The sequence below is a fragment of the Urocampus carinirostris genome, chromosome 17, assembly GCF_059441175.1.
Source record: "Urocampus carinirostris isolate Australia breed hairy pipefish chromosome 17, RoL_Ucar_1.0, whole genome shotgun sequence".
NCBI classification, from domain to species: domain Eukaryota; kingdom Metazoa; phylum Chordata; class Actinopteri; order Syngnathiformes; family Syngnathidae; genus Urocampus; species Urocampus carinirostris.
This window is the reverse complement of record NC_142365.1, coordinates 4,442,376-4,561,822: the sequence shown is the minus strand read 5'-3', so window position 1 is coordinate 4,561,822 and position 119,447 is coordinate 4,442,376. Positions and strand designations below refer to the sequence as shown.

The following is a 119,447-nucleotide window of genomic DNA, read 5'->3' as shown; positions in this document are numbered from 1 at the left end:
ACGTTGTGCACCAAATGATTTCGTAATTATTATTTGTTTTATGTTTTGCAGGTGATTCCTGAAAAACGCATGAAATATAAATGAACATTTACACTAAAAAATGTGTGAAATACAGACAATTTGGCGAGTGGTTAGGTTTTTGGGGGTCTCATCTCCGCAACCCGTGTTCAATTCCTGTTGCATACATTGCGATTTTGTTCGGACATTTTTCGACGAATCAACCTTCACAATAATAATGATAATAATAACTTATAATCCTCCGTGTTACATGTCAAAGTGTCCTTGGGCAAGACACTGACTCCCTAATGCCCCCAATAAGCAGGTAGGCGCCTTGCATGGCTGACTCCCTATTGGTGTGTGAGTGTGTGTGTGAATGGGTAAGTGTGAAGCACATTGTAAAGCGCTTTGGGAGGTCTTCATTGACTTGAAAAGCGCTATAGAAATGCAGAACATTTACCATTTATTCTCTTTATTGTAGATTTTTCTCTTATTACGTGTTCATCCTAAAATGTCGCGTTTAATTTCGTTGTGGACAATGTACACACTATGTTGTAATGTAATCAATGACAATAAAGATGATTTTATACTAAAAAAATTATGCTATACTTGGAATTGTTTAATAAGAAGGGGAAAGCAATATTCAATGCATTAAAATTAAATATGTCAGTTTACTATTTGTAAACCATTGTTTTCATAAATTTAAATGAAATTTTGACTGTTGGAAAAACTTCACGAAAGCTTTATATGCTATACTTTTTTCGTCTCCATTTTCAAATGCACTGTTCCCAGTAGTGTTATATTCTCTGTTTGAAATTGAAGAAAAATTATTTGGTAAATTTTAAAAGACCAAACTTTAAAAAATAAAAAATAAATCGAAAGGGCTTTTGTCGCGTCATGACGTCATCTCCGTGCGACTCTACTAAGACAAGCGGGCGGGTAATTTGAAGGGAGGTTTATTCCCTCAAGGTGGTATAACTGTCACTTTATGAAAATGGAAATTACGTAGAGATAGAAATAGTTATAAATTGTTTTGTAGCTTTGAATGTTTACTGACGGTTCGAATTTATCAGTGACGTAAACAAACTGCACTTGTGTTTTCAATTTCAGCCTGTGTCTGGCGGTTGGAGTTGGCGAGCAACGGAAAGTTCATCGATTATTAAGTGGTGAATGTAGTAAATATTTAACATATTTTAATCTCAAAAAGTCAACCATAGCTTAATTTGTTGGATTAACATTCCACGATGGATGATACACCATCAACTTCGATTGGTGTACCTCGTCCATCTCTCCTCCGGAGGACACTGGACCAGTTATTGACCAAGCAACGCCTGGAACTAACTGACAAAGAAGACGAAGCGGCCGCTGGGGTCGCTGTCATCGCACTTCAGCGATACTTGCGAGAACCTCATGATGATCTGCCACGTGAGAACTACAGTTACGACGTGACTGTCACTGATGGAGAGTGGCGGCTCAAATGTTCCCTTCACTCAAGTTTAAATCACTTGGTTCACACCAACAACCTGAGGACAGGCTCAGAAGTATTCATAACCAAGTGCTCCTTCGTTTACAACGAGCGGATGCTGCACCACGGCTTCATCAGCATCGAGAAGTTAAGAAGCGGACCGGGGAAATCTGCACTGCTGTCTCGCATCCGAGATGTCAGCTCGTTGCCGGTGCTGGTTCAATGTGGCATGGAGAGGAGTTCCTTGCTCCGGAGCGACGTTCCACTCCAGCCTAGCTGCAAGCACTATCTGCCTCTGTGGAATGATGAGTTTCCAGAAGGAGACATGTGGATTTCGGAAACGCCAACGCGTGAACCAGTGCTGGACGGTGAGATGCTGACTTTGCAGGTAGCGGATAGTCCTAAGTAATTTGATGAGCAGATATTTGCTAATGGAACCCTGCGTTTCTTTTGCATTGGATTTAGATAGAAACAACTTTGGATAGACGCTGATTTTTTAAGATATATTTTAAAATCTATACTCAAGAAGGACTATTACCTCCTCTGTGTGTTCTTTCAACATCTGGGTTGTGAGAAGGGTAGGACAAGCCCTGCAGTTGAGCAGTTCTAGTGAGGTTTTCATGCAGAATATTCCGGGCGCAAATGCAGTTTCGAACTAAACTGATTCGCAAGTGCACAGGCAATGGCTGACAATCACTTATAAAAGAAGGGTGGGCTATAACAATAACGAAACCTAAGAGGTAGTGCGAATATCCTTACATCACACCAGTCGTTTGTCTGAATTGATTTTGGCAGGGGCTGGTAAAACTGAAAACACCACTTGAAACGATGTAGAGATTGAATAACAATGAAATGAATAGATATATCAAGACGTTGTAATTCTGTCAAGAAGTCAAATAATTACACACAAATAAATGAATCATGTAATGTCTTTAGACCATAATTGAATATAATTGTCTTTATCGTAATTGATTACAACATTGTTAACAAAGAGATTTGACGTGGCTTTCCAGAATAAAGATGTAATTAAGACTGAGAAAATTAAAATAGCATTAAAACAAATATTTGGATAGATGGGTAATATATACAGGGTAAATACGAATGTAGATCACAAAATACTGAAACAATATTAGCAGCAATGTTGTGCAAAAATAAGATTAAAATAAATATAGATTTCACTAAACATAGTCAAAATGTACATATATACGGATATATGTGTGTGAGAAAAATGAATGTAGTTTTCTTTAATTTTGTTTTTCAAATGTCAAAATACTATGTTATTTTAACATACTCGTTCCCAACAGTGAGCAGGATGGCTCTTATTATTAACCTGAAGTCAGCATTTAGAAGCAAACTTAAACCTCCCCCGCTCCTGGTAAAGATACTACAGAAATCCAGATTGAGGTATTACGGCAAGAGAGGATCAAAGATTGATTATCCCTACCAGGTATGGTTTAAACCTTACAAACCTTGTGATTTCATGAAAAAAAAGTAGAAAGATGTCCTCCATGCTGTGATGCGGTTGTTTCATACCTGGTTTGCCTTCATTTTCTTTTAGGCCTATTTTGAAGTGGCCGACCAGAGTGGCATCATGTCTCTCGTGCTTTGGAACGAACTCTGCCCGCAGTTTTACAACTTGCTCAAAGTTGGAACAGTGTTGCACATTCAAAATTACACTCTTAAACAGAGTTACTCAAATCGCTCACGCCCCAAAATGGATCACTATGGAATCTGTACATTGACCTCAATTGGTAAATTTTTCTTAACGTTTCAGTTAGGTATACAGTATTGTTTGATTAATCGAGCAACAAGCAGGAATCGTTTTATAGATTCTGTAATTGTCATAAATGAAAAAATGTGATCTAACTGTTGTAAATTTTAACTCCTCAGAAATCTGTCTGAATGCTTATAATCCAACGTCTGTTATTACTGTGGTGCCGCCGAAGAGTGTTCGTCCTCAGTGGTCATTGCCTGATCTGTCCTATCGTTTTGCCACAAGGTCATTTTATCCTCCAATTATCATTTTTTTATTCTTCACTTAGCTTTGTGTTGTGAAACATGGTTAATTTTACGTTTCCATGATTTCAGAGCAGAGATTGACACGCTTGCCAACAACTCTGTTTGTGACATCATCGGATTAGTAACGTTTGTCGGGCGCGTTGAAAGAATCAAGAGGAAAGGCAATTCAGGTGAGATTTTAGTTATGTGGAACATGTACACCATGGAGGGCAATTAATGGAAAATTGTGAATTTAGTTTCATGAGTAAGTTGTTCTGTGTTCCACTCAGGAGCATAAACTAAATTTATACTTCAGTTTGAACCTCTTAATAACCTGTTGTGCAGACCAGATAACCGAGCACCTGTCATAAACTTAAAACCTTTGAGCCATTACAATTACAATTGCAAACCAAGAGAGTACTACCCCAGTGTTTTTCCACCAAAGTGTTGTGAGACTTTCTCTAGTGCAGTGATTTTCAACCACTGTGCCGCGACACTCTAGTGTGCCGTGAGATATTATCCAATGTCACTTTTTAAGATTTGACATTTTATAAAACATTTATGAATCATTTTCTGCTGATATTATGTCATTGTCAAGTGTCTGTGCTGTAAAAACTTGGGGTATTGTAAATTATATTGTAATTAAACATACTGTTTAGTGTCATTGTATAACATTTGTGGTTAATGGTGTGCCGCAAAAAAGGTTGAAAAACACTGCTCTATTGTGCTGCAGAAAAGTTCCCAATTTTAACTTCCCAAAATCACATGTCATTCAACAGTATCTTTGCTTTCTTTCCTTGATCAGCCGAGTAACTGCATTCATACATATCAGTAGGTGGCAGCAGATGACAATTTTTCTTTCTCCCTTGTACATTAATGACATGCTTATTAGGTAGTACTGTATATTAAGTAATTTATTGTGTGTGAGGAAGCTGTTTAATATTGCACTGCAAAAGAATTGTGAGATGAATCAACTAAAAACCTTGCACATAATTTAGCTGATTTCCAGTTAGAATTAAATAAAACATTTTTGGTTCTGCTGGCATATCATTTTTGCTCATTTTAACCATTTTTTTGTTATTTTTTCTATCATGAAAACAAGATGAAAATGTAGTAACATTTTTAGAAAAACAGGTTGGAAATGTAGTAAATTTTAAATTACAGATAAATTATTTAAAAAAAAAAATCATTATTAACCTGTGTTACTTCTTGGGCCTAGCGCTTGTGCGGCACAGTTCTAAGGTCTTGGGAACCTCCTGTGTGGGTTCAAATCCAGCTACCAGCCTACCTGTGCGGAGTTTGTATGTTCTCCCCGTGCTTGCGTGGGTTTCCTCCGGGCACTCCGGTTTCCTCCCACATTCCAATGACATGCATTTCAGGTGGATTGGCCGGTCCAAATTGTCCCTAGGTGTGAATGAGCGAGCGAGTTGTCCGTCTCTGTGTGCCCTGCGATTGGCTGGCAACCAGTTCAGGGTGTCCCCTGCCCACTGCCCGATGATTGCTGGGATGGGCTCCAGCACCCCCGCAAGACCCTACTGAGGAAAAGCGGTGCAGCTAATGAGATGAGATGAGACTTCTTGGGCCACAGTGATCACAAAAACACCCGCTATAGTGCATTTTAGGTAACATGACAATTTAAGCTTTAAAAGAAATACATGAAAGTTGTGCCAGGAATTAGAAAAAAAAAATTTAAGGGAACTTTTGCCTCGTGGTTTTTTGATGATAAAAATGGTACCTTTCCTCAAAAATATTTGAGAAACACTGCCCTACCATATATTTTAATTGGTTTGCTGTGCGATTGACCTTTTTAACTTTGAATGCAGGCCCCGAGAAATACTGGTTGTTCCGGTGGGTCCATGCTATCGATGGAACGTCGGAGCATCCCTTTATCCTGGAATTGTTTTCATCTTCTCGGCCAGAAATCTTTGGGAGTATATACCCGTGTAAAAGCCTTTACTTAAAACTTGGTGGCTTTTTAAGTAACTTTGTGTCAGTTGAAAAAAAAAAAAAAACCCATTGTTTCCCTTCTTAAGTGGCTTACCTGGTGTGCACTCAGATGCGAGTGTTTCAAGTGGAAGGCTCTTTGCCGTACCTGACCACGAGCAGCGAGACGGATATTTTCATTACAGGTTAGCAGAGCTCAAATCTTAAAATGTCATCTGTCTGCAGCTCTAGGGAGGCTGAGTTATTAAGCGCAGTTTGAACTTTTTCACCTTAACAGGCTACCACAAAGGTCAACCCTACAGGAATGACCCCACTGTGGCGAAGCTCATACAGAGGAACAAGACGCTGAAGGATAATATGGTCCTGGAGAAGGCAGCTGTTGGAGGCTATTATTGCTACCCTCATGCTCCACGCACGTTTACCCACCCAGTGGAAGAGGCCTCAGGTGAATGTAATGTTTGGTTTATACTGTATATCACAATATTTTTGCAAATTGGGAAGCTGTGTCGTTGCTGTTATGGACTTTTTGGACTAGTTTACAGACTTGAGGCGTTTGGGCTGTCGTGTACTTTCCGGACAAATTTCAACATGTTCTCTTTTATTGATGTTTACTATGTTTGTGTACTGTAACTCAATGCTAAATCTGTTCCATCCTGCAAGGGGGATTACCACTTGTGAGGCCTCTTCTCAAGGTTTCTTTTTTCCTCACGCTGAGGTTTTGAGTTTTTCCTTGCCCGCATGTTGGTTTAAGATCAGGAGATGGGGTCATTGTAATCCTGTGCAGTCCTTTGAGACATTTTTGTAATTAAGGGCTATAAAATTTAATGTGACTTGTCTTGACAAAACAAAAATGGATAGCTCAGCTTGTGGTAAGAATTTCATATTCCCCATTTATCGGAGTTTAATTCTAAAACGGGTCTCTGACCTTTTTAATGTTGAGAGTTGGAGATGTGTTACTGATTAGCGTGACGGGCTACCAGTTGAATATGCATTTGTACGTGACAAGTTACATGTTATGACTATGTTGTTATTTTGCTTTTAATGATGTTATTACTGGAAATAGGGGTGAATAGATTAAGACAACCACTAAAAAAAATCAAATTCCAATTTTCTAGAAAAACACAATGACCCATCATTGGTGAGCAATTTCAGAACCAATGATTAGGTTACTCAGGTGTTTTTTAAGGGGCTACTTGGTGCAGATGGCGATGAAAAGTAAAAGCAGTCCTAAAATAATTTCATCCCTCAACTCGGTTTTAACTGATTGGGGGGGAAATACTTGAAAATCTCGTTGATTAAAAAACAAATCTTAGTGTTACCAAATTGAAGTCTTAATTTAATTAAGGTCAAGCCATAATTTTGCACCTATGAAGTTGAAAGTTTTAAGAAAAACATAATTTTTGAGTATTTTCATCTCATCTTAGCTACACCGCTTATCCTCAGTAGGGTCGCGGGGGTGCTGGAGCCCATCCCAGCTACCTTCAGGCAGTGGGCAGGGGACACCCTTAACTGGTCGCAGGGCACACAGGGACAGACAATTCGCTCGCCCATTCACACCTAGGGACAATTTGGACCCGACATGCATGTTTTTGGAATGTGGGAGGAAACCGGAGTGCCTGGAGAAAACCCATGCAAGCACGGGGAGAACATGCGAACTCCGCACAGGAGGTTCGATCTCATGACCTCAGAACTGTGCCGCGCACACGCTAACCACTGCTCCGCCGTGCTGCCCTAGAGCCCTGCCCGATTACTTTATTTTTTTATCAATCAGCGGCGTCACAATTGTGTCTGAGAGGGACCACATCTCATTTTACTGTGATTTTGTTTGTTTTATTTACTTTGAGATATTTTATTGAAAATGAAAAATATTATTTTTATAACTCATAGTTAGGAACAAATCAAATAACATTTAAATCAGATAAAAATGCCAATATTCACTTGAGTCTGTAGTGTTTGCAAATTGATGAATACGCTTTGTTATTATCGTCATCCATCGTTCATACGCCGGTTTTCCAATATTCCTTTTGTCTGTGAAATGTTCACTCCACAGAGCAAGTTCCACTCGTGGCCGTCTCCGACTTGAAGAAAGAGTTGGAAACCTTGCAGTATAGAGAACGTAAGAAACTCGCCATTCAAGGTCAGATTATGGCTGTGAAATATGTCATTGAGTCACGCGTGACTGGGCCACAAGTTCTTGGGGCGAAAGAGGTAGGACTCACTACTTCATGACACTCAAATGTGAGTTTTTGTTTTTCCTGTTTCAAACAAGAGAGTCATGCTTCCAACAGGTATCAAGTACTTCTACACAGGACTACGCCCTATCAGATGTGCAAGACCCAGCTTTCTCCGTCGATCCTGCCTCATCTGAACAAACACATAGGAAAAGGACAGGAAAGACGAGGTAGGATTTTATTATGTAAAGTAGTGGTCCACAAACGTATTCAGACTGTTTTAAAAGCATGTACTGTACGTATTATGTTGTAGTTTTTAATCTTGAGTTTATGTGGATCTCCTTTATTGTGGACAACATTTTAATTTATTGTAATGTTTTTCCCCAGGCATACACAGATTTCAGCGAGCAGTGTGCCGGCAAAACGGTAAAAATGATTCTAACGATTATTTTGACCAGGCTTTAGCAAACTACGGCCCGGGAGCCACATACGGCCCTTTGGGATTTTTAATTCTGCCTGCTGAACAAAGAGAAAAAAACATTTCTACAGATAGAAAATGGCTATTGTTTTGTGGCCCCTTTCTCTATAAAAAATAGCTTTTTATTCCAAAAGATTATGTTGATGTCATTTTTTTATATAAATATTTTTTTAATTTAGCCTTTATCTTTATTTGCAATTTGTAATCATGTATTATATTTTGATACATTTATTACTCATCCATCGTTTATCTGCACCGCTTATCCTCAGTAGGGTCGCGGGGGGTGCTGGAGCCCAACCCAGCTATCTTCGGGCAGTGGGCAGGGGACACCCTGAACTGGTTGCCAGCCAGTCGCAGGGCACACAGGGACAGAAAACTCACTCGCTCATTCACACCTAGGGACAATTTGGACCGGCCAAATGCATGTTTTTGGAACGTGGGAGAAAACCGGAGTGCTGGGAGGAAACCCACGCAAGCACGGGGAGAACATGCAAGCTCCACACGTCAGAACAGCCGCACAAGTGCGAGTCACTGCGCCGCCGTGCTGCCCTACATTTATCATATGACACACAAAAGAAAACATTGAATTATGAGCTTTTGAATGCGTATATCTAATTTATCGGTCAAAAGGGGGCATCATATAATACTTTGCTTTAATTTGCTTTAAATGTTTTAAAACATTTTTTATAAAAAGTTCTATTAATATACTAATGTAAAATATAACATGATTTTATTCATGTCTGTATGTATATTAATTCATATAAAGTGAGAAGGGATACCAAGCAATTTCAGCCATTTTTTTTTTCTCATGCATTGCCAAGGTAGTGGATAAAAACTGTATCAGCAGATACAAAAGAGAATCAATGAATCATCTTTTTGTCCGTGGCAGGTTGTCCTACCAACTATTTGATTTCAATGTGGTTCACGACTCATTTTTTTTTCCCACTCCGGTCTTGAAAAGTGCTCAGCTGCAATCTCTGTTATTACAGAAGAGCAAGAAATGAAGAATTAGAAAGCGAGCTGCAGGAGGATGCTGAAGATTCCGAATCATCCCAACAAAGACTGCAAGCACAAAATGAAGGTTGAATTGTGAACCTTCAAAGTACTTTATTGCCGTGCACAGATTTTGAAATGCTCCTACATGCGTCGGTTTACATCAGGCTGCGATGAGCTATCCTGGGAAAGCAGTGGATGGTCGAGGCAACGGGAAGACGTCCCTGCACATTTGCATCACGGCACTCTTCACGAGGACAGCATTTCTCGAAGTTTCACCCTAGATGACAAGAATGCCCTCCTTCGCTGGAGCGACCTTCAACCTTCGCGCTGGACACCAGAGCATTCTACTGATGCGCTCCCAGTCGTTGTTTGTCCAGGATACTATCAGGTTACCATACTTGGTAAGATTCGGTTTAGAATTGTCAAACATGGAAAGCATTTGATGTGCTCTTGTTCACAAACACTAAACCGTTTCATATGCAGCCAGTAATGTCCTTCAAGGGGGGGGATTACATACCACCAGTTTTAAAAACACTCACCGTACGTTTCAGGATCGGTTTTCGTGAGCTTGTATTAATTTTAAAATGTCTCAACGGTCTTAAGCCATCTTATCTGACTTGCTTTTATTATATCAGCCCGCTGGCAACAGTTTCATAACCGTTCCTTTGGTGAGGAGGACCAAAACCTATGGTAAAACAACATTCACCCGATCTATGAAACAGTCTGCACGGACACTTGATTAATTTAAGAGCAAGCTCAAGACCCTCTTTTTAATATGCCTTTTAATTGATCATTTTTACTGAAGAGATCTTTACTTCCTCATGCCATGAGGATCTTTAACTCTACCCGGCAGAGTAAAGGCCCACATTAAACCACACCCCCCTACATTGCATATTACCGTATTTTTTATTGCAACATGTATTCTGTGTAGCACCATCTAGATACTCTATATAACACGCTACAGTGGGCACTTGCACGTCACATTGGGTATTTGTATATTGTATATTATATTATTTTTGCTTTATTATTGTATTGTTCTCAGCTCAGGGATGCTGCTGGAAATGTGAATTTCCCTGCGGGGATGAATAAAGTATCTATCTATCTACCAGCTCAGTAGCCTAGATGGTAGTGTGCCCGCTTTGAGACTGGGAGGTCGCTGGTTCGCGCCTCGGCCGAGACATACCTAATTGGTATAATGGCGGCGCCCTCTGTTGGCTGGGGCTGCATCGACTCGCTACAACGGGTCAGGTGTATCGACATTTCGTTCTATGTACATTGTTACAAAGAATGACAATACAAAGGAAATTATTATTATTATTATTATCTAACTTCTAATATTTTACCGTCACATATTTTACTTTTTATTTCTCTTTATAGTTTTTTTTTTTATTAATCTGCATTTTTTTTAAAAAATGATTACTTCAGTGTTTCCTCATGTGTGGTGTAAAGTGTTGTGGTGTGGTTCAATGGCGGGAAATCCTTTCCTGAGGCTATCTTCTGCCATCCCTATCAATGTTTATAAGCCTCCCTCATTTCCTTTTTCTCACTCAGTGACTCTGTGCCTTGCCATAATTATTTTATTTCTATTGTTATTTATTTTGTTATTTTATTTGAATCATTATGTGATTCTGTGAATTCGGTGTTCCGGGTTGATGGGTGTGTATAAAGGAGGGGATTTTATCGTCTTATTGTACACACTGGATGTTTTTATAAAGCACTTTGAGTAGCAATCCTTGCAAAGTGATTTTCAAATAATATTTGTATTGATTTGAATTGAACAAAGAAATGCTGTAAGGTGAACTAGGGATGAGCAGGTCTGTAGTTATAAAATGGATGACTAAACAAATGGAAACATTTGTAAATAAGCAGAACAACTCAATCCCCAGACTGGGCACATCTGATTTCTTACAAATGGTTTCAAGCTAGACACTATGACCTTTAGTCAGACGTTGAGTCATCAGTGATGTACCGGAAAGGAGGACTTCTTGAATGCATCACAAACTAAAAGATATTTCTGCGTTTGCTAATTTGAATTAAAATACACATTTGAAATGTATTTTTCGAATGTTTTGACAGGCATGAATAAAGAAATCTCTGTCGACGCCGCATTCTTACCCATTCTACGCTCCAGCGAACAGAGAGCCGTAGGTCTTCCCGCGGGTCGTCATGACAACACCATGCTGTCTTGTCTCTCCTCCGGTACCCTCTGCCCTTTGGGCGGCATCACTTCAAGCCGGAATGAACCAGGTAAATATCACCCTTCACTACCGAGTTATACGGTGATGACACCAAATATTTGATCCCCAGAGGACATTATGGCAACTGCCAGCGAGCTGGATGGCCTACATTTGGTGTGTATCTTGGACATTTGTCACCTTGGTGGAGAGGAGGTAGAGGTAATGATAAGCAAAGTGTACAAAGTGACTGAAGTTGTGTAAAGTTTTCAAAGCCACACTACCAAACTACGGGTTACTTTTCAGTTGTGATTTGTTATAACAACAATGGTGATACTTTTATCATTTACTATAGTTCCCTACCTTTAAATCTTCACTGCAGCTTTACATTTTGAATAGGCACAAATATTTAAGTCATCAATAAATGTAGTTGTTAGAGGTATTCAAATGTCTTTTAAAACAGTATGCTACTATGCAGTCATTCTGACATGCATATACCCCCACTAGGATGCAAAACCTCAATTTGATAGTTGCATAAACATGCTAAAATATTTTTTTAATGGTTGTTTGTGTTTAACTTTGAATGTCTGACTTGGGAGGACAACAAAGTCCTCTTTGTTTTGTGCTTTCAATCAGAATGCATCCTGTATGTTTGAAAATGTTTATTTCAAAATGTTTCACGATTACCAGTCTATAAATAAGTCATCCATCCATTCCATCCGTTATCTGCACCGTTTATCCTCAGTAGGGTGGCGGGGGTGCTGGAGCTAATCCCAGCTGTCTCGGGGCAGTGGGCAGGGGACACCCTGAACTGGTTGCCAGCCAGTCGCAGGGCACGCAGGGACAGACAACTTAGGACAATTTGGACCGGCCAATTCACCTGACATGCATGTTTTTGGAATGTGGGAGGAAACCCACGCAAGCACAGGGAGAACATGCAAACTCCACATAGGAGGTTCGATTTCATGACCTCAGAACTCTGCCACACACGCGCTAACCGCTGCGCCGCCTTGCTGCCCTAAATAAGTCATTATATGATAATTATTAAGGATACATTTAGCCTGAGTTAATATGTGTTTTAAACCGTGTTAACAGGATTTCAAAGCTTATTTCAACGGTAAATAAAATAAAACACAAGCGACTGCAACACCAACACAACAAACCCTCACCTCCACTAATAAGACACCTCGTTATCCGTTACAAAATTACTTTAATTTTAAAATCATGTAACATACAGTACATATGTATTCTATTGAACATAGAAAATAAACTGTATCATCTAGTGTTTTTTTTCTTTCGTTTTGTACAATTTACAATATGTTCACTGTGTTTTCCGCACCGGAACGGCAGCGATGGCTGTGTAGCAAGTTAGTGTTCCTCAGCTTGTGGTCTTCTTTGCTCACTCAAAAATATAGATAGAATATAATATACTTTTTCCCTTTTTTTATTTTCTTTGTTTTTGTATGTGTTTGGGTAGATAGATAGATAGCTTGTGGCCTTCTTTGCTCACTGAAAAATATAGAGTGCCACTTGAAAACCTTCAATAACATTGACACTTTACAAACAAGCCCACGAAGAAAGTGAGCAAAACGTTTTCATAGCCATACATATTTAGAGCCAAATATTTATACAACAAGTGAGGGCATTAACCTTACTTACATCCAGATATCAGGTGTTGGAGGGTATTTTTTATTTGAACTTATATTCATCTTCACTTTGTTGACCCTTTCTTGAATAGAAATACAAAGCAGACCTTATATTTGGACTAACCAGTCCACATGTGCAGACCTTGTTGGCTAGGTTGAGGCTCAAACTCCGCATCACCTCCTTTTTTCAATGAATGAGGAACAGCATGTTTGTCGATGACTTTATGCCTGCAGGGCACTAAACCAGTAATGTATGGGTCAACCAGTTTGTTGAACCTCTCCAAGCCATTGAAAATAAAGGCTGCGCTACATTCCTCAGTCTCCAAATTGTAATCGTTATTAAACAGAATAGATCTCAGCTCAGATGAACGTCAGGATAACAAAAAAATACATATCATTTACGCAGTACCGTTAGTGGCATACATATTTCTTGCGAAACATTGTAAATATACAGCATAAATTAACATTCTCAAGGGACATTGCACATAGACAAATACGTTATTGGGCCTGTTCTGTTCCTCTGTGCTGGGCGACCGCTGCAGAAAAATATTTATTCAAATGGAAACATTTTGGAGTAAAAGATGACAGGTACTCTAAATCTCGTGCAAAACAGTGCACAGCTTTTTTGGAAATCACTTGTGACTGATAGGTCAAACTTGCAGCATCTGACGAGATGCAATGAAGTAAAAAGTGTGCCTTTACAAAGATTTTTTTTCTCATTAGGAATCCACCCAACTTAGCAGAAAAGCACAATATATATTTCACAGAAATACTGTACTATTTGTAGTATATTTATACTGAATAATGATTTAGCCTTTAATGAACCAGTGGACGTATGTGTGCTGTATCTTCGCAAAGGCATACCTGAAATTTTTAGTATCCTAATTGATGAAAGTGGAAAAAGTAGTTTACAAGAATACAATTGTATCCAAAATGTTTCCGTGATTGTTGAATAAACTTAAAACAACCTGACATGATAGTAAAATCGGTATAATGTTTTTTAGACAGCATATCCGTCTATTAATCTCATTTTGGGTTGATTTTATTAACTAAATACAATAAAGTTTGCGTACGATTTTAAGACCAGTGGTGATGCATCGATTCCCGCATTTGCAATAAAATATATTTATAATCTCAACATATAAAATACTTTCTCTATCCCTTGTTTTTTTACAATAAACGTTTTCAACAAATAAGTTATAGAATATAACAATGATAATACCATTTCCACTTAGGCTATACTTAATCAGGGAGGGTTGAAAAAGGCATCCAATACACATATAGCTCTATATATTTAATCTCCAATACAAATCTATTTTTTCAATATACTGTGGGGGACAATATATAAATTACTTTGAATGAAAATAAGCTTTGTATTCCAAATGGACCTGAGCAGGAGTTTTAAAGCCGTAGTCGGACACAACTTGGAACTGCACCATGCTCCTTGTAGCATGGTTGAAAGGCACATTAGACAACCCACCCGCCACCATGTATTTGCTTCCAGGTGAGCTGTGGTGCTTGCAGGGCTCAAAGATGTCGTGTCGAGAGACGGCTGTTAAAGAAGCCCTTCATTCTTCAAACAAAACCCAGATGCATTTTGGTGGTATTTAGACAAGCACCCTTAGGGTGTGACATCCAGCTCATCTAAATGGAAAATTGAATAACAATATTCAGGGTTCGTACGGGTGCTTGAAATCCTTTAAAATGCTTCTAATATAATCTTGTGTTTTCAAGGATGGATAAGTGCTTGAATTTTGGGTGAAGTGCTTGTAAATGCTTGAAATTGCCGGCTTAAAAGTGATGCAGACACTGCTCCCTGGTGGCTTCGCATTGCCATTGCCTTTCTTCTTCATCTCATCTCATTAGCTGCACCGCTTATCCTCAGTAGGGTTGCGGGGGTGCTGGAGCCCATCCCAGCAATCATCGGGCAGTGGGCAGGGGACACCCTGAACCGGTTGCCAGCCAATCACAGGGCACACAGGGACAGACAACTCGCTCATTCACACCTAGGGACAATTTGGACCGGCCAATCCACCTGAAATGCATGTCTTTGGAATGTGGGAGGAAACCGGAGTGCCCGGAGGAAACCCACGCAAGCACGGGGAGATCATACAAACTCCGCACAGGAAGTCCGGTAGCTGGATTTGAACCCACACAGGAGGTTCCCAAGACCTTAGAACGAACCATTGCGCTGCCGCCTTTCTTCTTATTTGTGATTAACGGCAGCTGGCATTAGTTTGTATGGCATTGCCCCCTGAAGTGGACAGGTGCACGCTACATCTAAACAGTGGTGCAAGGACTACTAAGCAATAATGCACATTTATTATGGACCAAGTAAAACATTAAGGTAGCATTTCCCAGTGGTAAATTGTAATGGGTATAACTTCCTGCAACTGAAAATGTTATTATTTTTTACCCAACACCAATATGGGGAGAGATTTGTCTCAAAAATAATTATATTCGTGATTTACTTAAGATCTAAAAATCATCAGTCTCGATGAACGCACACACAAGATTAAAAATCAAATATGTGAATTGAGATATATTTGTGGCTCTGCAAAATACATGATTCGCACCGGGTTTCTTCATTTATTAGTACAGTACTGGAGAAAGTGCTCAAATTTGTTCATGAAAAAGGTGTTACGAACCCTGAATATTGATTCCACTGACTGGGAAATGATCTCACCGTGAAGCCACTGGTCAGAGGGAACAGTTCATATTAAATGTACAGTATAGGCAAAAATAAATACTGTATCCTACTCTCGGTTGGGGCACAAGACCAAAAGTGCAAACAGACACTTGCATGAAAGTGGCGTCTTTGTCGTCAGCAATAGTGAGTTCACTTGTTTCGATGACGAGTGAGAGTCTCACAAGACGGTGATGAAAGGCCCTGCCTCTCACCATCACATTCCTCAGGTCCGTCCCCCGTCGCCATGTCCTCCTCGTGGGGGGGTGGAGCAGCTTCGCATCAAATGTTCAGACCGCTCTCGTTCGCCGGAACTCGGCGCTGTCCCACGTCCCGCGGCGCTACCGCGTTAGCATGTTCCTCAAGTCCGAAACGTTAGCATTTTGGTTTTGGGAATGTTGGTATTGTCTTTGCTGCGGCTGTTGCTGCTGCAGCGCCGGCTGCTGCTGGATGTATCCCACAGTGCCTTGCTGCGGAATGTTGGCAGTGTGTAAAAACGTTGAAGTGGATCCACCGTGCACGAGTCCTTGAGTCATCTGAAAAACACACGTCGCAAAATCATTAGGCCCAAATTGGTCTTTCGGATAATGGATTCTGTGGTAATTCATTTTAACAACGAGAAAATTCTTATGAATGTGTTCAATTGCTTTCCTTTGGCTGAAACTAACCTACGAGCATGATACTCATATAAGTGGCTTTGGAAAAATATTGTACAGTGGAACCTCGGTTTTCGAACGCCTCTCGGTTCGAACAAATCGGGGTCCGACCAAAAATTCTGAGAAATTCTTGCTTCGCTGTTCGGTCAAAAAATCGGAGTTCGAACGCCGGTAATGCAAAAAGTAGTGCGTACAACTATTGCATTTAAGAAAGAAATAATAGCAAAATATGAAGTAGGTGTGCGAGGGCCTTTCTGCTGACCACCACAAAGGTAAGAAATCCTATTCATAATTCTTTTCTTGATCCTTTTTTTAAATTTTTACACGTTCATGTTAGTGTAATCTTTCGAACGGAAGATTACATTAACGCGAACGTACGATCAGCCTGCGTTAGCTTTATGTTTCCGTTAAACATTCAAGGTAAACATTCAGGGTGTTGGAACGGAGCCCAACATTCAGGGTGTTGGTACGCAGTCCCTTTTCCAATGAACCGCTGACCACTTGTTGTGGAGACCCGGGTGCTAAATGACATGTAAACAACCTGATTTTTTTATTTTTACATGTTCACGTTAGCGTAATCTTTCGTACTGAAAGAAGACAAGGAAAGAAGATGGTTAAAGAAAAAGAAGTTGTGTGAGTAAATGTGTTCATCTGATATATTTTTCCCACCCTTACCTTTGGAAATATACACTTTTTTCCTTGGATTACTTTCAACGGGACCCGGACTCTGCAGGTCTGCATCAAACCTTAAGTACCGGTATCATCTTCCGTTCATTTTTGCCGGCTGTGATTTTTGGACTGTGGACTTTGATGAAGGACATATAGTTTCAATCGCGGTACTTGAAGTCGGGTTTGGGTTAATTTTGTGTTTGTAATACATTTTTAAATGTGGGCGCATGCGGCTTATATATAGGTGCGGCTAGTGTAAGTACAAAATCGGTTTTCCTCTTAAAATGTGGTGGGTGCGGCTTATAATCAGGTGCGCTCTATAGTCCGGAATTTACGGTATATTTGGGCTTAAGATGATACCTTTAATACAGTGACATCTAGTGGTAAAATAATGCATATTGTCCTGCGTGACATGATGTCGGCGATTTCAACTGCACACATTTTGTTTTCATTTATAAGGACATGCCGTCTGTTGCTATGGTTACATTAGAGCGCTTCGGGCTCAAAGCCACAATAGGGTTATTTAACAGATCTAAACCAATCCAAGACTGGGCCCGTCGAGTTTCCTACCTGAAAGAACTGTTGGGGCTGCTGCAGATGCAGGGAGTGCTGGGAAGCCTGAGGCTGCGTCTGATAGCTTTGCTGCGACTGGTGGGAGATGAAGCTGTTGTGCGGGATCATGATAGGCGAGGTAAACACCTGAGAGGGAACCAGCACGGCGTTGCAGTTGACCTGCTGCATGGGGAATGAAGGAGCGATGATCTGCTGCTCCAAGGTGTATCTGTAGGGAGGAAACACTCGATGTTTGAGGGTGGGCTGGGTTGCCGTAGTGGGGGGGACTGGGGAAGAACACTCACATGGTTTGGGGTATGCCCATGTTGCACTGCTGGGAGGCCTGCGTGGACCCACTGCTCGTGGGGACCAGGGTCTGGATTTGCTGGTTCAGGAGCATCCTAAAGGATATCAATCAATTAAGTCCAGGATGGCGCAATCACACTTAGATTAATTTTCATAATTGTTTATCCTTTGTGAAGATCCAATTTTCCATGTTTATTCTGTTTATTCAAGTTTATTCTGCTAACACCCGTTGGGGAGAATTTATGATACATTTGTACATTTGTTTTTATTCCGCTTGCAAAGAAGAGTGCCTATAATGCCACGGTTGATTTAGTATGACTATTATTGATTGCTGTGGGCAACACGGTCACCATTTGCCAATTGTGTTGCTGTTCTTTGAGTGTGGACCCTTCAGATTGATCTGCTTTTTATAACCTATGAGATCTGATAAAAAGAAAGGGCTCAAGGGAGAACCTTAGGAATAGATTGAAATGTTTGCATTTTGAGGATGTTTTTTACAGTCCCCTCATTTTCCTTGCAAGTTCAAAATTCATTGATGTTTTTTCTCGTTTTTAGTGTCAATTAAACATTTAACTTATCAGTAATTATTTTAAAAAGTAAGTAAATGTGAATAAGTAAGATTAAATGCATAATGTAAATACATTTGAAATAAGTAGACTTAAGTAGAGGGCAGCACGGCAGGACAGTGGTTAGCGCGTGTGTGGCACAGTTCTGAGGTCATGAGATCCAACCTCCTGTGTGGAGTTTGCATGTTCTCCCCGTGCTTGCGTGGGTTTCCTCCGGGCACTCCGGTTTTCTCCCACATTCCCAAAACATGCATGATAGGTTAATTGGCCGGTCCAAATTGTCCCTAGGTGTGAATGAGCGAGCAAATTGTTTGTCCCTGTGTGCCCTGCGATTGACTGGCAACCAGTTCAGGGTGTCCCCTGACCACTGCCCGAGGATGGCTGGGATGGGCTCCAGCACCCCTGCGACCCTACTGAGGATAAGCGGTGCAGCTAATGGATGGATGGAAGATAATGTAAATAGATTGGAAATAAGTAGACTTCAGTAGAAACTTGGTTCTTACCGTAGTTGTCCGTCCTGGCTAAAGTCGTTGTCAGTGTGTCTTTGGTTTGAGTCACTGAGAGGCCTTACGTTGGTCTGAGGGAACATCATGGGGTTGCTATAGAACGGCATGGTCAGACTTGTGTTGGTTTGCACTGGCAAACTAACTGATTGCACTTGGTTACTCCGAGATATCCTCTGTGGGACCTTTCGAAAACGATCAGAGCAATATGTTTAAAAAAAAAAAACAGCTTTTGCAACTCACTTGCGTGTAGGGAAATACGGTACCTGTGTTGAGGGAGAGCTGTTCTCTCTTAAAAGTGAGTGAGGGGACGAACTGTGCGCCCCACAGGACGGTGGTTTAGGCCTGAGAGCTGGCTGATGAGCCCCTGATTGGCTCTGTGAGGCCGGCCTTCCTGGGCCCTGTTGCTGCGGCTGCTGTGGCTGTGGAGCTTGCTGGCATATTTCGTTCTGAATGGGCTGTTGGAGCAGCATCTACAACACACATTAGGGAAGTGTGAGTCTTTGCTGATAGCAGATAACAGAAGAGTTATGTTGGACACGGGCGCCGTACTGGCAGTGGTAGCACAGGTAGTTTACAAGCTGCTATAGCCGAGCTAGCAGAGCAATCCAAGTTTAGCATCATAATTATGGAAAAATCCATCTACATGCCGTTGCCATTCCAACTACCGTAAATTCTGGACTATAAGCCGATACTTTTCCCCCTAACTTTCAACCCTGCGGCTTATTCAGTGATGCGGCCAATTTATGTCATTTTTCGAACAGCCGCCAGAGGCGCTCGAGTGTTGCTACCATTAACTGCCCTGTCACTGGGATGAAAGTTATATTATTATCATTATTAAAGCTTTGAAAACTCTCTCGGTGTACCGTCTTTCTTTGTAAATATGTGTAACCCATGTATAATATGTATTTGCAACTGTATATTTTTGTAATCTATTTATTTTTATTTATTTTAGACACTTATTCTGATATGTTTTGCACGGGCGAATGAAAAAGGAAGGGCGGAACAAACGCGGGGTGACGGGTTTAGTGGGGACCCCTAAAGGTGAGGGAAGAAGTTTGTTAAAGAAAAAGGAGTTGCGTGAGTAAACGTGTTCATCTGATATATTTTGCCCACCCTTACCTTTGGAAATATACAATTTTTTCCTTGGATTGCTTTCAACGGGACCCGGACTCTGCAGGTCTGCATCAAACCGTAAGTACAGTATCATTTTCCGTTCATTTTGCCGGCTAGGATTTTTGGACTGTGGACCTTAATGAAGGACATTTAGTTTCAATCGCGGGACTTGAAGTCTGGTTTGGGTAAATTTTGTGTTTGTGTTAGATTTTTCGATGTGGGCGCATGCGGCTTATATACAGGTGCGGCTTGTGTATGGACAAAATTGGTTTTCCTCTTAAAATGTGGTGGGTGCAGCTTATAATCAGGTACGCTCTATAGTCCGGAATTTACGGTAGTCACTTTTTAATTATAGCAGTCTTACTCAAAATGTACTGTTATACCTGGTACCAGTTACAACAGTGCTGAGTTACAAAGAAAAGTTTGTCTAAAACAGGGGTGCCACAGTCAAACAGATGCGACGGCCATGTAAAAAACTGATCTTATGTTAAAAAATTTAAAACGATGCCTATGGTCTAGAGCAGGGGTCTCCAACCTTTTTCAAGCTGAGAGCTACATTTTGTTATCTATTAGTGCCAAGGGCACTCCGTTTTTCATGCATTTCTAAAATAACAACTTATGATGTTATTACTATGATGTTGCTGTGTAATTACCAGGGTAATTATTGGAAGTAGGGTTAAATAGACTCAGTCAACCACTAGAACATAATTTTAGTGAAAAGTCTCTATGACCCAGCACTGATAAGCTATTTTCAATCCGCGGGTCCCTCAGATTTATTTATATATATATATATATATATATATATATATATATATATATATATATATATATCCCGCGACCCTACTGAGGATAAGCGGTGCAGCTCATGAGGTCAGATGAGATTATATATATATATATATATATATATATATATATATATAAATAAAATGTCACGGTTGCCATGGCACCCAATTGGCCCCGCCCATGTGGCGCCAGCTGCAGCTCGTTGACAGATTGGCTCCCTGTCAGTATTTAAACTCTGTCCTGTCAGTCCCCTTTTGTCCGTCTGTCTGCGAATCTCTGTTTTTCACAGCAAGTCCTTTTTCGCATGTCCTGTTTTTTGCTCCTGTTAGTCTCCCGTTACAATCTGTTTTGAGCTAGATCACGTCAACTCTCCTCTCCTGGCTTCCGACTTGTTTCCGATCCCAATCACGTTTTTCCTCTTTGACCCGTTTTTTCCGTTCCCGACACTGCCATCGCTCGCCACGGAAGTCCCACTTCCGCGTCTGAGCAACCTACTCCCCGTGACCAGCGATCTCCGGATCGTGTGTGCGCTCCTCTCCCTTCTTCCCAATAAAACTGTGAGAAATGTTACGCGAGTGGGTCCTGTCTCCGTTCTGGTCCTGACAATATTCCAATATGATCATATAAAACAATGTTTTCTCATGGTTCTGTCTGTAATAGAGTCAGGTCAGGCCTCAAATGTCAATCATTAGTCCGGATTCAAACTTTACTATATATATATATATATATATATATATATATATATATATACACACACATCAGTGTGCATTATCATGGTTACCAAAAGTACTCAAAGTAAAACAACACTAAGAGATGGAAGCTAGCTCAGTAGCCTAGATGGTAGTGTGCCCGCTTTGAGACTGGGAGGTCGCTGGTTCGCGCCTCGGCCGAGTCATACCTAATTGGTAAAATGGCGGCGCCCTCTGTTGGCTGCGGCTGCATCGGCTCGCTACAACGGGTCAGGTGTATCGACATTTCGTTCTGTGTATATTGTTACAAAGAATGACAATACAAAGGATATTATTATTATTATGACTTTAAACTATGTGTGAAAAACACTGTATCAAGATCAATTTTAATGTTGTGTGGGAAAGAATAGAACTGCGCACGAAAGTGTATAGTAGGATGTGTGACAGTCATAGTAGTGTGTGTGAGAAAGCATAATGGTGTCCAGGGTTGGGTAGAGTTACTTTAACTGGATTACTTTCAACGACTTTTGGATTACTCCGATACCAAATATGCTAATAAAAGACAAAAGAAACGAAATAGGAATAAAATGACTACATTTTGTGCAGGCTTGGGGAGTAACAGAATACACGGAACGGCAAAAATGATGTTGGCAAGCTGTTTGGATTGATTTTCATTTTGTTTCTGTCGCATTTGATGTTTGTTTTGCCGGAGATCAAAGCCGGGAGAGAAAGCTTACCACGTGTTGTGAGTCATCATTTGATTCATATTGAGTTTCTTTTGTCTTTTATTAGCATATTTGGTATTGAGTAATCCAAAAGTCATTGAAAGTAATCAAGTTAAAGTAACCCTACCCAACCCTGAGCACAAGTTATTAGGTTTTCATGCTGCCTCTTGGTGGGGCTATTGGCCCTTCTACTGATCCCAACAAAAGGCGACTCAGAGTAAAGAGACTGAATTTATACTGTCTAGTCCAGGGGTCGGGAACCTTTTTGACTCAAAGAGCCATAAAAGCAAAAAATATTAATTTTATTTTGGGAAAGAGCCACACCATATATTATGAGACAAATTTACAAAATTGCTAAACCCGCACCCCAGACAAAAGCTTAGTCTTCAGCACATTTATTTTTAATGATTTGATAAAAAATATGAAAAGAGAATAATGCCAGAGCCCCTGTCCCAAAATCAACAAACATACCACTTTAAACTTGTCTCTTTCTTGCAATTACTCAAGATCGGTTAAACTCCTTTTGACCCTTTTTTTTCATACATATTGGTTTCAAAACCAGATGCAAGCAGTTATTGTGTAAAAACGTCACAACATTCTGCAAATAGGGAGCCTGATGAGCTCACTTTTGGCGCAGATGGCGTAGGGCGAGAGATGGGAGGGAGTGCTTGCGCTTTTTGCATGGCTCCACCCATCCCTCCCACTCACCCAATCAAAAGACTAAGTTCTCTTCCGGTGTTTTGGCGTATTTACAGTGTGTTCTGTGGATTCATCATAAGGTATCTGAACACTGAACACAGATTATATAGTGAACTTTTGTATAAAGGATTCTTTAGCGTTGTACAGCCAAAACGAGTTTCTTTTTTGGTGTGACACCTTGACTGTAAATTGTAGTGAAAAACGTGCCCTATATATACTGCGAAGTAACATCGGATACTTAGCTTTGGATTGGATTTGCGTGTACCTGAATAGGATGAAGAACTCAAATTTCAAACAAAATTTTGCATGCAATCAAATTTGTCTCTGAGCCATAGATATTCATAGAAAGAGCCATATATGGCTCGCGAGCCATAGGTTCCCGACCCCTGGTCTAGTCAATAATAATAATAATAATAATAATTTCCTTGTATTGTCATTCTGTGTAACAATGTTCACAGAACGAAATGTCGATTGCACCTGACCCGTTGTAGCGAGCCGATGCAGCCGCAGCCAACAGAGGGCGCCGCCGACCACTTTTTAAGTCTTAGGAATGACTCGGCCGGGGCGCGAACCACCGACCTCCCAGTCTCAAAGCGGGCGCCTTACCATCTAGGCTACTGAGCTGGTAGACTCAAGTCGAGGAGTTTGCTACCTGTATATTGGCGAGGTGAAGCTTCTCTTTGATGTCATGCAACTCCTGTTGCTGCGTCTTAATATTAGCCTGCAGGATGCGTGTCCTTTCCTCTAGTTGCTCTTTCAGCTGGTTCACGACTCCCAGCTGAGGCTGCTGCAGCTGAAACATGGCCGACTGCTGCTGCGTTTGTTGTTGCTGAAAACACAAAATCCTACCTGTCAAGTTATACGCTTTCCCTGTGTTTTCTACGTTTCTTTCATCATCTCAAATTGTGTACGCTCTTTAACAAGAACTAACAGACTGATCTCATCTTGCTCGTTTTGGGTCACTGGTAGCTCACGAGAACGTTATCGTAGATTGCGGATATTGTCACGGTACACTAGCATATGTTATCCTAGATCTAGCATTTATTTTTCGTGCACATTGTTTACACCACAGGTGTCAAAGAGGCGGCCCGCGGGCCAGATCAGGCCCACCAAGGGATTGAATCCGGCCCGCGGGACAACACTCAGAGAAGCGCAAGAGAAAAACAAGCTGCAGGTTGAAATATGTCAACTTGATATTGCCAAAGCCAGGTGCCTCGAACAAAGACAATGGACTTGTATCTCTCTCTCTCTCTCTCTCTCTCTCTCTCTCTGTCTCTCTTCAACCCATTTTCTCCCACTCTGTCTCTGTCTCTCTTCCAACCCTTTTCTCCCACTCTGTCTCTGTCTCTTTCACTTTGGTGTCTCTCGTTTTCTCTTCCTTTGTTGCTCTTTGTCTCTTTCTCTCTCTGTGTCTTTTAACCTCTTTTGCTCTAACGTCCTTTTTTCCTTTTCCCTCTTTTCTCTTTCTCTCTTCCTAACCTCTGCGCTTTCTTTTCTCTTTTCTCTCCTTCTGTCTTTCTATTTCTTTCTGGATTTCTTTCTTCCTCCCTTTCTTTTCTCCCTCTCTCGCGACTTTTTATTTTTTGTTTTTCATGCTCTCTCCCTCTCTCTTTTTCTTTCTTTGTTCCGCCCTCCTTTTTTTTATTTCTTTATCTCTTCTTCTTTCTCTTGAATCTACTCGTCCGGCCCCCGACAATGTTTGTTCTATCATGTGGCCCCCGAGTTCAAATCATTTGACACCCTTGCTATATGCATTTTAGTTTTATGAAGACGGGATTTGTTACTGAAATAGTAAAACTAAGTTATGCTATGTTAATATGATAGAGATAAAATGTAAAAATGTCTTTTTATCAACATCAATAAAAATACGATTAACATTGCAGGAGACATTGAGACTTATCTAGGTTTCAAATAACTCAATGATATTGATCGGTTTGATTCCATCCATTCATTATCTGCACCGCTTATCCTCAGTAGGGTCGCGGGGGTGCTGGAGCCCATCCCAGCTTTCTTCGGGTAGTGGGCAGGGGACACCCTGAACTGGTTGCCAGCCAGTCGCAGGGCACACAGGGACAGACAATTGGCTCGCTCATTCACACCTAGGGACAATTTGGACCGGCCAATTCACCTGACAAGCATGTTTTTGGAATGTGGGAGGAAACCGGAGTGCTCGAAGGAAACCAAAGCTAGCATGGGGAGAACATGCAAACTCCACACAGGAGGTTCAATCTCATGACCTCAGAACTGCCGCACACGCGCTAACCACTGCACCGCCGTGCTGCCCCGGTTTGATTCCTAATCTATGAAAAAAATATGGTAGTCCCTCTTAAATTCAAATTTTTATTGAAGCATATCCCCTTGTCCTATGCTTTACTCGATAGTGTGCAACATTAGTTTTAACTATTTTCTCAAAACATTTTTTTTTTTAAATTTATTAATAAGGTGTGATTCCATTCATTGCTATATTCCAATTTAGCCCAAATGATAAATGTAACAGGGCAGCACGGCGGCGCAGTGGTTAGCGCGTGTTCGGCAGTTCTGAGGTCATGAGATTGAACCTCCTGTGTGGAGTTTGCATGTTCTCCCTGTGCTAGCTTGGGTTTCCTTTGAGCACTCCGGTTTCCTCCCACATTCCAAAAACATGCTTGTCAGGTTAATTGACCGGTCTTGGGAACCTCCTGCGTGGGTTCAAATCCATCTCCAGACTTCCTGTGCGGAGTTTGTATGTTCTCCCCGTGCTTGTGTGGGTTTCCTCCGGGCAGTCCGGTTTCCTCCCACATTCCAAAAACATGCATTTCAGGTGAATTGGCCGGTCCAAATTGTCCCTAGGTTTGAATGAGCGAGTTGTCTGTCCCTGTGTGCCCTGCGATTGGCTGGCAACCGGTTCAGGGTGTCCCCTGCCCACTGCCCGATGATTGCTGGGATGGGCTCCAGCACCCCCGCGACCCTACTGAGGATAAGCGGTGTAGCTGATGGGATAATGATGATGATAAATGTAACAATAAAAAATGTTCAATCACTTTACCTCCCAGACACAAACGGAGCATTATTAATGGCTCAAACTATGTCTATATTAGGGCTTTAGGGATTGAGCATAGTGGCGTAGTCTATAGGTGCAATTTACGAACAGCAGCAGTAAGCCCCCTAAAAGCACTGCGTACAAACAAAAGAGGAAGACAAATGACAGGAAGGGAAGTCTAAACACTAACCATTGCCGAGTTCTTGCTGCAGGGAGGAGAAAGAGGGAGGCTGATTTGAGGCACCACGTCAAAGGAATTTTGTCTTTGGATCGCATTCTATAAGATGAAGATGGCAGAGGTTATACCACTGAGTCTGTCTTGTGGTTTCCCACTTTCTTATGATCTCTAAACACACACAGTTTTTGTATCAACTAACCTTTGAACGGCCAACTTGTCTGGCAGGCGGTCTCTCGGTCCCAATTGAAGTCGACTGCCACGACGGTGTGCAGGTCTCTGTGTATGAATTTACAGCTGCACCAAACAAAACAAAAAGATTAGACGGTTTCACGTGCAGCTCCTTCTCAAGGTCTCTTCGGTTTCCTAACAATGAGGTTTATGGGTTTTTCCTTGCGGTTGTGTAGGTTTTAGATCAGGGGATGGTGTCATGGTATGTAGTCTGTACAGCCCTTTGAGACCTCTTGTGATTAGGGGCTGTACGAATAATAATGACTAGATAAAGTTGGATACTTAAGAAGAAAACAAGTGCATGATTGTGACAAAATGTAATAGGGGTCACATTTTATTGTCAAGTCATGTCATGTTTATTTGTATATCATAACCGCGGTGTACTTGTCCCACCAAAGATCCACATTCACGCTGGACTGGATGATGAGGTTTTTATTACAGTTACTGCAGATGAAATGAGTCACAACATTAGCTTTTCTGCTGGCTTTGATCTCTTTGATCTGCAGTAACTGTAATAAAAACCTCATCATCCAGTCCAGCGTGAATGTGGATCTTTGGTGGGACAAGTACACCGCGGTACACGAATGACAATAAAGTATATCTGAATCTGAATATCCCTTAATCACAAAGAGTCTCAAAGGGCTGCACAGACTATTGCAAACTACAGACTATTATGACACCATCCCCTGATCTAAAACCAAATTTTTAGGTTGTTATAATTCTTAATATCCATCCATCCATTATCTGCACCGCTTATCCTCAGTAGGGTTGCGGGGGTGCTGGAGCCCATCCCAGCTATCTTCAGGCAGTGGGCAGGGGACACCCTGAACCGGTTGCCAGCCAGTTACAGGGCACACAGGGACAGACAATTCACCCCCCCATTCAAACCTAGGGACAATTTGGACCGGCCAGTTAACCTGACATGCATGTTTTTGGGATGTGGGAGGAAACCCACACAAGCACGGGGAGAACATGCAAATTCCGCACAGGAGGTTCAATGTCGTGACCTCAGAACTGTGCTGCACACACGCTGACCACTGTGCCGCCGTGCTGCCCATAATTATTGATATGCACTCTTGAATTTCAGAGTAAATAAAATGCAAATTTACAACAACAAAAGTAGGAAATGTATGAGAAAAATAAACCCGCAGGGAAAGAAACAATAGAAGTTATATGCATATTTCTATTGTTGCAATGATGGGAAAAATATAATGAGTTAGGGTACATGAACTCAAATATACTGATGTTCAGGGGCTTTCTCACCATTTATCGATAGCATAATCCTGATTCGAATATTGTCGTATTACAGTCTTGTTCCACGGACAGACTGAGGAGATCATTTCTTCCTCATGCCATGAGGCTCTTTATCTCCACCCGGGGGAGTAAAAGCCCACATTAAACCCCACCCCAGCATTTGCATATTACCCTATTTTTATGACAGTGTGTATTTTCCGTAGCACTATTTAAATACTCTATATCACAGGTGTCAGACAGGCGGCTCGCGGGCCAGATCAGGCCCACCAATGGTTTAAATCCGGCCCGCAAGACAACAGTGGGAGAAGCGCAAGAGGGAAATGAGCTGTGGTTTGAAATATTTCCACCGGATGTCAGCAAAGACAGTTAACACTTGCAAAACAATTGTGGTCGTATTTCTCCATTTCACTTCTTTATTTATTCCTCCCTCTTTTTCTTTCTCCTGTTCAGTCTCTCTTTCTCTCATTCTTTCTTTGCTTTATGTCTCTCTCACTCTCCAACTCTTTCATTTTCTCTGTCTTGCTCTCTTTCTATTTTCTCTCTCTAATTTACACTTTAATTCTCTTTCTTTTTATTTTTCTTTCTCAACCTCTTTCTTTCCCCTTTTCGACCTCTTTCGCTCTCTCTCTCTATATACATATATATATATATATATATATATATGTATATATATATTTTTTTCTCTCTCTTTCTCTCTCTTTCTTTCTCACCCTCTTTCTTTCCCTTTTTCGACCTCTCTTTCTCTCTCTCTTTCGTTTTCTCTCTCTCTCTCTCTCTCTCTCCCTCACCTCACTTTGTCTTTTTCTCCTGCTGACTTTTTTTTCTGTCCTTTCACTGCTCTTATTCTTTTTATCTTTCTCTTTTTTCACTTTCTTCCTCTCTATCTTCATTTCCCCCTTCTCCTCCATTCATATCTCTATTCTGCTCTCTCTTTTTCTCTCACTGTTGTTCTCCCTATCTATTCATCGCTCTCTTTCCCTCCCCCTCTTTCTCTCTCTTTTTCTCCCTCTCTCTTTCTCTTAAACTTACTAGTCCGGCCCCCGTGAGATTTTTTTAGAGCATTTGTGGCCCCCCCAGCTAAAACCAGTTTGACACCCCTGCTCTATAGCAACACGTTGTATTGGGTATTTTTGTATTCTATTTCTTATTTGATTATTTCACTTTTCAACACAAAGATACTGCTGGAAGTGTGAATTTCCCTACGGGGATGAATGAAGTATCTATCTATCTATCTATCTATCTACAACACAGGTGTCAAAGAGGCGGCCCGCGGGCCAGATCAGGCCCACTAAGGGATTGAATCCGGCCCGCGAGGCAACACTTAGAGAAGCGCAAGAGAAAAACAAGCTGCAGGTTGAAATATGTCAAAAGCCAGGTGCCTCGAACAAAAACACTGTACTTGTATTTATTTATTTCTCTCTCTCTCTCTTTTACTCTCTCTTTCTTTTTTTCTTTTTTTCTTTATCTTCTTTTCTCTTTTTTTCTTTCTTTTTTTCTTTCTTTCTCTTTCTTTTACTCCTTTTTCTTCTTTCTTTTTCTTTTTTTTTCCTTTCTTTCTCTTGAATCTACTAGTCCGGCCCCCGACAGAATGTTTGTTCTATCGTGTGGCCCCTGAGTTAAAATGAGTTTGACACCCCTGATCTACAAGATTCACATTTGTAGTGCATCTCATGATTTGATTCCCCCCGTCAAGCTCCATAAATGGAGCAAACACTGGATTCTTGTTTGTGAAGTCACAACAGTGAATACTGTGAGTGCAAGTCCATCCCAAGTACGGTTAATAATAATAATAATAATAATAATTTCCTTTGTATTGTCATTCTGTGTAACAATGTACACAGAACGAAATGTCGATACACCTGACCCGTTGTAGCGAGCCGATGCAGCCGCAGCCAACAGAGGGCGCCGCCATTTTACCAATGTTATAAGTCTTAGGTATGACTCAGCCGAGGCGCGAACCAGCGACCTCCCAGTCTCAAAGCGGGCGCCTTACCATCTAGGCTACTGAGCTGGTAAGCTTGAATTGAAAAACCTAACTGTGCAAAAGTGCACAGGGGTTCTTAAAACTGTTGCTTACTTTTCATGTTAGCAACTTCTCATTGAATCGAGTCTGTACCAAACATATTACTCACATCGCACTTGAAATGAGAATAGCATGAATTGGGGTTCCTTCAGATTTGGTAACAATACAGCTGAGTCACTGAAACCTCATTTTGCCTCTGATGCATAACCCACAGACTGACGCAAGTTAGACAATTTTCAATGGAGCAATGCCTACTGGGTAAATTATTTAGCGTTTGTGTGTTACTGTGACTTCCTGACCAATACATGGAAAATGAAACCGTGCCTTTGTCCTAACTAATGAACGTCTAGCCCAGGGGTGTCAAACTCATTTTAACTCGGGGGCCACACCATAGAACAAACATCCTGTCGGGGGCCGGACTAGTAGATTAAAGAGAAAGAAAAAGAGAGAAAGAGGGAGGGAAAAGGAGAGAGGGCGGGACAAAGAAAGAAAAAAGAGAGGGAGGGAGAGAGCGTGAGAAACAAAAGATAAAAAGTTGCAAGAAAGGGAGAAAAGAAAGGGAGAGGAAGAAAGAAATCCAAAGAGAAATAGAAAAACGGAAGTAGAGAAAAGAGAAAAGAAAGCGCAAAGGATATGAAGAGAGAAAGAGAAAGAGAGAAAAGGAAAAAAGGAAGTTAGAGCAAAAGAGGTAAAAGGCGCAGAGAGAGAAAGAGACAAAGAGCAAAAAAGGAAGGGAAAAAGAGACACAGAGAGTGAAAGAGACAGAGACAGAGTGGGAGAAAAGGGGTGGAAAAGAAAGAGAGATAGAGAGAGAGAGATAAATACAAGTACAGTGTCTTTGTTCGAGGCACCTGGCTTTGGCAACATCGAGTTGACATATTTCAATCTGCAGCTTGTTTTTCTCTTGCGCTTCTCTGAGTGTTGTCTCGCGGGCCGGATTCAATCCCTTAGTGGGCCTGATCTGGCCCGCGGGCCGCCTGTTTGACACCCGTGGTCTAGCCTAATGTGTGACCTTGCTTTTAAACACACATGCCATGAACAAAAAAAGAGATTGTTTTATTGTGTACGTAATACCAGTGTCTGAAACTCATGAGAAAAAGTTAGCTGACTCCAACTCTGAAAAGTCGCCCGCCCGGCCATTAAGTTTCCTGCCCCATTTTTCACAACTTGAAACACAATAAGACGACTCATCGCAAAAAAAAACTATTGTTGCAAGGTATTAAGGATTGATCATCAGAATATATAACAGAACAACTCTTTAAATTTAAGTTTATTATCAATCTACTTATAACATTCATTGCATGTATTTGACATCACTGTTTTCCATCTGCCATCATTATGTACCTGTATTTACTCATCTTCATTCACGCATCGTCTGCTACAAGCCACGTGAACTCCTCTTTCCACGGTTCTTTTAATGTACGTTTACGTTTTGTAGCGTCATCCATTTTGTTAGCTTCTTTTGAATGTTTTTTTCTGGGGCTGAGGTTTTGGCTTAATTTCTGGTAAGGGGCCGGTCACACAGACATTTGCGGCTGAATCACGGCTAAAATTTTGCGTTTTTTTTTTGCCCGTGGTTGCCCGGGATGGAAAGTGCGCAAAATTTGACAACCCGCCGTTCGTCTGTGGTATGGCCGGAAAAAAGACGCCGGCGACTGTTCCGCTTCCTCATCGCGTCATTTCTGCGTCATTTTCTCGTGTGGACCACGGGTATAAAAGCTCCAAGCCCAAGCTAAGAACCTAGCATCAAAGCCTTGCTACGACCATTGTTAATGCACCGAAAGATTTATTCGAAATGAAGAGAAACTACGCTGACGGTGATCCATGTTCACCCCCTTGACGTCACAAGCACAATGGTGTGCTCGGCAAATCGCGCTGTATATACGCGGAGAAAGGCGTTTGACTGTCACACGCGTAACACGCTAATTTCACGTAATAACACCGCGATACAGGCGCAGAACATGCTATTACCATGCTCCGCCCACGATTATCCGCTGAAATTTCCCGTCCTACCCATGTGTAACTACGCCCTGGCCGCGGCCAGAGCACGTCGTTCCGCGTCATTTCCGCGTCATTACCTCGTGTTGACCACGTGTGCGGCACGCGGTTTAACACGTGCTCAAACTTTTGAGCAGCTCAAAAGTTTTGAACGCGGCCAACCACGTGAAAATTTCCGACCGCGAGTAAAGCACTGCTCTATCTCGTCTATATGGCGGTCTCAAAACGTCCAACAGCGCCTAACGACATCTGCTTCACGGTCAGAAGCTTACGGCCGCGGTCCAGCCTCGATAAACTCGTGAAAGGCTGTGTCCACGCGCTCTCAAGAATTGAACAGCGCAAAATATTGTCGTGCTGCCACCCGCGCGCGATTTTCCGACCTCGTGTTGTGCACTGCCGTAACTCGTCTGAATTGCGATCTCAAAGCGTCCTATAGCGTCCGCCTCAAAGTCAGAAATTTCTGGCCGTGATTCAGCCGCAAATGTCTGTGTGACCGGCCCCTAAGGTTATGTCAGAGTGCAGTTTCCTCATGCGTGAGAAGATAAGCAGGACATTGTGGTTCAGCCTTTAAGCTATTTATTCCTCAACAGCAAGCAAACAAGAACACGGCTCCATTCAATACAAGATGGCGATCGACAATTAGCAAAACGAAATATGGTGCGTGCGTAATGACGCCACACAATGGAAAACGTCTTACCGCAATACCACGAGTAAGAGCGCTATTAAATTGACGAATCTTAACAATTCCTAACTACTTCTCCATTTTTCTTGTGTTCTCTGTGCGTCTATTTTGGAAAATTATATGCATAACGCTCAGGAATTTTTTTTGTATTTATTATTATTCAGCCAGTATCAACCATCAACATGATATTTACCGGAAATCATTTTGTCACGCGAAGCTATCGACGTGACACGTCGCCTTCGATCGGCGCCGGGTTTTTAGACCCAACTGCTGTGTTGGGAGTCATTAGGTGAGCAAACCCCCCAATTCCAACCCTTAATGCCGAGCGCCAAGCAGGGAGGCAATGGGTACCAATGTTCAGGGATCAGAATTTTCCGCGGATCCGCGGATTTCCGCTGTTTTTGAACCCCAAAGGCATTCCGACTTTTTCACTTTTTCTCTTGCGTAGCAAACAAATTCAAAATCCGACTGTCTCACTCTTTCCTTTATTGCTCTGGCGCACCCTGGCGGCTGTTAGAAAAATTGGCCGCATTGATGCTCAAGCTGCAGGGACTGAACTGCATTTGAACTTATCTTGCAGTATTTACAAAAAAAATCAGTTATGTGGGCAAATTATTTTAATCTTCTAAAAATGTTACTTAAATGATAAATATAAGCATGGTTTTGGACAAGTAAATTGCCTAAAACCCAGGAGCTTGGGTGGGGGGGCGGGGTGGGGGGGAGGGTGGGTTTGGCTCCGCCCTGCTTTATTCCTGGACCCTGGCTATTTCAGCTGAAAATGAAAATCTCCATTCTGATCCCTGAATGTTGTAAGTCTTAGGTATGACTCGGCCGAGGCTTGAACCAGCGACCTCCCAGTCTCGGAGCGGGCGCCCTACCATCTAGGCTACTGAGCTGGTCCGGAAGCACGAAGTTATTGGATACAGGCTTCTGATTGGCTGCCGATGCAAATAGCCAAACGAACCGAAATTTCCAACCGAACCGAAATTCTGAAATTTCCAAAACGAACGAAGATTTCGAAATCGAAATGAAACGTTTTATTTGTAAAACAAAACAAAACCCCCCAAAAAAACCTTTATTTTTTTAGGCTTTTTTTTTTCCTGAAAAATTTCTCGGCCACCCGGGCAGATACGTTTTGTAATAATAATAATAATAATTTCCTTTGTATTGTCATTCTTTGTAGCAATGTACACAGAACGAAATGTCGATACACCTGACCCGTTGTAGCGAGCAGATGCAGCCGCAGCCAACAGAGGGCGCCGCCATTTTACCAATTAGGTATGACTCGGCCGAGGCGCGAACCAGCGACCTAAGTTGTACTCCCGACGAAAAAGATGGGCAGACGTTATTTCAGGCACTGGTAATACGTCGATTGGCCGCATTATCATGCAATATCCCAGTTCTTTAAACTGCAGACGGTGGACGTTAAACTCTGCAGGTATACAGAAGCATCGTCTCCATGTTTGGTGACCTCGCTGTAAGCGAGTCGTCCCTTTAGGTAGCAGAGCATGACTCACATGCCGAGTCCGACAGCGCAGTGTGGGAGGATTTCCGAGAGCTGTGGGAGGATACCGAACGCGCGCCGCTGTTTTTGTCCCGTGGTGTATCCATCGTAGAGCACATGTACAGATCCTGGGCCTAAAACACACCAAACGATACGGCCCGTTTGATATTTTTGCGGATCGGCTTGAGATGTTTCTGGATATTTACCTTCAGAGAGGAGGGAGCTATCTCAGGGGGAGACAACTCTTCAAGGCCGAAAGCTCGCCTCCTTTCGGCTCGTACTTCAGCATAACTGAATCACAAGAAAATTGGTGTATTAGTCACCGTGATCCTCCAGGAAGAAGCGAGACTCATAGGCAGCTTTCATCCCAGGGCGGTAATAGAGGGGACGCATCCTTTTCATCGGGTTAGGGGACAATGCACAAAAAAATCTCACCTGACAACGGAGTGGGTGCACACGATGAACTCGGGCTTTGAGTTCCATTGGTGATATGTAATGTAGAACTGTGTTCGCAACCAGATCCACTGCTGACCCTTTGTCAGAAAGCGGTAATAGCAGGATTTACCCTCCCCAAACTGCATTACTGTGAAGAGAGAAAAAAAAAATACTAATCACATGGGGAAAATGTGTGAAATTCAAGGGAGAATAACAAAAGGAAAGTGAATGGAATAGAGAAGAATGTAGCAAAACGGACAAACACTCCGTTGTCTAATAATCATACTTTGGATCAGTTATTACATAGTAATTTAGACTGGCCAAGGCACTTCAAATTCATTGATAAAATCTGGTGACACACGCTGGTCATAAAAGTTTTAGGGGGAAAAAAGGAAATTTTTGTTCAGCTAACAAAACCATCAAAATAGCCCATAGAGCTAAAGATAACCACTTAAAAGTTGTATTTGTGGCGGATGATTATTTTTGTATATTAATTTTGTTTAAAGAGGACGTTTGCTTCCTGCTACAAACTTTTCACTTTTTTTTTTATATAATAAAAGTCTTATTTTTTGGTTTTCTAAAAACAGTCATATCAGCAAAATTGGGTCACATGGCTCATTTAAGAACATACTGTTTTTCCCAAAAATCTTAAAATAAATAAAAATAAGAACGTTACTCAAGGCAGATGATGATGCTTCATCCATCCATCCATTATCTGCACCGCTTATCCTCAGTAGGGTCACGGGGCTGCTGGAGCCCATCCCAGCTATCTTCGGGCAGTGGGCAGGGGGACACCCTGAACTGGTTGCCAGCCAGTCACAGGGCACACAGGGACAGACAACTCACTCGCTCATTCACACCTAGGGACGATTCGGACCGGCCAATTCACCTAACATGCATGGAAACCGGAGTGCCCGGAGGAAACCCATGCAAGCACAGGGAGAACATGCAAACACCCCACAGGAGGTTCAATCTCATGACCTCAGAACTGTGCCGTACACGCGCTAACCACTGCTCCGCCGTGCTGCCCTATGATGATGCTCACGTTAGATAAATCGTTTTCGAAATACATTTTTAAAACAGCCAATTTTGTAAGTTTGGTCTATGTGAGCGAAAAGACATTTTTACCAGGAAACATATTCCTTGTTTTTTCCTCTTAGTTTCTTGAATTTCATTCCAGGTAACAGTGAATCAAAATAGTAAAACTCGGATTCCATGTATTGCTTTGCAGCTTTTCCATGTGCTTTGTGCCAAACTGCTGCCACCTACTGATGTGAAGCAATATCACACTTACTCTGCTGATCACTGGGAGACAGCACCAATACCCAATAACCAGGGTTGGGTAGGGTTACTTTAACCGGATTACTTTCAATGACTTTTGGATGACTCCGATACCAAATATGCTAATAAAAGACAAAATAAACTCAATAGGAATCAAATGATGACTCACAACACGTGGTAAGCTTTCTCTCCTGGCTTTGATCTCTGGCAAAACTAACATAAAATGCGACAGAAACAAAATGAAAATAAATCCAAACAGCTTGCCAACATCATTTTTGCCGTTCCGTGTATTCCGTTACTCCCCGAGCCTGCACAAAATGGAGTCATTTCATTCCTATTTAGTTTCTTTTTACTTTTATTAGCATATTTGGTATGGGAGTAATCCAAAAGTCATCGAAAGTAATCCAGTTAAAGTAACCCTACCCAACCCTGCCAATAACCTACATATTTTGTGAATAGGAATCAATTTCCTGTCACCAATTACTGAAATTAAACCATTGCTTGTGGCACGCCAGGCTAATTCAGCGGTGTGTTGCACACAATGCTTGAAAGACACTGTTTTACATCAGGAGATTGTAAAAAAAAAAAAAAAAAAAGTACATAAGAGGGAATGTAGGTCAAGCAGGTTCAAGGTACACAATGTATGCACTCTGTAAGAACTCGGTTGCAGCTTATGAAAAAAGGAACAAGAGCCAACCCGGGGTGACTCACGTTGCTTATGACACTGAGCTATAAGCTCCAAGTCATCCACATGATAGTAATCATAACCAGACGTTCCAAGTACTTCAAAGGGCAAATACCCAATGATCGGAGAAGCCCTAGAACACATAAAAACAACAATAAGCGAGTACATCGAGGGAAAAATGGAGATCAACGACGGTACTGTCGGCAATCTCATTGGCACACGTATTTACCTGTGATCTAAAAACAGGAACTTCCATTCCAGGCTGTGTCTGGAAGTGAATTCATCTTGAGGATCATCCACGTTACACAAATCCTATTTAGAAAATGAAAAACAGGAGCGGGAAGTCACCTCAATGACTTCACAGCAAGCAATGTTTACTCAAGCGTGGCAGCAAGCCTGAATACGATTCACAATGAAAGCCTACGAGGCATAAGCCCCACTCAAGCTATACTCACAAAATGACTTCCCTGCCAGATAGAGCGGAGAAAAACAACTAATAATATAGTGGATGTCAACATATTTATCCTATTATTATTCTTTTTTTTAGAATATTACAATCAAAGTGTTTGCAGCTCAAAATGTCTAGTCATGTTTATTTGTATAGCCCTTAATCACAAGGAGTCTGCACAGACCTCAGAGTATTATGACACCATCCCCTGATCTTAAACCTACACGGGGGCAAGGAAAAACTCAAAACCTCAGCATTAGGAAAATGAAGAAACCCTGGGAAAAGACCTCTAGAATATGATAAAGAAAATCACTAATTTACCGTATTTTCCGCACTATAAGGCGCACCTAAAAGTCTTAATTTTTTTCAAAAGCTGACCATGCGCCTTATAATACAGTGCGCCTTATATATGGCTCAATATCAAAATTCGCAAGGTCTCGCAACTTACGCAACAGCCGCCGACTCGATTTTCCCCCGAACGTGGAGTAGTCCGCGGTGTATGCTGGGATTTATATACCGGCGTTTCATTGGCTAACCAATGTGTCAATCATCATTTGAATCAGTCACTATTGGCTAAAGTTATTCGGAGCCTCGGATTGGCTAGAGGGCAAAAACAAACCCTGCAATTGGCCGAAAAAGATGACTGAATAGCAAGCTTGCTAAACAACGCCATAAAGAAACATGTTTCATTAGTCTGTATTTGTAAACATTTTACTCTCCTGGATTTACTTCACTCACGGTTGTAAGAAGACCATGATTGCGTATCATTATTCAACGTGAGAACTTATGCGGCTTTAAATTTTCCCGGTATCTTGTTTTAGAACGATCTTGATGTTACTGTGATGAGTTGAGTGAATTAAACTCAATTCCAAGTGTTTATTGTCATATGCACAGTAAAGTTGCGAGCGAAAAAGAAAATAGAAACTAAGGAATGGTTGGCATTTCTTGAATTCCAAGACTTTAACCTTCCGAATGATATTTGAAATGACGCATTTAAGTGACATCGTACGGACACCGCATCCGCACGTGTCTACGACACGTATTTGCGTCTTTGCAAGCTTTGGGAATGTTAAGGGGGTAATTAGTTGGACTGAACCATCTGACTGTTTTGTCCACGTTCCCATTGTCGCGCCTTATAATCCGGTGCGCCTTATGTATGGAAGATATAGGACCAAAAACTATTTTTGGGGGGTGCGCCCTATAACCCGGTGCGCCCTATAGTGCGGAAAATACGGTACTATTTTTCTTGACTTAGATTTCCAGTCGAAAAAGAAACATTGGAATGATTCAAAACAAACTGACCTCCCAAAAGTATACAAGTGAACCCTAAATAGCTTTAAACATCCCCCCGGTCACTAAAAGACATACAAATGGTTATTTAACTTAAAAAATCATAGAATAAACGGAGCTCGCATGCCTGTCAATTTATACGTTCTACCTTTATTTGATACATCAGATCATATCACATTGTGTACATTATATAACAATCTTTATGCGGGAATGTTTTTGTGTGTGAAATGACCGATTTTGGCTCAAATCCGGATCCTTTCCGTCACTGGTAGCAGATGAAAACGTCAAGTCATGTTTGTTTGTGACGCCCTTAATCACAAAAAGTCTTAAAGGGCTGCACAGACCACAGACAGTTGCAAGCTATAGACTATTATTACACCATCCCCTGATCTAGAACCTACATGAGGGCAAGGAAAAACTAAAAAACCTCAACATGAGGAAAATGTTGCGGTATTCTACATTGTCTGTCTTGCTGTGAGTCAGTGCCGCATTGTATTTGTAAGTGTTTATTATCACTTTAAAAGGGAAGCAATTGGCAGCGGTTGACAGTTACCAAATATGCTAATCAAAGACCAAAGAAACTAAATATGAATAAAATGACTCCATTTTGTGCAGGCTTGGGGAGTAACGGAATACATGGAACGGCAAAAATGATGTTGTCAAGCTGTTTGGATTTATTTTCATTTCGTTTCTGTCACATTTTATGCTAGTTTTGCCGGAGATCAAAGCCAGGAGAGAAAGCTTACCACGTGTTGTGAGTCATCATTTGATTCATATTCAGTTTCTTTTGTCTTTTATTAGCTTATTTGGTATTGGAGTCATCCAAAAGTCATTGAAAGTAATCCAGTTTAAGTAACCCTACCCAACCCTGTATTTTATGTTCGTTTTGCCGGAGATCAAAGAGATCAAAGCCAGGAGAGAAAGCTTACCACGTGTTGTGAGTCATCATTTTATTCATATTGAGTTTCTTTTGTCTTTTATTAGCATATTTGGTATCGGAGTCATCCAAAAGTAATCGAAAGTAATCCAGTTAAAGTAACCCTACCCAACCCTGCCAGTACACTGATGTATATAGTTCTAATTTGACTTGTAGTTAAATGTGCTAAATCCCGAGATGTCATTGTAAAAGGCTCTGGGCCAGGGGTGTCAAACTCACTTTAACTTGGGGGCCACACAATAGAACAAACAGTCTCTCGGGGGCCGGACTAGTAGATCAGACAGAAAAAGAAAGAGAGAAAAAATAAGAGAAAGAGAGGGGGAGAAAAGTCAAGAGGGTGGGACAAAAAGAGAGCGAGAGCTTGAGAAACAAAAGAGATAAAAATAAAAAATCATGAGAGGAGGAATAAAGAAAGAAATCCAAAGAAAAATAGAAAGAGAGGAAAGAAAATAGAAAGAGAAGGAGAGAAGGGGAGAAATAGAAAAAGAGATAGAAAATGAAAAAAGGACGAGCAAAATCAGGTAAAATGACAGAGAGAGAGAGACAGAGACAAAGAGGAACAAAGAAAGAAAAAGAGAGAGTGAGGGAAAGAGAGAAATAGAGGATGAGAAAAAGAGAGAGAGAGAGAAAAAGAAATACAAGTACGTTTGTTCGAGGCACCTGGCTTTTGGCAACATCAAGTGGACAGTTTCAAACCCTGCAGCTCGTTTTTCTCTCGCGCTTCTCTCAGCGTTGTCTCGCGGGCCGGATTCAATCCCTTGGCGGGCCTGATCTGGCCCACGGGCCGCCTGTTTGACACCTGTGATCTAAAGGATTCTGTTTTAAGATTCAGGGTTCGTATGTGTGCTTGAAAGCCGTGAAAAGACTTGAATTTGAATGTGTTTTCAAGGATTGAAAAGTTATTGAAATTCGGCTGAAGTGCTTGTAAATGCTTGACTTTGTTGCCATGTTTCTAAAAATGACACACTGCTTTTTGAAGGCCTGGCCATTGCCGCCCGTTTCACACCCCTGCTCTAGGCCATGTTAACTGCCACATTTACTACCCGTCTCTTGTTTGGGGACAAAATAATGCGATGTGAAATCTCACCTTAAGAAACTGCGGCGTGACCAATCGTACGGTGGCGATGAGGCAGACCTGCTCCTCCAGCGACGTCAGCAGGCTCCTCCCCAACGTCAATTCGTCCCCGTTACAGGAGGACGTAGGCACTACCGCAAAATAACACCGCGTCACGGAAAGCGACTCGACCCGATTCGGCGTTATTTAAAGGGCTCACCATTGTTATGAAACTTAAAATCTCCCACGAACTTGACATACTCGTACACGGGCGGCTCTTTTGGATCCATGTTGCCTCTGGCGAGGTGACAGCAAAATTCCACATGCGCCTCACCTAGGAAAAAAGGTTTGAAACATATTTCGGTGTTGACGGAAATACGAGTCGAAACAAATGGCTTTTGTGTACAATTTCTGACTGAGGCAAATGGGAAAGACATGCTACGATTATTATCTCTCTCATCAGCCGTACCGCTTATCCTCATTAGGGTCGCGGGGGGGCTGGAGCCCATCCCAGCCATCTCCGGGCAGTGGGCAGGGGACACCCTGAACTGGTTGCCAGCCAATCGCAGGGCACACGGGGACAGACAACTCATTCGCTCATTCACACCTAGGGACAATTTGGACCGGCCAATTCACCTGAAATGCATGTTTTTGGAATGTGGGAGGAAACCGGAGTACCCGGAGGAAACCCACGCAAGCACGGGGAGAACATACAAACTCCGCACAGAATGTCTGGAGCTGGATTTGAACCCACGACAGGTTCCCATGACATGGACTGTGCCGCACAAGCGCTAACCACTGCGCCGCCGTGCTGCCTTACGATTATTATATTGTCTTAAAAAGAAACGGAATAACGTATTCTATGCACCTTTTCTGGTGTAAACAGTATAAACCGGGGGTCAGCAACCTTTTCGGTGTGGAGCAGTGTTCCCTCTAAGCTGCGCGCGTGCACAATTGCGCACTGCTCGCACATTCTCAGCGCACGAGAAAATCTAGCCGGCGCACAAAAATCAGGGCTCAAAATTACTCATTAAGAAGCGACTTAAGTCAAAGTGACAGTGCATGAAGGGAAAAATACACGGGTTCCCCTGACGTTGTGTCCTAAATGCGGTATATCGAAGTCGAGTCGAAGTGGAACGAAGTTGAGGAAAGTTAGTAGAATTTGTCGAGAACCGGCTTCTTCGGCTCAACTCACTAAAAAGAACCGGCTCTTTCGGGTCCTAACGGCTCTTAGGGTTGTTTTTGCTTCTTTAATCCCAACATGACCAAATATGATGTAAAATGATGCACAAAATGACTTGAAGGAAGGGGGGAATAGAACAAAAATCAGGGCTCAAAATGACTCATTAAGAAGCGACTTAAGTCAAAGTGACAGTGCATGAAGGTCAAAATACACGGGTTCCCCTGACGTTCTGTCCTAAATGCGGTATATTGAAGTCGAGTCGAAGTAGAACGAAGTTGGGTAAAGTTAGTAGAGTATGTCAAGAACCGGCTTCTTCGGCTCGGCTCACTAAAAGGAATCGGCTCTTTCGGGTCCTAAACGGCTCTTAGGGTTGTTTTTGCTTCTTTAATCCCAACATGACCAAATATTATGTAAAATAATGCACAAAATGACTTCAAGGAAGGGGGGAATAGAACAAAAATGAGGGCTCAAAATTACTAATTAAGAAGCGACTTAAGTCTAAGTTACAGTGCATGAAGGGAAAAATACACGGGTTCCCCAGACATTGTGTCCTGAATGTGGTATTTTGAAGTCGAGTCGAAGTAGAACGAAGTTGGGTAAAGTTAGTAGAGTATGTCGAGAACCGGCTTCTTCGGCTCGGCTCACTAAAAACGAACCGGCTCTTTCGGGTTGTTTTTGCTTCTTGAACATGACCAAATATTAAGTAAAATGACGCACAAAATGACATAAAGGAAAGGGGGAATAGAACAAAAAAGAAAAAAAATACAAAATGAAAAAGTAGTGAAAAGCCGAGAAAAAAAGAAACAAAAGGAAGAGAAAAAAAAGAAGGAAAAATTTAGAAAAAAGCCAGAAAAAAAGAAAAGAAAGAAATGTAGGGAAAAAAAAGTAAGTAGAAAACAAAAAGAAAAAAGTAACAGCTCGGAAAAAATAAACACAATGAGATTTTTTTTAAAAGGAATTAAAAAAAGTAGAAAAAAAACAAAGAAAAAAGAATACAAAGTTTGTGTTGCATTCAAATAATTTCCACTTATATCAAGTAAATCTTGTTGCAGAAAATTTCAAAACTTGAAATAACAGCAGCAAACCAGAAGGCACGCACGCGCACACACGCTTCTTTAAAATATTCGCCATCAGTAAATGGTTTTCTGTGCTTGGCTATGCAGTGAGCAATGTGATAGCTTGCTTCAGTGGTGGCGTTTTTAGCAGTGACGAAGGTCTTCAGGGTCTGTGTTTGTTTGCCGTAACTAGACACAACGTGCAAAATACAGGACCGTTCTTAATGGAAGTACAATGTTGGTACCAAGATTCACTTGATAGAATTGGAAAAGACCGCATTTAGGACACAACGTCAGGGGAACCCGTGTATTTTTACATGCATGCACTGTAACTTTGGTTGTTTCTTAATTTGTAATTTACTAAATAGTGTTAGACTCATCCTTGTTCATGTTTCGTCTCTTAATGACGTTTAACACTTGATGCGCGAGGTACAACAATCTCGAGGCATAATGCACAAACAGCATGGTCATTTTTTTTTTTGCACAAAGCCCCAGTCATCTGTCCACGCTGGCTGGAAAAGACGATTTTTTTTTTTCGCTGGAGGAGCCGTCATGATTCATTCGTTTAACATGCGCCGGTGTTTCTGTGGCAGGGTTAAAACACCGATCTCCTAGCCTCGGAACGGCGCATACACACACCCACAGACTGAGCAGAGGAGGGGCGCTACCGTAAAGCCTTTAAACAACACGACGCGCAACTGAAAATGACTCAATTTCATTGAAAAACGCACATTAGAAAAAAGATTATTATTATTTTGCCGTACGCTTGCGTGCCACTGCTGGCACGCGTGTCATAGGTTGCCAACCCCTGGTATAAACACTACATTTTATAATAATGTTTTACATGAATTAAGCGGTAAATGCCAAACAAACAAAAGCTTCTCTATCATTTGGATTTTTTTTTTTTATTATTATTCTTTTAATATTTTTTATTATTATCACTCATATCTCACAAATATATCAATCGGAATATTGGGTTTAGATGAACTTGGATCTCGAACTTTTCACTTGACTTCCCTTTCAATAAGCGTCACCACTCCAAATCCGAGTCATTAGACCAGGGGTAGGGAACCTATGGCTCGGGAGCCATATGTGGCTCTTTTCATGAGTACGTATGGCTCCGAAATAAAACGTGACTATTGCACATCTCTCTGTGGCGTTCGACGACTTTGATTGGGTGAGCAGTACAGGTGGGCGGATTTCTGCACACAGCGCAAGTCTCTCTCTCTCTCTCTTTCCTCTCTCTCTCTTTCTCATTTTGTATCTCTCTCTCTCTCTCTCTCTCTTTCTCAATTTCTCTCTCTCTTTCTCTCTCTTTCTCAATTTCTCTCTCTCTCTCTCTCTCTTTCTCAATTTCTCTCTCTCTCTCTCTTTCTCAATTTCTCTCTCTCTCTCTCTTTCTCAATTTCTCTCTCTCTCTCTCTTTCTCAATTTCTCTCTCTCTCTCTTTCTCAATTTCTCTCTCTCTCTCTCTTTCTCAATTTCTCTCTCTTTCTCAATTTCTCAATTTCTCTCTCTTTCTCAATTTCTCTCTCTTTCTCAATTTCTCTCTCTTTCTCAATTTCTCTCTCTCTCTCAATTTCTCAATTTCTCTCTCTTTCTCAATTTCTCTCTCTTTCTCAATTTCTCTCTCTTTCTCAATTTCTCTCTCTCTCTCAATTTCTCTCTCTCTCTCAATTTCTCTCTCTCTCAATTTCTCTCTCTCTCAATTTCTCAATTTCTCTCTCTCTCAATTTCTCAATTTCTCTCTCTTTCTCAATTTCTCTCTCTTTCTCAATTTCTCAATTTCTCTCTCTTTCTCAATTTCTCTCTCTTTCTCAATTTCTCAATTTCTCTCTCTCTCAATTTCTCAATTTCTCTCTCAATTTCTCAATTTCTCTCTCTCTCAATTTCTCAATTTCTCTCTCTCTCAATTTCTCTCTCTCTCTCTCTCTCTCTCTCTCTCTCTCTCTCTCTCTCTCTCTCTCTCTCTCTCTCTCTCTCTCTCTCTCTCTCTCTCTCTCTCTCTCTCTCTCTCTCTCTCTCTCTCTCTCTCTCTCTCTCTCTCTCTCTCTCTCTCTCTCTCTCTCTCTCTCTCTCTCTCTCTCTCTCTCTCTCTCTCTCTCTCTCTCTCTCTCTCTCTCTGTGCAGTCTGCACCGAAAGTGACTATCACAATATGCTTATCGTTTGCAGTCATTTGTGACATTTTTACAAAAGAACTTTGCATGCACATTGTTTTGAAACCGTTATGAAGGACAAATTTCATGTAAAAAATGGCCTCAACACTCTTAACTGAAGGTGGAAGATAAATTGCAAATAGCATATTTACAGTGATTTGGGACACAGGATTTGGCATTATTATCATTTCATACATTTGATGAAATCATCAAATGACACACGGTGAAATCAAATGTGCTGAAGAATTAGCTTTTGTCTAGAGCACAGGTGCCAAACAGGCAGCCCGCGGGCCAGATCAGGCCCGCTAAGGGATTGAATCCGGCCCGTGAGACACCACTCAGAGAAGCGCAAGAGAAAAAACAAGCTGCAGGTTGGAATATGTCAACTTGATGTTGCCAAAGCCGGGGTGCCTCGAACAAAGACACTGTACTTGTATTTATTTCTCACTCTCTCTCTCTCTCTCTTTCTTTCCCACCCCTTTTCTCACACTCTGTCTCTTTCACTCTCTGTCTCTCTTTTTCTCTTCCTTTGTTGCTTTTTGTCTCTTTCTCTCTCTGTGTCTTTTAACCTCTTTTGCTCTAGCTTCCTTTTTTCCTTTTCTCTCTTCTCTCTTTCTCTCTTCATACCCTTCGTGCTTTCTTTTCTCTCCTTCTGTCTTTCTATTTCTCTTTGAATTTCTTTCTTCCTCTCCCTTTCTTTTCCCCCTCTCTCACGACTTTTGTTTCTCACGCTCTCTCCCACTCTCTCTCTTTCTTTCTTTGTCCTGCCCTCTCTCCTTTTCCCTCCCTCTTTCTCTTATTTCGTTATCTCTTTTTCTTTCTCTTTAATCTACCAGTCCGGCCCCCGAGTTCAAATGAGTTTGACACCCTCTAGACTCTAGAGAGCGTGTTTGGCAGTTTTTTTTTTCAATTTTGTCTGAAAATATAGGATGTGGCTCTCTCCATTTCTTTTTAAAACATTTTTTTTGCTTTTATGGCTTTTTGGGTCAAAAAGGTTCCTGACCCCTGCATTAGACTTTCAAATCCAGTAAGATTTATGATTTTCTTTGGTCACAGTCCGGTTCCTCCAACAGCACTTTGACCACATTTCCATAAACATTTACCGCACAACCCAAGTGCATACAATGTAATGGTTAAAAAATAACCCAAAGGAAATGCACCGTCGTAACAGTTTAGCGTGGAAACACCACAGACTTTTTGATGTATGTTAGAATCATGACACATATTGGTACTGGAACTGTTTTTAGGCTTCCCTAAATCCCGTCTCTCTCTGTGAAAAGCCCAATAGTACTGCAAGATTAAGGTCAAAGCCTTGAGCTGCGCATAGCCCATTGCTTGGGGATTACTCTGCTAACATAACAGTGATTAAAAGTCTAAACCAGGGGTGTCAAACCCATTTTACCTCGGGGGCCACAAGATAGAACAAACATTCTCTCAGGGGCCGGACTAATGAGGAAGGAAGAATGGACAGAAAGAAACAAGGAAAGAACGAAAGAGAGAAGGAAATGGAGAAAGAAAGAAAGAGAATGAAAGAAAGAATGAAACGGAAAGATGAGAGAAAGAAAGGAAAAAAAGAAAGAAAGACTAGTAGATTGAGGAGAAAGAAAAGAGAGAGAATGAAATAAGAGAAAGATAGGGAGGGAAAAGAGAGAGTGGTAGGACAAAGAAAAAGAGAAAGGGAGAAAGAAAGAGAGAGGTAGAAGAGAGAAAGAGATTGATAATATGAGAAACTAAAGAGAAAAAAAACAGAAAGAGGAGGGGGATGCAAGAGAGAGAGAGAGAAAAAAAATAGAAAAGGAAAAAAGGAAGAGAGAGCAAAAGAAGGTAAAAAGACACAGCGAGAGAAAGAGAAGAAAAGGAAAAAAAGAAAGAAAGACTAGTAGATTGAGGAGAAAGAAAAGAGAGAGAATGAAATAAGAGAAAGATAGGGAGGGAAAAGAGAGAGTGGTAGGACAAAGAAAAAGAGAAAGGGAGAAAGAAAGAGAGAGGTAGAAGAGAGAAAGAGATTGATAATATGAGAAACAAAAGAGAAAAAACAGAAAGAGGAGGGGGATGCAAAAGAGAGAGAGAGAGAGAGAAAAACAGAAAAGGAAAAAAGGAAGAGAGAGCAAAAGAAGGTAAAAAGACACAGCGAGAGAAAGAGAAGAAAAGGAAAAAAAGAAAGAAAGACTAGTAGATTGAGGAGAAAGAAAAGAGAGAGAATGAAATAAGAGAAAGATAGGGAGGGAAAAGAGAGAGTGGTAGGACAAAGAAAAAGAGAAAGGGAGAAAGAAAGAGAGAGGTAGAAGAGAGAAAGAGATTGATAATAGGAGAAACAAAAGAGAGAAAAACAGAAAGAGGAGGGGGATGCAAGAGAGAGAGAGAGAGAAAAAAACAGAAAAGGAAAAAAGGAAGAGAGAGCAAAAGAAGGTAAAAAGACACAGCGAGAGAAAGAGAAGAAAAGGAAAAAAAGAAAGAAAGACTAGTAGATTGAGGAGAAAGAAAAGAGAGAGAATGAAATAAGAGAAAGATAGGGAGGGAAAAGAGAGAGTGGTAGGACAAAGAAAAAGAGAAAGGGAGAAAGAAAGAGAGAGGTAGAAGAGAGAAAGAGATTGATAATAGGAGAAACAAAAGAGAGAAAAACAGAAAGAGGAGGGGGATGCAAGAGAGAGAGAGAGAGAAAAAAACAGAAAAGGAAAAAAGGAAGAGAGAGCAAAAGAAGGTAAAAAGACACAGCGAGAGAAAGAGAAGAAAAGGAAAAAAAGAAAGAAAGACTAGTAGATTGAGGAGAAAGAAAAGAGAGAGAATGAAATAAGAGAAAGATAGGGAGGGAAAAGAGAGAGTGGTAGGACAAAGAAAAAGAGAAAGGGAGAAAGAAAGAGAGAGGTAGAAGAGAGAAAGAGATTGATAATAGGAGAAACAAAAGAGAGAAAAACAGAAAGAGGAGGGGGATGCAAGAGAGAGAGAGAGAGAAAAAAACAGAAAAGGAAAAAAGGAAGAGAGAGCAAAAGAAGGTAAAAAGACACAGCGAGAGAAAGAGAAGAAAAGGAAAAAAAGAAAGAAAGACTAGTAGATTGAGGAGAAAGAAAAGAGAGAGAATGAAATAAGAGAAAGATAGGGAGGGAAAAGAGAGAGTGGTAGGACAAAGGAAAAGAGAAAGGGAGAAAGAAAGAGAGAGGTTGAAGAGAGAAAGAGATTGATAATAGGAGAAACAAAAGAGAAAAAAAACAGAAAGAGGAGGGGGATGCAAGAGAGAGAGAGAGAAAAAAAACAGAAAAGGAAAAAGAAGAGGAACAAAGAAAAGAAAAGAGAGACAGAGAGAGTGAAAGAGAGAGAGAGAGAAAGAAAGAAATACAAGTACAGCGTTTGTGAGAGGCGCCTGGCTTTGGCAAAATCAAGTGGACATATTTCAACCTGCAGCTCGTTTTTCTCTTGCGCTTCCCTCAGCTTTGTCTCGTGGGCCGGATTCAATCCCTTAGCGGGCCTGGTCTAAACTATGATACCAACATGTGACTATTATTAGCGAACAGGGCTAATTATAGACCCACAAATCGGCAATCCAATAAACTCTCGACCTAAATTCCGCAACCCGCTTCTTTTTTCTACCTCGATTTAAACGGCTCTCTTGATTTACCAAAGCCAGTCGTGTATTTTTAACCCGGGCTTCTCCGTGTCAGCATGAATCGTCCTGCGCTGTGATTGGGGACAGACAAAGTGCAAAGAGGCCACTCACTGGTCAGGAAGTCGTCGGCAATGTCATCGTTCATCAGCATGTGGGACGATAGCAGCTTATACACCTCTCCGTGTTCTCGCTCCGGGATGAAATTTAAGATATTTTGGTCCACCATATCGGACTGAACAATAGGACAGAGAAAGAACGATCAGGCCTTCGTGAAAAAACTCATCAAAGTATGCATCAAGAAATACTAACTATGAACAAAATAATAGAAAAGAGGAAGTAAACAAGACCTGTTTTGCTTTGTCGAGCCTTGGCTGCTTGTTTATGGCTCTTGAGTCAGTAAAGCTCTTTGATATCACAGTACGCCATTGATTGGACTTATTTTCTTTTTTAAGGCTAACACATCAACCTTCCTTTAAGTCATCATCCTTCCGATCTCCTCTTTCTTCCACTCAGTCGCTTTACTTCCACACCCTCTCACATTTAGTGATCCTATAACTAGGGTTTGCGCCCCCCTTTCTATCTTTCTTTATTTATTTGTATGTACCGTATTTTCCGCACTATAAGGCGCACCTAAAAGCTGACCATGCGCCTTATAATACAGTGCGCCTTATATATGGATCAATATTAAATTCGCAAGGTCTCGCAATTTACTCAACAGCCGCCGACTCGATTTTACCCCGAACGTGGAGTAGTCCGCGGTGTATGCTGGGATTTATATACCGGCGTTTCATTGGCTAACCAATGTGTCAATCATCATTAGAATCGATCGCTATTGGCTAAAGTTATTCGGAGCCTCGGATTGGCTCGAGCGCCAAAACAAACCCTGCAATTGGCCGAAAAAGATGTGTCAATCATCCGTTAAATCGATCGCTATTGGCTGAAGTTATTCGGAGCCTCGGATTGGCTAGAGGGCCGAAACAAACCCTGCAATTGGCCGAAAAAGATGTGTCAATCATCCGTTAAATCGATCGCTATTGGCTGAAGTTATTCAGAGCCTCGGATTGGCTAGAGGGCCAAAACAAACCCTGCAATTGGCCGAGTTTAGCAATGGCGTAGCAAGCTTGCTAAAGTACGCCATAAAGAAACATGTTTCATTAGTCTGTATTTGTAAATATTCTACTCTCCTGGATTTACTTCACTTACGGTTGTAAGAAGACCATGATTGCGTATCATTATTGAACGTGAGAACTTAGGTGAGTTATGCGGCTTTATATTTTCCCGGTATCTTGTTTTAGAACGATCTTGATGTTGCTGTGATGAGTTGAGTGAATTCAACTCAATTCCAAGTGTTTATTGTCATATGCACAGTAAAGTTGCGAGCGAAAAAGAAAATAGAAACTAAGGAATGGTTGGCATTTCTTGAATCCCAAGACTTTAACCTTCCGAATGATAGATGCATTTGAGTGACATCGTACGGACACCGCATCCGCACGTGTCTACGACACGTATTTGCTTCTTTGCAAGCTTTGGGAATGTTAAGGGGGTAATAAGTTTGACTGAACCATCTGACTGTTTTGTCGACGTTCCCATTGTCGCGCCTTATAATCCGGTGCGCCTTATCTATGGAAGATATAGGACCAAAAACTATTTTTTGGGGGTGCGCCCTATAACCCGGTGCGCCCTATAGTGCGGAAAATACGGTATTTGTTTCACTCAAGGCTAACACATCAACCTTCCTTTTAGTCATAATCCTTCTGATCTCCTCTTTCTTCCACTCAGTCGCTTTACTTCCACACCCTCTCACATTTACAGGGAGTGCAGAATTATTAGGCAAATGAGTATTTTGACCACATCATCCTCTTTATGCATGTTGTCTTACTCCTAGCTGTATAGGCTCGAAAGCCTACTACCAATTAAGCATATCAGGTGATGTGCATCTCTGTAATGAGAAGGGGTGTGGTCTAATGACATCAACACCCTATATCAGGTGTGCATAATTATTAGGCAACTTCCTTTCCTTTGGCAAAATGGGTCAGAAGAGGGACTTGACAGGCTCTGAAAAGTCAAAAATAGTGAGATATCTTGCAGAGGGATGCAGCACTCTTAAAATTGCCAAGCTTCTGAAGCGTGATCATCGAACAATCAAGCGTTACATTCAAAATAGTCAACAGGGTCGCAAGAAGCGTGTAGAAAAACCAAGGCGCAAAATAACTGCCCGTGAACTGAGAAAAGTCAAGCGTACAGCTGCCAAGATGCCACTTGCCACCAGTTTTGCCATATTTCAGAGCTGCAACATCACTGGAGTGCCCAAAAGCACAAGGTGTGCAATACTCAGAGACAAGGCCAAGGTAAGAAAGGCTGAAAAACGACCACCACTGAACAAGACACACAAGCTGAAACGTCAAGACTGGGCCAAGAAAAATCTCAAGACGGATTTTTCTAAGGTTTTATGGACTGATGAAATGAGAGTGAGTCTTGATGGGCCAGATGGATGGGCCCGTGGCTGGATCGGTAAAGGGCAGAGAGCTCCAGTCTGCCTCAGACGCCAGCAAGGTGGAGGTGGGGTACTGGTATGGGCTGGTATCATCAAAGATGAGCTTGTGGGGCCTTTTCGGGTTGAGGATGGACTCAAGCTCAACTCCCAGTCCTACTGCCAGTTTCTGGAAGACACCTTCTTCAAGCAGTGGTACAGGAAGAAGTCCGCATCCTTCAAGAAAAACATGATTTTCATACAGGACAACGCTCCATCACACGCATCCAAGTACTCCACAGCGTGGCTGGCAAGAAAGGGTCTAAAAGAAGAAAAACTAATGACATGGCCTCCTTGTTCACCTGATCTGAACCCCATAGAGAACCTGTGGTCCCTCATCAAATGTGAGATTTACAAGGAGGGAAAACAGTACACCTCTCTGAACAGTGTCTGGGAGGCTGTGGTTGCTGCTGCACGCAATGTTGATCGTGAACAGATCAAAGCACTGACAGAATCCATGGATGGCAGGCTTTTGAGTGTCCTTGCAAAGAAAGGTGGCTATATTGGTCACTGATTTGTTTTTGTTTTGTTTTTGAATGTCAGAAATGTATATTTGTGAATGTTGAGCTGTTATATTGGTTTCCCTGATGAAAATAAATAATTGAAATGGGTATACATTTGTTTTTTGTTAAGTTGCCTAATAATTATGCACAGTAATAGTCACCTGCACACACAGATATCCTCCTAAAATAGCTAAAACTAAAAAAGCCCCACTCCAACTTCCAAAATATTCAGCTTTGATATTAATGAGACTTTTGGGTTCATTAAGAACATGGTTGTTGTTCAATAATAAAATTAATCCTCAAAAATACAACTTGCCTAATAATTCTGCACTCCCTGAAGTGATCCTATAACTAGGGTTTGCACCCCCCTTTCTATCTTTCTTTCTTTCTTTATTTGTATGTACTGTAAAATCCGGACTATAAGTCGCAACCTTTTTCACAAGCTTTCCACCATGCGTTTTATGCAATGATTCAGGTAATTGATGCATTTTTTCTTACAGCCGCCAGGGGCGCCCAAGCAGTAAAGGGTAGAGTGAGACTGGTGGAATATGTGTGTCAAGGAAGAAGTAAGTTTAACTTTGCTCTATGTGCATGATTAAAACTAGTATCACCAGACCAATCATGGAAAAGGTGTCAATCGAAGGGGTAGGGCTAACTTCCATTTTGGGAGTCTGTTAATTTCTAAACGGAAACAAATGGATTACTAGAAGAAACGTCCAACAAAGCAGAAATGTTCAAGGCAGTTCACAATTTATCTGTCGACATTATTGTGTGTTTCGGAGTAAATATTTTACACTGTTGGATTCTATAGATTGTCTTAGATGTAACAAAGCCATTTTCGCTGACATATAAAGAAGTTGAAGACGGCCAGAGAACGTAATGGAGAGGTAACCCTGGCTTTTCCGTTATCTTGTTTCAGACGGATCGTAATGTTTCTCTGATGAGTGTATTTTGAAATGGTCATCCTATTTTGAATCCCAAGAATTTAAGCTTGTTTTGATTGTTTGTTTAATGTCTAAGGCATCCATTCGATATGGTTGGTGTAAAGTGTAAAAAAGAAGCGAGCCGTTTCTTTTGAAATGAAAGTGGAATAAGAAAGCTTGATGCGGTTGAGAAAATGGTCGGAGCGCTTTTTTTCGTCCACTCTCCAACACGGAGGAGGACCTCTTGAGGCACATCTTCCAAAAGTAAGTTCAACTCAAGCTTTCTAAGTATATGTGGCTTGACGTATTTCAGTGACTGGCGACTCCGTACAAACACGTATTTGTTTATCAAAATTGCGGCGGTGGGCCAGCAGAACGTTAAGGGACCGTTTTTTATCAAAACTCTTTCTGTGTATCTCGTGTTTCAATGTGGGCACATGCGGCTTATAGTTAATGTATGTACCAAATAGTTTTTTCTTTATAAATATACTGGGTGCGGCTTATAATCAGGTGCGCTCTTTAGTCTGAATTTTATGGTATGTGCCTATTAGGCCACTGTCCTTTTATTTTTGTGGTGTCTAAAATGAACATCCATCCATCCATTATCTGCACCGCTTATCCTCAGTAGGGTCGCGGGAGTGCTGGAGTCCATACCAGTTCTCTTCGGGCAGTGGGCAGGGGACACCCTGAACTGCTTGCAAGCCAGTCGCAGGGCACACAGGGACAGACAATTTGCTCGCTCATTCACACCTAGGGACAATTTGGACCGGCCAATTCACCTGAAATGCATGTCTTTGGAATGTGGGAGGAAACCGGAGTGCCCGGAGGGAACCCACGCAAGCACGGGGAGAACATGCAAACTCCACACAGGAGGGTCGATCTCAATATAATAAGTCATTTTGATTGCTAACTGCAACAAGCTAATCTAACAGCTACACTGAAGGTCTCACAAAGCACATTTATACTACAGTGGAACCTCGGTTTTCGAACGCCTCTCAGTTCGAACAAATCGGTTCTCGACCAAAAATTTCGAGAAATTCTTGCTTCGCTTTTCGTTCAAAAAATCGGAGTTCGAACGCCGGCAGCTGGGGGCGACGCTGAGCGGCGTACGAGTGTAGATCGCCCCCACCCCTCGTGAAGAACTGTTGTCACGGCAACGCGCACTCCTTTTCTGTTTTCGTTTTTCAAAAGCGGTGAAGGGAGTGTTTTAACCCCTAATTATGCCTCGGAAGAAGGTCGGTGCAAGCAGCAAAGTTGCTACGGGTGAAAAAAGAGGAGTAGTGCGTACAACTATTGCATTTAAAAAAGAAATAATAGCAAAATATGAAGAAGGTGTGCGAGTTTCCCTTCTTTCAGGAATACAGCATGGCTTCTGCCGACCGGTAAGAAATCCTATTCATAATTCTTTTCTTTATCCTTTAACCGCTTACCACTTGTTGTGGGGACCCGAGTGCTAAATGACGTGTAAACGACCTGATTTTTTTATTTTTACACGTTCATGTTAGCGTAATCTTCGCGAACGTACGACTGGCCTGGGTTAGCTTTACGTTAAATATTCAAGATAAACATTCAGGGTGTTGGAACGGATTAAAACAATTTTACATGACTTTTAATGGGAAAAAACGGCTTCGGTGATCGTACAAATCGGTTTTCGTACAAAGAAATGGAACGGATTATGGTCGAGAACCGAGGTTCCACTGTATTAGACAAAAGTGCTCCAGACCTAGCCAGTTGTTGCTAATGGGCATGCTAATTTAGCATCAAAGCAAGAAGAAGTGCGTTTGAACCCTGTTCTTTTACACTCACCGGCAAATGTCCAATGAGTGAAGATACACTGTCTGAGACGTACACGATATTTCCGTCCGTCGTTAGCCCGATTAAGAAACCATCGAGTGCCTGTAAGAGAAGAAAAGTTCCTCATTACAGCAAGTTTTGATTTATTGTCAGTACTGGCATGGAGAAGACGTGCGCTCTTTTCATGCTACTTCATTGAAAGCGCTGGCGAGCCGGTCCGAGGACCATGCCCAGTTTTCCATCTTGAAATCATAAGGAGAAAAGGACATCCGTGTAGATGCTTGTTTTTTAGTCAAGATGGCGGCGCGTTGTGCAGACGCTGCGGCTCGGGCTCCAGTTCGTTGTTTTTCAGTGTCCCCTGATCCCTCTTATTTTCCCTTCGACTCCCTTCGCATTTACAATAATATCCACTACATCCCGAGGGATATACAGAGACCACCGGATCTCCCTGGAAGATTTGCCCGCCTGCCGACAATGACAACGACGGAGCAAAGGCTGAGCTAAGAAGGCGACCACACAGACCAGCGCTCCCAAGCATGTTCAACCAACGCCAGATCCATCGTCCACAATGAGTGAATTGAGCTGCGGATCGCCACCAACAACGTCCGGAATTGGAGGACTTTTTTTTTGCCATCACCGGCCCGAACGAGACGAAGACTCCGGTAAAAACAGGGGTTGGAGACTACGCGCTACAATAATAGCCGAACCATTGACACACACTGCTCACTCGATCTGGAGTTTCTAGCAGTATCGTGCAGACCCTTCTATGTACTGGGAGAGTTAACTGTGGTCTTTGCTGTATACTTTTCACCGCTAACAGTTTCACCGGATGCTAACGTTAGCATAGCGCTAAATCTCCTGCCCGCTGCTATCATTAAACAGCAGCTTGCACACCCCAACGGAGCTTTATCGTCGACGGAGACTTTAATCGGGCATGTTTATGACTGTACTCCCAAATCCATTCAATTGTGGACTGTCAATTAGTCAATTAGTTCTTTGTTCCTTGTGTCTTTGTTTCCTTATCCTCACTGTAAATGTGGAACTGGAGTCGTCCAATTTCGTTGTCACAGCATATCCCATGTTGTAACAATGACAATAAAGGCATATTCTATTCTATTGTTTACCTCGAGCATAAGCTGGGTGAACTCCTCATTGCTGAGGAACGAAGGCTTCCAGTCTTGTCTCACGTCACACGTTTCGTTCTGCGAACTGATGTCTGCAACGTAAGAACACACGACGAACGACGAGGATCGTTCAAAATCCACCGTAACTCGGGAAAAACGAGAACGGTGTTTGCCGACTCTTACCTTTTTGTTTCTGTAAGAAGTCAATGGTTCTTTGTAGTATGGTGATTTTGTCCATCTTGCGAGGATGGCCTTGGCCCTGCAGCATGGTGCATAGCTCCTTGATGAGGACATTGAACTGGTCTCTCCTTTTCTTTTCCGATTTGTTTCGGGATGCCCTGGAGGAGTCAAAGTTTAGAGACCTCCCACGCAGCAGCGATAGCAAAGTAATCATTCGGCTGAATTACCTTTTGGCTTTGTCTTTCTCATCTTCGTCCATGAAATCATCTGTGCAGCTCCTGGAATAAAAAATAGATGCCAATTCAATTGTGGTTCATTTGATGGTCCTTGGCACAAACAAAGCACACGCTTTTTAATCTTATTTTAAAAGAAGAATTCTCTGTTACCAGGCAACAGTCTTGCTCACGTTTAAATATAAAATACATTGAGTTGCATATTATTAAATTGTTGTTGCTATTTAAATGTAGCAATGCAACCTTATTTATATTTTAATTAAATACAGACTCTGCTGCTCAGTCACTCACAATAGCTGTTGTTAGCCACAGTAATCGTTACACAGTGAGTTATTGTACGGTATGTTTTCCGTGGGAAAGAAAACAGAAGAATTCAGGAATCTCATCTCTCATCTCATTAGCCGTACCGCTTATCCTCATTAGGGTCGCGGGGGGGCTGGAGCCCATCCCAGCCATCTTCGGGCAGTGGGCAGGGGACACCCTGAACTGGTTGCCAGCCAATCGCAGGGCACACGGGGACAGACAACTCATTCGCTCATTCACAACTAGGGACAATTTGGACCGGCCAATTCACCTGAAATGCATGTTTTTTGGAATGTGGGAGGAAACCGGAGTGCCCGGAGGAAACCCACGCAAGCACGGGGAGAACATACAAACTCCGCACAGAAAGTCTGGAGCTGGATTTGAACCCACGACAGGTTCCCATGACATTAACTGTGCCGCACAAGCGCTAACCACTGCGCCGCCGTGCTGCCCGAGTTCAGGAATATGAAATGAATATCTTTTTCAGACATATGGAAAACCCTTTAATATAGATTTTATGTTGACATTCTTCTTGGTAATATTATTCTGAAATGCACAGAAATACTGTGTTTGATACTGAGAGTAAAACACGAATCGAAATCATTATCAAAGTTTTTGTGACAGGGTTATTAAAACAGTCTTTCATATTTTATAGTTTACCTTAATAAAGTTGTGAAAAAGGAAAAAGATTGGCTAGACGCCTATTTATACTGTTAGATGAGACCTCATGTCTTGGAATATATGTAAAAAAGAAATGGCATCGAAGTGGACTTCAACGCTTTAAAGTTGGTAAAAACAACGTTATTTGTCTGTATTTGTGATATAATTTCCGGACATACTCCCTATCGGTGTGTGTGTGTGAATGGGTAAGCGTGAAGCACATTGTAAAGCTCTTTGGCAGGTCTTCGTTGACCATTTACATACAGTATGTTAATGGTAGGGCAGCACGGCAGCGCAGTGGTTAGCGCTTGTGCGGCACAGTTCATGTCATGGGAAACTGTCGTGGGTTCAAATCCAGCTCCAGACTTTCTGTGCGGAGTTTGTATGTTCTCCCCGTGCTTGCGTGGGTTTCCTCCGGGCACTCCGGTTTCCTCCCACATTCCAAAGACATGCATTTCAGGTGAATTGCCCGGTCCAAATTGTCCCTAGGTGTGAATGAGCGAATGAGTTGTCTGTCCCTGTGTGCCCTGCGATTGGCTGGCAACCAGTTCAGGGTGTCCCCTGCCCACTGCCCGGAGATGGCTGGGATGGGCTCCAGCCCCCCGCGACCCTACTGAGGATAAGCGGTACGGCTAATGAGATGAGATGAGAGATGTTAATGGTAGTATATTTTAAAGGATGTGTATGGTGCTGTTCCACTTCGGTACTTACTCCCAGTCTCTGAGGCTGGAAGGACAGGGGCCTCCGAAGTCCGAAAGGTTGTCCATCCTCACGCTCTTTCCCATCCAGGCCCTTTCGCGAGTCTCATCCGTACCGACCTCATCCGAACACGCCCTCACACCAAACTAGTGCGCCCCGGCACCCGAACAAAGGACAAATCCTGCAACAGACAATTAAATAATCCCATTAGTTGGGAAATCACGTTGAAAGAAATTACATTTAAAGAAGTGTTTTGATGTCAAAAATCAGACAGAGCTTTTTAAGTCATGTTTATTTGTGACGCTCTTAATCGCAAAGAGTCTCAAAGGGCTGCACAGATCAAATACCATTGCAAACTACAGACTATTATACCATAAAATATATAGGTTATTCTTATGCTATAGAGTAAAAGTGTGTTTGAAGCTTAGATTTAAACATTTCAGAGTCTCAAAGGGCTGCACAGACCACAGATTATTTGAAACCACAGACTATTATGACACCATCCCCTGATCTAAAACCTACATGAGGGCGAGGAAAAACTCAAAAACCTCAACATGAGGAAAATGAAGAAACCTTGAGAAAAGACCTCAAAGAGCTGTACAGACTACAGACTATTATTGCAGCAACCCCTGATCTAAAACCTACATGAGGGCAAGGAAAAACTCAAAAACCTCAACTTTAGAAAAATGAAAAAACCTTGAGAAGGGCGATCTCAAAGGGCTGCACAGACTATTGCACACTACAGACTATTACTACACCATCCCCAGATCTAGAACCTACATGAGGGCAAGGAAAAACTCAAAAACCTCAACATGAGAAAAATGAAGAAACCTTGAGAAGGGACAGTCTCAAAGGGCTGCACAGACCACAGATTATTGCAAACCACAGACCATTATGACACCATCCCCTGATCTAAAACCTACATGAGGGCAAGGAAAAACTCAAAAACCTCAGCATAGCTCAGTAGCCTAGATGGTAAGGCGCCCGCTTTGAGACTGGGAGGTTCGGGTTCGCGCCCCGGCCGAGTCATTCCTAAGACTTAAAAAGTGGTCGGCGGCGCCCTCTCTTGGCTGCGGCTGCATCGGGTCAGATGCAATCGACATTTCGTTCTGTGTACATTGTTACACAGAATGACAATACAAGGAAATTATTATTATTATTATTATTATAGGGAAAATGAAGAAACCTTGGGAAGGGATAGTCTCAAAGGGCTGCACAGACTATTGCACACTACAGACTATTACTACACCATCCCCTGATCTAAAACCTACATGAGGGCAAGGAAAAACTCAAAAGCCTTCAACATTAAAAAAAATGAAGAAACCTTGAGAAGGGACAGTCGCAAAGGGCTGCACAGACCAAGGATTATTGCAACCCACAGACTATTATGACAGCGTCCCCTGATCTAAAACCTACATGAGGGCAAGGAAAAACTCAAAAACCTCAACATGAGGAAAATGAAGAAACCTTGAGAAGGGACCGCACATGATGTCATCCCCTTCCATGATGACCAATAACAATTAATACACAGATATTGTCAACATAAAATATAGGTTATTCATATGCTAATCGGATAAATGCGTAAAAGGGCTAAATATTACAATGTATGCTTCTGCAACACACCCTATAAAGAGCCTACAAAGAAAATTCGAACCTATTTGCATTTAGGCTTCTCAAAGACACGGCACTATACGGTCCTCCAAGGCCAATCCAAAGATGGCACTCCATAATTATTAAATGAGATTCCCTGAACAGCAACACATTAGTAAGATGTGAGGCAATGTCTCAATGATCAAGGTAAAAAAAAAAGTCATGTTAGAAGGAAAGGAAATTAAGGAAGTGGAATATCAAAGACACAATTAAATCCCAGGACATTGTGTGCCGTAATACTCGACGGTGCCGATCTCATCTCGTGAAAAGTATTTGGATTTGACTAACGAAGCGAAGCTTTGCAACATGTTCCAGATTTTGTTTCCTTGTAAAACACACAAGTGAACATCTTCATTTCGTTTTTGGGAGAAGAATCGCAAACCCTCGTGGATAAGAACATTTGGAACCATTCCCAGACAATAATTGGCACCCCGAACTTCTTTGCTAATGGACTAATGCTAATGCTAGTTATTGGTCCATCTAAATCAGGGGTGTCAAACATGCGGCCCGGGGGCCGGATCAGGCCCGCTAAGGGATTGAATCCGGCCCGCGAGACAACGCTCAGTGAAGCGCAAGGGAAAAACGAGCTGCAGGTTGAAATAAGTCCACTTGATGTTGCCAAAGCCAGGTGCCTCTCACAAGACAGTGTACTTGTATTTCTCTCTCTCTCTCTCTCTCTCTCTCTCTCTCTCTCTCTCTCTCTCTCTCTCTCTTCCTCCCCTTTTCTCTCACTCTCTGTGTCTCTCTATCACTTTCTGTGTCTCTTTCTCTTTCTTTGTTTCTCTTTGTCTCTTTTTCTCTCTGTGTCTTTTTACCTCTTTTGCCCCCTCTTCCATTTTTCCTTTTCTCTCTTTCGCTCTCTCCTGCTTTCCCCTTCTCTCATTCTCCCATTCTCTCTTTCTCTCCTTCTCTTTACTCTCCTTCCCTCTTTCTCTCTTTCTATTTCTCTTTGGATATCATTCTTTCTCTCTCTTTCTTTCCCCCTCTCTCACTTGTCCTTATATCTTTTTTGTTTCTCACATTCTCTCGCTCTCTCTCTTCTCTCTCTCTTTCTCCCTTTCTCTCTTTCATTGTCCCACCTTCTCTCCTTCACTTTGTCTTATTTCTTTCTCTTTTTTCATTTCCCTCTAATCTACTAGTCCGGCCCCCGAGAGAATGTTTGTTCTATTGTGTGGCCCCCGAGGTAAAATGAGTTTGACACCCCTGATCTAAGTGCTGTGACTTGTTCTCAAAAATGGCTCTGAGCATTCACAAATGTAATATCGACCAGAGTGACTCGGTCAAAAATTGAGGTGTCGTACTTGACCCCGATCTGTCCTTTCAAAAACACGTTAAGAATATTACTAGAACAGCTTTTTTTTCCCCATCTTCGCAACATTGCTAAATTTCGTCCTATGCTGTCTCAGTCGGTGTCACGAGGTGGAAGGGGTGACCGGACCAGAACGGAGGCAGGAGGCAGGAAGGGAGAACTCAGTTGCGTACGATCAAAGCTTTTATTTACCAAAATAAAAGTTGTCCAAAAACTCCGGGACAAAACAGAACAAAAACATTCTTACACTCAGAATGGTCAGGTACAGGTTTCCTCTAACTTAAACTAAACAGGACAAGGCATAACAGAACAGAAAAGGTATAATGAGCCAACACCCGCAATACCCACCACCCAACCTTAAATAGCAGCCATGCAATTAGCTGATCTGCTTCAGCTGGTGACCAGGGGGTGGGGCAGACCGGTCGCCACAGCGACCATGACAGTCGGATGCGGAGATTATAATTCATGCGTTTGGATTACTATAATGCCCTACTCTCCGGTCCCCCGAAGTCCAAAATCAAGAGCCTTCAGCTGGTACAAAATGCTGCAGCGAGGCTTTTAACTAAGACAAGAAAGTTGGATCACATGACCCTGATTTGAGCTAACCTGCATTGGCTCCCTGTTAGCTTAAGACACAGGTGTCAAACAGGCGGCCCGCGGGCCAGATCAGGCCCGCTAAGGGATTGAATCCGGCCCGCGAGACAACACTCAGAGAAGCGCAAGAGAAAAACAAGCTGCAGGTTGAAATGTCAACTCGATGTTGCCAAAGCCAGGTGCCTCTCACAAAGACACTGTACTTGGATTTATTTCTCTCTCTCTCTCCTTCTCTCTCTCTTTTCCACCCTTTTTTCCCACTCTCTGTCTTTTTCACTCTGTATCTCTCTTTTTCTCTTCCTTTGTTGCTCTTTGTCTCTTTCTCTCTCTGTGTCTTTTTAACTTACTTTGCTCTATTTTCCTTTTTTCTCTTTGCTACTCTTTCTCTCTTCCTACCCTTTGCACTTTTATTTCTCTTTTCTCTCCTTCTGTCTATTTCTCTTTGGATTTCTTTCTTCCTCCCCCTTTCTCACCCTCTCTCCCTCTATCTGTTTTTCTTTCTTTGTCCGCCCTCTCTCTTTTCTTTCCCTCCTTTTTTTCTTATTTCTTTATCTATCTTTTTCTTTCTCTGTGTCTTTTAACCTCTTTTGCTCTAACTTCCTTTTTTCCTGTTCTCTCTTTTCTCTTTCTCTCTTCCTACCCTTTGTGCGTTCTTTTCTCTCTCTCTCTCTCTCTCTCTCTCTCTCTCACCCTTTTCTCCCACCCTCTGTCTCTTTCACTCTCTGTGTCTTTTAACCTCTTTTGCTCTTCCTTCCTTTTTCCCTTTCTCTCTTTCTCTTTCTCTCTTTCCTACCCTTCGCGCTTTCTTTTTTCTCTCCTCTCCTTCTGTCTTTCTATTTCTCTTTGGATTTCTTTCTTCCTCTCCCTTTCTTTTCCCCCTCTTACAACTTTTTATCTTTTGTTTCTCACGCTCTCGCCCTCTCTCTCTTTTTCTTTCTTTGTCCCGCCCTCTCTCCTTTTCCCTCCCTCTTTCTCTTATTTCATTATTTCTCCTTTTCTTTCTGCTAGTCCGGCCCCCGACAGAATGTATGTTCTATCGTGCGGCCCCTGGGTTCAAATGAGTTGGACACCCCTGATCTAGGCCCTACAGAGCAGCAACAAAATAGAACCGAGTCCAAGTGTTTGCTTGCAAAGGGATCACCCGAATCACCCTAGATAACACAGAATAGTCAGTACCCGTCGAGGGCGTCTCATTTCAACCGCGCCGGCGTTAATCTTCCGTCGCAAGGCCGAATGGAGGTCCCGTTGACGTTCGCTGATGTCAGAGATGACATGCTGACGTCAGGCGCTTCCTTGATTTCTTTCTTCCTTAACTGATGAAGATCCTACTGCTCACAGAGCAAAGCGAAGCCACGCGTAACCTATATTCTTTCGACTGTATCGAGGTTAAAACCACACCTTGCTTCAGGGCTCAAAGCACCGGCGGCGTCTGGTTACCTTGAGTATTTAAAGCACAGGTGTCAAACGGGCGGCCCGCGGGCCAAATCGGGCCCGCTAAGGATTGAATCCGGCCCGCGATACAACACTCAGAGAAGCGCAAGAGAAGAACAAGCTGCAGGTTGAAATAGGTCAACTTGATGTTGCCAAAGCCAGGTGCCTCGAACAAAGACATTGTACTTGTATTTATTTATTTATTTATTTATTTACCTCTCTCTCTCTCTCTCTCTCTCTCTCTCTCTCTCTCTCTCTCTCTCTCTCTCTCTCTCTCTCTCTCTCTCTCTCTCTCCTCTCTCTCTCTCTCTCTCTCTCTCTCTCTCTCTCTCTCTCTCTCTCTCTCTCTCTCTCTCTCTCTCTCTCTCTCTCTCTCTCTCTCTCTCTCTCTCTCTCTTTTCCACTCTGTCTCTGTCTCTTTCACTCTCAGTGTCTCGCTTTTTCTCTTCCTTTGTTGCTCTTTTTCTCTTTCTCTCTCTGTGTCTTTTAACCTCTTTTGCTCTAGCTTCCTTTTTTCCTTTTCTCTCTTCTCTCTTTCTCTCTTCATACCCTTCGTGCTTTCTTTTCTCTCCTTCTGTCTTTCTATTTCTCTTTGAATTTTCTTCTTCCTCTCCCTTTCTTTTCCCCCCTCTCTCACGACTTTTGTTTCTCACGCTCTCTCCCTCTCTCTCTTTTTCTTTCTTAATCCTGCCCTCTCTCCTTTTCCCTCCCTCTTTCTCTTATTTTTTTATCTCTTTTTCTTTTTCTTTAATCTACTAGTCCGGCCCCCGACAGAATGTTTGTTCTATCGTGTGGCCCCCGAGTTCAAATGAGTTTGACACCCCTGATTTAAAGCTTTTGAACTAGCAACCTGAACTCGCGCTAGGGTAGCATCCAGTGCAAGCGCAGGACTGCATCGAGGAACAGTTCAACGATTATGATTGTGGACCCTGGGTTTAGCCTTGACCTTTTATTGGAACAACACCTTCTGCTCAAGGATGCCTCATAAGTTGCTGTTTGTTGAAGGTTAGAATGCTGTGTGATAACAAGGACATTGCCAATTATAACGGGTGCATGAGCAGTGTTCCTCTAAGCGCACAAGAAAATCTAGCCAGCGCACAAAAATCAGGGCTCAAAATTACTAATTAAGAAACGACTTAAGTCAAAGTTACAGTGCATGAAGGTCAAAATACACGGGGTCCCCTGACGTTGTGTCCTAAATGCGCTATTTTGAAGTCGAGTCGAAGTAGAACGAAGTTGAGTCAAGTTAGTAGAGTTTGTCGTGAACCGGCTTCTTCGGCTCAGCTCACTAAAAGGAAGCGGCTCTTTCGGGTCCTAAACGGCTCTTCGGGTTGTTTTTGCTTCTTTCATCCCAACATGACCAATTTATGTAAAATTACGCACAGATGACTTAAAGGAAGGGGGGAATAGAACAAAAAAGAAAAAATACCAAAATGAAAAGGAGTGAAAAGCTGAGAAAAAAGAAACAAAAGGAAGAGAAAAAAAGAAGGAAAAATTTAGAAAAAAAGCCAGAAAAAAGAAAGAAAGAAATGTAGGAAAAAAGTAAATAGAGAACAAAAGTAACAAGAAAGTAGAAAAAAACCACGGAAAAAAAAGAAGAAAAAGTTTGTGTTGCATTCAAATAATTTCCAATGATATCAAGTAAATCTTGTTGCCAACATTGTACTTCCACAAAAAAATGTGATTAAGTACAGTTCTGTATCTTACAACCGACTCAATAAGCCCCCAAAAATGTTAATATTATGCGACAAAATATATCAAGAAAAAAAAGAATGATATCTTGTGAAAAAATTGTAAAAACTACGTTTGTAGGCAAAACAACCTTAGTCAATTCATTCAAAAGGGAAAAATCATTTTGCATTGCCGGAAACTCACACTTGGGATGCCGTTGCTCACTGTTGCAGGCAGTTAGAAGGGTTGACTTATAGTTAAAGAATGCACAAAAAAAGGTCAGTTTAGCACTTTCGGTTTTGCTGACTCTGCATTTTTTTTTCCAGAAGACATTCCACTCTTTAAAGCAAGAACAACATTGAATATCAACACCGTCTTTTACAGGCAGTCAGGTAGGTTATCTCTAGATGTGAAAAATGCTATAAAAAGATGACTCAGCACTTTTGCTTTTGATGACTCAGCAAGTTTTCCCAGAAGGACATTCCCCTCTTTTAGGCCAGAACGACACTCAATTTCAACACAATGTCTTGCAGGCAGTTAGAAGGGTTGACTTATAGTTAAAAAATGCACTTTTGAGGACTCAGCAGTTTTTCCAGAAAGACATTCCACTCTTTAAAGCCAGAACAACATATAATATCGACACCGTCTTTTGCAGGCAGTCAGGTAGGTTAGCCCTAGATGTGAAAAATGCTATGAAAAAGATGACTCAGCACTTTTGCTTTTGATGACTCAGCAGTTTTCCCAGAAGGACATTCCCCTCTTTTAGGCCAGAACGACACTCCTTTTCAACACAATGTCTTGCAGGCAGTTAGAAGGGTTGACTTATAGTTAAAAAATGCACTTTTGAGGACTCAGCAGTTTTTCCAGATGGACATTCCCCTCTTTTAGGCCAGAACGACACTCAATTTCAACACAATGTCTTGCAGGCAGTTAGAAGGGTTGACTTATAGTTTAAAAATGCACAAAAAAGGTCAGTTTAGCACTTTCGGTTTTGCTGACTCAGCATTTTTTTTCCAGAAAGGACATTCCACTCTTTAAAGCCAGAACAACATTGAATATCAACACCGTATTTTACAGGCAGTCAAGTAGGTTAGCCCTAGATGTGAAAAATGCTGTAAAAAGCTGACTCAACACTTTTGTTTTGAGGACTCAGCAGTTTTCCCAGAAGGACATTCCCCTCTTTTAGGCCAGAACGACACTCATTTCAACACAATGTCTTGCAGGCAGTTAGAAGGGTTGACTTATAGTTAAAAAATGCACTTTTGAGGAATCAGCAGTTTTTCCAGAAAGACATTCCACTCTTTAAAGCCAGAACAACATTGAATATCGACACCGTCTTTTACAGGCAGTCAGGTAGGTTAGCCCTAGATGTGAAAAATGCTGTAAAAAGCTGACTCAGCACTTTTGGTTTTGAGGACTCAGCAGTTTTTCCAGAAGAACATTCCCCTGTTTTAGGCCAGAACGACACTCAATTTCAACACAATGTCTTGCAGACAGTTAGAAGGGTTGACTTATAGTTAAACAAAATGCACAAAAAAGGTCAGCTTAGCACTTTCGGTTTTGCTGACTCAGCATTTTTTTCCCAGAAAGACATTCCACTCTTCAAAGCCAGAACAACATCGAATATCGACAGTCTTTTACAGGCAGTCAAATGTGAATACTGCCTGAAAAGCTGATGGTTTTGCTGACTCGTCCGCTTTCCCAAAAGACATGTTACTCTTTCAGGCAAATCAAGTCTGGCCAGGATAACAATCTTTTCCAAGCAATCAAGTAGGTCGCTCTAAAGGTGAATTCCTCGGCTAAAAGGGAAAATGACACCTATTAATGGTTTCATACTACTTGAAATTTGTTTTATAGCCTTCAGAGATTTTGCAGGAGTCTTGTGTCTTTTAAAGGAAAGAAAACCTTCCTTCTGATTTGGGTTCGGATACATCCCTCCAGGGCTCGTTGTCATAAATAATGGTTCCAATACGTAGGCGCGGTTATACAACCTCGAGTGTGTGAATGTTTATGAACCACCTTTTGAAGACGTATGCCAGAACAGGCAATCGGTTGTTTTGTAATGGTCAATTAGAACGCCACGTAGTACATTGGGAAACTGTTTGTGTCACTCTAAATCACAGGTGTCAAACAGGCGGCCCGGGGCCAGATAAGGCCCGCTAAGGGATTGAATCCGGCCGGCCAGACGATACTCAGAGAAGCGCAAGAGAAAAACAAGCTGCAGGTTGAAATATGTCATTTTGATGTTGCCGAAGCCATTTATTTCTCTCTCCCCCCTCCCCTCTCTCTCTTTCTCTTCCACCCCTTTTCTCCCACTCTGTCTCTTTCACTCTCTATGTCTCTCTTTTTCTCTTCCTTTGTTGCTCTTTGTCTCTTTCTCTCTCTGTGTCTTTTTAACTTCCTTTTTTCCTTTTCTCTCTTTTCTCTTCCTACCCTTCGCGCTTTCTTTTTTCTTTTCTCTCCCTCTGTCTTTCTATTTCTCTTTGATTTCTTTCTTCCTCTCCCTTTCTTTTACCCCCCTCTCATGACTTTTTATCTTTTGTTTCTCACGCTCTCTCCCTCTCTCTCTTTTAATCTATTTTCTTTGTCCTGCTCTCTCTCTCTCTCTCTCTCTCTCTTTCTTTCTTTTCCACCCCCTTTCTCCCACTCTGTGTCTCTCTTTTTCTCTTCCTTTGTTGCTCTTTGTCTCTTTCTCTCGCTGTGTCTTTTAACCTCTTTTGCTCTAACTTCCTTTTTTTCTTTTCTCTCTTTTCTCTTTCTCTCTTCATACCCTTCTCACTTTCTTTTCTCTTTTCTCTCCTTCTGTCTTTCCATTTCTCTTTGGATTTCTTTCTTCCTCTCCCTTTCTTTTCCCCCTCTCTCACGACTTTTTATCTTTTGTTTCTCACACGCTCCCTCTCTCTCTTTTTATTTCTTTTCTTTGTCCCATCCCTCTCTCCTTTTCCCTCCTTCTTTCTTTTATTTCTTTATCTTTCTTTTTCCTTTCTTTCTTATCCACCCCTTTTCTCCCACTCTGTCTCTGTCTCTTTCACTCTCTGTGTCTTTTAACCTCTTTTGCTCTAACTTCCTTTTTCTCTCTTTTCTCTTTCTCTCTTCCTACCCTTCGCGCTTTCTTTTCTCTTTTCTCTCCTTCTGTCTTTCTATTTCTCTTTGATTTCTTTCTTCCTCTCCCTTTCTTTTCCCCCTCTCTCATGACTTTTTATCTTTTGTTTCTCACACTCTCTCCCTTCCTCTTTCTTTGTCCCGCCCTCTCTCCTTTTCCCTCCCTCTTTCTCTTATTTCTTTATCCCTCTTTTCTTTCTCTTTAATCTACTCGTCCGGCCCCCGACTGAATGTTAGTACTATCGTGTGGCCCCCGAGTTCAAATGAGTGACACCCGTGGCCCCCGAGTTCAAATGAGTGACACCCCTGCAATAATGTGTCCTAGCGAGAGCACATCAAGCAGACCCAAAAAAAAACCGTCCAGGTTTTCAGGTTGACATAACCCAATCCGCCCCCCCACCTCTTCCACTCGAACAGGTGCGCGGAACCACACCGAGACCATATTAGTCACTATTCCGCCGCAAAAACCGGATGAATGGTCGTGAGGGGGCCGGGGGGGGGGAGGAATGAATTAGCAAACGGTGTGTCAGACTGTTTGGGTTGGGCTGATGTGACCGGAGTGGGGAATGGATTTTAGCGTACCCCAACATGAGTTTATATCAGGTACCCCACCCTTAGACCGGATCGCTTATCGACTGTGTGTGTGCATGCTGTGCGCTCGCCGCGGTCACTGGGTGGATGGGTCGGCCATCGTACTGTTACCTAATGCTTCCTGTTCCTGTTCCACTCGGGTGGTATCCAGGGTTGGGTAGAGTTACTTGAACTGGATTACTTTCAATGACTTTTGGGTTACTCTAATACCAAATATGCTAATAAAAGTCAAAAGAAACTAAATAGGAATAAAATTATGACTCACAACACGTGGTAAGCTTTCTCTCCTGGCTTTGATCTCTTTGATCTCCGGCAAAACTAACATAAAATACAGGGTTGGGTAGGGTTACTTTAACTGGATTACTTTCAATGACTTTTGGATTACTCCAAGACCAAATATGCTAATAAAAGACAAAAGAAACTAAATAGGAATCAAATGATGACTCACAACACGTGGTAAGCTTCTCTCCTGGCTTTGATCTCTTTGATCTCCAGCAAAACGAACATCAAATGCCACAGAAACAAAACAGGATCAGGACCCAAATGCGTGACGTTTCTCACACAAGCCTTTTACATACCTGTCAAGCTCCAGGGCTCCATGTAATGTAATGTAATGCAGGGTTGGGTAGGGTTACTTTAACTTGATTACTTTCAATTACTTTTGGGTTACTCCAAGACGAAATATGCTAATAAAAGACAAAAGAAACTAAATAGGAATCAAATGATGACTCACAACACGTGGTAAGCTTTCTCTCCTGGCTTTGATCTCTTTGATCTCCGGCAAAACGAACATAAAATACAGGGTTGGGTAGGGTTACTTTAACTGGATTACTTTTGGATAACTCCAATACCAAATATGCTAATAAAAGACAAAAGAAACTCAATATGAATAAAATTATGACTCACAACACGTGGTAAGCTTTCTCTCCTGGCTTTGATCTCTTTGATCTCCGTCAAAACGAACATCAAATGCGACAGAAACAAAATGAAAATAAATCCAAACAGCTTGCCAACATCATTTTTGCCGTTCCGTGTATTCCGTTACTCCCCAAGCCTGCACAAAATGGAGTCATTTTATTCCTATTTAGTTTCTTTTGTCTTTTATTAGCTTATTTGGTATCGGAGTAATCCAAAAGTCATTGAAAGTAATCCAGGTAAAGTAACCCTACCCAACCCGGGTGGTATCACTGTCATCCTGAGTTAGAAATGTCGTTATTTTTAAAAGAAAAGCACTGTTTTTTCAATGAAGATAACACAAAACTAATCAGGCATACACCCCATCCATTGATAACGTGGTAAATGACTATTTTAGCTGCAAATATCTGTTGTTTTTTTTTTTTTGCAACATCTACAAATGTGTATGAAGGTCAATTTCCAGCAATCAGCAGGAAAGGGATAATGGGAAAGTCCTTGTCTTAGCACAGCTGAAAAGTTTAGCTGGTTTTGTCTATCTATCTTGGTCATATCCCTCAAGAGGGGTGACCGACAGCAAGACAAACACATACAATAACAAAGAAAATAAAAAAAAGGGGAAAAATAGCAAAAAAAACACACCAAATTTTGGGGGCACCATGGCCAACACAATTGCCTAAACACCCAAACAAGTTAGGCCCCTCGGCACCTAAGTTGGTCATGCTTTCGTCCCTCCAGATGAAATGGGACACCAGAAAGCGGCCAGGTCAGATTGACACAACACACTCTTCTGTTCAACAGCAGGGCCCAACAGCTTTTACTGGTTTACCCCTGCCGTATCATAGAAGGTGTCCAAACATCCCACTATCCTTTCACAACACCTTTCCACTCATTCCAATTACCAACAAGAGCTCTAGCTTCCACTAGATTTAGACCTCTTTCCTGCAGTGCACTCATAAAAACATCCATCCACATCAATCGCGCCCTTCCTCTTGGTCTTCCATTGACTTCTGCTCTGTCGATCATCTTCAACATTCGCTCCTCATCCATCCTCTCCATGTGTCCGAACCCACCGAGTACTCTCTTATCCACACGTTTGCTCAGTTCCTCTACTACTCCAGTTCTGTCTCTCACAATTTCATTTCTCAATTTATCCAATCTTGTCACTCCTAACATACTCCTCAAACACTTCATCTCAAAAACAAAGCTGGTTTGAGAAGCCCAAAAACTGACCTTCCTCTGAGCTAGACGAGTGTCTGGAGCGTCACATTTGTGCTTTTAAACTTTCACAGTGGCCAGAAAAAGATCACTTTTGAATCAAAGTCGACAGTTTATTCTTGTTCTAGAAATGAAAGCTATTCCATGCGAGAAATTACCAATAATCTGAAGATCTCCAACAACGGTGTGTACTACTCCCTTCAGAGAACAGCACAAACAGAACCAGAGCAGAAACAAGTGGGAGGCCCGGTCCACAACCGAGCTAGAGGACAACTGGTCAAGTAGACGTAGCCTACTAGGACTACAGATATTGAACAAGCCATTTGATAAATAAAAGTGTGACTTTTTCATGGAACACAAAAAAATTGTCTGTATTCAGAAATTTCGAAAAGAAAAACAGCCGCTAAAACAATACTGATACCACAAACCGTTATCAGGTCGAGAGTATTTTTTGAAAGGTTATCAAAATTTGCAAAACGGGTATTGGTCATTTTTACGATTTATGTGGTAGAAACGAGATAGTACGATGAAAAGTGCCTTCGAAATACACGTCGGCGGACAATGATTTGACGGCAGCGCAGTGGTTAGCGCATGTGCGGCACATTTCATGTCATGGGAACCTCCTGCGTGGGTTCAAATCCAGCTCCAGACTTCCTGTGCGGAGTTTGTATGTTCTCCCCAAGCTTGTGTAACGGGTGTAGTAATAACTTTTGTTTTATTGAAATTCCTGCTGAAATATGTGTATAGTTTTTGGTAAATGTCCAGCAATGATGAGTACAACAGTGCCATCTGCTGGTATGGGGTGGGGTTTGGTTTTGGCTTCTGACCTGTGACCGGGAGGCGGGGTTTGTTGGCAGTCTTAACAGAGAGAACTGCAACGGTAAGACACATGTTTTGGTGCTCCACAAAAGAAGTTAATTTTAAACATTATAACCCCAGCTGACAAATCTCTCAACATGCACAGTAATGTGATTGATATTGTCAAGCTGTTTGGATTTATTTTCGTTTTGTTTCTGTTTTACTAAATTATGAATTCAGAGAGATCAAAGCCAGCAGAAAAGCTAATGTTGTGACTCATCCATTTGCAGGTAACTTGTACCCGTTTTTATACTCATTATTGTTTTCATTTCTATTTTTTCATATACATTGAAAAAGGATGATGTTGGTTAAAATTCAGACGAAAGAAAAATATGTTGAATCCATTGTAAACGTTAAAAATCCACTATACGATCTCTTGTTAAAAGTATCTTGTTAAAATGGATGTAAAAATGTATTGTGATATTCTAAAATGTATTTTCTGTAAAGTGAAAAGAAAGCTCTTTGATATGCTTTGTTGGCAGTCTTACAAGAGAGAGAACTGCAATGAGATCAAAGAGATCAAAGCCAACAGAAAAGCTAATGTTGTGACTCATCCATTTGCAGAAACTGTAATAATGAAAACCTCATCATCCAGTCCAGCGTGAATGTCCCTAGGTGTGACCAAATTGTCCCTAGGTGTGACCGAGCGAGTGAGTTGTCTGTCCCCGTGTGCCCTGCGATTGGCTGGCAACCAGTTCAGGGTGTCCCCTGCCCGCTGCCCGGAGATGGCTGGGATGGGCTCCAGCCCCCCCCCCGTGACCCTAATGAGGATAAGCGGTACAGCTAATGAGATGAGATTATTTACCACTTTCTAAAAGGAATCATTCATTTTAAAAAGGAATACTTATTTAAATCATATGTAAAACTCCATGAATTAGTAGGTCGAGAAATTTGCATTTATTTACCAAAACAAGAACCTTACCTAGAAGAAACTGACAAGAAACGTCAGGGGAACCCGTGTATTTTGACCTTCATGCACTGTAACTTTTTCTTAAGTCGCTTCTTAATTAGTCATTTTGAGCCCTCATTTTTGTTCTATTCCCCCCTTCCTTCAAGTCATTTTGTGCATTATTTTACATAATATTTGGTCATGTTGGGATTAAAGAAGCAAAAACAACCCGAAGAGCCGTTTAGGACCCGAAAGAGCCGCTTCCTTTTAGTGAGCCGAGCCGAAGAAGCCGGTTCTCGACAAACTCTACTAACTTTACTCAACTTCGTTCTACTTCGACTGGACTTCAAAATAGCGCATTTAGGACACAACGTCAGGGGAACCCGTGAATGTTTACCTTCATGCACTGTCACTTTGACTTAAGTCGCTTCTTAATTAGTAATTTTGAGCCCTCATTTTTGTGCGCTGGCTAGATTTTCTTGTGCGCTGAGAATGTGCGAGCAGTGCGCAATTGCGCACGCGCGCAGCTTAGTGGGAACACTGGTCACCCCCAAGATTTCAAGTGGAAACATTTCTGGATGCGCCACTGGGAGAGAGAGAAAAAAAATCCCGTTTGTCAACAGGTAGCGCTAAACTTGGAAAGGCGAGCGAGTAGAAATGGCGTCCACGTACCTTGCAGAGAAAGAGCGCTTAGAAAACAGGAGCGGCGGTGCGCTCATGGCGGACGAGGACGTCTCGCGTCTCTCCGTGAGAAGCTGGCATCCCGAGCTTTCGATTGCATAAGCGCTCGGTTGGGTAACGAGAGGTCGACCCGGCGGGGGGGGGGGGGGGGGGGGGGGGGGGGGGGGGAGGAGGGTGGGTTCGCGCCCGCTTAGTTTGGGCGGTGAGCGCCTTTGCCCGGGAGGAGCGCGGAGATTCGCATCCTCTCGCCGGGCTTTGTCAACAAGAGAGTCGCGGGAGGGGGCGAAAGTAGGTCAGCTGCTGAGGACGACGTCAAAGGGGAGGAAAAGTGCGTAATTGTCGACACGTGCTTTGCGCAGAACGAGGGAGAGAGAGACGCTGTTAAAAATGTCGACAAAAATTGTTCAAACGTCATATTGTTATGTTTATTTGCTGTTAAGTGTCAATAAAATTGTTCAAACCAAAAAAAAAAAACAGAGAAAACCGTATGACACGGAGTAAGAGCAGTCTGAAGAAAAAAACAAGAAAAGTGTCCGAAGCTGAGAGTTAGGTTTAACTTTTTAAACTTACTTTTTTATCATTTACTACGGATTATTATTTTACGATAATGTTTATTGTTCATTTTGGTTACGTGAAAATACTTAAAGTACAGTAGGCTACGTCTACTTGACCAGTTGTCTAAAGCGGTGAGAGTTAGGTTTAATTTTTAAAACTCACTTTTTTAGCATTTACTGCGGATTATTTTATGATATTGTTTACTGTTCATTTGCGGTCTGTGCAGCCCTTTGAGACTGTCCCTTCTCAACGAGACTGTCCCTTCTCAAGTTTTTCCTTGCCTTCATGTCGGTTTTAGATCAGGGGATGGTGTCATAATTGTCTGTGGTCTGTGCAGCCCTTTGAGACTCTTTGTGATTAAGGGCGTCACAAATAAACATGACTTGACTTCATTTTTGTTACGTGAAAATACTTGAAGCACAGTAGGCTATGTCTACTTGACCAGTTGTCTCAGATTGCGAGAGTTAGATTTTATTCATGAAAACTCACTTGATCTTGTTTATTTAAATCTGTTGCAGGTGAGGTGCAATACAAATTTAAAGGGTTCTATAACTCAACTTCTCGTTCGAACACTGCTCAGGACTGGTCAAATAACCATAACGGATTTCTTTCCCAGCGCCGCTCTCGACGGACCGCAAAACAAAGGATCAGCCGACTTTCACAGTCTAAACCTTTTATTTTCAGCCGACCTAAGCCGAGAAGAAAAAGGGGAGGGGGTCCGCGGGACGAGTCCGATCCCTCGAGAATAACAACAAGCTAGCTCTCCTTGGGTTTCCTACGCCGACAACTTCCTCGTCACGTCCCGCCCACAAATCCAAATGTGGGTCAACAGCGTGCGTGACTAATTGTGTGCCCGTGAGAAACAACCTCTGAATGTTTTGGTTGACTCAGCTTGATTCCCCGCAAAGAGAGAGCAGAAACAAAAAGCTGGAAATAAACGGGATCCGTACACCATTTTCAAGGCCAAATTCAAGCACTTCTAAGGACTTTTCAAGCCGATTTTTCAATTTCTTCAGCGTCTGGTGTGAATCCTGTATTTTTCTAGAGTCACAACTATATCAACGATTTACACATCCGATTTTTAATCGAGACCTGTGATTTTTCTGATCTCGAGTCCAACCTGTAGGGGGCGATGGCGTTTCATTAGACAATGCCCGTACAAACTAATGCCAGCTGCAGGCGATCGCGAGGGAAGGAGAAAAGCAACGGCATAGGGAGACACCAGAGATGAGTGTTTATGTCATTTTTAAGTTGAGAAACTTGGCAACAATTTCAAGCATTACAAACACTTTAGATCTCGAGTCCAACCTATAGGAGGCGATGGCGTTTCATTAGACAATGCCATACAAACTAATGCCAGCTGCAGGCGATCGCGAGGGAAGGAGAAAAGCAACGGCATAGGGAGACACCAGAGATTAGTGTTTGCGTCATTTTTAAGTTGAGAAACTTGGCAACAATTTCAAGCATTACAAACACTTTAGATCTTGAGTCCAACCTATAGGAGGCGATGGCGTTTCATTAGACAATGCGCCTACAAACTAATGCCAGCTGCAGGCGATCGCGAGGGAGCCACCAGAGACTAGTGTTTGCGTCATTTTTAAGTTGAGAAACTTGGCAACAATTCCAAGCATTACAAGCGCTTTAGATCTTGAGTCTAACCTGTAGGGGGCAATGGCGTTTCATTAGACAATGCGCATACAAACTAATGCCAGCTGCAGGCGATTGCGAGGGAAGGAGAAAAGCAACGGCATAGGGAGCCACCAGAGATGAGTGTTTGCGTCATTTTTAAGAAGACTTGTTGAGAAACTCGGCAACAATTTCAAGCATTACAAGCCCTTCCGCCAGAATTAAACAACTTCAAAATAAAACACTAAAATGCAAGCATTTTCAAGGATTTCAAGCACCTGTATGACTCTGAATAAAGATCCTTGAATTTTTTTTTACATAGCGTCCCCTAGTGGTGTAAAATACTTTATTTAGGAATATTTTCACATAAACGAGCACTTCACACTTTCCATCGATAACGTTTATTAATGAATTCCCGGCACCAGTTTCATGTTTTCAAAGGGACAGTGTGTAAAAATTGAGCAATATAAGTTGTTTTGTAGGGTGTAGTGCAATCGAGTGCTAAAAAGCACAAGGAAGGCTATGGAGACAAAGAGTGGACAAAACACACCATTATACAGTAATCCCCCGTTTTTCACGGGAGTTGGGTTCCAGAAATTTCCCTCGATAGTCAAATCCCGCATTTATTTATTGGTCTATTCGTTTTTAGCGACATAAAATATAGACGACAGTAACAAAATAAAAACACAGAATTGCAGTTGAATGAATGAATGGTTGATTGACTGAATGGTGTTTATTGTCATTCAATAGCTCAACGAAATTGGAAAGCGATTTAGAGAGCAGCCGGCTAGCTGCACATTAGCATCGGGGATCCTCGGATTGAGCAAGGTCTTCGCGATGATTTTTTTTTATCTTTTCATTTTTTTATTTAATGTTTTTATTTAAATTGGAGGGCTTCTCCTTTCGGTGTGAGAAAGCGATTTAGAGAGCGGCCGGCGAGCTGCACATTAACATCGGGGATCCTCGAATTGAGGGAGGTCTTGGCGATGATTTTTTATCTTTTTTTTTAGTTTTTTATTGATGGACAAAATCATTCAACATAATAGGCAAACGTACATGGTTTTGTTCTCCCCATCTTAAAGAAAATATATATAATAGAAATTTGTGATATTTCATATTCTTAATTATACAATATACTCGACATTCATAAAGAAGCAACCTCTCCAAAACATGCAAGCCTCTTTGCGATGTTTAAAATAAAAGTCCCTGGATGTTTCGCTTCATCTCTCGCCGCCGCCTCAGTCCCCTCCCGGACCCGATTACATTCTCAGCCTTCCTGACTTTCTTCCTAGCCCGGTTTAATTAATGAATTCCTTGTTTGACAGCATACTTTTTTAAAAATTGTATTGAGAACAAATTTCTACTTAACGGATTTAGTTTATCGTGGGTGTTTTCAGGAATGTACAAGGGTTCATTACATAGATTTTAATGAGAAAAAGAAAAAAAAGAAGAAGAAGAAAAAGAAGAAGAAGAAAAAGAAAAAGAAAAAGAAGAAAAAGAAAAAGAAAAAGAAGAAAAAGAAGAAAAAGAAGAAAAAGAAGAAAAAGAAGAAAAAGAAGAAAAAGAAGAAAAAGAAGAAAAAGAAGAAAAAGAAGAAAAAGAAGAAAAAGAAAAAGAAAAAAAAGAGAAAGAAGAAAAAGAAAAAGAAGAAAAAGAGAAAGAAGAAAAAGAGAAAGAAGAAAAAGAAAAAGAAAAAGAAGAAAAAGAAGAAAAAGAAAAAGAAAAAGAAGAAAAAGAAGAAAAGAAGAAAAAGAAAAAAAGAAGAAAAAGAAAAAGAAGAAAAAGAGAAAGAAGAAAAAGAGAAAGAGGAAAAAGAGAAAGAAGAAAAAGAAAAAGAAGAAAAAGAAGAAAAAGAAAAAGAAGAAAAAGAAAAAGAAGAAAAAGAAGAAAAAGAAAAAGAAAAAGAAGAAAAAGAAAAAGAAAAAAAAGAAGAAAAAGAAGAAAAAGAAGAAAAAGAAAAAGAAGAAAAAGAAAAAGAAAAAGAAAAAAAGAAGAAAAAGAAGAAAAAGAAGAAAAAGAAAAAGAAGAAAAAGAAAAAGAAAAAGAAGAAAAAGAAAAAGAAGAAAAAGAAAAAGAAAAAGAAGAAAAAGAAGAGAAAGAAGAAGAAAAAGAAAAAGAAAAAGAAGAAAAAGAAGAAAAAGATGCTGAATGCTAAATAAGTTTGTCGTTTAACAGGCTTCTTCTGTTTCTTGCCTGTTTCACTGGGATCCTGTAATTCAGGAATTGTCACTCGACAGCTTTTACTTCTAGGAAGCTTTTTTTCACTCCTTTTGCTAGCTAGCTACACATGTTAGCTACCTGACTGCTGCCTAAGGCTCGCTGCTAGCTGCTATCGTTAGCTTGTCGAGTTCTTCGGTATCACTCTTCTTCCTGAGCCTGTCAAGTTCCTCGATTTGTGGCCGTGTCACTTGATCATTTCTGGTTTGCTTTCACTAGCTTTTTTTTGGTAGCTTCTCTTGCTAGCCGTTCAAGTTAGCTATTTGACTGTGGCCTATTGCCGGATGCTAGCCGCTATTGTTAGCTTGCTAAGTCTTTTGTTGTCAAGTGAACGGTGCAGAGTTCTGTGAAATACGGTCGTGCCACTTGATCATCTCTGGTTAGCTTTCTTAAGCTTTTTCAGTAGCTTTTTTTGCTAGCCGCTCAAGTTAGTCATGGCTTGATACACGTTCGTTTTCTTGATTCAATCGTTAAAAGTGCTGTCCGGAATTTGAAACTTCCTTTCTCTCTGTCGCCATCTCCAGACTTAAAGTCATGATGCATTTATTAGACACGCTCGAATAACCTCTTCTTTTTTTGAGGTTTGGGTTGGCATTTTCTGTATTTGAAACAAGCCTTTTCTTACTTTCACCATTTTCACGGTACATTAACAAAAAACTGCCACACAGAGCATAAAGCCGCTCTCCAACCTCCCCCTTTCTATCTAATGTGTTGCATATCCCAGAACAGCGTTACTAAAAGTAGGATAAAAGCAGATAGGCGCAGCACCCCAAAAACATTATAAAGGCTCTTTGAACTCATTATCAGAGAAAATATTCCATGTTCGACTTTTTAAGGTCAAGATAATGTCAGAATAGTAGCTATCCTAATAGTCGTGTTTATTTCTTTGGCCCTTAATCACAATAATATGCACAGACCACATATTATTGCAAACCACAGACTATTATCACACCATCCCCTGATCTAAAACCCACATGAGGTCAAAGAAAAACTCAAAAACCTTAACATGGGGAAAATGAAGAAACCGAGAGAAGGGACAGTCTCAAATGACTGCGCAGACCACAGACTATTGCAAACTACTGACTATTATGACACCATCCCTTGATCTAAAACCTACATGAGGGCAAGGAAAAACTCAAAAACCTCAAGTCAAGTCATGTTTATTTGTGACGCCCTTAATTACAAAGAGTCTCAAAGGGCTGCACAGACCACAGACAGTTGCAAGCTATAGACTATTATTACACCATCCCCTGATCTAGAACCTACATGAGGGCAAGGAAAAACTAAAAAACCTCAAGTCATGTTTATTTGTCTGGCCCTTAATCACAAAGAGTCTAGAAGGGCTGCACAGACTATTGCAAACCACCGACTATTTTGACAGCATCCCCTGATCTAAAGCCTACATGAGGGCAAGGAAAAACTCAAAAACCCCAACATGAGGAAAATAAGAACCTTTAGAAGGGACCCCACATGAGGTCATCCCCCTTCCAGGATGACCAGGCCAAAATGGATGTTGCATTGACAAACAATACGATTCCAAATCAAATCTAAAATAATCGAACCATAATATAATCCTAAAAAACAATAGTAGAAAAGGAAAACAATACCGCAAGAGAGCCATAAACGTTCACGACTACACCCCAAGCACTTGTTGCTAGGATATCACCGTCTGGACGAAAAGTACCGGCTAACATCTTTTGATCAGCGGGGGATGCGTTTCAAAAATAGTCTGGAGTCTTCATCCAAAACAAAGAAGAAGAAGTAGCATTTGACAAGACACCATTCAGCATCGAGCCAACAAAGAGAAATGAATCCAAAATGCTATAGAGTGCTTCACAAATTCTCTTTTTGTCGATTGGCCGAACCGAAATCAATTCCCTAATCGTGCTTGTCACGTTAAGACCTTGTATCTCTAAAGAAACACAATAATGAGACCCGCCCACTCCACAGTATATCCACGGAAAATACAGTATATAAAATATCTTCAAGGATACCAAATGTACCGTAAATTCCGGACTATAGAGCGCACCTGATTATAAGCCGCACCCACCACATTTCGGGAGGAAAACCGATTTAGTACATACACAAGCCGCACCTGTATATTAGCCGCATGCGCCCGAAATCAAACAAATGGGGTACCTCGAGATCAGGGGTGTCAAACTGGTTTTAGCTGGGGGGCCACAAATGCTCTAAAAAAATCTCACGGGGGCCGGACTAGTAAGTTTAAGAGAAAGAGAGAGGGAGAAAAAGAGAGAGAAAGAGAGGGAGGGAAAGAGAGCGATAAATAGACAGGGAGAACAACAGTGAGAGAAAAAGAGAGAGCAGAATAGAGATATGAATGGAGGAGAAGGGGGAAATGAAGATAGAGAGAAGAAGAAAGTGAAAAAAGAGAAGGATAAAAAGAATAAGAGCAGTGAAAGGACAGAAAAAAAGTCAGCAGGAGAAAAGAGACAAAGTGAGGTGAGGGAGAGAGAGAGAAATAGAGAGAGAGAAAGAGAGAAATAGAGAGAGAGAGAGAGAGAGAGAGAGAGAGAGGTCGAAAAGGGGAAAGAAAGAGGGAGAGAAAGAGAAAAATAAAAAGAAAGAAAATTAAAGTATAAATTAGAGAGAGAAAATAGAAAGAGAGCAAGACAGAGAAAAAGAAAGAGTTAGAGAGGTAGAGAGAAATAGAGAAAAGAAAGAATGAGAGAAAGAGAGAGTGAACAGGAGAAAGAAAAAGAGGGAGGAATAAATAAAGAAGTGAAATGGAGAAATACGACCACAATTGTTTTGCAAGTGTTAACTGTCTTTGCTGACATCCGGTGGAAATATTTCAAACCACAGCTCATTTCCCTCTTGCGCTTCTCTCACTGTTGTCTTGCGGGCCGGATTTAAACCATTGGTGGGCCTGATCTGGCCCGCGGGCCGCCTGTCTGACACCTGTGCTCAAGATGGTTCCAGTAATCCAACAACTCTTTGGCGGGTATCCCGAAGGACTCCCATACCCAGTGTTCTCGTTAGCTCAAGTCATTCTTCGGAAGATCGCGGAGGCAAGGAAAACACGTGTGTTGAAGCGAACGATTCGACAGAAGAAAATAGACAAAAGAATACTCCTAGCAAGAAAAGGACTTTTCTACCAAAATGGACTCAATTATATTCCTGGTGACGCTATGAGGAGGATGATAATGGATTGGACCTTGAGAAGGCATTACAACTGTGGCGGGACGGCAAACCACAAAGAATATATGAACTGAAAAATCTGAAGTGATAACTGATTCAGGCCCACTAAGGGATTGAATCCGGCCCGTGAGACAACGCTCAGAGAAGCGCAAGAGAAAAATGAGCTGCAGGTTGATATATGTCCACTTGATGTTCCTTATGTATTTCTTTCTCTCTCTCTCTCTTTTCCACCCTTTTTCTCTCACTCTCTGTCCCTCTCTCTTTCACTCTCTGTGTCTCTTTTTCTCCTCCTTTGTTTCTGTTTGTCTCTTTTTACCTTCTTTTGCTCTCTCTTCCTTTTTTCCTTTTCTCTCTCTTAGTCTCTCTTGCTTTCCCCTTCTGTCTTTCTTCCTTTCTCTTTTTCTCTCTTTGTATTTATCTTTGGATTTCTTTCTTTCTCTTTCTTTCCACCTCTCTCACTAGTTCTCTTTTTAATCTCTTTTGTTTCTCATCTGTCTCTTGTCTCTCCTTTTTTCTCTTTTTCTATCTTTCTTTGTCCTAGCCTCTCTTTTTTTCTCTCCCTCTCTTTCTCTCTTTTCTTTCTCTCTCTTTTTATTTCTCTCTAATCTACTAATCCGGCCCCTGAGTGAATGTTTGTCCAACGTGTGGCCCTCGAGTTCAAATGAGTTTGACACCCCTGATTTAACCGTTTCTGTTTTCAAGCCTAATCTGTCCCAGGTTCCCCTGCCAAACACATTTATTACCACGTAGCTAATCATCTCAGTCGGTTTCCTTCTTAATAAGGAGCAGCGGTGTTCGTCCGAGCACTTTCCCGGTGTATGAATAACCCGGTGACATAAATAACTCGATTGGCGTTCGCCCAAGGTCAAACTCTTGATAAAAAAAGTGAAAGAAATTGTTTTTCCATCTGGCAGGGTTTGTTATTTCCCGGTTCACGGAGGATGTTTTGAGGATCGGAGGTTCCATTCGGAGCACTTTGACTCCAATTTGGCATGATTACTCATTGATTTCACCTGTCCCTGCTCATTTGGGGCCATCTGATTGGCTCCCGGTCCTTTTTTAAGCCCGGTCCTGTCCCTGTCCTTGTGTCAGTCCGTCTGCGAACCTCTGTTGTTACAAGGCAAGCCTTTTCAACCTCGACTCCGGCCTGTCCCGTTTTTGCTTCAGTTTTTCCAGCTGTCCATTTCTGATCTCCCTGTCTGTCTACGACCTGTTTTTTGATCCCGACCACGTCTGCTCTTCCGTCCCAGCTTACGACCCGTTTTTGTTCCCGGCCACGTCTGCTCTCCCGTCCCGGCTTACGACCCATTTTAGTTCCCGACCACGTCTGCTCTTCCGTCCCAGCTTACGACCCGTTTTTGTTCCCGGCCACGTCTGCTCTCCCGTCCCGGCTTACAACCCGTTTTAGTTCCCGACCACGTCTGCTCTTCCGTCCCAGTTTACGACCCGTTTTTGTTCCCGGCCACGTCTGCTCTCCCGTTCCAGCTTACGACCCGTTTTTGCTCCCGACCGCGTCTGCTTTCCCGTCCCGGCTTACAACCCGTTTTAGTTCCCGACCACGTCTGCTCTTCCGTCCCAGCTTACGACACGTTTTTGTTCCCGGCCACGTCTGCTCTCCTGTCCCGGCTATCGACCTGTTTTTCCGTCCCTGACACCGCCATTGCCCGCTATGGAAGATCCATACCGTATTCGGATCACAATCCGATTGCGAGAGCGACTTGCTTCCCGCGTCCGGCGAGCATCGGCTCACGGGCGTTGCCCTTCCTCTTTCTTTCAATAAAACTGTGAGAAAACGTTACGCGATTGGGTCTACCCTGTGTGCTGGTCTTGACAGTGAGCTATTTTCTCACACCCACTGTATTAAGATTAGGGTTGGGTAAAGTTACTTTAACTGGATTACTTTCAATGACTTTTGGATTACTCTAATACCAAATATGCTAATAAAAGACGAAAGAAACTAAATAGGAATAAAATGATGACTCACAACACGTGGTAAGCTTTCTCTCCTGGCTTTGATCTCTTTGATCTCCGGCAAAACTAACATAAAATCAGGGTTGGGTAGGGTTACTTTAACTTGATTACTTTCAATTACTTTAGGATTACTCCAATACCAAATATGCTAATAAAAGACGAAAGAAACTAAATATGAATAAAATGATGACTCACAACACGTGGCAAGCTTTCTCTCCTGGCTTTGATCTCTTGGATCTCCGGCAAAACTAACATAAAATACAGGGTTGGGTAGGGTTACTTTAACTGGATTACTTTTAATGACTTTTGGATGACTCTAATACCAAATATGCTAATAAAAGACAAAAGAAACTAAATATGAATCAAATGATGACTCACAACACGTGGTAAGCTTTCTCTCCTGGCTTTGATCTCCGCCAAAACGAACATAAAATGCGACAGAAACAAAAGATAATAAATCCAAACATCTTGCCAACATCATTTTTGCCGTTCCGTGTATTCCGTTACTCCCCAAGCCTGCACAAAATTTAGTATTTTTATTCCTATTTAGTTTCTTTAGTCTTTTATTAGCATATTTGGTATTGGAGTAATCCAAAAGTCATTGAAAGTAATCCAGTTAAAGTAACCCTACCCAACCCTGATTAAGATACTGGGATCTAAACATGTTCATACGATTAGTTTGAGAAAATAATCAGTTAATTATTGACGATTCGATAACAACCCGTGTCAAATTCTCTTTATGAAGGTAATGAATCATAATGACTAACAATATAAGTCGTATAAACCTAATTACTAATAGGGCGAGGTCTTGCTCCTTGCGTCCTGCCCAGGAAATTATAAAACGACCTTTATACTCGCGTCTGCTTCGGAAACGGTCTTTCGGGCGTTTCGGTGATTGGAAATGATGATGGTTTATTGATGAATAAGTTACAAATTATTCATCCGATTTTAAATTCCAATCCTTAATTTTTTGCACTGGTCTTGAAATTTGTCATTGTGTTCATGTTCAATTATATCATTTACTTCTCTTAGTTCCGATACTTTAAGTAGAGTAAGAATCTCATCTCATCTCATCAGCTGCACCGCTTATCCTCAGTAGGGTCGCGGGGGTGCTGGAGCCCATCCCAGCAATCATCGGGCAGTGGGCAGGGGACACCCTGAACTGGTTGCCAGCCAATCGCAGTAGAGTAAGAATCATAATGGCAAATTTGAGTTAGGACCTGCACAGTGGGTAGATAGACCCAATCGCGTAACGTTTTCTCACAATTTTATTGAGATATAGGAAGAGGAGGAGCAGCGCCCGCGATCCGATGCTCACTAGACGCAGGAAGCAAGTCGCTCTCGCAATTGTGATCCGAATACGGAAGTGGATCTTCCGTAGCGGGCGATGGCAGTGTCAGGGACGGAAAAACAGGTCGATAGCCGGGACAGGAGAGCAAAAACGTGGTCGTGGACAGAAACGGGTCGTAAACCGGGACGGGAGAGCAGACGTGGTTGGGATCAAAAAACAGGTCGTAGCCGGGGACAGGCGGGAGTCAGGGTCGAAAAGGCTTGCCTTGTATCAACAGAGGTTTCCGTTCTGGCTTACGACCCGTTTCTGACCCCGACCATGTTTTTGCTCTCCTGTCCCGGCTATCGACCTGTTCTTCCGTCGTTCGCTACGGAAGATCCACTTCCGTGTTCGGATCACAATCCGAGTACGAGAGCGACTTGCTTCCCGCGCCCGGCGAACACCGGATCGTGGGTGCAGCCCTTCCTCTCTCTTTCAATAAAACTTGTGAGAAACGTAACCCATTTGGGTCCTGTTTCTGTTCTGGTCCTGACAATTAAATACCTTTCGATATTAATCCATTCCCAAGGTCTTTCTGATTAAATCCTTACAATTGATTCAAGTTCTCCAAATGTTTTTTTCCCTTTTATCTCAATCAAAGTCAATTAGCCTTTTCTTGTTAAACTCAAAATAAATTGTCAAATATCAATATTGAAATGTAGAATTCTAAATTCTGAGGAATTGAACCATGTCTTATCTGAAAGAATCCGAACGGTTACTCAATTATTAAAGTAGTAGTAGTAGTTAAAGGTACGGTGCGCTGTTAGAGGTGTCCTTAAAAAGTTGAAAGTTAAATCTTTTTCTCTATTATGTTCACAATGCCCGGCTGAGTTCAAAGAGCCTTTATGCTTTGATTTCCACAAAGCCTATCTGCTTTTACCTCACTTTTATCAAAGCTCTTCGGGGTAGAACACATTAGGTTCGAGGAATGGTGGATGGGGGCAGTGCCGGAGAGTAAAGTCAAGTAACTTGGTTTTTATTTCATGTCCATCGTCAGTATAGCATGAAAATGGTGAAAGTAAGAGAAGATGGTGAAACCCACAAGAAAGATGAAAAAAAAGCTTACCACGAACGAGCTGACTAAGGCTGCAATCATGATTTTAATCCAGCAGATGGCGGCAGAGAGTAACAAAGTTCCAACTTATTAGTCTCCTATTAATCGCGTCATCGTCACTACAGTTGTACTTTTTTGTCAGTCCGTCTGCGAACCTCTGTCGATACTAGGCAAGCCTTTTCGACCCTGACTCCCGCCTGTCCCGTTTTCGCTCCCGTTTTTCCACCCGTCTATTCTCTCTGTGTACTGTACTGGTTTACATACAGGATTCTTTCCCTTCGCATTTGTTCCTGCGCCCGCAGCCAACAAGTGTGAGACATCGAAGATTCATTAAGATCTCCCACATTTTCCTGCATTATTCACCATCCGCCTACGTGGGGATTAGTCCTGCGATTTTATGTAGGTCAGGCTCTTGCCATTAGATAATAAGATGACATTTCCTCCTCCGAGGAAGACCCGACCACATAATGGAAGCCGTTTTGTTCCCGACACGCTGTTCTTTCCTTATCCTTTCAATCATCTCGGACACCTCGGAGATCGGATGTTTCGCCGACGTTCGTGATGTCATCGTGACCCTCGGTCGGCGTCCTGTCGTTAATTAGACCCTGGAAATGCTGTTCCCTCGATCGCCATGGCAACCGTGCAAGGTATCTAGTTCCCGCAATCGACAAGCAGCCGGGGAACCGGGAAGCAGCCGGGCAGGCGGACGGACGGATCCGTTTAGAACTTCCCTTACGAGAGGTCGGAGGACTGAGATCACGTAAAAGCGCGGGGCATGGTCGAGGTCTTATTAAGGTTTCGGTTTTTCGATGAACAAGAGATTTCATAATCAAAAAGCAAAATAGGAAAGTGTGACGGGCAACAAACTACTACGCCATTTCACGAGAACAGCTGGCTCAGAGCTAAAATAGACATCTTTCTAAACTACAGACCCTGCAAATCTTCTCTGCGTCATTCCAAGCCAAAGTGACACTGAGTATGAAACACTTTCAAAAGAAAACCCACAGAACAAACTATAAAGACTCCAAAACGCCAGCCACAGTGTTACACCAACAAACACGGTTTTGGCTTTACGTCACATAAAACATTTCTCACCGTTGAGACACTTTCAAAAGAAAACCCACAGAACAAACTATAAACACTCCAAAACGCCAACCAAGCACCCAAAAAGCCAAAGTGGCGCTCCGTATGAAAAGGTTCAGTCCAGATTGTATGTGGCACATTGTCATCTACGATGTACAGTCACAGTGTTACATACACGGTTTTGGCTTTACGCCTGTATGGAACCTCATTATTATATTTCATTGTTGAGACACTTTCATAAGAAAACCCACAGAACAAACTATAAACACTCCAAAACGCCAGCCAAGCACCCAGAAAGCCAAAGTAACGCTTGTCATCTACGGTTTCTAGTCACAGTGTTACACCAACAGACACGGTTTTGGCTTTACGTCTCTATGGAACCTCATTAAACATTTCTCACCGTTGAGACACTTTCATAAGAAAACCCACAGAACAAACCATTAACACCCCAAAACGCCACCCAAACACCCAGAAAGGCAAAGTGACACTCAGTATGAAAAGGTTCAGTCCAGATTGTATGTGGCATGTTGTCATCTACAGTTTACAGTCACAGTGTTACACCAACAGACACGGTTTTGGCTTTACGTCTCTATGGAACCTCATTAAACATTTCTCACCGTTGAGACACTTTCATAAGAAAACCCACAGAACAAACCATTAACACCCCAAAACGCCACCCAAACACCCAGAAAGGCTAAGTGACACTCAGTATGAAAAGGTTCAGTCCAGATTGTATGTGGCACGTTGTCATCTACAGTTTACAGTCACAGTGTTACACCAACAGACACAATTTTGGCTTTACGTCTCTATGGAACTTCATTAAACATTTTTCACGGTTGAGACACTTTCAAAAGAAAACCCACAGAACAAACCATAAACACCCCTAAACGCCACCCAAACACCCAGAAAGGCAAAGTGACACTTAGTATGAAAAGGTTCAGTCCAGATTGTATGTGGCACGTTGTCATCTACAGTTTACAGTCACAGTGTTACACCGACAGACACAGTTTTGGCTTTAGGTCTCTATGGAACCTCGCAGAAAACCCATAGAACAAACTATAAACACTCCAAAATGCCATCCAAGCACCCAGAACAATCGGATCGGGTGAGCGGTAGAGGTGAGCGGTAGAGGTGGGCGGATTGATATGATATCAAACCTCTCTGTCCCGTTGTTTCATATCGGTTTTGAGTTTCATTCCCGTCTAGTTTGTCCCGTTTAATTTCGATATCCTGTTTTGATATCAATCCTCTCTGTCCTGTTGTTTCATATCGGTTTCCAGTTTCGTTCCCGTCTAGTTTGTCCTGTTTATTTTCAATATCCTCTTTTGATGTCAATCCTGTCTGTCACGTTGTTTAATATCGGTTCCCATTTTTGTTCCCATCTAGTCTGTCCTGTTTATTTTCGATATCCTGTTTTGATATCAAACCTATCTGTCCCGTCCTGTCCGGTATTGACCCCATCTGTCTGATATCTGCTTGGGCAATCGGTATCAATCATGTCAGCCTCTGGCTTCCTATCATTTCACGCCAGACCGCTGCCTAACGTGCATGACTCTCCAATTCCCGTGTAATAAAAGCTTGTGTGAGAAACGTCACGCGTTTGGGTCCTGATCCTGTTCTGGTTCATGACATTGTTCCTTTTATTTGAAAATGCCATGCAGTATGAAGACATGTACGAAGCTAACAGTGTTTTTGACAAAGTGTGTTATTCTTTGTCTTGAACGCTTGTGCGAGAGACGTCACGCGTTTGGGTCCTGATCCCGTTCCCGTTCATGACATTTTCAACTGTTATTGGTGGTTTCCGATCTTTTCGCTTCGTTCCCGTCTCGTTTCGATACTCGTAGGACTCGAAAAAGGTTGGAGGATACTCGACCCAAACAAAACATCTGCCAGCAGACACAGCATGAATTCATACAGCGCCGGTTAGCCGGCCAGCCGGGTCGCGATGAGAAAAACAGATGTCTGCGGCAAATATCTGGAAATTTCCAAAGTATATGCTTGGAACAATTATTCCGGGCCTGTTGTTGTGCCGCCGGTCAGGAAAAACGCGGTGGGTGAGCAAATATGTGGGTCAGGATTCTGGGGCACGGGTGGAAAAGGGCAGCGATGCTTCAGCTTCCTCACCGTGTCTCGAGGTTTTGTTTCACCGAGCGCACGAAAGCCAGGACATCCAATGTCAACTATTGTTTCTATTTTAAAAGGACATGTAGTAATTGCGAAACTGCGACCGCATCGACTCTTTTTTTCATCGTTCTTGTGGGTTTGGGTTGCCGTTTGGACTGTATTTTCACCATCTTCTCTTACTTTCACCATTTTCACGCTATACTGACGATGGACATGAAATAGAATCCTACGCCTGAAGTCTCTGGAGTGAATTTGAAAGCGGAAAAAATGACTTTTCAAGTTAATGACGACCTCCCAAAGCGCTTCACAATGTGCTTCACACTTACCCATTCACACGCACTCACACACCAATAGGGAGTCCGCCTCCAAAAACGTTTTGAGGATAATCAAGATGCGAAATGGTAAATGGTCTGCATTTCTATAGCGCTTTTCAAGTCAATGAAGACCTCCCAGAGCGCTTTACAAGGTGCTTCACACTTACCCATTCACACACACGCTCACACGCCAATAGGGAGTCTGCCTCCAAAAACGTTTTGAGGATAATCAAGATGCTAAATGGTCTGCATTTCCATAGCGCTTTTCAAGTCAATGAAGACCTCCCAAAGCGCTTTACAATGTGCTTCACACTTACCCATTCACACACACACTCACACACCAATAGGGAGTCCGCCTACAAAAACGTTTTGAGGATAATCAAGATGCTAAATGGTAAATGGTCTGCATTTCTATAGCGCTTTTCAAGTCAATGAAGACCTCCCAAAGCGCTTCACAACGTGCTTCACACTTACCCATTCACACACACACACCAATAGGGAGTCTGCCTCCAAAAACGTTTTGAGGATAATCAAGATGCTAAATGGTAAATGGTCCTCATCTCTATAGCGCTTTTCAAGTCAATAAAGACCTCCCAGAGCCCTTTACAACATACTTCACACTTACCCATTCACACACACACACCAATAGGGAGTCGGCCTCCAAAAACGTTTTGAGGATAATCAAGATGCTAAATGGTAAATGGTCTGCATTTCTATAGCGCTTTTCAAGTCGATGAAGACCTCCCTAAGCGCTTTATAATCTGCTTCACACTTACCCATTCACACACACTCATAAACCAATAGGGAGTCAGTCATGCAAGGCGCCGACCTGCTTATTGGGGGCATTAGGGATTCAGTGTCTTGCCCAAGGTCACTTCGACATATAACACGGAGGAGCCGGGAATCGAACCTGCGACTTCTTGATCACAAGATGAGCGCTCTACCTAAGTCTTACCCGGCACCGTGTTTTTCAACCAGCGTGCCACAAGACTTTCTATAGTGTGCTGCAGGGAGTTGCCAATTTTATCCTTGAAATTTAACATGCCATTGTTGAGTATCTTCGCTTTCTTTACATTCATTCATACCAGTAGGTGGCAGCATATTGTTATTAATTTGGTGCTTCATTTTAGGTGTCCTTCAAAAGTAGAATATTTACTCTATTGAGCAGGGCTGTTAAACTCATTTCAGCTGGGGACCACATGCTAGAAATCTCACTGGACTGGTACATTAAAGAGAAAAGAAAGAAAAGAAATAGGGAAAAAAAGAGATACAGCGAGAAAGAAAATCAGTGAAAGAAAGGGAGAAAAAGAGAGAAAGAGAAATAATGAGACAAAAGAGATGGAAAAGGAAATAGAGAGAGAAAGACAGATCAAAAGAATGAGAGGAGAAAAAGACAGAGAGAAAGAAAAAGAAACAGAATGCGCATGAAACAGAAAAAGGGAGTGAGAGAACGAGAGCGTGACAAAAATCGAGAGCGAGAGTAAGAAAAAGAACAAAAGAGAAAGAAAATGCGCGAAAGAAATAAAGAGAGAACGGGAGAAAAAGAAAAGAATGAGACAAAAGAGATGGAAAAGGAAATAAATAGAAAGAAAGATCAAAAGAATGAGCATGAAACAGAAAAAGGAAGTGAGAAAAGGAGAGCGTGACAAAAATGGAGAGTGACAGGAGAGCAAAAACATGGTCGGGGTCGTATGCGAATCGTAAGCCAGGAAAGGAGAGTAGACGTGGTCGGGGACAAAAGAGGTCGAAAGCCGGGACGGGAGAGTAGACGTGGTCAGGATCAAAAACGGGACGAAGAGAGGCGCTAAATAATAGGCACTCTCCCTTTTTCACTTTTGTTATTCTTTTCTTGAGAAAAACATCACCGTTTTGATAGTTCCGACATTGTGGTCACGCCGGGTTGCCACCCAAATAAATCGGTGTTTTATCAAAAAAGACGATTGCTGTCAAGGCCAGAACGGAGACAGAACCCAATTGCGTTACGTTTCTCACACGTTTTATTAAAAGGAAAGAGGAAGGGGTGCAAGTCCCTCTGAACGCGCAAGTGGAACGTCCCTGGCGAGCGATGGCGGTGTCGGGAGCGGAAAACAGGTCAATAGCAGGGACAGGAGAGCAAAAACGGGGTCGGGGTCGGAAGCAAGTCGGAAGCCAGGAAAGAAGAGTAGACGTGGTCAAGGACAAAAAAGGTCAGAAGCCGGGACGGGAGAGTAGACGTGGTCAGGATCAAAAACGGGTCGAAGCCGGGGGACAGACGGGAGCAAAAACAGGTGGGAGTCGGGGTCGAAAAAGGCTTGCCTAGTGTTAATTGAGGTTCGCAGACGGACTGACAAAAGGGGACAAATAGGAGTGGGTTTAAATATGGACAGGGAGCCAATCAGAATCCAAGTCAGTTGGAGACTCTATGTGATTAAGGGCGTCACAAATAAACATGACTTGACTTGAGGTTTTTGAGTTTTTCCTTGCCCTCATGTCGCTTTTAGATCAGGGGATGGTGTCATAATAGTCTGAAGTCTGCAATAGTCTGTCTAGCCCTTTGAGACTCTTTGTGATTAAGGACATCACAAATAAACATGACTTGACTTGAGGTTTTTGAGTTTTTCCTTGCCCTCATATAGGTTTTAGATCAGGGGATGGTGTCATAATAGTCTGTAGTTTGCAATAGTCTATGGTCTGTGCAGCCCTTTGAGACTCTTTGTGATTAAGGGCGTCACAAATAAACATGACTTGACTTGAGGTTTTTGAGTTTTTCCTTGCCCTCATGTCGCTTTTAGAACAGGGGATGGTGTCATAATAGTCTGTAGTTTGCAATAGTCTATGATCTGTGCAGCCCTTTGAGACTCTTTGTGATTAAGGGCATCACAAATAAACACGACTTAAGGTTTTTGAGTTTTTCCTTGCCCTCATGTCGCTTTTAGATCAGGGGATGGTGTCATAATAGTCTGAAGTCTGCAATAGTCTGTTTAGCCCTTTGAGACTCTTTGTGATTAAGGACATCACAAATAAACATGACTTGACTTGAGGTTTTTGAGTTTTTCCTTGCCCTCATGTCGCTTTTAGATCAGGGGATGGTGTCATAATAGTCTGTAGTTTGCAATAGTCTATGGTCTGTGCAGCCCTTTGAGACTCTTTGTGATTAAGGGCCAAACAAATAAACTTGACTGGACTTGATGTTTTTGAGTTTTTCCTTGCCCTCATGTCACTTTTAGATCAGGGGATGGTGTCATAATAGTCTGTAGTTTGCAATAGTCTATGGTCTGTGCAGTTCTTTGAGACTCCTTGTGATGAAGAGCCAAACAAATAAACATGATTTGACTTTTAACGTTTTCAAAGGATGCTGTGCTTCAAGATCTTTAGGACCAGAAAACCCGAAACCGTGTCCCAGCACCCACAAAAGGCACTCCACCTCCTGAAATTGCCAATCACAAACACTTCACAGCCCCAACTTCCTGGCAAACGAGAATAAGGTCCTGCTTGTTTATGTCATTAACTTTCCACGGCTGCTGACGTCGTTTATTCTCAAGTGAGAGGTACTGCTCTCCATGACAAACGAGAGTAATCAGAATATGCCCGACCATGAAGTAGGTTAATAACGTCTGCATTTTTTATGATTTAAAAAAAAAAAACTTGGCTCATTAGCACTCTAGGCAAAAGGTAAATCATCTTTCACACCGAGTCCTGAGTTTTCCGCACTATAAGCCGCACCTAAAAGCCTTCATTTTTTTTTTCAAAAAGCTGACCACCTTATAACACCACACTCCTTATATATGGATTGAGAATGAGTCACAACAGGTGTCGTAACACAGTAAGCAGCCGCCGACTCGATTTTTCCTCGTAGAAGACGTAGTGTGCGGCGTTTACAGCTACTATGCTATCGCTTTAGAGCAGTGGTGTCAAAGTCATTTGAACTCGGGGGCCACACAACAGAACAAACATTCTGTCGGGGGCCGGACGAGTAGATTAAAGAGAAAGAAAAAGAGATAAGGAAATAAGAAAAAGAGGGAGGGAAAAGGAGAGAGGGCGGGATAAAGAAAGAAAAAGAGAGAGAGGGAGAGAGCGTGAGAAACAAATGATAAAAAGTCGTGAGAGAGCAGGAAAAGAAAAGGAGAGGAAGAAAGAAATCTAAAGAGAAATAGAAAGACAGTAGGAGAGAAAAGAGAAAAGAAAGCGCGAAGAGTATGAAAAGAGAAAAGGAAAAAAGGAAGTTAGAGCAAAAGAGGTTAAAAGACACAGAGAGAGAAAGTGACAAAGAGCAACAAAGGAAGAAAAAACGAGAGACACAGAGTGAAAGAGTCAGAGTTGGAGAAAAAGGGTGTGAGAGAGAGAGAGAGAGAAATTAATACAAGTACAGTGACTTTGTGAGAGGCACCTGGCTTTGGCAACATCAAGTGGACATATTTCAACCTGCAGCTTGTTTTTCTCTTGCGCTTCTCTCAGTGTTGTCTCGCGGGCCGGATTCAATCCCTTAGCGGGCCTGATCTGGCCCGCGGGCCGCTTGTTTGACACCTGTGCTTTAGAGTAAAGCTGCCCTACTTAAGAACAAAATAGATCCCGTCCGGCCGACCGTTCGTAAGTTGAATTTGGTTGTAAGTTGAATTTGTTTGTAAGTTGAATTTGTTCGTAAGTTGCATCAGTGCCATATTTTATATGTTTAAGGCTTTCCGTATCATCTTAAACTTACTAGTCTTTATTTGTATTTATTTGAGACACTTATTCTGATATGTTTTGCACGGGTGACTGAAAAAGGAGGGGCGGAACAAACGCGGGGTGCCGAGTTGAAGTGGGGACCGCTAAAGGTGAGGGACAGACAAGGAAAGAAGAGGGGATAAAAAGTTGGTTAAAGAAAAAGGAGTCGCGCGAAGAAATGTGTTCATCTGATATATTTTACCCACCCTTACCTTTGGAAATATATACTTTTTTTTCCTAGGATGACTTTCAACGGGACCCGGACTCTGCAGGTCTGCATCAAACCTTAAGTATCGGTATCATTTTCCGTTCATTTTGCCGGCTGTGAATTTGGGACCGTGGACTTTAATGAAGGACATTTAGTTCCAATCGCGGGACTGGAAGTCGGGTTTGGGTTAATTTTGTGTTACATGTTTAAATGTGGGAGCATGCGGCTTATATACAGGTGCGGCTTGTGTATGTACAAAATCGGTTTTCCTCTTAAAATGTGGTGGGTGCGGCTTATAATCAGGTGCGCTCTATAGTCCGGAATTTACGGTAAGCATCTGCTTCTTACTACCCTTTTTCGAACATATTATGCCATTTTGTTGTTGAGTTCTTGTTTTTGTTCCGTTTTTATTTTAATGTTCGAATAAAGTTTTCATTTATTCATTCATGCTTTCATATATAAGAGTGACGCACAAGGAAATCACGATTGAATGCTGGAAGGACACGCGGAGAACAGAACCCGAGGACAACTCAATCTCTGAGTGGTCCATTCAAGTTGTCCTCACGCTCTCTCCCTCTCTCTCTTTTTCTTTCTTTGTCCCTCTTTCTCCCTCTCTTTTCCACCCCTTTTCTCCCGCTCTGTCTCTTTCACTCTCTGTGTCTCCCTTTTTTCTTCCTTTGTTGCTCTTTGTCTCTTTCTCTCTGTCTTTTTAACTTCTTTTGCTCTAACTTCCTTTTTTCCTTTTCTCTCTTTTCTCTTTCTCTCTTCCTACCCTTCGCGCTTTTTCTCTTTTCTTTCCTTCTGTCTTTCCATTTCTCTTTGGATTTCTTTCTTCCTCTCCCTTTCTTTTCCCCCCTCTCACGTCTTTATCTTTTGTTTCTCAGGCTCTCTCCCTCTCTCTCTTTTTCTTTCTTTGTCCCTCTCTCTCTCTCTCTCTTTTCCACCCCTTTTCTCCCACTCTGTCTCTTTCACTCTCTGTGTCTCCCTTTTTTCTTCCTTTGTTGCTCTTTGTCTCTTTCTCTCTTTAACCTCTTTTGTTTCCTTTTCTCTCTTTTCTCTTTCTATATTTTATGTCGACAATATCTGTGTAGTATTTGCCCTCATGTAGGTTTCAGATGAGTGTGGTCTATCAAGTCAGATGGACGGAAAACATGGCAACAATTTCCAGCATTTAAAAGCACTTCCACCAAAATTCTAACTTCAAATAACACAACATTGAATGTTAAGGATTTCAAGCACCCGTACGAACCCCGAAAAGCATAACGTTTTGTAGTCCGGAAAAAAAGAAAATTCAATCGTATATTAGGAAAAGGACTGTAAGTGCCTGTCAGACGTGAGTCAGGGAAAAATAAACACACCGTGTTTTCATGAGAAGCTTATGAATCATCCAGAGAAGATAAACAATGTGATTCATGGGGGGGAAAAATGGATTGTGCTAACTCATCCACAAGGCTGCTTGAACTAAAAATTATACATTAACCTGGCGGTTCTCCAACTTTACTACAACTCGGAAAAATAATTCTGCTTGACGAAAATGTCCCACAATTAAATACGGTAGCGTCGTAGTAGATTGTACTTGGAATGGGGGTGAAACTTCTAAACCAACTGTGAAAAAAAACAGTCCTACCCCCACCCCTCTAAAATAATCCCTAAATATATAAACTCCACACTCGACTCAACTTTGACAGCTAAACTAAAAACAAAAAGCGGAAACGCAAAATCTTGCACACAATGGAGGGCAGGCCGAGATAAAAATGACTTGCAGTTCGAAATATGTCCACTGTGTGTCGCCAAAACCGGGAGTTACTCACAAAGCAACTGGTGCTGTATTTCTTTCTCTCTATAATTCTCACTCTCACCATTTTTTTTGCTCCTCTCTCTCCATTTCTTCCCTCTTTTTCTCTGTCTCTAGTACTTGTCTCTTTCTCTCTCTCTCTCCTTTTACTCTCTTTCTCATTCTTTCTCTTTGTTTTCTTTATCTCTTTGTCGCTTTCTTTCATTTCAGTCTTTCTTGCTTTCTCTCGCTTTCTCTCTTTCTCTCTCACCCTCTTTTCTATCTTTTTATTTCTCTATCTTGCCATTTCTCTCTATCAGTCTTTTTCTTTCTGTCTTTCTCTGTCTCTCACTGTCCTTATCCTTTTTCTATGTTTCCCTTTCTTTCTACCTCTTTCATTCTGTGTATTTCTCTCACTTTCTTTGTATCTTTTTTCTCTCTTTCATTATTTCTCACTTTTTTTTTATCTCTTTCTGTCTCTCTCTCTTGCCATTTCACTCTTTATCAGTCTCTTTCTGTCTTTTTCTTTCTCTCACTCTTTCTCCCTTTTTCCTTTCTCTTTTTCCCTTTTTTTCTACCTCTTCCATTTTTTGTATTTCTCTCACTTTCTTTCCCTCTTTGTATTTTTTTTTCTCTTTCTCTCATTATTTCTCACTTTCTCTCTCACCCTTTTTTCTGTCTTTTTGTTACTCTCTCTTGCCATTTCTCTTTTATTTGTCTCTTTCTTTCTGTCTTTTTCTGTCTGTCACTCTTTCTCCCTTTTTCCTTTCTCTGTTTCCCTTTTTTTCTACCTCTTCCGTTCACTTTCTTTCCCTCTTTGTATTTTTTTTCTCTCTCTCACTCCCTCGTTATTTCTCACTTTCTGCTTCTGTCTTCCTTTTTTTCTCTATTTTTCTTTTTCACTTTCTCTCTCCCTCTTTAATTTTCTCCATTTCCCTTTCCCTCTTTTCTACCGTTCACTCTCTTTGCCCCTTTATCGTTTTTCTATGTTTCCCTTTTCTTTCTACCTCTTTCATTCTGTATATTTCTCTCACCTTCTTTCCCTCTCTTTTTTTCTCTCTTTCTCTGATTATTTCTCACTTTCTCCTATCTTTCTCTTCCCTTTTTACTTTCTCTCTCTCCCCCTCTCTAATTCTCTCCCTTTCCCTCTATCTCTCTTGTTCTACTGTTCACCCTTTTTCCCCTCTTTCTCTTTAATCTATTCGTTTGACACCCTAGCTCTAAACCAATCGTAGCAATTCTGCCAGAAAATAATGGAGCCTTCGACTCTCTTTGGGTCGGTTTTGTGTATAATTCCACCACGACACGGCACATGCGGCAACGCCCTCGGCAAAAGAGTCATAAATAGGTCACACACGGGATTGTATCTCTATTCCGGGCGGCGGTTATGAATGAAGGCTCAAAGTTTTTGTGAATCGAACCCGTACACCAGAGGGACGAGTCGTCACGGGGGAAAATGCTAGTTATCGGTCCGTCGAAATGCCGTGACTCGTCCTCAAAAACGGCTCTGAACGTTGACGAGAGTCATATCACCCAGAGTGACTCAGTCAAAAATGTAGCTGTCATATTTGACCCCGATCTGTCCTTTCAAACACACGTTAAGAATATGACTAGAACAGCGTTTTTCCATTTTTGCAACATTGCTAAAATTCGTCCCATGCTGCCCCAGATCATAATTCATGCATTTGTTACTTCCCGTCTTGATGACTGTAATAGACTACTCTCCGGTCCCCCCAAGTCTAAAATCAAGAGTCTCAGCTGGTACAAAATGCTGCAGCCAGGCTTTTGACCAAGACAAGGAAGTTCGATCACATGACCCCGATTTTAGCTAAACTGCATTGGCTCCCTGTTAGCTTAAGATGTGATTTTAAGGTTCTGTTGGTAGTATACAAAATCATGTATGGACTTGCTCCCTCTGATTGAATTTCCCCCTATGTTCCAGTCCGGAGCCTTTGCTCTGAAAATGCTGGTCTACTAGTGATCCCAAGAGCCAAGAAGAAATCTTGTGTGAGAGTGTTCTCCATTTGGGCCCCGGTGCTGTGGAATACTCTTCCCCCGAAATTCGATCTGCAACCTCAGTGGAAATGTTTGAATCTAAGCTTAAAACACACTACTACTCTATAGCATATGGATAACCTATATTTTATGTTGACAATACCCTTGCCCTCATGTAGGTTTTAGATCAGGGGATGGTGTAGTAATGGTCTGTAATTTGCAACAGTCTGTGTAGCCCTTTGAGACTGTCCCTTCTCAAGGTTTCTTCATTTTCCTCATGTTGAGGTTTTTGAGTTTTTCCTTGCCCTCATGTCGGTTTTAGATCAGGGGATGGTGTCATAATGGTCTGTAGTTTGCAATAGTCTGGGGTCTGTGCAGCCCTTTGAGACTGTCCCTTCTCAATGTTTCTTCATTCTCCTTATGTTGAGGTTGCGTTTTTCCTTGCCCTCATGTAGGTTTTGGATCAGGGGATGGTGTCATGATAGTCCGTAGTGTGCAATAGTCTGTGGTCTGTGCAGCCCTTTGAGACTCCTTAAGGGCGTCACAAATAAACATGACTTGACTTGAGGTTTTTGAGTTTTTCCTTGCCCTCATGTAGGTTTTAAATCAGGGGATGGTGTAGTAATAGTCTGTAATGTGTAATAGTCTGTGTAGCCCTTTGAGACTGTCCCTTTCCTCGTGTTGAGGTTTTTAAGTTTTTCCTCGCCCTCATGTAGGTTTTAGATCAGGGGATGGTGTTATAATAGTCTGTAGTCTGTGCAGCTCTTTGAGACTGTCCCTTCTCAAGGTTTCTTCATTTTCCTCATGTTGAGGTTTTTGAGTTTTTCCTTGCCCTCATGTAGGTTTTAGATCAGGGGATGCTGTCATACTAGTCTGTGGTTTGCAATAGTCTGTGCAGCCCTTTGAGACTCTTTGTGATTAAGGGCGTCACAAATAAACATGACATGACTTTCCGCACTTGACGTAAACAATCCGCAAGCGAAAAAGCGTACCATACCGAACGGCGTTCCGCATTTGGCACGCCCGGACGAACAGAGGGCAGTGACTCGGGATCGGCCATGACGTCTAGAGCGGAGGTTACGTAACCGGGGCCGAACCTTGGCTCTACCATAGTTACGAGGTCAACGGGGATGACACAAATACCAGTCATAGTCCGGGGAGTCATGTGCAACGTCGTTCCGCTGCCCCCATCCGTCCCACTCGACAGCCGGGTTAGATTCAGAGCGGGAAAAAAACAAAAACGCGTCCGACGGAGGCAAAAGTCACACTCTTTCGTTGGCATCGGTTTGAAATCCGCGCAGGAATTTCTCTGCAGCTCAAAACATCCTACATGGCCAACTTCTTGTGTAAATATTGTGTAAATTATAACCTTTATCTTCTTTGTTTTCTTTTATCCTCGCTGTGAGATGTGAAACTGGAGTGCCACGTCCAATTTCGTTGTCACAATATGTTCAACCCATTTTGTAACAATGACAATAAAGGTATATTCTATGTATCTAAATAAAGTGCAGTACACAGGTGGTGATTGGGGACCAGGGTTGGGTAGGGTTACTGTAACTGGATTACTTTCAATGACTTTTGGATGACTCCAATACCAAATATGCTAATAAAAGACAAAAAAAACTAAATATGAACAAAATGACGAAATTTTGTGCAGGCTCGGGGAGTAACGGAATACACGGAACGGCAAAAATGATGTTGGCAAGCTGTTTGGATTGATTTTCATTTTGTTTCTGTTGCATTTTATGTTCGTTTTGCCGTAGATCAAAGAGATCAAAGCCAGGAGAGAAAGCTTACCACGTGTTGTGAGTCATCATTTTATTTATATTTAGTTTCTTTTGTCTTTTATTAGCTTAGTTGGTATTGGAGTCATCCAAAAGTAATTGAAAGTAATCCAGTTAAAGTAACCCTACCCAACCCTGTATTTTATGTTAGTTTTGCCGGAGATCAAAGAGATCAAAGCCGGGAGAGAAAGCTTACCACGTGTTGTGAGTCATCATTTTATTCCTATTTAGTTTCTTTTGTCTTTTATTAGCTTAGTTGGTATTGGAGTCATCCAAAAGTAATTGAAAGTAATCCAGTTAAAGTAACCCTACCCAACCCTGTATTTTATGTTAGTTTTGCCGGAGATCAAAGAGATCAAAGCCGGGAGAGAAAGCTTACCACGTGTTGTGAGTCATCATTTCATTCATATTTAGTTTCTTTTGTCTTTTATTAGCATATTTGGTATTGGAGTCATCCAAAAGTAAGCCAATTAAAGTAACCCTACCCAACCCTGTCTATCTATCTATCTAGACATCTATCTATCTATCGATACATCTATATCTATCTATACATCTAGACATCTATATCTATCTATCTATCTATACATCTATATCTATCTATACATCTAGACATCTATATCTATCTATATATCTACCTATACATCTATATCTGTCTATCTAGACATCTATCTAGACATCTATGTATCTCTATCCATCTATCCATCTATCCATCTATCTATCTATAGGGTTGGGTAGGGTTACTTTAACTGGATTACTTTCAATGACTTTTGGATGACTCCAATACCATATATGCTCATAAAAGACAAAAGAAACTAAATAGGAATAAAATGACTCAATGATGTTGGCAAGCTGTTTGGGTTTATTTTCATTTTGTCTCTGTCGCATTTTATGTTGCCGGAGATCAAAGAGCTCAAAGCCAGGAGAGAAAGCTTACCACGTGTTGTGAGTCATCATTTCATTCATATTGAGTTTCTTTTGTCTTTTATTAGCATATTTGGTATTGGAGTCATCCAAAAGTCATTGAAAGTAATCCAGTTAAAGTAACCCTACCCAACCCTGGTAATATTTCATACTTACTGGCCACTTTCTCCACCCTTTTCCTGAGTGACTATTAGAATAGAATAGAATAGAATATACCTTTAATGTCATTGTTACAAAATTTTGTATTTTAGATCACTTTTTAGTGATACGACAGATTGGCTTTCCGTCTATTTAAGCTCAATGCTCGCACTCTTCCTTTGTCAGTCCGTCAACGAACCTCTGCCCCGCAAGACGTGGGTTTTGACTCGGTCGGGTTTCCTGTTGGTTTTTCCTGTCCGGTATTGTTCCTGTTTATTTTGTCCTGTTTAATATCGGTTTCCAGTTTCGTTCCCGTCTAGTTTGTCCTTTTTAATTTCGATATCCTGTTTTGATATCAATCCTGTCCGTCCCGTTGTTTGATATCGGTTTCCAGTTTCGTTCTCATCTAGTTTGTCCTGTTTAATTTCGATATCCTGTTTTGATATCAATCCTGTCCGTCCCGTTTTTTTAGTATCAGTTTCCAGTTTAGTTCCCGTCTAGTTTGTCCTGTTTATTTTCGATATCCTGTTTTGTTTTCGATATCCTGTCGGTCCCGTTGTTTAAAATCGGTTTCCAGTTTCGTTCCCGTCTAGTTTGTCCTTTTTAATTTCGATATCCTGTTTTGATATCAATCATGTCCGTCCCGTTGTTTGATATCGGTTTCCAGTTTCGTTCCCGTCTAGTTTGTCCTTTTTAATTTCGGTATCCTGTTTTGATATCAATTCTGTCTGTCCCGTTGTTTAATATCGGTTTCCAGTTTCGTTCCCGTCTAGTTTGTATTGTTTAATTTCGATATCCTGTTTTGATATCCATCCTGTCCGTCCCGTTTTTTTAGTATCAGTTTTCAGTTTAGTTCTTGTCTAGTTTGTCCTGTTTATTTTCGATATCCTGTTTTGATATCAATCCTGTCCGTCCCGTTGTTTAATATCGGCTTCCAGTTTCGTTCCCGTCTATCTTGTCCTGTTTAATTTCGATATCCTGTTTTGATATCCATCCTGTCCGTCCCGTTTTTTTAGTATCAGTTTTCAGTTTAGTTCTTGTCTAGTTTGTCCTGTTTATTTTCGATATCCTGTTTTGATATCCATCCTGTCTGTCCCGTTGTTTAATATCGGTTTCCAGTTTCGTTCCCGTCTATCTTGTCCTGTTTAATTTCGATATCCTGTTTTGATATCCATCCTGTCCGTCCCGTTTTTTTAGTATCAGTTTTCAGTTTAGTTCCCGTCTAGTTTGTCCTGTTTATTTTCGATATCCTGTTTTGATATCAATCCTGTCTGTCCCGTTGTCTAATGTCGGTTTCCAGTTTCGTTCCCATCTAGTTTGTCCTGTTTAATTTCGATATCCTGTTTTGATATCAATCCTGTCTGCCCCGTCCTGTCCGGTATCGACCCCATCTGTCCGATATCTGCCCGGGCAATTGGTATCGATCTCGTTGGCCTCTGGCTTCCTATCATCACCAGACTGCTGCCTAACGTGTATGACTCCCCATTCCCCGTAAAATAAAAGGCTTGTGTGAAAAACGTCACGCATTTGGGTCCTGATCCTGTTCCGGTTCATGACAGTTTTTGCAGTGGAATCACCTTGGAGAGGTGCTACGCTAGATCTAGTTTCAGCGTGGTGTCAAAGCAATAGAGTAACTAGAGACTCGACATACTGTAAGTCTCTTGGCTGAGGCCATCAGTCAACAGTAATGGTTTACTAGATTACATCTGATCTTTGAATGGCTCGGGACATTTCCAGACGGACCTTTTGAAGAACGTGTTGCAAGGTGTTGGTTCTCTATGGAGGTAGCTCAAACCTTTTTGACTCAAAAAGCCATAAAAGCAACATCGTTGAGGCTCATTTTGACCTTCATATTTCATAAATAACAGTTTCAAAACAAGGTGCAAGCAGTTATTTTATAAAAAACGTCACCAAACTCAGCAAATGAGGATCCTGACTTCTCTACTTTCAATGTAGGGCGAGAGACTCTTTGCACAGCTTCACCCATGCCTACCACTCCCCCAATCAAATTGCTCTGGGTGCTCTTCTGGCGTATTGGCGTGTTTACAGTTAGTTCTGTGGTTTTTCATTATAAGGTGTGAAGGATTTTATACCTTTGACTATAAAAGATTTTAGACGATTGAAAACAAGTTACGGCAGCACGGTGGCGCAGTGGTTAACGCTTGTGCGGCACAGTTCATGTCATGGGAACCTGTTGTGGGTTCAAATCCAGCTCCAGACTTCCTGTGCGGAGTTTGTATGTTCTCCCCGTGCTTGCGTGGGTTTCCTCCGGGCACTCCGGTTTCCTCCCACATTCCAAAGACATGCATTTGAGGTGGATTGGCCGGTCCAAATTGTCCCTAGGTGTGATTGAGCGAGTGAGTTGTCTGTCCCCGTGTGCCCTGCGATTGGCTGGCAACCAGTTCAGGGTGTCCCCTGCCCACTGCCCGGAGATGGCTGGGATGGGCTCCAGCCCCCTTGCGACCCTAATGAGGATAAGCGGTACGGCTAATGAGAGATGAGATGAGAAAACAAGTTACATTTATTGAGTTTAATGCTATATTTATTTACTGACTGTGCCTTTATTCAATGAGCAGTGAAAGTTCAGGGCAGGCATAAGTGGTGGAAGAGATTGTTTACAGGAACGGGACACACTGCTGATAAGATCATCAGCACATCCAGACGTTGTTGACGCAGGCGTTGTTTCGAGTACCCCAGACATGGGGACGCTCTTCTACGAGATGGTGAAACCCAGGGGGCTTCCTTGGCACGCCCATGGGAGGAGCCGGCACACCATTAGATGGCCAATAGGAAAAAAGCTAAAGTAATTTGGCCGTTTTTGATGGAGTACCTTAGTTAAATTATTAGTGAAAATAAATCTGGCCCCGTGTGAAAATGTCGGCTTTCCTGTTCATTTCTCCCTCAAGAAACGATTCCCAACAGGTGTCTCAACAGTCAACACGGATTATTTAATGAGTTTCTATGTAAAGGATTCCTTAGCCATGTACAGCCAAAACGAGTTTTTGGGTGTGACACCTTGACTGTAAACTGTAGTTAGAAATGTGGCCTATATACAGTATGCCACAAACGTGAGTACAGTCTTTCCTCATAATGTTTAACTTAACAACGCTAAATCAACATCGCTTTGACGCAATAAAAGGTAGTCTATGTGAGGCTTATATAGCAGTGTCAATTCATTTTTTCCCCTCAAAAAACTCAAAATGTAGCCATTAGTAGCTAAACCCTTGGCAACAAAAGTGAGTGAACTCTTAATATAAAGTCCCTGTAGTTCAATAGTTTGTGTGGCCTCCATTTTGCAGAACCACTTTAAGCCTCCTGGCCATGGATTTCACCAGAGCCTCACAAATTCCAACCGGAATGCTCTTCCACTCCTCCATGACAGACTGAACCGGGGGATATTCAATATCTTGTGCTTCTCCACATTCCGTTTGAGGATGCCCCTAAGATGTTCTGTTTGATATACATCTGGAGACATGATTGGCCCGTCCATCCCCTTTAGCTTTAGCCCCTTTATAAAAGCCTTGGTCATCTGATTGGCTCCCTGTCCCTATTTTTAACCCACTCGTTTCTGTCCCCTTTTGTCAGTCCGTCTGCGAACCTCAGTGTAATCTAGGCAAGCCTTTTTCGACCCTGACTCCCAGCTGTCCCGTTTTTGCTCCTGTCTGTCTCCGGTTACGACCCGTCTTTGATCCCAACCACGTCTGCTCTCTCGTCCCAGCTTACGACCCGTTTCTGACCCCGACCACGTTTTTGCTCTCCTGTCCCGGCTACTGACCTGTTTTTCTGCCCCTGACACCACCATCGCTCGCTACAGAAGATCAACTTCCGTGTTCGGATAACAATCAGAGTACGAGAGCGACTTGCTTACCGCGTCCAGCGAACACCGGATGGTGGGGGGCAGCTCTTTCTCTTTCCTCCAATAAAACTTGTGAGAAACGTAACGCAATTGGGTCCTGTTTCCGTTCTGGTCCTGACACGAAATTTAATGTGGTATATCTATATTGATATGACATTATTATTATTTCATAGATTTAATCAAATCATCAACAGAGTAAAATAAATTGTGCTGAAGAATTAGCTTTTGTATGGAGAGCGGTTTTGTTGGATTTTGTCTAAAAATATGTGTTGTGGCTCTCGAAAAAAAATCCAAATCCTGCTCCATGCCATTTTGAAAAACACTTCAATTTGTGCACACAAAATCTCAAGAAAAACCCACAGAGAAAAATGTTCGATTACAGGGGTCTCGAGAACTACTTTTTGTTACTAAAAAGCATAAACTTGTGAGAACCGTTACGCAATTGGGTCCTGTTTCTGTTCTGGTCCTGACAATTTCCCTCTTACTTCAGATTTTGACCCTCTTCGGTAAAAATGTCACAAAATACTGCAAAGGTAAAGTTTCTGGCTGTAAATCTGCGAACGAAGTAAGAAAAGCACAAATTCTTTCGCGCACCATGAGGCTCTTTAACCCCACCCGGGGGGAGTAAAAGCCCACATGAAACCCCACCCCCACATTTGCATATTACCCTATTTTCATGACAGTGTGTATTTTCCGTAGCACTATTTATATACTCTATAGCAAAACGTTATATTGGGTATTTTTGTATTCTATTTCTTTAATTTTATTATTTTATTTTTCAACACAAGAATACTGCTATCCATTCCATCTATCTATCTATCTATCTATCATTCCATCCATTCTATCTATCTATCTATATCTATTCATTCCATCCATCTATCTGTCTATCTATCGCTATCATTCCATCCATCCATTCAATCTATCTATATCTATCCATTCCATCCATTATATCTATCATTCCATCCATTCTATCTATCCATCCATATATTTCCATTCTATCCATATCTAGTCATTCCATCCATTATGTCTATCATTCTATCCATTCTATCTATCTGTCTATGTGTATCCATCCATTCTATCTGTCTATCCATATCTGTCCATTCTATCTATCTATTCATTTCATCCATTCTATCTATCTATCTATCTATCTATCTATCTATCTATCTATGTCTATCCATCCATCCATTCTATCTATCTATCTATCTATCTATTTCTATCCATCCATTCTATCTATATTTATCCATGCCATCCATTCTATCTATCAATCTCTATCATTCCATCCATTCTAACTATTTCTATCCATCCATTCTATCTATCTATCTATTTCTATCCATCCATTGTATCTATATTTATCCATGCCATCCATTCCATCTATCGAACTATTTCTATCCATCCATTCTATCTATGTCTATCCATTCCATCTATCTATCTATTTCTATCCATCCATTTTATCTATCTCTATCCATTCCATCTATCTATCTATTTCTATCCATCCATTTTATCTATCTCTATCCATTCCATCTATCTATCTATTTCTATCCATCCATTTTATCTATCTCTATCTATCTATCTATCTATTTCTATCCATCCATTTTATCTATCTCTATCCATCTATCTATCTATCTATTTCTATCCATCCATTTTATCTATCTCTATCCATCTATCTATCTATCTATTTCTATCCATCCATTTTATCTATCTCTAGCTATCTATCTATCTATCTATTTCTATCCATCCATTTTATCTATCTATCTATCTATCTATCTATGTCTATCCATCCATATCTATCCATTCTATCTATCTATGTCTATCCATTTCATTCATTCTATCTATCTATCTATCCATTCCGTCCATTCTATCTATCTATCTATCTATCTATCTATCTATCTATCTATCTATCTATGTCTATCCATCCATATCTATCCATTCTATCTATCTATGTCTATTCATTTCATCCATTCTTTATATCTATCTATTATAGACCATGCAAGACATTCTGGACCATGACAAAGTCAGTGAGGAACAATGTATCACATGTTACTTTAGGGGCTTTCAATCCTCATTTGCACTGCGTCAAACGGTAGCTATACATTATCGAGAGAGTTTCACGGGAAAATTGATTGTGTCTTGATCCTCCGTATCCCAGCATTATATTGTCCGCAAGCATGGCATTCATCTAGATCAGGGGTGTCAAACTCGTTTGAACTCGGGGGCCACACCATAGAAAAAAACATTCTGTCGGAGGCCGGACTAGTAGATTAAAGAGAAAGAAAAAGAGATAAAGAAATAAGAGAAAGAGGGAGGGAAAAGGAGGGACAAAGAAAAAAAAAGAGAGAGAGGGAGAGAGCGTGAGAAACAAAAGATAAAAAGCCGTGAAAAAGGGGGAAAAGAAAGGGAGAGGAAGAAAGAAGGAGAGAAAAGAAAAAAGAAAGCGCGAAGAGTAGGAAGAGAGAAAGAGAAAAGGGAAAAAGGAAGTTAGAGCAAAAGAGGTTAAAAGACACAGAGAGAGAAAGAGACAAAGAGCAACAAAGGAAGAGAAAAAGAGAGACGCAGAGAGTGAAAGAGACAGAGTGGGAGAAAAGGGGTGGAAAAGAAAGAGAGAGAGAGAGAAAGACAGATCTTTGTGAGAGGCACCTGGCAACATCAAGTGGACATATTTCAACCTGCAGCTTGTTTTTCTCTTGCGCTTCTCTGAGTGTTGTCTCGCGGGCCGGAATCAATCCCTGAGCGGGCCTGATTCGGCCCGCTGGCCGCCAGTTTGACGGAATGTAAAACATGCGTGGCGGCCACCAGGTCAGGAGTACAAACATGTTTGTGACAAGCATGGTGTTAGTAATATCATGGTTTGTGGCTGCATGAATGCAACTGGAATTGGGGCATTGTGTGTCATTAAGGGAAACACAAACCCAAGTATGTACTGTGGAATACTGAAGCAGAGAATGATCCCCTCCTTCCAGAAACTGGGTCGTGACAATGACACCAAATACACTTCTAAGATAATCAAAGTTTTTCTAAAGGGGGTAAAAGGGACTGGCCAAGCTTTTCTCGAGATCTAAAACCAATAGAACATCCTCAAGCAGAAGGTGGAGAAGAACAAGTTCTCGAACATCAAGATCTGGAAGAGCATTCCAGTGGAAAATTTGGGAGACTCAAAATATTGAACTTCAGGAACTTGCACTTTAGAGTGTACTCACTTTTGGCACCAGGCGTTTTCCTACTTATGGGAAAAATAAATGGATATAGCTTTACCCAGACTACCTTTCATTATGTCAAAGTGATATTTCTACAGTGTTGTTCGATTAAAATCATAATGAAATCTCTGCAGAAATATCTCAGAAATAGATAGGTGGAGTAATTCGATTCCAGCAAAAACATGAACCGTTTTCTGCATCGTCTCTTCAATCTGCTGTCCAGAGACGTGTTGTCCCCCTGTTTTATGAGTAAAGCAGTTCGGAAAGGAATCAAGGCGGCGTGAACATCCAACATTCATCCTTATGTGGAGCGCCGACCTGGACTCCGTTTCCTTAAAGAGACAGCGGGCCCCAAAACAGCCGTTTTACTGCTGCACACGCTTCAGCCATTTGTGCATGGCCAGTCACACTAAGCGGCTCCGGCGATATTCCGACTCGCCTTCCGTTTAAGCTTGCAGGACATGGCCCAGTAACCTACTTTCCCCTCACAACACGCTCTGTAACATCAGAAGGGGAGGCCCTGTGCCATCGGTTAACTAACCCTCGACGCAGTGTTCTGCTTTTGCGGCCCAGAGATTTGGAAAGTCACATCGGTGAGAATCGGAGAAACAAAAAAAATCCAACTTTCAGGCCCTGATACCACTTCGCACTAGGAATCTCATTTAGGGCCAAGTCACAGTTTCTTCTTCATGCAATAAGGACAAATACAAGAATTGATCCAAGGCATGAAAAAGTACTGCACATCCACAAACTGCATACAGACATGAAGTTTGTATGCAGGGTTGGGTAGGGTAGGGTTACTTTAACTGGATTACTTTCAATTACTTTTGGATTACTCCAATACCAAGTATGCTAATAAAAGACAAAAGAAACTAAAAATGAATAAAATGACTCCATTTTGTGCAGGCTTGGGGAGTAACGGAATACATGGAACGGCAAAAATGATGTTGGCAAGCTGTTTCGCATTTTGTGCTAGTTTTGCCGGAGATCAAAGCCAGGAGAGAAAGCTTACCACGTGTTGTGAGTCATCATTTGATTTATATTTAGTTTCTTTTGTCTTTTGTTAGCATATTTGGTATTGGAGTAATCCAAAAGTCATTGAAAGTTATCCAGTTACAGTAACCCTACCCAACCCTGTTTGTATGTCACAGGGACGAAAGTTCCTCCAAAAACGTGCTATAAGAACCATACACAGGGTAGGATTGTCAAGAACCAGGTCAGGAAACAGGAATGAGAACCCAATCGCGTAACATTACTCACAGTTTATTGGGGAGAGGAGGAATGAGCGCACACTTAATCCGGGGATCGATGGTCGCGGAAGTAGATAGAAATCAGAACAAAGGAGTGGTCAAAATCAAATAGATCGGGCCGAAAATAAAACAGGATCGAACACAGGCAAATTCACTGGCATAACACACAGAGTCTAGCAGGAGTTTCGCAGACGCTCTGACACCAGGCGACTCACAAGACCGCGTTTAAATAGTCCTGAAGCAATCTGTCAACGCGTTTCAGTTGGTGTCAATGGACGGGGCCTAATGGGCGCCGTGGCAACCGTGACCGAACCTGGCGTTACACGGCGGGGACCAATTGGGCGCTATGGCAACCCGGATACTAATATTTAATTCCTGCAGTCTAAATTATTAAAAGAAATATAAGCATCTGCTTCTTACTACCCCTTTTCGAACATATTATATAACATTATTTTGTTGTTGAGTTATTGTTTTTGTTCTGTTTTTGTTTTAATGTTCGAATAAAGTTTTCATTTATTCATTCAAGTTTGGAAAAAAAGATTTAATATATGAGTTGCTTTTTATCATGATGATTTGACTTGAAAATATTGAATTTTGCAACATACAACAGTGCAAAAAACGTAAATATTCCACAAGCAGATCATCTTATACTATATTTTTACCATATTTTCAAAAAAAATACTTGAAATGAGTAAACAGATCTGATATGACTTGTGATAAGTATGTTTTCTAATTGTATGTATATTTTTCTTTGTTTCGTAAAAACAATAAAGTGAATCTCAATAACGAAATACATTAATATTCCACAAGCAGATCGTCTTAGTTTACGATATTTTTAATATATTTTCAAATAAAATAATACTTAAAAACTGTGTTAAAGGATCTGATATGACTAATAACGAGTATTTGTGCTCATTTCGGGTGCATTTTCTTTATTTTGTAAACAAATAATTGTTTAAAGAAGATCTTATAATGATAAAAGCTGTCAGAACCAGAACAGGGTCAGGACCCAATCGCGTGACGTTCTCACACAAGCCTTTATTTTACGGGGAATTGGGAGTCATGCACGTTAGGTAGCCGGTCTGGCGTGGAAAGAACGGAAGCCAGAGACCGATTCCAATTGCCCGGGTTGATATCGGACAGATGGGGTCGATACCGGACAGGAAGGGACAGACAGGATATCGAAAATTAACAGGAGAAACTAGACGGGAACGAAAACTGGAGAAAATAATAAATGGGACAAAAACAGCCGGAAACTAAACCGGAACCCGAAATTAAACAGGAAAACAATACACGGGAACAATATTGGACTGGAGATATCAACAGGAAAACAGGACCGAGTCTAAGTGCACGTCTTGTGGGGCAGAAGTTCATTTGACGGGCTGCCCCCGAAGCAAGAGAGCGCTGAGCTTTATATAAACAAAAAGTCAATCTCTCAACAAGCCGCAGCTGGCACCACACGGGCGGGGCCAATTGGGCACCATGGCAACCGTGACACACACTTAAACCAACATGCGGGCAAGGAAAAAAAAACATAAAATATTGAGGGCCTCTGGGCAGGTTTCTGAGCCTGGCAACAAGTAATGGCTAAAATGCGATTTTTTTTAAACGCTTAAATATAAAAACACACCTCGAAGCAGCACAAGCAGGGGACAAGCAATGAAGGAAGCTGACTGATAATTTTGAATGACTGCATTTATTATTGATGGACAAATTATAATTAACATCAAATGATTCCGATATCTAAGCCAACAGAGAAGGCCTTGCAGGCCCACATGGCCCACCACTGTGTTTAACCAATGCAAAACAAAATTGGGAATAGAGCTGCTATTTTTTGCAAAAGCATCATGGGGGGAAATATTGGCAATGAAATAAACTGAAACTTATCACAATTTCCCTCTTCTATTATGTTTATTTTGATTTATTTAAGCGTTCAGCGGGAAATATTGTGATTGTTAAAATTTTCTTTTGAAATGCTAAACTGCCTTTGTAGCTTCCTTCATTTTTAATTGATTAAATGTATAAAGAACGACTTATTTTTAACAGCACAGCCACGACCGGTATAGTCATTCACGTCGGCTCCGATAAAACTCAGATTACAATGAAAAATATGGCTAGGACTTGCAATCCCGCCAGAAAGATGAGTCGGCATCGAGTAATTGTCTCTGGCCCTTTGCCTGCGAGAAGCAAAGCTGAGAGGTTTAGCACACTCGTCTCGCTCAACCGATGGCTGGCTAGTTTCTGTATCCAGCAGGGATTTAGGTTTGCGGATAACTGCCCCTCTTTCTGGGGCCGACCTGACCTGCTGAGAAGGGTCGGCCTTCGCTCTAACTGGGATAGCGTCCTGACTCTTTCTGGAACTATAAATTACTGTTTAAGCCTTCCATGACAGAGGGTACACTAGTGCAGGCCAGGTCACGGGTGATTAGCGAGACTTGTAGCCGCGGGTTTGGAGTCTGTTATGCTAAAGCTAACTTGCGCTATGCTAGATTCATGCACATTCTTCCCTAGCTGGCACCACACACCCTGATGTCATGATTACCGATGTGAATCACCTGTGCCGGCTCCTTTGGCGCCAACTGCCTAGGACTCTGATTGGCTCCCTGTCACTATTTGAACTCAGTCCCGTCAATCCCCTGTTGTCAGTCCGTCTGCGAACCTCAGTGAACACTAGGCAAGCCTTTTTCGACCCTGACGCCCACCTGTTTTTTGCTCCTGTCTGTCTCCCGGCTTCGACCCGTTTTTGATCCTGACCACGTCTATTCTCCCGTCCTGGCTTTCGACCTCTTTTGTCCCAGACCACGTCTACTCTCCTTTCCTGGCTTACGACTCGCTTCAGACCCCGACCGTGTTTTTGCTCTCCTGACTTGTTTTTCCGTTCCCGACACCGCCATCGCTTGCCACGGAAGATCCACTTCCGCGTTCAGTGGGTCCTGTCTCCGTTCTGGTCTTGACACCTGATCTGTTCTCTCCTGAAGCATCTTCTTCTGTGCTCCTCACCTATGATTCTCCCATGGTAGGTTATGAGGAAGAACAGAACACTATTTTCTCCCGTTACTCCACCTATCTACGATATTCCTGTGGTGTGGAATCAGGGCCATTCAAGGCACAAGATCCTGGACAGGCAGCGAAATCACATTTCATATGTAGCTTGCATGTTGCGAAAGTGTGAACACCCTCTGGTTTAAAGTCCGTAACTAGTAGACTGCTAAAATAAGATTAGTTGCAGCCAGTGTTCCCTCTAAGCTGCGCGCGTGCGCAATTGCGCCCTGCTCGCACATTCTCAGCGCACAAGAAAATCGAGCCAGCGCACAAAAAGGGGCTCAAAATGATTAATTAAGAAGCGACTTAAGTCAAAGTGACAGTGCATGAAGGTAAAAATACACGGGTTCCCCTGACGTGTCCTAAATGCGCTATTTTGAAGTCGAGTCGAAGTAGAACGAAGTTGAGTAAAGTGAGTAGAGTTTGTCGAGAACCGGCTTCTTCGGCTCGGCTCACTAAAAGGAACCGGCTCTTTCGGGTCCTAAACGGCTCTTCGGGTTGTTTTTGCTTCTTTAATCCCAACATGACCAAATATTATGTAAAATGATGCACAAAATGACTTAAAGGAAAGGGGGAAACAGAACAAAAAAGAAAATAATACCAAAATGAAAAAGTAGTGAAAAGCTGAGAAAAAAAGAAACAAAGGATAAAAAAAAGAAGGAAAATTTTCTGAAAAAAGCCAGAAAAAAAAGAAATGTAGGAAAAAAGTAAATAGAGAACAAAAAGAAAAAAGTAACAGCTCAGAAAAAATAAACACAATGAGATTTTTTTTAAGGAATTCTTAAAAAAGGAGAGAAAAACACAGAAAAAAGGAGGAAAAGTTTGTGTAGCATTCAAATAATTTCCGATTATATCAAGTGAATCTTGTTGCCAACATTGTACTTCCACTGAAAAATGTGATTAAGTACAGTTCTGTATCTTACAACCGACTCAATAAGCCCCCAAAAATGTGAATATTATGCGACAAAAAATATCAGGAAATAAAAAGAAATGGATATCTTGTGAAAGAACTGTAAGAACAAACGACGTTTGCAATAGTACATGAGTCAATTCATTCAAATGAGAAAAATCATTTTGCATTGCTGGAAACTCAGCAAAATGTCAAGTTTTGGACATGTTTGATAATGATTTAGTTGCCACACTTGGGATTATGGTTGCCCACTGTTGTTTCAAGCGTTGCTCACTGACTTTGTGTGAACGCTCAGACCCGTATGGAAAATGACAGGGAACGTTGGTTGCAGCCCTAGCTCCTACTAGCAGCCCATTGAACATTAGTCCAAAGACCTCTTGTTTAGAATCAAGTTCTTCTTTAACGGCGGAAAGTGCACGTCAGTTATCTAGTTCAACTTGTTGCATGCAGCGACGGGAGAAGAGATAAGTGACAGGAGGCGATAGCGGCGTCAGCGAGTCATGAGGTTGGCCCAAATGTTTAACGCCGTGATGTAAATGGGGGCATATGGCGCGGCCGCTCGGCTCCCAGCGATCACGATTGCTCAAGATGTTCCTCTTTGCGTGCCAGCTATGTAGAGTGATGGGCAGAAGAAGGAAACGCGTTGCCGCTAGAAAAGAAGTGGGCAAACTACCGTATTTTCCGCACTATAAGGCGCACCTAAAAGTCTTAATTTTTTTCAAAAGCTGACCATGCGCCTTATAATACAGTGCGCCTTATATATGGATCAATATTAAGTCGCAAGGTCTCGCAACTTACGCAACAGCCGCCGACTCGATTTTCCCCCGAACGGGGAGTAGTCCGCGGTGTATGCTGGGATTTATATACCGGCGTTTCATTGGCTAACCAATGTGTCAATCATCATTTGAATCGATCGCTATTGGCTAAAGTTATTCGGAGCCTCGGATTGGCTCGAGAGCCAAAACAAACCCTGCAATTGGCCGAAAAAGATGTGTCAATCATCCGTTAAATCGATCGCTATTGGCTGAAGTTATTCGGAGCCTCGGATACGCTAGAGGGCCGAAACAAACCCTGCAATTGGCCGAAAAAGATGACTGAATAGCAAGCTTGCTAAAGTACGCTATAAAGAAACATGTTTCATTAGTCTGTATTTGTAAACATTTTACTCTCCTGGATTTACTTCACTCACGGTTGTAAGAAGACCATGATTGCGTATCATTATTGAACGTGAGAACTTAGGTGAGCTATGCGGCTTTATATTTTCCCGGTATCTTGTTTTAGAACGATCTTGATGTTGCTGTGATGAGTTGAGTGAATTAAACTCAATTCCAAGTGTTTATTGTCATATGCACAGTAAAGTTGCGAGCGAAAAAGAAAATAGAAACTATGGAATGGTTGGCATTTCTTGAATCCCAAGACTTTAACCTTCCGAATGATATTTGAAACGACGCATTTGAGTGACATCGTACGGACACCGCATCCGCACGTGTCTACGACACGTATTTGCGTCTTTGCAAGCTTTGGGAATGTTAAGGGGGTAAAAAGTTTGACTGAACCAGCTGACTGTTTTGTCGACGTTCCCATTGTCGCGCCTTATAATCCGGTGCGCCTTATGTATGGAAGATATAGGACCAAAAACTATTTTTTAGGGGTGCGCCCTATAACCCGGTGCGCCCTATAGTGCAGAAAATACGGTACTCCCTGCGGGCCACATGCCTCGACCTGAGACAACTGGTCAAGTAGAAGTCTGCGACTGCACTTCAAACATTTGTTGACTACAAAAGTCAACAGTAAACCAATGTAAAATGACTATGCGATCCCTCCGTCTCTATCTTCTCGCTCTCTTTTGGAACAATTAATGTCTAAACACGCAGGAACGACTGAGAAAAAAAATCCGACACTAGTTTCCCCAAATGAGATGTTAAGTATTGGGAATTTAGTAGCGCTCTTACTCGTGATATTACGGTAGGATGTTCTCCATTGTGTGACGTCACCACGTATTGTTTTGTGTTACTGCCGTGTTAGCCTGAATGAGAAGCCGTGTTCGCGTGTTGATGGTAACGGGGTCGTAACGACGGAAACGGTCACCGGTTCGAATACCCCGTTATGTAAGGGCGTTATCAATAATCAACACCGCTCATGAACGAGAAAAATGGAATAGGTCTCCAAGCTCGGCCCCGTGGGCAAATTTTTCACCGTAGACGGACCCCGACCCCGAAGAAATGTCCACCCTGCACTACAATACGGTTCAATTCCCCGTGGAATTGATGTGTAACCACCTCCTAACAGCCGAGCAGCTTTTTGAACTGTCCCAGGTTTCACACAGATGACATTGGAAAGGGATCTTCATTGAGTGGTCGCAAAATGTCAGCTTATTATTGTTTAAACCAAAGTCTAGTATGACACCAACCCCTGATCTAAAACCTTAATGAGGGCAAGGAAAAACTCAAAAACCTCAAGTCAAGTCATGTTTATTTGTGACGCCCTTAATCACAAAGAGTCTCAAAGGGCTGCACAGACCATAGACTATTACAGACAACAGACTATTATGACACCATCCCCTGATCTAAAACCTACAGGAGGGCAAGGAAAAACTCAAAAACCTTAGCATGAAGAAAATAAAGAAACCTTGAGAAGGGACAGTCTCAAAGGGCTGCACAGACTATTATGACACCATCCCCTGATCTAAAACCTACATGAGGGCAAGGAAAAACTCAAAAACCTCAACATGAGGAAAATGAAGAAACCTAGAGAAGGGACAGTCTCAGGGGGCTGAACGGACCACAGATTACTGCAAACTCCAAACTATTATGACAGCATCCCCTGATCTAAAACCTACATGAGGGAAAGGAAAAACTCAAAAAACCTCAACATGAGGAAAATGAAGAAACCTTGAGAAGGGACAGTCTCAAAGGGCTGCACAGACCACAAATTATTACAGACTACAGACTATTATGACACCATCCCCTGATCTAAAACCGACATGAGGGCAAGGAAAAACTCAATAACCTCAACATGAGGAAAATGAAGAAACCTAGAGGTTAAGGATACAATGCAGTTTACAATACAACTCACTGCAGTTCAATTATGGCAGAAAAACATTATTTCAGACAACCCAAAAGTACTAAAGTGAACCAACCCTAAACACCCACTGAAAACATCTTCCAAAGCCATTCAATTAGGGCTGCAACAACTGATCATTACTAAAACAGATTTTTAATTTCTTCCTCTTTATTAAAATATAAAAGCTTTAGACAGCTAGCAGAATAGTGCAAAAAAAACAACTAAATATCCTATAATATGTGGTTGGTTGGATCCCTTAACCACTTGGGTGAGAGGGGGCGCCATTTCCTGTGGTGTTTCTTGGGCAATTACAGCCTGGTGGCGCCCCAAAAAAAAACATATATAGAAAAATATAAAAATATGTATCCTCAAACAAGTCATCATTAGTATTTATCTTTGAACTTTATTTATTTTACTTCTTTATTTTCGGATGTTTTTGTTTTTCCTGAAAATAGTTTAGTTACTTTGTACCGCTTTACTGTTTCATGCCCATTTTGTTTGTTATGATGAAATGATCGATAAAAAAGGATTTTTTTTAATAAAACGGTCTAGAGGCGCCCTCAACGTCACAAGAAAATTCAATACACGCTGATTTGTTTTCATTTAACATGCTAGGTGGCTAATAAATTGCGCGACACAACGAATGGATCTCGAAATGAGTTGCCAACACGTTTTAATAATTCATTTTAATCAAATGTATCGATTTTTGTTGCAGTCATAATATTCGTACCTTATTTTCAAGTAAGATCATTTACCCCGTAATAAACAGAGTACAGTACAGTAATACCTTGCAATATCACGGTTTTTCCGCTACTTTCCACAAAGTACTGAAAACGTGCAGCAAAGTTGGACCTCTCCACCCGGTAAACCCGCACAGGAGCCGTATGTGAGTCTTTGGCGTGCCCTAGTGGCGCTTTTTCAAAAACTTTTAGGATGAAATGATATATGGGTTCCGTAAGACAGAACGGCAAGGTGAATGCAGTTCTCCATAACGTCCGCATGATGGCGCTAAAGCATCGTGTGAGGTAAAGTGGATCGGGTGTCATGATTATTGATTTGGATCACCTGTGCCCACTCATTTGGCGCTGATTGGTTCCCTGTCCCTTTTAAAACCCAATCCCGTCACTATCCGATTGTCAGTCCGTCTGCAAACCTCTGTTGTTACAAGGTAAGCCTTTTTGACCCTGACTCCCACCTGTCCCGTTTTTGCACCCGTTTTTCCACCTGTCCGTTCCTGATCTCCCCGTTTGTCTCCGGCTATGACCCGCTTCTGACCCCGACCGCGTCTGCTCTCCCGTCCCGGCTTACGACCCGTTTTTGATCCCGACCACGTTTTTGCTCTCCTGTCCCAGCTATCGACCTGTTTTTTTCCGTCCCTGACACCGCCATCTCCCGCTACGGAAGATCCCCTTCCGCATTCGGATCGAGATCCGATTTCGGTAGCGGCTTGCTTCCCGAGTCGCTGCCCTTCTTCTTTCTATCGATAAAACTTGTGGTTAACGTTACGCAATTGGGTCCTGATTCCGTTCTGGTCGTGACATCGGGGCCTTAATTCATAAAGTTGTGCAATAAAACGGCAAAATCAATTTTAGAATCATAATTTGACCGTACAAAATTTATTTGTGGAAAAAAAGGGTCTTTAAAGTACAATACTTTAATTTTTTCAACAAATACTTGAGCGTGTAAATTAGATTTGTTGTTGAATAACAAGTAAATAATAAATGAATGAATACTTTGCTCGTTTAGACTATCGCAGGCACGTTTATGGATACTCGAGTCGTGCTGTGTACTCGAGTAGTGTAGTCGAAACTCAGTTATTTTGGTTTTCTTCGCAATTTTTCAGCCGAGGCAAAGGCCCGCGGCCCTCCTGTTGAGAAACCCTCCACTAAATGACTGAACATATAGTTTATTTTGGGAGTATGTGTGGGTAACGTTACTGATCTTTCCTCTAAGGTTTTTATTTGGTCTACAGGGCATAGTTTGCGCGCCCTAGCACTACATTAGAATCTAGGAGATAGCTTTAAATCAGGGGTGTCAAACTCATTTGAGCTGGGGGGCCACGTGCTACAACGAAAATCCTTCAGGGGGCCTGTAGTAGGTTTAAAGGGATGAAGAGAGAGAAAGAGAGAGTGGGGGAAAGGATGGAGAAGGGGAGAGAGATTTAAAGAGAGAACAAAAGGGAGACATATTAGGAGAGAGAGAGAGAAGAGAGAGAAACAGAGAGAGAGATAAAGAGAAAAAGCATAATAGAAGGAGAGAAACTACAATAAAGAGAAAGGGAGAAAAAGGAGAGAGAGAGAGAGAGAAAGAGAGAGCACAATAGAAGGAGAGAAACTACAATCGAGAGAAATGGAGAAGAAAGTAGAGAGAGAGAGAGAGAGAGAGAGAGAGAGAGCACAATAGGAGAGAAACTACAATAGAGAGAAAGGGAGAAGAAAAGAGAAAGAGAGAGCACAATAGAAGGAGATAAACTACAATATAGAGAAAGGGAGAAGAAAAGAGAGAGGGAGAGAAAGAGAGAAAGCACAATAGGAGAGAAACTACAATTGGGAGAAAAAAGGAGAGGGAGAGAGAGAAAGGGAGAGAGCACAATAGAAGGAGAGAAACTACAATAGAGAAAAGGAGAGAGAAAGAAAGAAAGTGAGAAAGAGGAAGAGAAAGATCAAAGCAATAATGGAAGAGGAAACAGACAGAGAGAAAAAAAAGAATGTGAGAAAGAGAAAGAAAGGGTGTTAGAAAGAGAGACAAAGTGAGAAAAAGAAGGAAAGAGTCAAAGAGAAGGAGAAATAAAGAGAGAAAAATAGAAAAGGCGAGACAGAGAGAGAGGATGAGAAAGACAGAAAAAAGAGAAAGAATGAAAGAGGGAGTTAGAGTGAGAGGGGAAACGAAGGAAAGAGAGAGAGGGTGATAAAGAAAGAAAACAGAGAATGAATGAAAGTGGAAGTTAGAGAGAGAGAGAGGGAGTGAAAAGAATGAGAGCAAGAACAGAGAAATAGATAGAGTGAAAGAGAGAAAGAGAGAGATTGAGTAAACAACAGAGAAAACGAGAGAGAAAATAGATAGAAAAAAAAGAAATAAGAAAGAAAAAAACAGATGAAAAAAAGAAATGAGAGAGAGAGGGTGAAAGGGAGAAAGAGAGGGCGGGTAGAAAAACAAACAAAGAAAAGACACAGAAGGAGAGAGAGAAACTACCACAATCGCTTTGCAACATCCAGTGGACACCTTTCCAACTGCAGCTTATTTTCCTCCCGCACTCCTCTCATTATCACCTCGCGGTCCCCCATCAAAACCCACGGCGGGCCCAGAGCGGCCCGCCGGCCATCCTTTTCACACCCTTTCCTCTAAATATTTTAATTTCAAGTCTATATCCGAATTTGGAATCCCATTTCAAGTCGTCGTTTCTTTCACGAGCAAACAGGTTTATGACTTCCTGGTGTCAATTGAATATTCCAGGGCGGCCGATTCCTGGAAAATGCCAAGTGCCAAACCTTTCGGGGAACGGAACAATGAACACAAAGAAGGAGTTGCATCGAGCGAGGACGGTGGAGGAGAAAAGAAGGAAAAAAACGCGCACGAAAGAAAAAGTCCAAAAAAAATAAAGTCTTACCTGAGTGCGTGAAATGCAGGTCAGACGGAAGCAGATGGAACGTTTCAGCCACCGACAGCAAACAGACGCTCTACATTCCCAAAACAGTCCAAAAAGGACGCCGGAAAGGAGGATAAGTCACCCGCAGTTGCCGTCGACTTCTCGCGTAGACTTGTATCCGGACTGTTAGAAGCGCTCCACGCAGCTCCCGGCATCGAACGTCTCCCTGTGCTCCGTCGAGCCGAAGTGCGAAGTCGCTTCTGCAGCCAGTGTGCAGCCTCGCCTTTGGCCACGCCCACCGCGGTAACGTCCCACTGGATTGGTGCGCTCCTGTGAGGGGGCGTGGATGAGACTTGAATTAGGAATCGAATGGGGATGTTTATTTATAGCGATCGTTTGTTTCCACGGCTGCGGACTTTGCGTTTGTGGTTTGCACGTTCGCCTGACACGCTAAGGGTCCTAGGTTCGAGACCGGGGTGGAAATATGGAGAGGGATGGGGGGCCCACCTGGCTGGATTTGACACACCACAGGAAACGGTTCCTCTATCAATTATTCAACCATTTAGAATAGAGTATTTAGACATTTTAAGGCAGGGGCGTTACTAGACCTTAGTTTTAGGGGAGGGGGCCACTATTGTCACCCCCAATCCCCCACCATTTTTTGGCAAGGCAAGTCATGTTTATTTGTGACGCCCTTAATCACATGGAGTCTCAAAGGGGCTGCACAGACTATTGCAAACTACAGACTATTATGGCACCATCCCCTGATCTAAAACCGACATGAGGGCAAGGGAAAACTCAAAAACCTCAAGTGAAGTTATGTTTATTTGTTTGGCCCTTATCACAAAGAGTCTCAAAGGGCTGAACAGACTATTGCAAACTACAGACTATTATGACACCATCCCCTGATCTAAAACCTACACGAGGGCAAGGAAAAACTCAAAAACCTCAAGTCATGTTTCTTTGTGACACCCTTAATTCCAAGGAGTCTCAAAGGGCTGCACAGACCACAGATTATTACAGACTATTACTACACCATCCCCTGATCTAAAACCTACATGAGGGTGAGGAAAAACTCAAAACCTAGCATGAAGAAAGTAAAGAAACCTTGAGAAGGGACAGTCTCAAAAGGTTGCACAGACCGGAGACTATTGCAAACTACAGACTATTATGACACCATCCCCTGATCTAAAACCTACATGAGGGAAAGGAAAAACTCAAAAACCTCAACATGTCCAGGATGACCAGGCTGCAATGAATGTTGAAATAACAAACACTAACATTAAAATATAAAATGATTGAAGTGTAATATACAGTTTCCACTGTTTTTCAGGGATGGGTTTCCCAATGAGCGTTTTCAATGTACTGTTTATTCTTGTATTTTTGCAGTCTGTCAAAACTACAGAAAAATAAAATATTCATTTGTCAGGACCAGAATGGAAACAGGACCCAATTGCGTTACGTTTCTCACAAGTTTTATTGAAAGAGAGAGGAAGGGCTGCGCCCACGATACGGTATTCGCTGGATGCAGGAAGCAAGTCGCTCTCGTACTCAGATTGTGATCCGAACACGGAAGTGGATCTTCCGTAGCGAGCGATGGCGGTGTCCAGGACGGAAAAACAGGTCGATAGCCGGGACAGAAGAGCAAAAACGTGGTCGGGGTCAGAAACGGGTCCTAAGCTGGGACGGGAGAGCAGACGTGGTCGGAATCAAAAACAGGTCGTAAGTCGGGACGGGAGAGCAGACGTGGTCGGGATCAGAACGGGTCGTAGCCGGAGACAGACGGGAGCGAAAACGGGAGACAGGGAGTCAAAGGCTTGCCTAGTATACACGTAGGTTCGCAGACGGACTGACAACAAGGGATTGCCAGGACTGAGTTCGAATAGTGGCAGGGAGCCAATCAGAACCCGCGGAAGTTGGCGCCAAA

General features: G+C 41.9%; 2 protein-coding genes across 3 annotated transcripts; one reads left to right on the top strand and one right to left on the bottom strand.

Annotated features, from left to right (window-relative positions):
* Positions 1-1,031: 1,031 nt before the first annotated feature.
* On the top strand, positions 1,032-12,023 carry LOC148348996 (RPA-related protein RADX-like). The gene is made up of 15 exons (XM_088321094.1): positions 1,032-1,830; positions 2,767-2,909; positions 3,021-3,213; positions 3,353-3,461; positions 3,551-3,651; positions 5,284-5,403; positions 5,494-5,589; positions 5,682-5,849; positions 7,455-7,612; positions 7,693-7,805; positions 7,963-8,001; positions 9,043-9,134; positions 9,214-9,450; positions 11,126-11,296; positions 11,357-12,023. The coding sequence occupies exons 1-15, from the start codon at positions 1,242-1,244 to the stop codon at positions 11,485-11,487; spliced, it is 2,460 nt and encodes an 819-aa protein (XP_088177220.1). The 5' UTR covers positions 1,032-1,241; the 3' UTR covers positions 11,488-12,023.
* A 3,361-nt stretch (positions 12,024-15,384) lies between these two features.
* Positions 15,385-117,784, bottom strand: npas2 (neuronal PAS domain protein 2). 2 transcript variants are annotated; one of them, XM_088320515.1, is made up of 22 exons: positions 117,542-117,784; positions 56,793-56,961; positions 55,113-55,163; positions 54,889-55,043; positions 54,706-54,797; positions 53,594-53,683; positions 47,943-48,063; positions 40,056-40,169; positions 39,869-39,987; positions 36,336-36,418; positions 36,133-36,239; positions 34,141-34,288; positions 33,912-33,996; positions 33,719-33,839; positions 26,216-26,310; positions 26,029-26,115; positions 23,472-23,648; positions 19,074-19,280; positions 18,808-18,992; positions 17,738-17,833; positions 17,451-17,661; positions 15,385-16,091 (listed from the first exon to the last, which is right to left on the bottom strand). In XM_088320515.1, exons 2-22 carry the CDS (start codon positions 56,864-56,866, stop codon positions 15,897-15,899), a joined length of 2,613 nt encoding a protein of 870 aa, XP_088176641.1. In that variant the 5' UTR covers positions 56,867-56,961; positions 117,542-117,784; the 3' UTR covers positions 15,385-15,896. The 2 variants fall into 2 exon arrangements, with proteins under 2 accessions (XP_088176641.1, XP_088176642.1); XM_088320516.1 differs by lacking the exon at positions 117,542-117,784 and adding an exon at positions 71,678-71,762.
* Between the last annotated feature and the right edge of the window lie 1,663 nt (positions 117,785-119,447).

What these genes read in the sequence shown, in the direction of transcription:
- LOC148348996 (XM_088321094.1), top strand. Translation starts at nt 1,242, where the DNA reads ATGGATGATACACCATCAACTTCGATTGGTGTACCTCGTCCATCTCTC. An exon ending in GACGGATATTTTCATTACAG is followed by an intron (nt 5,590 to 5,681) that starts GTTAGCAGAGCT and finishes TCACCTTAACAG; the next exon opens with GCTACCACAAAGGTCAACCC. An exon ending in AAAAGGACAGGAAAGACGAG is followed by an intron (nt 7,806 to 7,962) that starts GTAGGATTTTAT and finishes GTTTTTCCCCAG; the next exon opens with GCATACACAGATTTCAGCGA.
- npas2 (XM_088320515.1), bottom strand. Translation starts at nt 56,866, where the DNA reads ATGGGAAAGAGCGTGAGGATGGACAACCTTTCGGACTTCGGAGGCCCC. An exon ending in CACTCATTGGACATTTGCCG is followed by an intron (nt 48,064 to 53,593) that starts GTGAGTGTAAAA and finishes CCTATTGTTCAG; the next exon opens with TCCGATATGGTGGACCAAAA. An exon ending in GACAAGTTGGCCGTTCAAAG is followed by an intron (nt 26,116 to 26,215) that starts GTTAGTTGATAC and finishes TTCATCTTATAG; the next exon opens with AATGCGATCCAAAGACAAAA.